The sequence below is a fragment of the Carya illinoinensis genome, chromosome 11, assembly GCF_018687715.1.
Source record: "Carya illinoinensis cultivar Pawnee chromosome 11, C.illinoinensisPawnee_v1, whole genome shotgun sequence".
Taxonomy (NCBI): Eukaryota; Viridiplantae; Streptophyta; class Magnoliopsida; order Fagales; family Juglandaceae; genus Carya; species Carya illinoinensis.
Genome location: NC_056762.1, coordinates 22,548,516 through 22,692,694, shown reverse-complemented (window position 1 = coordinate 22,692,694; position 144,179 = coordinate 22,548,516). Strand labels below are relative to the sequence as shown.

General features: G+C 36.6%; 3 protein-coding genes across 8 annotated transcripts; 1 reads left to right on the top strand and 2 right to left on the bottom strand.

Moving 5' to 3' along the window:
- Nucleotides 1-26,555: 26,555 nt before the first annotated feature.
- On the bottom strand, nt 26,556-32,059 carry LOC122281801 (pectin acetylesterase 8-like). Its single transcript, XM_043093601.1, has 13 exons — nt 31,867-32,059; nt 30,652-30,773; nt 30,428-30,510; nt 29,949-30,078; nt 29,761-29,840; nt 29,564-29,650; nt 29,352-29,476; nt 29,185-29,245; nt 28,806-28,859; nt 28,647-28,724; nt 27,652-27,757; nt 27,072-27,217; nt 26,556-26,915 (listed from the first exon to the last, which is right to left on the bottom strand). Exons 2-13 carry the CDS (start codon nt 30,770-30,772, stop codon nt 26,787-26,789), a joined length of 1,200 nt encoding a protein of 399 aa, XP_042949535.1. The 5' UTR covers nt 30,773; nt 31,867-32,059; the 3' UTR covers nt 26,556-26,786.
- A 23,200-nt stretch (nt 32,060-55,259) lies between these two features.
- On the bottom strand, nt 55,260-73,695 carry LOC122280620. Of its 5 annotated transcripts, XR_006229956.1 has the most exons (11): nt 73,280-73,694; nt 71,911-72,153; nt 61,467-61,709; nt 57,928-58,170; nt 57,584-57,822; nt 57,279-57,488; nt 57,062-57,154; nt 56,876-56,971; nt 56,270-56,798; nt 55,833-55,883; nt 55,260-55,557 (listed from the first exon to the last, which is right to left on the bottom strand). XR_006229956.1 is itself a non-coding variant. In XM_043091591.1 (9 exons), exons 2-9 carry the CDS (start codon nt 72,128-72,130, stop codon nt 56,439-56,441), a joined length of 1,704 nt encoding a protein of 567 aa, XP_042947525.1. In that variant the 5' UTR covers nt 72,131-72,153; nt 73,280-73,694; the 3' UTR covers nt 56,025-56,438. The 5 variants fall into 5 exon arrangements, 1 of the variants encoding a protein (XP_042947525.1); XR_006229955.1 differs by lacking the exon at nt 55,833-55,883; XR_006229958.1 differs by lacking the exons at nt 55,833-55,883; nt 57,928-58,170 and having other exon boundaries at nt 73,280-73,695.
- A 41,757-nt stretch (nt 73,696-115,452) lies between these two features.
- Nucleotides 115,453-135,763, top strand: LOC122281190 (carbon catabolite repressor protein 4 homolog 4). 2 transcript variants are annotated; one of them, XM_043092521.1, is made up of 10 exons: nt 115,453-115,626; nt 117,431-117,528; nt 117,868-117,908; nt 127,343-127,392; nt 129,348-129,417; nt 129,600-129,721; nt 130,444-130,556; nt 133,433-133,583; nt 133,660-133,807; nt 135,238-135,763. In XM_043092521.1, exons 1-10 carry the CDS (start codon nt 115,508-115,510, stop codon nt 135,544-135,546), a joined length of 1,221 nt encoding a protein of 406 aa, XP_042948455.1. In that variant the 5' UTR covers nt 115,453-115,507; the 3' UTR covers nt 135,547-135,763. The 2 variants fall into 2 exon arrangements, with proteins under 2 accessions (XP_042948455.1, XP_042948456.1); XM_043092522.1 differs by lacking the exon at nt 115,453-115,626 and adding an exon at nt 123,509-123,638 and having other exon boundaries at nt 117,430-117,528.
- The last annotated feature ends 8,416 nt before the right edge of the window (nt 135,764-144,179 follow it).

The window sequence follows — 144,179 nt, the reverse complement described above, 5'->3', positions numbered from 1 at the left end:
AAAGAGATGTAGAAAAGAGATGAGGTCCAATCCTCACTCCGGGAAAACAAAACAAAACCGCCGAGAAAGAGATTAAAAACCGCAAAACGACTAAAATAAATTAAACACCACCTCAAATAAATTAAAAACAAATTTTAAAATGTAATAAATTAAAATAAATAAACTAATATATTAATTAAAATAAAAACAACATTTCAGTGAAAATACACGTAAAAGCGGATCATCACATCCTCCCCCCTTAAAAACAAATTTCGTCCTCGAAATTTGCAAGATAAACCACTAACTTAAAACAAGCCACATAAAATCACATAAACCATCTGTGACCAAGATTAAGATACATACCTTCATTATTCAAACAAGTACGGGTACTGCTCCCTCATGTCCGCTACTCGCTCCCAAGAGAAGTCTTGAGCTAACGGATCTCCCCAAGCCACCTTAACCAGAGGTATCGTTTTGGACCTCAACTGTTGCTCCTTCCAATCCATGATCTGCGACGGAACAACCTCATAAGTGAGATCCGGTTGCAACTGAATACCCTCTGGGTCGACGAAGCGTGGCTCTTGCTGTCCAAAGCTCTTCTTCAGGGATGATACGTGGAAGACATCGTGAATATCCCCAAAATACTCTGGCAAAGCAACTCTATAGGCGACAGACCCTACCTTCTCCAGAATCTGAAAAGGGCCGACATACCTCGGATCCAACTTCCTCTTCTTACCAAAACGCTTAACACCTCTCATGGGAGAGACTTTAAGGTAAGCCCAATCACCAACTTCAAAAGATAACTCTCTCCTCCTGGTATCAGCGTAACTTTTCTAGCGACTCTGAGCTACCGCCATTTTAGCTCTGATGATCCGGATTTGGTTTTGCATCTCCTGAATTATTTCGAGTCCAATTATCCTACTCTCCCCGACTTCATCCCAACACAAGGGCGACCTGCACTTTCTCCCATAAAGAGCTTCATAGGGAGCCATCTGAATGGTCACATGGAAGCTATTATTATATGCAAACTCGATGAGCGGCAAATGGTTTTCCCAACTCCCTTGAAATTCCATGACACATGCTCGCAACATGTCTTCAAGGGTCTGAATCGTGCACTCTGATTGGTCGTCTGTTTGCGGGTGATATGCAGTACTGAACTTCAACTTAGTACCCAAAGCTGCCTGCAAGCTCTTCCAGAACTGCGACATAAACCTTGGGTCTCGATCCGACACTATACTCTTTGGTATGCCGTGCAGCCGCACTATTTCTTTCACGTACAAGCGTGTCAACTTACCCAAGGAGTCGGTGTTATTAACAGCCAAGAAATGAGCACTTTTCGTTAACCAGTCAACAATCACCCAAACAGAATTTTTCCCACTAGGCGTTCTCGACAAACCCACTACAAAGTCCATCGTGATGTCATCCCATTTCCACTCAGGAATAGGGAGGGGTCGGAGCATACCTGCAGGTCTTTGATGCTCGGCCTTCACTTGACGGCATGTGTGGCATTTCTCAACATATAAGGCAATATCCTTCTTCATTCCATCCCACCAGTAATTTTTCTTCAAGTCCCAATACATCTTTGTACTGCCGGGATGAACTGAATAAGGGGCCGCATGAGTTTTTGCCATGATCCGCTCTTTGAATTCTGAATCTTTAGGGACCACTCTGCGATCTCGGAACCGAAGTATCCCATCTTTATCCATGCTATAATGTAACGGCCCTCGAGATTTTCTGACTCTTTTTCTGATATTCAGCAGCTTCGGATCCTTCCTTTGAAGAGTCTTCAATTCTTCAAAATTAGTTACCCGAATATCAAGAACTGAAGATAAAATCTCTTCTTGCTGCGAACTCTCAATAAGGAGCATTCTCATCCCACAAAGCAACGAATCCAATTCTGACGGCTTGGCTTCATCTTTCAAGTACGACTTTCGGCTCAAAGCATCAGCAACTATATTAGCCTTCCCCGGATGGTACTTGATCTCACACTGATAGTCACTGATTAGCTCTAACCATTGCCTCTGCCTCATGTTCAGATTTTTCTGGGAAAACAAATGCTTCAAGCTCTTGTGATCAGTAAATACCTCGCAAGCTTCCCCATACAAGAAGTGCCGCCAGATCTTGAGAGCAAAAACAATCGCAGCCAATTCTAAATCGTGCGTCGGATAATTCTTCTCATGGTCCTTTAGCTGACGAGATGCATAGGCAACAACCCGTCCTTCCTGCATAAGGACACAACCCAAACCAAACTTAGACGCATCACTGAAGACTAAGAATGGCTTATGCGGTTCCGGGAGTGCTAACACTGGTGCCGTCGTCAACCTGTTCTTTAATTCTTGGAAGCTTCTCTCACACTTATCTGACCAAACAAATTCTGTATTCTTCCGAGTCAAAGGTGTGAGAGGTCCGGATAGGCGAGCAAAACCCTCCACAAATCTTCGGTAATATCCGGCGAGTCCCAAGAAACTCCGGATCTCGCGCATTGTAGTCGGGCGCTGCCATGACAAAATGGCTTCTACCTTACTAGGATCAACAGCCACTCCGTCTCGAAAAATTACATGCCCAAGAAATTTAACTTCTTCCAACCAGAATTCACACTTGCTGAGCTTGGCGTACAATTGGTGTTCTCTCAATTTCCTAAGTACCAGACGAAGATGATACATGTGCTCTTCAACATCTAGGGAATAAATCAGAATATCATCGATGAATACTACCACAAAGGAATCCAGATAAGGTCGAAATACTCGATTCATTAAATCCATGAAAGCAGCAGGGGCATTAGCTAACCCAAACGGCATCACCTTAAATTCATAATGCCCATACCTTGACCTGAAGGCAGTTTTAAGCACATCCTTGTCTCTGATCCTCAGGTGGTAGTATCCCGACCTCAGATCAATTTTAGAGAACACGGCTGCTCCTTGAAGCTGATCAAATAAATCATCTATCCGCGTGAGAGAGTATTTATTTTTTATGGTTACCTTATTCAATTCCCGATAATCTATGCACATACAGAGGGTTCCATCTTTCTTTTTAACAAACAAAATTGGTGCACCCCACGGTGAAGTATTAGGCTGAATAAATCCCTTCTCTACCAGCTCTTGCAACTGAGTCTTCAACTCTTTTAATTCAGCCAGTGCCATGCGATAAGGAGCTTTATGCACAGGAGTCGCTCCAGGTTCCAAGTCTATAACAAATTCCATTTCCCGCACAGGGGGTAGTCCGGGCAAGTCATCCACAAACACATCGAGAAATTCTTCTACAACTGGAATGTCTACCAAAGACTTCTTCTTAGACGGCGTAGACACCATCTGAACCAAGAATGCATCCGCTCCCCATGCAATCTCTCTTCTTGCTTGAATTGCCGATATAATTATCGGCTTTTCTTTCAATTTACTCCCCGCAAATTCCAGACAATCACCATCTGGAAGCTGAAAGCTAATTATCCGACTTCTGCAATTAATACTCGCAAAATATCGGTATAGCCAATCCATCCCGAGGATGATATCAAAACCCAACAGCTTAAATAACACCAAATCAGCATCCAAGAACCTTCCCTCAAAATTTAACGGGCATCCCAAAGCAACCTTGGAACACCACACCATTTCACCATCGGGTAGAGCCACTACCATAGACTTCGACAACGGTTCCGTGACCAAATTACACACCCGCGCAAACGTGGAAGATACAAACGACTGTGACGCACTGGAATCAAACTAAGTGCAAGCATAAAACTCATACAAACGGACTCTTCCTGAACCAAACACATTAACCCATGAAATCCAAAAAGCAAAGGAGAAACCAAATATACCCAAAAATTAAATCCAACTTAAAATTAAATTAATCCATACCTGTAATTACTCCAGCATCATGGGTCGCTGGTGCCTCATCATCCACCTCTCGGGGTGTGACAGCATAAACCCGGGCTTGCACTGCTTGTCTCAGATTGGTTCTTCCACCGGGTCTACCTCCACGGCCTCCTTGAACTCTGACGGGGCATTCCCGAGCAATATGTCCCACTTGGCCGCACCGGTAACACTGGGGTCCACTACTCAGCCGGCACTCGCCCTCATGGGCTCTATTACATGCTCCACAAATTGGCACCCGTCCTCCCATACGAACACCTGAGGATGTTTGAGGTCGAGTTCCGGTCCGCTGAATAAATTTCTGAGGCGAACCCGAGCTGCTTCCTTCACCAGAAAAACTTCGCCTCTTATGCCCTAGAGGGGAGCCCATACTTAGATTATTTTCTCGCTCCACAAGGGTGGCCACATCCACTAATTCCTGAAAAGTGGATATCCAATGGCTAACCACCATACGGCGTATATCAAGACGTAGTCCCTCCTGAAAACAATCAGCTCGCATCTCCTCTGTGGCGATAAGGTGGGGAGCAAATCGCCCAAGTTCTATGAATCTCCGGGCGTACTGTTCCACTGTCGCGCCCCCTTGGACCAAATTTGAGAACTCTCTTGCCTTCTGCTTCCTTACCGATGCGAGAAAGAAGCGGTCGTTAAATTCCTTCTTGAAGCGCTGCCAGGTCACAGCAGCGAAAGATCCCAATTCTGATTCCAACATCACCCTCTTGGTATCCCACCAATCAGACGCGGTACCTTGCAACAGATAACTGGCGTAGAGTACCTGTTGCGCCTCGGTGCAACCACACACCTCAAAAGTTCTTTCCAGGTCTTTGATCCATTTTCCAGCTTGGAGTGGATCCTCTTCTCCAGTGAAGTGTGGGGTTCTATGCGCCAGGAAGCGCTCATAGGTGCATCCGGCTTGCACCATGCTACTGGACCCTCCTGGGTACATCCAAGGCCCTCTTTGATGTGGCCAAGGACCTCCTGGTTGTGGCCAAAACCCTCATTTCTGTGGACAAGGCCCTCCTTGTTGTGGCCAGGGACCCCCTTGTGGTGGCCAAGGTCCTCTTTGTTGTGGCCAAGGCCCTGTCTGTTGTGGCCTAATATTCTGCTGCATGAACTCCGTCATCTGCCGTATTGCTTTGGCTATGGAGTCATCTCTTGAGGTATTGTTCAGTGGCTCCTGAGTAGATTTTCTTGGTCTCCCCATATTTTCCTGCCACCACAACCTTTGACCCCCTTTCAGAAAATAAAAACAAATAAAACCAACAACAAACAAAAACAGAACCACAGACCAACACCACATCACAGAAAACAAAAGAAACCAACTTGCAAAAACATAACTAAATAAATAAAACAACCAAACAAGCTAAACAAATAAAGCAAATAAAACAAATTAAATAACTGTACTTAACATAATTTTAAAACACAACTTTAAAAGCATTCTGGTACAACCTACGGGACATGTGGTTTTACCCAGAGCCAAACCGCTCTAATACCACCTGTGACGCCCCCAAATCCCCACGCACGGACACGGGGAAATCGAGACGTCCGGATGGTGACAACCCGGGTCACCACCCTATCGACGAGTGCCAAATGTGTGCAAAAGCAACAAATGTGCACGAAAAAACACGCAGCGGATAACGAAAGTCATATAACTAAGTACCAGAATTTTCTTAATATAATACAAGCTGTTTAAAACATACATAAATAAAATATTACAAAACACGAATATAGTTTTAAACCAAATTATAAAGCATAACTTCGACTCAAAACTCCGGCGGAGCCGCATCCTCGGACTCAGCCTCCTCCTCCTCCTCGAATCCTGCACCAAAATCTACGGAACCAAAAATGGTACCGCAGGTAAGTAAAATCCAAACACCACCAGATAAAAGCATATAGAACTCAAACAATATGCATGAAGTGATGCCAATGCGCAAACCCATAAAAACATATTTTTTCACACACGCCAAAAAAAAAACCCATTTGGCTCAAAAACACATCCTTTTCAAATATCACGCCAAAAGTCACATTTGGCCTTTATCTATCTCAAACCATTATCCATTTTATCCGTATGCACCATGACCTCCCCTAGGGATCATCCGCACACCTTGGCTCCAGTGTCACACCACAGAGTACCACCACGCATGTGACACCTAACGAGCGATGCACAGTTCTGTGCCCCGCGCATTCGTAGCCAAGCATCCTCTAGCCCTCACCAGCGAAGGCCCACGAAGTCGGTGCGTAGAGCGATGCCCAGTTCCGCGCCCGGCGATTTCGTAGCCAAGCATCCGCTAGCCCCCGCTCCCGTTGTCGCCCAGTGACAACCCAGGGGACATCACTCAGTTTATTCCGCTCCCGGGTGACCAGAGGAGCTCCACCGAGATAATACCCCATCCCGGCTTGGGGTCGTGATACACACGCACCCGTAAGTCCACTTACGCCAATAAACTGGCTTTTCTCAATTAAACAAAAACACACGTGCATGCACCATGTAAATGCTAAATCAATGCACAAAATAATCAAACAACATATATCAATCAAACAAGCAACTCCATCCTCCATCCATCCGACCCCCGAACTCCTCGGACTCAGTCCGGAATCAACCAACGAGCAGATAAATTATTGAATGAGCAAAATATATTTAAATCTGAAAATAAGGTTTGGAAAATACTTACAGCGCTATATGGTATTTTTAGAAAGCTTGCGGCGTTGCAAACGGCGGAGAAAAAGCAACGTAACAGTGAAAATTCACTGTGGCCGTGGGTTGTAAAATACCCACTTTTGAACGGGGACAAACCAGGGCTTGGGATTGATAGAGAATGGTCTAGGAATGATTATGAAGCTATTGGAAGTGGTGGTTGGCCGTGGGTGGCGGCGGAAATGGTGGTTGATGGCCGGATTTCCCAAAATGGAAAGCTAGCTCGTGGGAGCTGTTCCGGTGGCTATTAGGGGCCGAAAATGGGTGGGTTAGGACGGCAAGGGACCGGTGATGAAGTGGTGAAGAAGTGGTGGCCGGAGATGGAGCGACGGCGGCGGATCGGGGCAAAATCCGTGGGGCTTCAAGAGCGTTTTCCGGCCAAACGGCTGGCCTGATGGCGCTGAGATTCGGTGGGGTGGTGCGCCAGAGGGAGAGGCTTCGACCGGTGGGGGCGGTGTGCCGCACGGCGGCCGGACGGCGGTGGGTCGAGGGGCTGAGCTGGGTTACGGCGTGGGAGAGGAGAGAGAGAGAGAGAGAGAGAGAGAGAGAGAGAGAGAGAGAGAGAGAGAGAGAGAGAGAGAGAGAGAGAGAGAGAGAGAGAGAGAGAGAGAGAGAGAGACGGACGGAATGCGGGAAGAAGAAAAAAGAAAAGGAAGAAGAAAAGAAAAAGAAAAGAAAGAAAAAAGAAAAAGAAAAAGAAAAGAGAAAAAGAAAAGAGAAAAATGGAAAAAGGAAAAAGGGAAAAAGAGATGTAGGAAAGAGATGAGGTCCAATCCTCACTCCGGGAAAACAAAACAAAACCGTCGAGAAAGAGATTAAAAACCGCAAACAACTAAAATAAATTAAACACCACCTCAAATAAATTGAAAACAAATTTTAAAACGCAATAAATTAAAATAAATAAACTAATATATTAATTAAAATAAAAACAACCCATCAGTGAAAATACACGTAAAAGCGGGTCATCACAGGCTTATCGAGAACTCCTAGTGGAAAGAACTCAATTTAGGTGATTGTTGACCGGTTAACTAAGAATGCTCATTTCTTGCCTGTTAATAACACTGATTCCTTGGGTAAGTTGACTCGCTTGTACGTAAAAGAGATAATACGGTTGCACGGTATACCGAAGAGTATTGTATCGGATCGGGACCCAAGATTCATATCTCAGTTTTGGAAAAGTTTGCAGGCAGCATTGGGTACTAAGTTGAAGTTTAGTACTGCATATCACCCTCAGACAGACGGCCAATCAGAGCACACTATTCAGACCCTTGAAGATATATTGCGAGCATGTGTTATGAAATTTCAAGGAAGTTGGGAAAATCACCTGCCGCTCATAGAATTTGCTTATAATAATAGATTCCATACATCCATCCAGATGGCTCCTTATGAAGCTCTTTATGGGAGGAAGTGCAGATCGTCATTGTGTTGGGATGAAGTTGGGGAGAATAAAATAATTGGGTCCAAAATAATTCAAGAAATGCAAAGCCAAGTTCGGATTATAAGGGATAAAATGGCGGCAGCTCAGAGTCGTCAGAAAAGCTACGCAGATACAAGGAGGAGAGAGTTATCTTTTGAAAAAGGTGATTGGGTTTATCTCAAAGTCTCTCCCATGAAAGGAGTTAAGCGTTTTGGTAAAAGTAAGAAACTGGATCTGAGATATGTTGGCCATTTTCAGATTTTGGAGAAGGTAGGGTCCGTTGCTTATAGAATTGCTTTGCCAGAATATTTTGGAGAAATTCATGATGTTTTCCATGTATCATCCTTGAAGAAGAGTTTTGGACAACAAGAGCCGCACTTTGTCAACCCAGAGCGTATTCAGTTGCAACCGAACCTTACTTATGAGGTTGTTCATTCACAGATTATGGATTAGAAAGAGCAACAGTTGAGATCGAAGATGATACCTCTAGTAAAGGTGGCATGGGGAGATCCGTTAGCTCAAGATTTCTCTTGGGAGAGAGAAGCAGACATGAGAGAGCAGTATCCCTATTTGTTTGAATAATGACGGTACGTTTCTTAAACTTGGTATCAGTAGAATCATGTGGCTTGCTTCAAGTTATTCTTTCATCTTGCAAATTTCGAGGACGAAATTTGTTTTTAAGGAGGGAGGATGTGATACCCCGTTTTTACGTATATTTTCACTGAAGGAGTATTTTAATTTAATTAATATATTAATTCTTTTATTTTAATTTATTGTATTTTAATTGGTTTTATTTTAGTTTGATGTAGTATTTAATTTATTTTAGTCGTTTTATAGTTTTATATTTGTTTTCATCGGATCAGTTTTTGAACTCCGGATGTGAGGATTGGATCTCATTTCTTTTCCCAATCTTTTCTTTTTCTTTTCTCTTTTTTTCTTTCTCTTTTCCTTTTCTTTTTCCTTTCCTTCTTTTCTTTTTTCTTCTTTTTCTTTCTTCTTCCTCCCATGCGCTACTACGTTCTCTCTCTCCTCTGTCGCCGGTTGCTTCTTCAGCCCAGACCACCGCTGTCCGGCCACCGTGGCCTAAACCAACCACCCAGAAACTTCCCCCTCCGGCCGGTGAACAATCCCACCAAGTTTCACCTACATCCGAGCCGTCGTTCGCCGCCGAGAGCCCATCTAAGCCGCACGGTTTTTGTGTATTTCTGCCACCGTCGCTCCACCTCCGGCCATCATCTTTTCACTACTTCATCACCTACTGCTTGCCGTCCTAAACCACCAATTTTCAGCCTCAATCCGTTGTCGAAACAGCTCCCACGAGCTCAACTCCGATTTGCCATTTTTTCACTTCCACCGCCATTTCCACCGCCACCCACGGCCAAAACTCACTTTCATTAGCTTCATAAATATCTCTAGGTCATTCCCCATCAATTTCAAGTCTTGGTTTGTCCCCATTCGAAAGTGTGTATTTTACAACCCACGGCCACAGTGTATTTTACACTGTTACGTTGCTTTTTCTCCGCCATTTGCAACGTCATGATCCTTCAAAAATTATCTTATAGCGCTGTAAATATTTTTTAAACTCTATTTTAGATTTAAATATACTATTACTTTTACAATAAATTCATTGACTGGTTGGTTAATTCCGGACTAAGTCCGAGGAGTCGGGGTCAGATGGATTGAGGGCGGAGTTATTTGTTATTGTTGATATTGTGATTGGTTGGATGATTTGTATCTTGAAGTGTGCATTGCATGATGCATTCATGTGCATTTATTAAATTGAGAAAAATTGGTTTTATTTACGTAAATGGATTTTAGAGTGCGTGTGTATCACGACCCCAAGTCGAGATGGGGTATTATCTCAGTAGAGCTCCTCTGGTCACTCGGGAGCATAATATACTGAGTGACGCCCCCTGGGTTGTCGCTGGGTGACAACGGAAGCAGGCGGGATGGTAAGGCTCTCGCACCGACTCTGTGGCCCTTTGCTGGCGAGGGCTAGAGGATGCTTAGCTACGTACGCGTGGTCGTTACTCGTGGTGTGACGATGGGAGCCAGGGTGTGCGGATGACCCCTAGGGAAGGTCATGGTGCATTCGGATTAATTGGTTATTGTTTTGAAATTGGATTTGGGCCAAATGAGATTTTTGGCGTTGTTGAACTCAAGGTTTCAAGTTTCATGTGATTATAAATCTACACATGGATTTTGATGATAACAAATGAATTCAAAGAATAAAGAAGTCTCAAGCTCAAGTTGTCTACACAATGGAGTCAAGCACATCAAGGAAACAAGCATGAGCAAGAAGGGAACAAGTTCACATTAAAATTATAGAGTAATGTTGTAAATCTCTTCAAAATTCGAAATTAGGATTAATGCTCAAAATTAATATTTTATCATAAAGCATTAAAATACATTTTCCACATGTGCATGAATATTTTTGAAAATTAAATTTGAAAATTTTGAAAGATGATTGATTGTCATCTTTTGCATGTGCATGCCTTGATTAAAGGGTTGAATTTTGAAAATATTAAAGATGATTGATTGTCATCTTTCACATGTGCATGTTTTATTTGAATATTTTCAAAAGTGATTGATGTTTTTTTAGACTTATACAAAAAGTAAAAGATTAGGTTTGAATTTTTTGAAAATGAAAGTGTGCTCATTTTGTCATATGCCAAAAGTAAAAGATTAGGTTTGATTTTTTTGAAAAAGTGAATGATGTTGTCTTTGACAATTGAGAAAGAAGAACCTTTTATTTGAATTCTTTGAAAAAGTGAATGATGTTGTCTTTGACAATTGAAAAAGAAGAACATTTTATTTGAATTTTTTGAAAAAGTGAATGATGTTGTCTTTGACATGTGAATCTTTTTAAATTTGAATATGAAGTCTCATATGCCTATAAATAGATCATTTGAGAGCTTCACATTTACAACACCAAGAGCATACAACATTCATTCAAAGCTTTCATTCTCTTTTCTCTAAACATTGAGCCTTAATCCTTGTTCATTTTGAGAGATATAGTTTGCGCTGTATTGTTCTTATTTCACTCGTTGAGGAGTGTTTTCTGATAACCTACCCACTATCAGCTTTTGTATCAGAAAAAGGGTGTGTATAACCCTTGTGTGTGTAGAAAGTATTCTACACAGGGAATAGTTGAATCACCACGTGTAAGGTGATTGCAAGTGTAGAGGGTGTTCTACACGGATCCTTTGTAGCGGTGTTGTTCAAAGGTGTAATAGGTTTCTATCTCCACCTGAAGGAGGTTGAATAGTGAATTTGGGAATCCTCAAGGGGTAGCTTGAGGCGAGGACGTAGGCAGTGGGGCCGAACCTCGTTAACATACTGAGTTTGCTTCTCTCTTACCCTTACTCTTTATATTTATTGTTATTTCATATTTTGTTTATATTTTATATTATATATTTGATTTATAATTGTTATTTTTTTTAATACAACTCAATTCACCCCCCCTCTTGTGTTAGTCATCTGGGCAACAATTGGTATCAGAGCTAAGAGCTCTATTATAAGATTAACTATCTTTTGAGTTAAGATCTTATGGCTAACATTGCAGTTTCATTTGGTGAAGGTCAATCTAGTAGTCGGCCTCCACTCTTTTGTGGAGATAATTACTCATTCTGGAAAGTTAGAATGAGAATATTTCTTCAAGCTCAAGGTAGAGAAATCTGGAAATGTATTGTAAATTGACCTTATATTCCAACAAAAGTGGTTGATGGAGTAAAGGTCAAAAAGGAAGAAGAAGAGTTTGATCGTGAAGACGATAGACTTTATACTTTAAATTTAACTGCTATGAATTTATTATATAATGCTCTTAATGGAAATGAGTTTAATAGAATAATGAATTGCGCTACGGCAAAGGAAATTTGGGATAACTTGGAAGTAACTTATGAAGGAACTTCGCAAGTAAAGGAATCAAAAATTTATATTCTTACTCATGAATATGAAATGTTTAAGATGAATGATGATGAATCTATTTCTAGTATGCACACTCGTTTTACTAATATCATAAACAGCTTGACAGCTCTTGGCAAAGTTTATTCCAAGGTGGAGATAGTAAGAAAAATTCTCAACTCTTTACCAAAACGTTGGGAATCAAAAGTTACAGCGATTCTTGAAGCTAGAGACCTCAAGAAGCTCGAAGTCAGTGAACTCATTGGGTCACTTATCACCCATGAGTACACATTGAAAAGAGGAGAAGAAGAAGGAAAGCCAAAGAAGAGCTTAGCACTTAAAGCTGTTCCTCATGAAAGTGAAAGTGATGAAGATGAGGAAAATGACGATAAAGATGAAGAAGTTGCGATGATAACAAGAAGAATTCAGAGGTTCTTGAAGAAAAATAGAACTCCTCCGAGGAAATCTTTCAAAAAGTTTTCCAAGAAAGATTCAGGTAAAAACGATACTTTAATTTGTTATAAATGCAATAAACCTGGTCATATCAAGCCAGATTATCCTCTGCTAAAGAAAGATCGAAACAAGGGCAAGAAAGCAATGAAAGCTACATGGGATGATGATTCAAGTAGCTCAGATAGTGAAGCAAGCAATGAAGAATCAGCAAATCTTTGTCTTATGGCTAAAGATGACATTGAGGTAACAAATCTTGATAATATTGAAAATCCTTCATATGAAGAATTGCAAAATGTTTTAGAAGAGATTTATGAGGAATTTGAAAAATTGGGTATCAAGTATACTGCTTTGAAAAAGAAAAATTCTTCTTTAACAAACGAAATTGAAATTTTAAGAAAAGAAAGTATCATTTTGAAATATAAAAATCTTGAATTGAATAAGAAGAAAACCGATTTAGAAAATATTGTTGAAAACTTTACGAATGGAAAAAGAAATTTTGAAAAACTTCTTGGTAGTCAAAGATGTGTTTTTGACAAGGCAGGTTTGGGATATATGCCAAAACAAAAATACAAACCTTATAAAAATTTCTTTGATAATCATTCTACCTCAAAGACTAATATTCAAAATTCTTTTCATAAAAATAATTTTGTCAAAAAAAGATATTATTATAATCATTCAAGTTTTTCATATATGTCACATGCTATTTGTAATTTTTGTAATAGAAATGGTCATAATTATCATACTTGTCCTATTAGAAGAAATCATACAATGACTATTAGGGCCATATGGGTACCTAAAAATCTTGTTTCTTCTAATACTAATAAATAAAGGACCCAAAGAACTTGGGTACCAAGAAAAATCATTTTAATTGTTTTTATAGGTATGCATGAAGTCATCCACAAGCAAAAATAAGTGGTTTTTAGATAGTGGATGTTCAAGACACATGACGGGAGACAAGACTAAGTTCTTTGATCTTAGATCTAAAGAAGAAGGACATGTGACATTTGGAGACAACTCGAAAGGGAAGATCGTGGGAATAGGTAAAATTGGTAATGAATCTTCTCTCATAATTGAAGATGTTCTACTTGTTGAAGGTTTAAAACATAATCTTTTGAACATAAGTCAATTATGTGATAAAGGATTTACAGTTACTTTTAAAATGGATAAATGCATTATTTTGAATGATCATGATTGTAATATTTGTTTTATTGCTTTTAGAAACAATAATGTTTATACAATTGATTTTGAAGAAATTACCTCACAAGATGCTATTTGCTTGTCAGCTCAAAATGAAACTAGTTGGTTATGGCATAGAAGATTAGGTCATGCCAACATGGAACTTATTTCCAAACTTTCAAAAAATGATCTTGTGAGAGGTTTACCAAAAACATATTTTCTTAAAGACAAAATTTGTGATGCATGTCAATTTGGTAAACAAACAAAAACTTCTTTTAAAACTAAGAAACATATTTCCACTACTAGACCATTGCAACTGATACACATGGATCTTTTTGGACCAAATAGAGTTGCAAGTCTAGGAGGAAAATATTATGCATTTGTTATTGTTGATGATTTCTCTAGATATACTTGGGTCATCTTTCTTGCTCATAAAGATGAGGCACATAATGCCTTTACCAAGTTATGCAAGAGAATTCAAAATGAAAAGGGCTATACTATTTCAAGTATCCGAAGTGATAGGGGAAAAGAGTTTGTTAATAAAAATATTGAAACATTTTGTGATGAAAACGGTTTTATTCATAATTTTTCTGCTCCTCGAACTCCTCAACAAAATGGGGTAGTAGAGAGGAAAAATAGATCTCTTCAAGAGATGGCAAGAACAATGCTCAATGAGAACAACTTGCCTAGTTATTTTTGGGCCGAAGCGGTAAGTACTGCATGTTATGTTATAAATAGAGTTATGTTAAGGTCTAAATTAGATAAAACCCCCTATGAGCTTTGGAATGAGAAAAAGCCCAACATTGGTTACTTTCATGTATTTGGATGCAAATGTTTTATTTTGAATGACAGAGATAATTTAGGCAAGTTTGATGCAAAATCTGATGAAGGTATTTTTCTCGGGTATTCTACTAATAGTAAAGCTTATAGAGTATTCAACAAAAAGACTTTAACTGTACAAGAATCTATGCATGTAGTATTTGATGAATCTAATTCTCCACTCTCCAAGAAATCTATTGATGAAGAAACAGAAGGTATAAATAACACAGAAAGTCTCAATCTCAACAAAGAGAAAGCAATAGAGGAAGTTTAACATGGAGCCATCAGGAAAGATCATCAAAATTTAATACAAGATGCAACCAAACAGTGGAAATTTGTGAAAGATCATCCAGTGGAACAAATTTTGGGAGAACCTTCACAAGGTGTAAGTACTCGATCATCTCTTAGAAATATTTGTAATCATACTGCTTTTCTATCTCAAATTGAACCCAAAAATATTGATGACGCACTTCTTGATGAATCTTGGATTCTAGCTATGCAAGAAGAGTTGAATCAATTTGAAAGAAATGATGTTTGGACACTTGTTCCTAGACCCAAAAATTATACTATTATTGGAACAAAATGGGTTTTTAGAAACAAGAAAGATGAGTCTGGAGTCATTACTAGAAATAAGGCTCGACTTGTAGCCCAAGGTTTTAATCAAGAAGAAGGAATCGATTATGATGAGACATATGCACCTGTCGCAAGATTAGAAGCTATTCGAATGCTACTTGCATATGCTTGTTATAAAGATTTCAAACTTTTTCAAATGGATGTTAAAAGTGCTTTCTTAAATGGTTTTATAAATGAAGAGGTATATGTTGAGCAACCTCCAGGTTTTGAAAATCATATTTCCCCAAATCATGTTTTCAAACTCACAAAAGCACTATATGGACTTAAACAAGCTCCTAGAGCTTGGTACGAGAGACTCAGTGGTTTCTTGATTGAAAAAGGTTTTTCAAGAGGAAAAATCGACACAACTCTTTTCATTAAATATGAAAATGATGATATTCTTTTGATTCAGATTTATGTTGATGATATAATATTCGGTGCTACTAATGAAAATATGTGTCAAGTTTTTGCTAAGACTATGCAGGAAGAATTTGAGATGAGCATGATGGGTGAACTTACATTCTTTCTCGGATTGCAAATTAAGCAAGCAAAAAGTGGGACATTCATCAATCAATCAAAATATATTAAGGAATTACTGAAGAAGTTTGGGATGGAAAATGCTAAGGAAATTGGAACACCAATGAGCCCATCAACTAAACTTGATAAAGATGAATCCGGTAAGCCAGTTGACTCGAAGATATATCGAGGTATGATTGGTAGCTTATTATATTTAACAGCCAGTAGACCAGATATTATGTTTAGTGTGTGCTTATGTGCACGTTTTCAATCATCTCCAAAAGAATCACATTTAATTGCAGTTAAGCGCATTCTTAGATATCTTAGTGGTACAATTAACTTAGGGTTATGGTACCCTAAGCACACATCTTTCGATCTAATCAGCTACACAGATGCAGATTATGCTGGCTGTAAAATAGATCGAAAAAGCACTAGTGTAGCATGCCATTTCTTAGGTCATGCATTAGTTTCCTGGTTTAGTAAAAAACAAAATTCTGTTGCACTATATACTGCTGAGGCAGAATATGTTGCTGCGGGTAGTTGTTGTGCTCAAGTTCTCTACATGAAGCAACAACTTGAAGATTTTAAACTCATGTATAATCACATTCCAATCAAATGTGATAATACAAGTGCTATAAATCTTTCAAAGAACCCAATACAACATTCTAGAACTAAGCATATTGAAATAAGGTATCATTTTCTTCGAGATCATGTGCAAAAATGTGATATAATGTTAGAGTTCACAAACACACACGATCAGTTAGCAGATATTTTCACAAAACCTTTACCAGAAGATAGATTATGTATGATCAGAAGAGAAATAGGTATGATGCATGCTATGAATATCTCTTAAAAGATAGACCAGAGTCAATAAAAATAGAGATAGATTTTTTTTAATACTTTTACATAAATTTGAGATTCTTAGCCTCATGTTTGAGACGCTCATTCTCTTCATACAATATCATGTCATTCTTATTCATGGGAACCGGCAAGCGGAATGAAGAATCTAATAAAGATTTCAACTGTTTATTCTTATGCCGAATGATTCCTTCCCTTGTGTGAGACTCTTGAACAATTTGTTGAAGTACAACAATTTGTTCTTTGAGCTTTTCAACTTCGTGATTTTTGGCTTGTAGCCGCTGAGAAAAAGCCACAATAGAGGAAGAGTAGCGAGTCCCAAGACTCACCAAGTCATAAATAGCATCAGAATCTGACTTATTAGTCAGATTATTATTTTCTTGCTGCAACATGGCACCAATGGTAGCTGCAGAAAGAACAGGAGGTTGAGATGCAGAATGCCTCATGGATGGATCTAGAGAAATGTTAGAAGAATGAGCCATTGAGAAAAGAATAGAAGGCTTAAAACGAGAATGCTGAAGGAATGCAGATGAGTTATAGAGATGAGATGAAAACTTGATGCGGATTAGATGAACTTCAGGACTGATTTTATAGAGATAGCATAAAGAATAAGACAAACTATTTTCTCTTCAAATCTTATTTAGTCAAAAGAAATACAAGATATGCTGGACACACATTGTCAAAAGTTTTCTTACTAAGCCAGCGAGATTAACAGTAGATTGTCCCTATTTTTCTAGTAAACGATGAACCTCTGCTGTTATCTGCCGATGTTGACCTTGTATCTGAACCCTTTCTCGTTCCAGCTCTTCTATTCGTGGTTGCAGATCATGAGCATACCAATCTGCAAATTTTTTCAACTCTTGGTTTTCTTGCTTTAGCCTTTTATTCTCACTATCCTTATTAGCAAGCTTCTGTCGTAACTCAGATATTTGCATGTTAAGATGATCAATCTCACTCACCCTCGCCATTAACCTTCGAGACATGATCGTAACAGAGGCAGCATATTGATTACTAAGCATTCTTGATTCTGCAATAATCTCAGAATCAGCCTTACTAGAAAAACGGTTCACTGCTCCTATCATGGTATTGACGGCCTCAGGAGAGAAGATTGATGATTGATGCGTCAAGGGTTCCTGATTCAAGTTTGGAACATTAGTGGAAGAGAATTGCTCAGCCATTCTATCGTTGTGGAAAAACAGAACTCAGGTCAAGAAGTGATTATTTTTTTGGCATCCGATAGATGAAAATGATCATTTTTTCATAGAAACTCGGAGCCTTCAATCCCGTTTGTCAACAACATCAGGCGATTGTTTAAATCTTCAGCCGTATTAAATTCATAGAGTTAGGCCTCGAGGCTTTGCAGCACTTGTCGGGTCACGGACGCCTCCATTTTTCAACTATCTACAGTGACTATTAAACGCATCGTTTTCTTCAGTCCATTTACTTGTTGCGGATCCTTTTTAATGATGCCAAAAGGGGGAGAAGTGTTAGACTAGAACATTAACATTGTTTAAATTGCTAAACTTGTTATATATGCTTGGAATTATATTTATACTTTTGCTTGAAAAACTAACGCATATTTTCAGGGGGAGCTTAAGTATTAATATAGGTTTCAAGTTCTATCAAATATTTGTCATCATCAAAAAGGGGGAGATTGTTGAACTCAAGGTTTCAAGTTTCATGTGATTATAAATCTACACATGGATTTTGATGATAACAAATGAATTCAAAGAATAAAGAAGTCTCAAGCTCAAGTTGTCTACACAATGGAGTCAAGCACATCAAGGAAACAAGCATGAGCAAGAAGGGAACAAGTTCACATTAAAATTATAGAGTAATGTTGTAAATCTCTTCAAAATTCGAAATTAGGATTAATGCTCAAAATTAATATTTTATCATAAAGCATTAAAATACATTTTCCACATGTGCATGAATATTTTTGAAAATTTTGAAAGATGATTGATTGTCATCTTTTGCATGTGCATGCCTTGATTAAAGGGTTGAATTTTGAAAATATTAAAGATGATTGATTGTCATCTTTCACATGTGCATGTTTTATTTGAATATTTTCAAAAGTGATTGATGCTTTTTTAGACTTATACAAAAAGTAAAAGATTAGGTTTGAATTTTTTGAAAATGAAAGTGTGCTCATTTTGTCATATGCCAAAAGTAAAAGATTAGGTTTGATTTTTTTGAAAAAGTGAATGATGTTGTCTTTGACAATTGAGAAAGAAGAACCTTTTATTTGAATTCTTTGAAAAAGTGAATGATGTTGTCTTTGACAATTGAAAAAGAAGAACATTTTATTTGAATTTTTTGAAAAAGTGAATGATGTTGTCTTTGACATGTGAATCTTTTTAAATTTGAATATGAAGTCTCATATGCCTATAAATAGATCATTTGAGAGCTTCACATTTACAACACCAAGAGCATACAACATTCATTCAAAGCTTTCATTCTCTTTTCTCTAAACATTGAGCCTTAATCCTTGTTCATTTTGAGAGATATAGTTTGCGCTGTATTGTTCTTATTTCACTCGTTGAGGAGTGTTTTCTGATAACCTACCCACTATCAGCTTTTGTATCAGAAAAAGGGTGTGTATAACCCTTGTGTGTGTAGAAAGTATTCTACACAGGGAATAGTTGAATCACCACGTGTAAGGTGATTGCAAGTGTAGAGGGTGTTCTACACGGATCCTTTGTAGCGGTGTTGTTCAAAGGTGTAATAGGTTTCTATCTCCACCTGAAGGAGGTTGAATAGTGAATTTGGGAATCCTCAAGGGGTAGCTTGAGGCGAGGACGTAGGCAGTGGGGCCGAACCTCGTTAACATACTGAGTTTGCTTCTCTCTTACCCTTACTCTTTATATTTATTGTTATTTCATATTTTGTTTATATTTTATATTATATATTTGATTTATAATTGTTATTTTTTTTAATACAACTCAATTCACCCCCCCTCTTGTGTTAGTCATCTGGGCAACAGGCGTGAGTTGGAAAGGAATTGTTTTTGGGCCAAATGAGACTTTTGGCGTGCGTGAAAAAATGTGGATTTATGGGATATATGCATTTGCATTCTTTTATGCATATTGTTGAGTTTAATATGTTTTTATCTTATGGCGTTTGGATCTTTACTTACCTGCGGCACTATTTTGGTACCGTAGATTTTGATGCAGAGGTTGAGGAGAAGGAAGAGGCTGAGCCCAAGGAGGCGGCTCCGCCGGAGTATTGATTTGGAGTTTTATGTCTTGTAATTTGGTTTTGAAACGATATTTGAGGCTTGTAATATTTTATTATGTATGTTTTTATCGGGTTTGTATTAAACAAAGAAAAAAAATCTGGTACTTAGTTATAAGACTTTTATTATCCGCTGCGTGTTTTTATTACACACTTGTTGCATGTACACACACTTGGCACTTGGTGATAGGGTGGTGACCCGTGTTGTCATCATCTCGACGTTTCGATTTTCACGTGTCCATACATGGGATTTGGGGGCATCACAAGTTAGATAATGTACTCAGTCAACCAAATATTTTACAAACAAAATTTACTGAATGGATGAAGGCAAATGATATGTATGAAGAAGGAAGAAATTTAACATATTTGGATTTTCTATGTAAATGGGTTTGGAATAATAAAGATAAGGATTGGAATTAGAGAAAACAAGGACGATGTGTAAGCCAAATATATTACTCACATACTAGAAGTGGTGCACAATTTTATTTATGCATGCTTCTTAATATAGTCAAAGGACCTTGATCTTTTGAAGAAATAAGAACAGTAGATAATGTATTGTACCCATCTTTCAAGTTGGCATGTTATGCCCTTGGTTTACTTGATGATGATAAGGAGTGGCATTAAATTCTAAACCATGCTTCACAATGGGCATCTAGGAAACAACTACGTGAATTGTCTGTCACAGTATTAATTTTTTGTAAGGTTGTAGATCCTTATAAATTATGGATTGTTAATTGGGAGTTATTATCTGAAGACATTCTTCACCACTAAATAAGAGTTTCTCATTGTCAAAGCTTACATCTTACCAAGATACAAATAAAAAACTATACACTCTGTGAAGTTGAACAATTGTTAGTAAGAAGTGGAAGATCGTTAAAAGAGTTTGAAAATATGTTGTATCCATATGTATTACTACTTAGGGAAAGCAATAACAAATTGCTACAAGAGGAGTTGGAATATAATAGGGTTGGGTTAAAGGATGAACATAATAAGTTATTTGTTAATCTTAATGTTGAACAGATGAGAGAATATATGACTCTATCATTGAATCTGTAAATGGTGAAAATTGTGGTTTCTTTTTTGTCTTACAAAGGGAATTCAGAACCATAAAACTAAGCAAGCGGTGATATCTAATACAGATCTTCCATTCCACAATAGGAAAACAATTGCTGAAATTAAAGAACTCGAATGGACTGCATTTAATTAAATGTGCAATTTATTTACTAAGTGTTTCAGTATTTAAGTATCGGATACATAAGGAGCTGGTTGATGATTCAGGGACAGTGTCTTCAGTGCTATTTGACAAAGAGGCTAAGAAAATCTTATATAAAACTGAAAAAGAAATTACTAAAAACAAGACCAGGTAACAAAATAGTAAATATAATATTTTTTAACTGAATATTGATATAGAAAATATAATAAATACACTAAATATTAGATATATCATTATTATAACATATATATTTGTATTTGTGTAGGACCAGAATGATGATGGTTTCCCAAATAATTTACAGCAAATTGTTGGTAAAGAATACATCTTCCTACTACGACTTGATGAGTACAACTTAAAATATGGACGGGAAAACTAAACAATTCAGCGAATATTTGATCCCGAATTTATAAAATCAAAGCCAATTAAAAAGGTAACAATAAATTACATGATTTGGTATTTAATCATATTTTCTATCAGATTTTATATTTATAATAGTATTGGTTCTCATTGGTCAATCAATTCATTGGGGGTGTTGATCAGTAGACTGCTATACTAAACTTGACTTGAAATATAATGATTAAAATGTTTTATAAATAGATATTTATAAACGATATTAATTTTATTTCAGGAAACTAATGTAGTCAACGATCTCGACATCAACTCAAATAAATAGGAAGATAATCATAAATCTCAGGTGACATCCAAGAGGAGAAAGATAAATAAAAAAAAAAAAAAATAGCAAATTGATATAATATTATTATAAAATATAAATTTTATAAATGCAAAATATAAATATAGAATCGTGTCTTATACTAATTATATCTATTTTACATTATTTTAAATTGAACAATCATATAATATTATATTCTCGTAATATTTTATAATATTTTAAAATTTAATATAAATAACTGTCCGTGCATTGCACAGGTTATAGCCTCGTAATAATAATTGTGACGCCCCCAAATCCCCACACCCGAACACGGGGAAATCGAGACGTCCGGATGGTGACAACCCGGGTCACCATTCTATTGACGGTGCCAAGTGTATGCAGAAGCAACAAATATGCACGAAAAAACACGCAGCGGATAACGAAAGTCATAACTAAGTACCAGAATTGTTCTCAACGTAATACAAGCTGTTTAAAACGTACATAGATAAGATATTACAAAAAACACAAATACAGTTTTAAACAAATATAAAACATAGCATCAGCAACCCAGCGGAGCCGCATCCTCGGGCTCAGCCTCCTCCTCCTCCTCCTCGAACTCTGCACCAAAAGCTACGGAACCAAAAATGGTACCGCAGGTAAGTAAACCCAAATACCACCAGATAAAAACACATAGAACTCAAACAACATGGACACAAGAAAAACCAATGCACATGCCCCGCAAAACCACATTTTTACCACGCACGCCAAAAACCCATTTGGCCCAATAAAACATATTCTTAAAAACCACGCCTCGCCATTATCCCAGATAATGGCCCAAACCACCATTTTCCCAGAAAATGGATCAAAAGCCTCAAAACCAAAACTCGTCATTTTCCCAGAAAATGGCCCGCATCCGAAAACCATAAAAACACACCGGTTATGCATGCACCATGATCTCCCTTAGGGATCATCCGCACACCCAGGCTATGTGCCACACCGCAGGTAAGGACCGCGCATGTGACACCTAACGAGCGATGCCCAGACTCGCGCCCCGCGCGTACCTGGCCAGGCCATCCTCTAGCCCTCGCCAGCGAAGGACCACAGAGTCGGTGAGTAGAGCGATGCCCAGACTCGCGCCCCGCGCGTACCTGGCCGGGCCATCCTCTAGCCCCGCTCCCGTCGTCGCCCAGCGACAACTCAGGGGACGTCACTCAGTATTATCCACTCCCGAGTGACCAGAGGAGCTCCACCGAGATAATAACCCATCCCGGCTTGGGTTCGTGAGACACACGCACCCGAAAATCCATTCACGCCAACAAAACAGGATTTCTCAAATAAATGTCCCATGCAAATGCAATTATCAACGCACAAAACAAACAACCAATCATAAAACAATAAATCAAGCAACTCCGTCCTCCATCCATCCGACCTCCGAACTCCTCGGACTCAGTCCGGAATCAACCAACCAGCAGCAATAAATTATTAAAAGAGCAATATATATTTAAATCTGAAAATAGGGTTTGGAAAATACTTACAGCGCTATATGGCAATTTTAGAAAACACGCGGCGTTGCAAACGGCGCCGGAAAAGCAACGTCACAGTGAAAATTCACTGTGGCCGTGGGTTGTGAAAAACCCACTTTTGAACAGGGACAAACTAGGGCTTGGGATTGATAGGGAATGGTCTAGGGATGGTTGTGAAGCTATTGGAAGTGGTGGTTGGCCGTGGGTGGCGGCAGAAACGGCGGTGGGAGGCCGGATTACCCAAAACGGAAAGCAAGCTCGTAGGAGCTGTTCCAGTGGTCGTTGGAGGCCGAAAATTAGTGGGTTAGGACGGCAAGGGACCGGTGATGAAGTGGTGAAGAAATGGTGGCCGGAGGTGGAGCGACGGCGGCGAATCGAGCTGAAAACCGTAAAGGCTTTGAAGAGCTTTTCCGGCCAAACGGCCGGCCGGCAGGGGGAGATATTTGGTGGGAAGGTGCACCGGAGGGAGGGGGTTCGAACGAGACCGGCGGTGAGCCAAACGGTGGCTGGACGGCGGCGGTCTAGGCTGAAGAAGATTCCAGCCGTGGGTGAGGAGAGAGAAGAGAGAGAGAGGCCGGGGGGCTCGATCGGGGAGAGAGAAAAGAAAAAAAAGAAAAGAAAGAAAAAAGAAAAAGGAAGGAAAAAGAAAAAAAAAAGGAAAAAGAAGAGGAAAAGGAAAAGAGTTGTAGGGAAAAGATGTGATCCATTCCTCATTCTGGGAAACAAAACTAAACTGCCAAAAAGATTAAAAACCACAAAACAACTTAAAAAAATAAAACACAATATCAAATAAATTAAAAACTAATTTTAAAACGTAATTAAATTAAAATAATTAAACTAATATATTAATTAAAATAAAAACAATTATTTCAGTGAAAATATACTCAAAAATGGGTCATCACAATAATGATGAAGACATCCACACGAAGCTATATCGCATTTAAATAACCAAACAAGGATTCTGAATTTTTAAATCCTAATGATTACGTAAATGCAAGAAAAAAGAAAACTCAGAAATACAACAAATTATATTTATATGGAAGTTTTGAATATTGCTTACTTGAAGGAAGGAAAAAAAAAAAAACTGCAAAGGGCACCCTATAAATGCAACACTAAGGAAAAAGGTCACAAACTAGCATCATCATCATGGTGATAAAACTCGGCCTAGCAGCTAAAGAAATTATGACAACTCATAGTCAGACGAAAGCTCGGTGAAGAAGCAAACCTGGGAAAGAGCGAATACCAACCAAAAGACACCATCGCCGATCGAACCGAGAGAGGAAATTTGGTAGTGAAGGAGCTTCTGTGATTATATTTAACGGGCGGGACACAGTCTCATTGCATCGAGGTTTCGGCCGTTCGAGTAATCTTCTTCCTTGAAGACCTAAAATTGGGCTCGGCCTTTCTTTTACTTGGACTTTTTTTATTTTAGTCAACAAGTTTGGGAGGAAAGAAATATTTTTTAAAACAATATAAATTAAGAATTTTGCTAAACACAAATCAGTATATTAACTAAAAATTCATTATAATTTTACAAAAATTAAAAGTTCAATTATTTTTAGCGAGTAATTCTACGTATAACCGTGAAGTGAGTAAACATTGCGTAATCATTTTGAAAAAAAGTTGGGTCTACTATTAAAAAATTAATTTTTTATGTGAATTTTATATTTTATTCACTTTTTTCAAAGCGTTTACGTGGCAGTTACACAATTTACAGTTACAAATATCTTTTCTCTTTTTTAGCATAATTGATGTGAAAAGATTCCACATTCATGGTGTGTTGGGTATGTAAAAAATAAAACTTATAAATCATTTTTCTTTTATATTAAAGAGTAATACTATACACAGTTATGAAGTGTGTAAATACTGTATAATTACTTTGAAAAAGATTAAAATCTACTATTAAAAAATTAATTTTATTTTCATGTGGATCTCGTACTTATTAACTTTTTTCAAAATAATTTTGCGGTATTTATACACTTACAACTATAAGTGTCATTTATGTATATTAGAAGTTCGTTAAATTTATATTTAAACCATTAGAATTGACCCATTAGAACTTGTATATGACACTCGTCGAACTATAACTTTAAGAGGAAAGACTGTCAAATAGCATAATATACAATCAAATATTAACGGAGGGTGCATGTTGTTGGGACAATTATCAATAATGTCTGCAAATGTTTCCTATAGTCTACTGTGAGACAGAGAAACAACATCTCATCATGATCCCACTGGGAGATTCATCTTATGGTTAAGCTAGTGAGAGAGGCAAGAGTCTCTAATAAATGAATCTAGATAGATACAATGGGACCTAGAAGTAAATTTATAGGGCTTAAGAAACACAACATAAAGGAACCATTCTCCTTGAGCACAATACTGAAGACGACAACGTCCTTCCGGGAGAGGTGTCTCTACTAGACCTTGTTTCTTCAACATGAATCTCTCATAAGATGAGCCCCATCGAATAAAACCCTTTGTCAAACACGACAACTCCTAATGTAGGATAGGCAACAACTGAGAATGCGTATAACACTTCAACCAGTAATAATTATAAATTGAAATAAATTTTTAATAGTCGATTTTTAAATTTTAAAATGAATCTAACTCATTCAAAAAATAATAAATGAGATTAAAAGTTATTGAGTCTAAGTAAAACTCTTAACCAACATCAATGATTTATAACTCGCGGGCTTATCCAATATGGTCCATTAAATATAATTTAAGTTTAATAAAAATTATTAATATTCCAACCTTAAAATAATCAGACCAGATTACTACAATAACAACTTCTGGAAGTCTTGTTTTGGTTGTATCTATTAACATTATGATTGTGTTTGGTTGTTAAACTAAACTCAACTCATTTCAAACAAATCATTGATATGACTCATTACTTTTTTAAATTTTTATAAAAAAAAGTTAAACTCATATCAATCTATTTTATATATTTTAATCTAAAAAATTAAATTCATCTCAATTTAAAAAATTAAATTCATCTTAATAAAATTTATAAAAAATATTATTATTTATAGTCTCACTCAATACATCTCAACAACTAAACAAAACATCTCACATTTTTAATGCTTGACTCAATGGAGGGAGGGACGGCCCTCCAGGTTTCTAACTAAAGCACAAAAGCAACGATGAGTCAATAATCATCGAGATGGGCACCAGCCGCACCCCCAAAGAGAGATTGAGACCAAAAGTTGGGGAAAGGTCCCTTGTTTAGAATTCCGAACCAACACTTTTTCAGACATCCAATAAAATATAAATAAAGGTAGGGGTTTAAAGTTTGACTAATGGCTCCTTTGACATTTAGAAAATTATAAAATTTTATAAATAATTTATAAATAAAAACACAAAATTTAAAAAGTACTTTATATTATGATATTAATAAATGATAATATTAATAAATGCCCCTTAGCCTATAGTAAAGGACCTTTTCTTACTATATTTCACGGAGACAATGAGAAAACAACTCAAACGGAGCCCACATTTAGCGTGCGTCCACCTCCATAATTTAACCGAGAAAAAAATCTATTTATAATTTGATCATTTTTTTAAAAAAAAAAAATTTATCAAATTAAACATTGAAAAATAAATGATAAGAGTACTCCAATACTTTATAAATGAATGATGTTCAGAGCATTTAATAGAAAGATGTTCATAGCATAATCAACTATGGGTACATTGTTTTTATTGGGAATAATAACTGAATACAATAACCATGGAAGACACCCAGCACATAGGTTTAGTGAAGTGGTGCCCTTTGCTTATTCAGAAGACTTGATCAATCACTAATTTCCCCTTTTTCTTTTTATCTTCTACTGATAGTGATAGTTACCATTCATACAAATGATTTAACTTGGCCTAATCCATCTATAATACTGAGTGTTCATTAGGATCGAAAATACGGTTGTGGCAAGTGGGATTGCAAGGATAAGGGCAATCTATCTTTTGGAATGGACTTCGGTCATAATACCAGTCTCCAACTGCCTTTGCAATTGTCTGCAGAACATTTTTGTTTAATATAATAATGGAATTAGTTTCTGCAAAGGGAAACTGGAAAAGCAAGCAGTGAAACAGACGAAGTAAAATTAAGTAAGTTGTAATAATGAACAACAAAAATGATAAACAAATGGAGAAGATAAAGATGTATCTTACTGTTCTACCCAGCATTGGAGAATCATCCCTTAACCATGTCTCCTGCGTTTCGGTTTGGCAGTGAGCATAGCAAGAGTCTATGAATAATCCTCTAGATGAAGAGGCGCCCAGTCCACTCACCGCACTTAAAAATTGCATCCTGAAATCTGAAAACAAACATCTAGATAATTAGTAAAATCTCCAGAAGCGGGCTGTTATTATCAATGATGATGTACTTTATCATATATAAATGCCATTCTTGGTTGTTTCCTAGAAGTATTTGTGCAAATGGCAGACAGGGTTACCATTTATTTATTTGCACAGATGATTTGACCCATTTCCCAGATGATGACTAATTCCTTACCCTTAGCCCCAAAAGAAAGTACATAAAAAATAAATAAATAAAAAATAAAAAAAAAAACTGAATTTCTCACATTAAGGTTTTAGAGAATGTTTCATGATCCATTTTCGATAAATAGAGAGCGTTCCACGATCCTAAAAACTATAAAATGTTATTAGGATGATATGGTATTCTTGAAGGATTCTTTGCTTGTCTCCTTGAAGAATTGTTTTATGGAATTTAGAAGATTCTGGTATTCACCTTGCATGGTAGTTAATTGAGTGGGTGAGCATTTCGTTATATCAAGTTTGCAGCTATGCCAGGTGCCATGGGGGTCAGCAACACCAGGCGCCAAAATGTTTTTTATCTGACAGAGAACAATGAGTTCAGGCATTCAAGATATGAAAGGTATGAAAGGCAGAAGGTTACCGCAAAATTTATATAAATAAATACGAAAAAAATTATAAATATATGTTACATTTTATCATTAGTATTTAGGTCACAGATATTTGCTAAAGCACAGTAACAAAAGCCAATTAAAGGTGGACAAAACCATCTTCAAATCTCATTTGATGCCGGTGTCAAGAAAGATGTTAGAAAAAGAAACACCTCCAATTTCAAACAAATATACCTGGTGATATTGAACTACCTGACATAACAGAGCTCAAAGTCGAGATCATGATACAAAGTTCACCACCACCATAGGTTTAAACCAGACCAAAAAGCAAATTACTATTTTCTCCCTAATAACCAAAGGTCCAAACCGACGCCTTAGGTCAGGTGGAAAAGGAGTGGGTGAATTAACACTTGGCCTCGGGCTCCAATTTTATCAAGCAAAAATGGCATTAAATAAATAATGGAATAATAGTAGAAACTGGATTATTTATAGCTTCAAATATCATCTATAAAATCTTTCCTCCTATTTGAAGCTGTTTCATCAAAGTTAAAGTACTTCAGAAGTGCTGCTTAAGAAGTTCCCATCCTCTGAAAACGAAGGACAGCAGCACAACGTTCACCCCCCATTTAATTTAATTAGTTGGGGTCAAGAAATGGACCCGTAATTCTAGTCTTAAACCTAGTTAACGTGGCAGGTTTTCTAATTTCAGTTTATACATTAATTTCTTTACTAAGGTAATGGAACCTATCATATGTACAAATTTCAAGGTAGAACCAGAGGAAGAATGGTGAACTCAATGTATGAAATTTGAAAGAATTGCAATAAACATTCATTCATCAAAAAAATAGAATGAGCTCACCTGCCATGAATCATAGGCTGCATTTACAAGAAATATTGGTGTTCGGATTAGCTGTACCACGTTTTGGGGAAAGAAACACTACAATAGAGTTTAGAATTAGTGGTAACACTGAAGAGGAAATGGTGAGGTGCAAGGTAATACCACAATAGGCGTACTTACCAACCCAGGTTTCATTTTTGAGGTGCATGAAGAAGGTAAATTCTTCGCTGAACCCTACACCAAAAACAAACACGCTCACTTTAAAGAATCAGGTTTTGCTTTTGAATGAATGCAAGCCTTAAAAAATGGAGGAGCTCTCCTTTCCTTGAAAGAGAAAATAGTTATGTTTATTTTCCTGCTTGACAGTGTGTGTGTGTGTGTGTGTGTGTGTGTGTGTGTGAGAGAGAGAGAGAGAGAGAGAGAGAGAGAGAGAGAGAGATTTCAATAACTAAGCCACTGAAAAATGAACGCAAAAGTTAAACAGCCTGTAGCAGCATAGAGAGCTAAAACCATAAAATTGCAAAACACAAGTTAATCATCTGAGAGAGAGCATGAATACATGTGTTGCAACCACTTCACTATAAAATGCTTCAATGTGTTGTGCTCCAGAAACATCCTTCCTGTTACACAATATTTTGGTGTCAAATCACATAAATGCACAACTTAAGCTAACTCTGTACTGGATGATGATGAAGTCCAGATGGAAGATGAAGAATATGAGCTTACGCGTTGATAACGTAACCAGCATCCGACAGGCATTTAACTTTAGCACCCATAGGTACAAGAGCTCTGAACTTATCACAATGCAAAATAGAAGTCAATCCACCAGCCGAACAACCGGAGAGAATAGCCTGTAGTTACAAGTCCTAATGAGTTATTGGAATGATGATTTGAGGAGGGTTATAAATTATAATCAACAAATGATTATAAAGATATACATTTTCAGCACTTCTCATTCCTTTTGACAACAGATCCTCAATAATGGCAAGCCAAACCCTTGCTCCTCTGAAGTGAAGGTTAGTTGCCTGATCAAATTATTAGCCAGTTAAAAACCCAAGAAATACAAAAAACATAGGATATAGTGGAATTAGGAGTTCCCTCAAAATTAAAACTTTCAGAATTTTGAATAACTTACCGGATCGACTGCTTCCACATCACCAGTAAAAGATGCCCCATCACAGTACCTAACCTTGATTCTGTGCCAGTTGTAGAAGTCTGGATATTAAAACAGTTTTTTTAATCTCATTAGAAAGCAAAGCTAAGGAGAATGGGGGATCATACAAGTTGAAACGATATTTAAATAAGTGAACTATTAAGTCATACCAGGATTAAACTTTTGAAATTTACTCAGCAAGCCAGAGAAAGCAACTTCCTTGACCATTTCCTTAGATGAACCTAGACGAGTGCTCTTACGAGAAAGGCAAGTGGTGACATTGTTGCACCATCCACCTCCCTGCGAATCAGAGCAAAGACAGGATGGTCAAAAATATAAATATATAAATAATAGAAGTGTATTAGATAGCATAAGAATCAACAAAACAAGACTGTTAAAGCCCTTGAGAACTACATTTGGAAGAAATTGTAACATTCGAATATCATAATATGTAAACAAGCATACAATATTCAGCTTTCTCTAGCCCATGAAGAATTGGAATTATTGTACTAATTTGGCATCAGAAAAGCTGTTTCAGTAGAAGCATTTTCCCCCTTTCTTCTTTCTATTGGCAATCAGTTCTAGCATTATGCCCCTGTTTCCTTGGTTTAAAAAAATAAAATAAATAGGGTACGGCAAACGGACAAACCTCAAAGTGAACCAACCAATTGTTCATTCCGGCACCAAATCCCTTATCCCAGTGGTAAGCTGGCGGACTTCCATCCAAACAAACTGCAGAACAGGTCAAATTCAAAAACACAATGAAACAAAGGTTTGAATGAGTTCAATTATTTTATGGGGAAGGACTAAATTCTGAAAGGAACAGAAGAAAGGCTCAATTATAATCAGTTTATTTTGAAATAAGTTTCTTACCAGCTCCTTTTGCTACAGCATTCTGGACATAAGTAATTCCTACATTAAAGCCTTCTGTTTTGAGCAGTAGCAAGGCACATAATAGAAGGTTTAAACATTGGGCTAATATTGCAAACGCCATTCTGCACAGAAAATATTGACAAAAGTCGAGATAAAACAAGGGAAAAAAATAATAATAATAAATAAAATAAAAATAAATAAAAACAGATCACTCCAGTCAGGATTATCTGTAGAAAATAAATTGACCAACAAGAAGCTTAATGCATTTATCACATAATTGGTTCCCAAATATAAATAGAATAATCATAAACGTGAGTAACCTCCTCTTAGGTTGAAATAACAAAGATATTAAGCATCTAGAAAAATTTCTCAACCCTCTATTTCTTTTGATAGGGAAATCCTAGAATTTACAAGATGAATAATCATAAATAAATAATCATCTTCCCTCTTCAAAAAAACGAAATAAAAAAATTAGTGTAAAATACTGAGTTACCTGACAAAACCAAAATCCAATTGCTTCAAACATAACAAAAGAACCACAACTTGGCCTCAACCAAACTAAATCTAACCTTTTTATATTGTAAAGCTTATTGAATTTAAATTCAAACTATCATTTTTAGATGCTAGATACATCATGGTGTGGTAACATAATATGACCCCGTAGAGTTTGAAACTTGATTTGAAGAACAGAAACTCTGCAAGATCAATAAGAAGAGAGTTTTTTCACCCTTTCCCCGTTTACAACGGTAGAATATCCAAAAATATGAAGAAAAAAAATGTAGAAAAGAAAGATCTACAAGATATATAAATATATGTGCAAAAAAGAAAACGAAAACACACTAAAAAGGTATAGCAGGAGAATTTCATTGTTATCACTGATGTAATCATATATTAGATTGACACAACACATGCCATTCTAACCAAATATAGAGTTGCTCATCCTTCGTCCAAATCTCATACATGAAAGAAAACTTAGTGATATATTTTTTTTTTGATAAATGAAGAAAACTTAGTGATATATTAGAGTTGATTATTAAAATATTTTCTATTACTTCGCCTAGTTAAATCCACTTAATGAATTTCTTTTTATTTTTCTTTCCCTTTGATGAATAGCTTACGATCAGAAAATGAACCAAATCTATGAAGAAAAGCAGTACCTATATATAACCAACTGTCAAAAAAAGCAGTACATATTTCACGAATTACAACCTGTACCTGAACTAGAAAATTAGGAGGGAACCTGAACCAGCTAGTTTTGAGAGAATGTGAATGAAACCCAGTTCAGTACATTGCTTCCTAGAGCTCCCAAATGAAAGCAAAAACCACGTCAAATACTGGGAGAGAGGAGAAAGCAATGAAAGGGAAAAGAACTGGCGGTAGCCTTTATGAGGAGCAACGAATGCTTTTCATAGAGATACTTTATATAGACAAAAACACACGTCCGAAGCAAGTGCTAAGATGCCCACGGGTCGAGCAGTGGAAGCAGAGAACCCAAGAGCCGACACTCATTCTCACTAACCACCCAATAGGATTAGTTTATTTGCTTGTGCGTGGGTCGGGCTTGTGGGTCAACCCGACTCGAATCTCCCGTAACGAATCTTTACTGTTTGCGTGTTATTACGCAACGTAATAAATGAGTGGACGTCGATGCCGGAATTAGACAGGTTCTGGTTTGAGCTAGCTCAGGAAGTCAGGATGAGGACTCCCACACGTATCTACCTCTTAATTCATCTTATCGTATTATATTCATAAATGCTATAGATTCTATCCCAATTGTGTCCGGATGATTTTTTTTATTTAGTCATTAAGAAAATATTTTTAATAATATTATAAATTTATTTTAAAAAAGTTTTAAAATATAAAAAAATAAATAAAATAAAATAGAATAACTTTTTTACTTTAATCTACAGCCGTCTCGTGCTATTCTATTTTATCTCAATATTTAAATTTAATAAATATAAATATTTTTTAATTTTTAATTTTTAATTTTTTATCTAATCATTATAATTTTTTAAAATTTTTAAATAAATACAAAAAATAAATTAATTTTTTTAATTTTAAAATAAAAATAAGATAGTAATAACTACCCATTTACTATTTATAAAGATTTGAAATTTTATTATTATTTTTTAAATATTTGTTTAATATCTTTAATTATTAAGAAGAAATTTAAAAAATATATAATTTTATTAATAGTCATTATCTTAAAATTAAAAATTAAATAAAAAAAATGTAAATGAATAGCCTTATCATTTTCTAAATTGTATATGAGTAAATTGTGTACATGCTAAAGCTCGACTACGTGGAAGAAGATAATTCGTGAGGAGTGGGACTGGGATGGTCGTCTACCTACACATCTTGACCATGATTGACGGCGAAAAGTTGGAGTGGGACCGGTTAAAAGGGCTCATAAATCTCTTGTTAGGTCCGGTTCCACCATGATTCTATCTAAGCTGTCATCCAATTAATAATTGATTTACTACAACATGATTGGTCGGTCCATACTCTTTTTTCTTCACACTTTTTTTCAGAACAAAAAAATAATAATAATAATTATAATTTCTCAATCTTACTTTTGAATATTTTGTTAAGTCACAATGAAATTAAGATATATTTAACAATTAGTTTAAATTTGAAGAAAAAGACATAATTGGTATGATTTACGCTAAAGAACTTTGGATAACAACCCCCTGATTTACCATAATAACTAAGATTTGATCATCAGGTAACTTTTAAAATTAGAATAAAATTAAGTAGAGTTTTAGACTTGGATAAAGCCATTTTGCCGCCTGGGCAGTACCGCTCAAGTGTATCGCTCGGAAAATTTTTTTTTTTTTTTACTTAATGATTAAGAAATGGATCTTAAGTGTATTGGTATATTTTTTTTTTTTACTTAATGATTAAGAAAGTGATTAAAAAATTATGTAAAAAAATTAAAAAAAAAATTTTTGCACTAGGCGGTAAGCCCAGCGGTAAGGGTGAGGCGACAGAGTAGCCCCACCCATCTTTACTTTAGTCTGCGCAAATCTTACGTAATTCTTTTATAAAAAAAAATACTTAGTTCTATATTTTTGTCCCTCAAAATTATCATTGGTTTGAGTATTTTAAATTTTCTTAATAGTTAAGGACGTGAATATTAATAAAGTTGTAATTTTTTTAATGATTAAAAATGCTTAAAATTGTTTGAAAAAAATAAAAATAAAAACTAAAATATGCACTAGTGATAATTTTGAAGAGAAATATATATAATTTTTTTATTTAAATTCTAAATTTATCCACTTTTCTTCCAAAAAATGTATGGAAATGCAAATATCAATCTAGGGTTGGAAAATCCTAAATTGAATAGGTCGGGTCTATAAAACCTCCTGAAACTGAACCGAATCGAATCTAACTCCCCCTAATTGCTAGTTTTTACTTGCTCCTCAGCCCCCTCCTACCATTTAAGCCTATTAAAAAAACACAAAAATGAGAGCAGCATTTAAAAGATGCTTTTCCAGGCTATGCAAATTATTAAGTTTTAATTTCGATAAAATATCGATATAAAATGAGATTAAAAAAATTAGAAATAATAATAAAATAATTTGTAAATAATAATGAAATAGTTTAAATTAAAATATTTTATAAAATTTTAAAAAATGAGAAATAAAAAATTAAATAAAAATATTATTAAAATATTTTTTTTAAGTTTGAAAAAATTACTTATTTTTTATATTTTGTTTGAAACTTTAGAAAAATTGTAACGAGTAAATAAAAAATTTAAGATTTGAAATTCAATTTAATTGGTGTTTTATTCTGTTCATATTGTATGTTGCCAACCTTTGTTTTAAAAAATAGTTGCTACTTGTTAAGCATGTGTCAGCTCCTCATTTCAATTCACATATTTTTTAGAGTCGTGGAAAATTACTTCTTTTGAAATGATAGCTTTTGAGTCAAAGATTTCAAATTAGACTCAGGATAGTCATTTAGGTTTGAAGTTTTGAAACTTGATGGTCTTGTTGCTTGAGTTTTCTTATGTTCATATTTTAGTTATTCTACAATTTTAGTTAAAAGGTCTTACCGAACTTGTAAATGGGTTTTAAGGTTCATTATATTATGGTCCTGAATAGTTTGAAAGTCGTATTTTTTATATATAGTTGTAAACAAAAAGAAAGTTTTAAAATTATAGACATAACTTCTTAAGTTTGTTTATATTTTTGGATTTGATACAGGCAATAATTACTACTATAAAAACTTTATACATCAATTAGTTTAAATTTTTTGTTTTTATTATTAAATTGTATTAAGTATATAATATGTAGTGTATTTATCTATCAACTCAATTAATAAGATTTATTATATATATATATATATAATTAATTATATATTCTATAAACATAAATGTATATATTGTGAACTAGAGGGGGGGAAGAAAATAATTATGCAACACCGACAGTATCATCCCAGGTCTCGAAGACAACTGTGGTCACATATAAAAAAAAGACCGATAAGAAACGCGGCTTCTTAGCTAGCTGGTTGTCTGCCCATCACATCGCTTTATGGCTGCCTGTTTCTCTGTTTTTTTATCACTTTTGTCAGCCTCTCTCCAGTACTTTGCATTTGACTTTTCAAGTTCTTCAACTTTATTTCAATTATTGTTTCTAGGTCCTGCTACGGATACCGATAAATGGTACCGACAGCGGACCGATGTAAAATATATATATATATATTTTTATTTTCTTCTTCTTCTTCTTTTTTTTAATTTTTTAATTTTTTAAATAACTCTTCTAAGGTTGGACGTGGCATACTGTTGATAATATTAAAAAAAAAAATCAATCAATCAATCAAAACAGCGGAAGGAGGAAATACCGATTGAAAAATTATATAATTCCAATTATATTACTATTAGTTTACAACTATGGATTAAATAATTTTTTTTATTATATTTTAAACTGTTACTAGAACAATTATTTTGAATTAAAGCCAAAAATTAATTTTTTAATATAAAATTATAGATAAATTATAAAATAGAGAGTGATGTATCATTGTCCTTCCACTTATGATAGCTGTCCCGTAGTTGCAGTCGCGGTCCCAACTTCCAGATCTCTGAGTCGCGGCATTGTGGGTGAGAGAGTGGTGTGCTTCGTCTTCACATTCTACCATTTCTATTTCATTCATATCTTTGTAATTGTAAGCACCATTTTTCTTTCAAAAATTCAGAACGTTACTCTTGACATCTCGCTCTTGCATTCTCACTATGTGTTTAAGGCTGTCAAAAAATTCATCTTTAGACCAGGAAGAAAGAAGTATCGATTTTGTAAGGTAGGTAACAGTAGTTTTCATGATTCAATGCATTATTTATTGAATTAATTAAAAACATTTACCATTTGATGAAGAAAGGAAAGCACTTTATACTGATCCGAAAGGTGCTTGGTTGATTTCGGTGTTGAAAGATGAAATGGGTGAAGTATTTAGTTCTGGAAATGTAGGGGAAAGAAGGAAAAGAAGGAAATGTGGGTAGGGAAACGAGAAAGTGGAGAACGAGGTTGTTTTTTTCTCTTTTTTTCACGTGAACGTGAGGCTGCGCGGGGACCCAACCCGGTTGTCCACAACTTTTTTTATTTTTGAATATATATTTTTTGAAAAAAGAAACTACAATTTACTAATAAATACTTATTTAACTATTAAATTTTTTTAAAAAATATATAAAACACAATCATCTGTCAAATTGAGGGTCCAATTCATCGGTCCCAGCATTTTCCTCGTTTCTATTATTTGTATTCTCAAACAATGTTCAACAGACACATAGAATTTGAAACAATTTTAGTCATAAAAGAAAATAACAAATACTTTGACACCATCCGTTTATCAAGTCTAGCTTGACTACCTAATTCTGTCGGTGATAAAAGAAAAGGAAAAAAACGAAAGCAATAAAGACTGTTTTTTTTTTCCTTATATAATTATGATATTTATAAAAGACAATGTTATATTTATATATTTCTATGTAAAATACCCTAAGTCGAGTTAACATAGAAACATACCGTCAATATCTCTTTTCTTTAGCGATGGTCTGTGTTTAGTATATTTCTCCTGGTGAATTGCATAGTAAGGATATTTATTTAAGGCTTTATTTAGTTACTAAACTATCACATTTCATGTCATCTAATTATTATAAATTTTTTAAATTTTTATATAAAATATAATAAATAATTCAATTTTTTTAAATTTTAAAATAAAATTAATATTAAAAAATTATATTATAATAATATTTTCTCATCTTACCTTATTTATATAATTAAACGAGACCTTATTTATCGTATCGATGAAAGGAAAAGGCCAAACTCTAATAAGGGTGCGACAAGGCTACACCACCATATCCGATCCTTGCCAGGTAGGGAAATAGGGCCCTGCTAGCGGACGAGGGTCTTGTGGGCAGATGCTCGCATGCATCTAGGCATTAGGGGACGGGCCTGCCCAGAGTTTACCCCCATTCACCCAGATATCTATCTATATATATATATATATATATCTAATATACACACATATATATATTTAAAAAATTAATTTATTAATAAAACATTATCGTTTTACATTATGTTTGATTTAAGGGTTAAACCCCCTCCCTTGTAGTCTCTCTCTCTCTGCCTAGTTTTGTCTTGAATTTTAGATTATTTTTCTTTGTTTTTCAGTTGGTTGTCAACACTAGTGTGGACGGTAGGTGGTCGGATGATACTAGGGGCAATTCGCCCTCAACATGTTGAGAGGGGCACCTGCCCACGGAGAGTCCCCGGGAAACCAACTCTCCCTCCCCCCAATATGTGGGCGGGAGACGAAACTGATGGCCTCCCGTCCAGGCAGTGCAATCGGCACCTCTAGACTCTATTACATTAATTGAAAATAGATTGAAGAGAAAGCTATTACTTAATATTGTCGTAGAAAAATTTTACTCATCATTTTTATATTACACATCACACATAATTTTTTATATTTTTTTCTTATTAAATATGTGGTTAAAATTTAAATATATATATATATATATATGATATGCATTATGCAGTGTAATATTAACCAATTAATTTATTTTACTAACTAGAAAGAATTTGAAAATTTAAGATTTTTCATCTCCAATCAAAGAAATTCTTAATCCACCATTGTTTGCGACTTCACTTTTTTTTTTCCTTGTCAGAACTTTCATCTGGATTCGATAGAAGTCCATTAGACATCATAAATGATTGAAGAAAGAATATATACCATAATTAGATAAAAGAGTTTGAAAATATTGTACGTATATATTTGAATGTAAATATTTAGTTTGAAAATATTGTAATATGTGATCTGACGTGACATCTATGCGTGTCGTATTCATTTATGGTGTAGTGGTTTTGACGGTGGGAAAGGCTGGAATCGGACATCTTTGCATGCTCGTGCTTGTACTGCCTCTTTTGTCGATAGCTCTGGCCACCAGAATTATATTCTCGTGGGATGAGAGGAGTGTCGTTTCTACGCGTACGAGAAAGATAGAATTTTTTTTTTTTTTTATCATTTTTTATAATATTTTTTTAATATCTTTAATTATTTAAAAAATTTAAAAAAATATATAATTTATTTACTCATCATTACTATACCACACATTAAATTTTATTTTATCTTTTTATTTTTATAATAAGTGTGTGATATAAGGATGATGAGTAAAAAAATATAATAAAATTTAAAACAAATATTCCATATGAAAAAAGAAAATCTAAAACCCAAAAACTTAAAAAAAAAAAAAAAAAAAAAAAAAAAAACCTTAACCGACATAGCTAAATGTAAAAACTTGTTCAAAATATAACAACATTTTGACGATTATATTTGTAAGATGGAATTATTAGATTAGAAAGCCAAATAATTCAAACACTTAAAACCTTTATTACATTAATGGATGCTGTCCATTCCAACTTAAATTTTGAAATTGATAATATATTATATTCAGTTTTAAGTTATTTTCCAACTCAATAATAATCTCATTAATGCACAACGTCAATCATAGTCAAACGACTAAAACTTACGATGATCATAAAAAAGCCATCGTAAAGGAGAGATTATCTCATTGTTGTGTAAATATATAATTTATTATTTTTAATATTCTATTTAAATATATATTTGCATATTAATATGTATATATTTAAATAAAAATATAAAAATTTTAAATCATATGTTAATTTATGATTTAGAAGATGATAAATAGAATTTTTATTGATGCCGTTTTGATCATGACGCGTAACATAATCCCATGATGTCGCATGATTTATTAGATATAAAAGCTTGCAAATTGGAATTACTTTATTCATGACTTTTAAGATACGTAATAATTATTTGACTAACAAGACATCAAAGATGCTGAATTAATTGTTTGTCAAAGGATGGGTAAAAACATAGCTTAGAGAGAATGCATGGGCCAGACATTAATGCTATCTCATCTTGTTTTAGAATTATTAGTAGGCAATATTAATGAGAACCAGTACCAACCCCACCACGACTTGAGATCAATCCAAGAATAATATCAACGTAAACATCATAAATATGGACTCTGAATAATTGCACCAATAATTGAACAATTTGTACTATGAATGCAATATTACCTAACTAAGGCCTAAAAACAAAGGAAAATGCTTATTCCACGAAAACCGTCGATAAGGCTATTGATGTTGGGATTTATTTATTTATTTATTTTTTAAATTAAGAAAGTATATTAAATAAGTTTGTAATTGTTTTAAAAAAATAATAAATTTTATACTTATCGATAGAAATTCTCGAGAACCTTCTCGGTAGTCGGTGGACTTAGCAGCCGCCTAAAAGGAAATGCATCCCAACTATCCAACATGAGGCGTATGGACTTGGTTAAATTACGTGCATGCCACTCAATTATCGTGTTTTACATGACACGATTGACAACGAAAAATTAAGACATCCATGTACTTGGCCCTTTTGTTTTCATCCCAAATGATGTTAATTTCTGTGTAAAAATTAAAGTGATTGAAAGAAAAGCGACGTGTTTTAATTATATGCTGAGCATTTTTCTTTTAGTTGTAATTACAAAAAAGTCCTCCTATGGAATTATAAACGATAGTCATGTATATGTAAATGTGTGTCAATTTCAAAATAAGAATGTCGGAACATGGAATATTGTTAGCGGAAATCTGTGAGGTTCTTGATAGAACCTACTGTAACTAACTCAAGAACACATGCAGGAAAGCAATGAACAAACTCACCGAAAAAACACGCAAAAATGAATCTTGCAGAGAATCTTTGAAGAATCCTCAACTTCTAAGAACTAAACTTCACAAATAATTCAATACAATTTCTAAATTTACTCCTGCTTATATACTGCAATTGTGAAGAACTAATAAATAATTGTTCTAATTCAAAACGCAACACACAAAGAATAAAATGCAGGCCATGAATTACATAGATGACCAAACTCGTTGTTTCGTTCATCCAAAATGTAGCACGCCAAAAGCCAAACGACTTCCTTCCTCTTAACCAAAACTCACAATTTCATTTATTCCCTTTCATTCTGTTAAAACCGTTAGTCTCAATTTAGCAACCCTTCCTGACTGCACTTCACTTATCCACCTCTTCAAGCCTTGCCCAAGGCAAACATAACAATCCTCACCTCTTCACGGCCTTGCCTCCAAGGCACCCATGAAAAATCAAAGAATTGTGCCTACTAAATGAGGATATGAAAATCTGAGATTCCAAAGCAATTTCCATCAACTATCCTTAATGGAAGCCCCCATCCATTAAACCAAAACTTCAGTCAAAGTATGGTTACGTACTTTCCTCATTCTCCTTTCCAAGATACACTTTGGCTCAGGTTGCACACTCCCTTTACTATCAACTGGAGGCAATGTGGGTAATGGAGACATGTGATCCCCAAGTTTCTTTTTCAAGCTTGAAACATGAAATACAAGATGGATTTTTGAGAATGAAGGCAAATTCAACTTATAAGCCACCATACTTATCTTCTTAATGATCTAAAATGGTCCATAATACCTAGGAGCCAACTTCATATTGTGTCTCATGGCTACATAATTTTGTCTATAGGGCTGCAACTTGAGAAAAACCTGTTCACCAATTGCAAAAACTCTCAAATCTTTTTCTATCAACATAGATCTTCATTCGATCTTGAGCCTTCTTTAAACTCTCTTTCAAGAGAGAAAGTACCTCATCTCTAGACTTCAATTGCTGATCTACTATTGCATTAGCAATAGTACTAGTACCTGGAACATATGTTAACAACTTTGGAGGAGGAAACCCATACAATGCCCGAAATGATGAAAATCCAGTTGATGAGTGCACATTGATGTTATAACACCATTCTGCCATAGGCAACAATTTGCTTTAACTTTTTGGTTTGGATCCAATAAAGGATCGTAATTATCCTTCCACACATTTATTTAATGCCTCAGCTTGACGATTAGATTGATAATGGTAGGCTGAGCTAAAGGCCAAATAGTCTCATGTATTATGAATAATTCTCTCCAAAACAAGCTGGCAAATACCACATCCCTGTCTGATACAATTGTTTTAGGCAACCTATGAAGTCTGAATACACCAACAAAAAAAATCTAAGCCGTCTTACTTGTAGTGTAAAGATGAGACATAGGAAATAAATGACCAAACTTAATCAATTTATCCACAACAGTCAAAATGACAGACATCCCATTTGAAGATGGAAGGCCCCTAATGAAATCCATGGTAATGTCAAGCCAAGGACTTTGAAAAACAGGTAAAGGTTGAAGTAATCTTGCTGGCAGCACAGTCTCATGTTTATTCATCTGACAAAGTTGACACTTTTTCACTAACTTACTTATGTCTTTCCTCGTGCCATGCCAGTAGAAATCCATCCTGGCTTTCTGCAAAGTCTTGTGATATTGCACATGGCCAGCTTCTAGACTATAGTGGATATGTTACAATATTTTTTGGTGGAATGGTGATGAAGGAACAATCACAAGCTTCCCCTTTCTGAAAAGAAGTCCCTGCTGAAGATAAAAAGCCCTTGGAAACCTGCTTCCCTTGCTGCAAAGCATCAATAAAATCAATAATTTTAACAGAAAAACATAACTATTTTTAAGCTCCTCTAACTACACAGGAGTGGGAAATGAAATAAGGGTCAATGTAGTGAATCATTCTTCTGCTTGTTTGAAAGTGCATCAACTACTTTATTGTCTCTACCCTTCTTGTACTCTATGCAAAAATCATACCCCATAAGCTTAGAAATCCACTTGTGTTGAGCTTCAGCTGCCACTTTTTGTTCTAACAAATGCTTCAATGCTTGTTGGTTAATTTTTATCTTAAAGTTTGACCCAGCAAGTATGGCCTCCATTTCCCCACTGCACATATCAATACTAAGAATTATTTCTCATATGTTGACAAACACAATGCTTTACCTTTTAGAGCCTTGCTAAAGAAGACTATAGGTTGGCTGTCTTGCATGAATACAACTCCTAGTCTCATTGCATAAGCATCACATTCAACAGTGAATTCTTGAGAGAAATTTGACAATCTCAAAACAGGAGGCTTGGCAATAGCAATTTTCAACTTCTTAAAGGCTTCCTCAGCTTCAACAGGCCACATAAAGGAGTATTTCTTTAATAACATGGTTAATGAGGCAACTATAAAGGCATAATTCTTGATAAATTTTCTATAGTAGCCAGTCAGGCTCAAAAAACCTCTTAATACCTTTACTATCTTAGGAATAGTCTAATCTAGCATAGAGGAAATTTTTGTTAGATCTGCCCTCACTCCATTTCCAAAAATAATATGGCCCAAATAGTCAACTTCATTCACCCCAAACCTAAATTTGGACATTTTTGCAAACAAAGTATGTTGCTGTAAAATAGATAAAACTATTTTCAAGTGTGCAATATGTTTCACCAAATCTTGGCTATAAACCAAGATATCATTTAAAAAAAAGAAAAAAAGAAACTAATACAAATTTTTGAAAATAAGGCTTGAAGACATGATGAATTGGAAAGTGGCAGGTGCATTGGTAAGCCCAAATGGTATTACCAAGAACTCATAGTGGTACTCATGAGTTCTTAATGCAGTCTTAGAAATATCATCCACTTTCACCCTTAACTGATGATAAACTGATTTGAGATCAAGTTTATAAAAAAAATTGGCACCATGTATCTCATCCAGGAACTCATCAATGACATGGATCGTAAACTTGTTTTTGATAGTTTGTTGATTAAGGGTTCTATAATCCATGCACATCCTCCAAATCCTATCAGCTTTTTAACAAGCAAAACAGGTGAAGAAAATAGGCTTTGGCTAGGTCTTATAAACACATTCTTTAACAAATCCTGGACAATTTTTTCAATCTCAAATTTCTGATAATGAGGATATCTATAAGGTCTTACTGAAATGGAGAGGTCACATCCTTCAATACAATTTGATGATCAAAAGCTCTCTGTGGTGGTAAGCCCACTGGCTCATTGAATACTGACCCAAACTGCTATAAATCCTCTTCTACTTTAGGTTTCATTTGAATATTGAACTCCTTAGACTCTATTGCCACTAGTTGTAACAGCCATCCTTGCTTCCTAATAAAGGAAGACTTCAACAATTTGGCACCAACTTCCCACTCTATTACATCAGAATTAAGCCCATGCAAGGATAATCTTTTCCCATTAACTTCAAATTGCATAGACATGTTAGTAAAATCTCACTGGATAGGACCCAATGTCTTAAGCCACCGGACTCCTAATACAATGTGCCACTTTCACCTGAAGACTACCATCTTCTATGACTTTCAAGTTTGTAGCTTCCATCACTAATGGATCTAGGAAATTGTAAGTACTTTCTAAGTTCACAAGAAAATGAGCCAATCTTGCCCAGCAACTTCATGGCATTACTGTTGATACAACCAGAGATAGCATGAATTTAAACCTCAAGTTCCTCAAATCCTTTCTTCAACATTTCTTTTTTATTTTGGTAGCAAATGTGCCTTAACTTCTTCCACACTATTGACTACCTCCTGATCCTCACTAGTTTCCCCATGTAAGAAATACACTTTAGGGTTTTTGCACACATGATTGGGATTCCACTTTTCATCACAGTGGTAACACAATCCTTTTTTTTTTTTTTTCTTTTTTCATCCATTTAAGAGGAATTAACCTTTCTCAAAGGAAACATATTCTTTGGATCCTTAATAGATAGTTCAATAAGACCCATGTTATCAACATGCCACTTATCAGCATAGTGCCCATTCTGCCTCCAAGATCTCCTTGAGGACAATACACACTCTTCATGCAACTTTGCCAATCCAAAAATAGCCCCCAGATTCAATGGATTAAACATTTTCACAGGTATTCCAATCTCATCTTTTAACCCATTGATAAATCAACTCAACGTATGCGTTTTTGACAGCCCTTTCAACCTATTGGACAAAGCCTCAGATTGTGATGTATACAAACTAACAGAAGTAGTTTGCTTCAGCCTAGTTAAAGCCTCCATTGGGTCATCAAATGTTGATGGCCCAAATTTTACTTGTATATTGCCACAACTAAAGACTCTCATGAATTGAATTGCCTAGAATCCAAGACATTTTGGTACCACACCAATGCCTATCCTTCAATATGGTGCGCTACCACCATTAGCTTCTAATGAAAAGGTACTTGAAAATAATCAAAGTATTGATTGGCTTTAAAGACCCAACCAACAGGATCATTTCCACTAAAATGTGAAAAATTCAATCTAAAACTCTTCTGAAAAACACAATTCTCTTCATGATTTCTAGGCTCATTAGACACCTCTTTATCTCTATGAGAAATGACATTTATAGATTCAACCAAAGATCTCAACATATCAGAAACTTGGTCTAATCTTTCTGTTATCCCAGTAATTGTGTGCTGATGATACTCCAACTCCTTTTACACTATTTCTTGCTACCTTTGAGACCCTTCTTACTGACCTTTCAATGCTGCATGCGTACCTTCTGCCATCATAATCTTCTAGGATTGACTACAACTGATACCACTTGTAAGGTTCTTGATAGAACCTATTGTAACCAACTCAAGAACACATGTAGGAAACTAATGAACAACACTTACAAAGAGAACACACAAGAATGAATCTACAATATTCAATGGTGAATCTTGCAGAGAATCTTCGAGGGATCCTTAACCTCCAAGAACTACACTTCATAAATGATTCAATACAATTTCCAAATTCACTCCTACTTATATATTGTAGTCGTGAAGAACTAATGAACAATTGTTCTAATGCAAAATGCAATACACAAAGAATAAAATGCAGGCCATGAATTGCACAGATGACCAAACTCGCCATTTCATTAATCCAAAACGAAGCACGCCATAAGCTAAATTACTTTCTTCCTCTTAACCAAAACTCACTGTTTCATTTATTCCCTTTCATTCCATTAAAACCATTATTCCCAGTTCAACAACTTTTACATATGCAACCCTTCTTGACTACACTTCACTCATCCACCTCTTCAAGCCTTGCCCAAGGCACCCGTGACAAAATCATTCATAAGACGTCACTAAATGAGAACAAAGTAGTACCATTGAAATCCTTCTGACGAAAATTAACTAAATTGATCGAAAGGCTCCAAACTGCCGTGTGCCAAGTATTCATTGACCATATTTGTGTGAATCATATAAAAATGGGTACCATATCAAAATACAAGAGTATTCCCCCTAATTATTATTAAGAATATAATATAAATAATTAAATTTTATCTCTCCTCATTGGCATTAGCTTTAAAAATAAGTGGTGATTTCACAGAAGTTTTGAATTTAAACCCCAACTCTACACTCTACTCCATTTAATTAAGTATTTTATGGAAAATATTAAGAATACAATACAAATAATTAAATCTACACATTTTCATGTGCTTAAACTTTTGAGATAAATAATAATTTCACAGTTATTATTATATTTGTTGCCTAGATGACTAACACAAGAGGGGGTGAATTAAGTGGTATTTAAAAATTAATAATTATAAATCAAATACACAATATAAAATATAAACAAAATACGAAACAGTAATAAAATGTAAGGGTAAGAGAGAAGTAAACTCAGTATGTTAACGAGGTTCGGCCCCACTGCCTACGTCCTTGCTTCAAACTACCCATTGAGGATCCTCAAATTCACTATTCAACTCCTTCAAGTGGAGATAGAAATCTATTATACATTTGAACAACACAGCTACAAAGGATCCGTGTATAACACCCTCTACACTTGCAATCACATTACACGTGGTGATTCAACTATTCCCTGTATAGAACACTTTCTACAGGCACAAGGGTTATACATATTCTTTTACTAATACAAGATCTGATAGTGGGTAGGTTATCAAAAAACACTCCTCAATGAGTGAAATAAAAATAATATAGCACAAACTATATCTCTTTCAAAATGAACAAGGTTTAAGGCTCAATGCTTAGAAAAGAGATTGAAAGTTTTGAATGAATGTTGCAAAACTTGCAATTATATGAGTATGCTCTTGGTGTTGTGAATTTGAAACTCTCAAATGATCTATTTATAGGCATATAAGATTTCATATTCAAATTTAAAAAGATTCACATATCAAAGACAATATCTTTCATTTTTTCAAAAAATTCAAATAAAAGTTTTTTCTTTTTCAATTGTCAAAGACAACATCATTCACTTTTCAAAAAATTCAAATAAAAGTTTATTCTTTTTCATTTTTCAATGCAACATCATTCACTTTTTAAAAATTTCAAACCTAATCTTTTTACTTTTCACATATGACAAAAGAAATACTATTTACTTTTCAAATTTTTCAAACGAAATCATCTATCTTTTGTATAAGTCAAAAAGAGCATCAATCACTTTTGAAAATATTCAAACAAAGCATGCACATGTGAAAGATGACAACCAATCATCTTTAATATTTTCAAAATTTAAACTTTTAATCATATCATGCACATGTGAAAGATGACAATTGATCATCTTTCAAATTTTTAAATTTAATTTTCAAAATATTCATGCACATGTGGAAAATGTATTTTAATGATTTATGATAAAATATTAATTTTGAGCCTTAATCCTAATTTCAAATTTTTCAAGAGATGTACAAAATCACTCTATGAGTTTTAATGTGAATTTGTTCCCTTCTTGCTTATGTTTGGTTTCTTGATGTGCTTGACTCTATTGTGTAGACAACTTGAATTTGAGACTCCTTTATTCTTTAAATTCATTTTTTATCATCAAAATTCATATGTATATATATAATTACATGAAACTTGAAACCTTGGATTCAACAATATTTAAATCCAATATATTGAATTCTACAAACATTTTACTTCGGTTTATAAACCAAATGAAAAAAATTGTCTAACCAATCCATAAAATATAATAAACCCCCCCCCCCCCCCCCACCCCAATGATAATTAGATAATTATCAAAGAACTACAAAGTATGCCCTCCAAAATACAATAAAAAAAAAATACTATATATGCATGGTTTATCTCTCTAGAAAAAATTAGTTACAAAAATGTTACCAATAAAACATTAATTTAATGACAAGATCGATCTTAAGACTTTAATAAGCTCGATCGCCAGGTCCAACAACATCGATCTTAAGGCTTATATATGATAAATATTATTAGCCCTCCAAAATTTATTTATGGGTTATGATCTATACCTGTGCTAAGCTTGACATTTAAAATTTTCTTTTTATTATAAACTATCTTGAATTGTATGACCACATTTAGCTAGCCGTCAAATGCATAGTGCATAGTGCTAGCATAGTGAGTTAGCCGTCAAATGTATAGTGCTAGTCGTCAAAAGCATAGTCTCTTTTGTAACCCTATATATATGGGTATATTGATGTTATATGTGATACAGATTAATAAGAGAATCTCCTCTCATTCTCTCTTAACTTCTCTGAGCTCTCTCTCTATTTTTGAATTTCTTTCTCTATTTTCATGATTTTTTAACACGTTATCAGTACGAATGCGATTTTTTCTCCACCGCCTACCAGGCCAACACCCACCTATGCCAGAGCACCCATGGTGTTCTCCCGTGGTGTCTTCTTCACCAACTCTTGCTGTCGGAAGCAAGATCATCTCGTGTTTATCTATCTCCTGGTGTCCAAGCGTAGCAGATCCATATGGGCGCACTGACAAGTTCCCAAACTCTTTGATCGAGAAGTATGGCACGCCCCACCACCTCGTTCAAACAGTCCTCGGTTTCAAACGGTCGGTTCACTCCATTTTTGGACAAACAGAGGAGCTCGAGAGTAGTCCTCGTCGATGTCTACTTTCTTTTCGATATTCACACTGTATTCAGAGGAGATCCGGGAAGCATGATCTAGTATCGCTTCGGTGATCCATCTCTGGCATAGACTACGATCACGAGAGGGCAGCAGTTCACTCGCTCGAGTTGGTAGCGCACCTCCAAAACCTGCCGCTGCAGAAGATCGCAGAAGCCATGTCGTCCTCACCATGGTGATCTCGCCTGATCGGCTCAGCACCGACGCTGCCAGTTTAGTCAGGGACGTGTTTTTGCTGTCCTCGCCTTGTTGCAACCAAGCTTTTCTCCTCGATTTTCCTCTCTGTCTCTAGCTGCTCCAACTGCAAACACAGTTTTAGTACACGGTCTTCTACAAGTCTAGATCAACACCAGATCTGAGGTGTCTGGTTACATGGGTAAAGATCAACTGGGTAAAGCTTTAGAGGGATCTGATTCTTTACTGACCAGGGAGCAGTACGTGTACATGGTGAAACTCGCGGAGCAAGCCGGGCTTGGAACCACGTGACCCGAGGAGCGCTCTGCGATGGTCTATAGAGACAGACTTTATGTTGTGTACAGTGATGTCTGGTACACTTGGAGAGAGATGCTTGAACGGTGCACCAGACTTGCTTATGCTATATTCCAGCTAGGAATTTCTAGCTCCTGGATGAAGAATCTTAACCCCCTGATCTCTTTAGAAAGCAGCGAAGATGAAGAAGCCAGACAAATTACCGATGAAAGCTTGTCCATGATTCTTTTCATTTTTTCGGTGAATCTACCTCTATGCCATAGGTGAGGTTAGCACTCGGTAGCTTGACACCTACTGATTACGCCCAAAGAATAACGCAGTAGTTGTAGCACAGCTTTGGGGTGTCGATTTCACAAGGAGACAAATTAAAAGAATAGCAAGAGGAACAAAGAAACTAAAGAAAAAATATTAAATAAGTAATAGAGAACAAATATTAATTTTAAATGTAAATTCAAGTGAAGCAAAGTGATTAACAGAAAAAGTATTCAAATTTAACAAACAGTAGAGCGTCGGGAATCCCTTGCACAAATCTGGTATTTTAATTATTCTTAATTCATTGGATAACTCAATTAGGAACTCAATTCCCGCAATTCCTAATCGGAAGGTATAGATTTATAACCAGACTTAAATCAAATGTAACCCTTTGAAAAAACATTCACCACTTTTAAAAAACGTGAATTACTACCCCTATTGATAAAATCCAATGACGACAATATACTCAGGAAGCGATATTGCAGCAAAAAATTAAATCAATATAGATAAATAATTGATCCAAACATAATCAAAGAACTAATCCATTCAATAGAAAAAGCATGACTAAATCCATAAACACAATAAATTCTATGATTATTCGGAGAAGAAAACATCAACGATGAATTGAGAATGATAAAACAAAAGAGTTTTAGCAATTGAAAATCAAATACATGAATTAAGAATAAATTAGAAATACCATCTAATGTGCAAGTTCATCCCTAACCCTACTTGAGAATTTAGTTACCCATAAATATAATGGACAACAAAAATCTCCAGAGAAAACTGAAGCGAACGGTGGCCATAGAAGTGATTTTTTCCTCTCTTCAGATCTGCCTCTTCCTCCCCTCCATTTTGTGCTAATGATATGCTTATATAGGGTAAGAAAGAAACCCTAATGTCCTCTTGATTTCCGCATAAAAAAATCGCCTAAATTTTAGGACTTATCTTGGCAGCCACGTACAGCCTTCAGGAGTTCGAATTTGGAAATCCTTATTAGATACAAAGTTATATCCCTTTAAGATAGATTTCCAATGCATCAAGAATCGCATCAATCCGATATATGAGTAAAAAGATACAGTCAAAAGACTAAAGTATGTCCAGACTGTCTCCTAGCGAATTTCGGACTTGGACTTCTTGTGGTTTCATTTTGTGATTTTTTTTCTTTTTCTTTTCTTCCAAATTGCTCTCAAACCCCATGAATGTCCTCCTTTGAATTTGGCTGGGCTTGACTTGCTCTTTTATAAACTCTGAAATTAGACATAAAAAAACTGCTTAGGAGTATCCCAACGTAAATAGAAATTCAATTTAAGAATACACATTAATTCCTATGATTTCTATTCACATTTTAGTATTTTAGTCCAATAATAAGGTATATAGAGTGCACTTTCGCACACTCATCACCTACCCAAAGAGACAAAAGTTGGAAAATAAAGTCCGCTTGTCATAAAAGTCATAAAGCCCCTCTTGTCGTTTAGAGGAAAAGGAAGCATCTTTGGATAAGGAAAAAAAAAAAAAAAGGGTTGGTGGGTGCTAACGGGGGATGAATATGGGAGCACCTAATCAAATCTATAGTGCTTTCAATGCATTATCTTTACAATAAAAAAATAATAATAATAAAATAAAATAAAATAAAAGGTTGGTGCTTATGGGGAATGAATCTGAATCACGAGATTTTGGATTTGGTAAGTGATTACTATTATTATTGTAATAATAGTTGATTGGTTTCCTCTTTATAAGAGATAAAGGTAAATTTTTTTATGATTAGCTTGACATGTTTGACTAATAATTTTAGTTTTACAGACAGGAGCTATGTACTGTGATATTTTTCAATCTTACTAATTTTTACAGTGCATGAAGGTTCAGATGATACTGAAGATAGTAATCTTCTATTTCAAGTAAGTTTTTCAATATATCATTTGAAATCTTTAAAGTAAATATTGGTGAATTAAAATTTTCATAATTTACATATCAATTATATCTGTGAATAATTTTATTCACATAGTTCAGATACAAGTTTTATTTATTCTTTTTGTACTTGTTATGAATTATTGATGATATAATTTATCTTAGAATGGAAATGGAGCATCCATGAAGGATCGCTCTAAATTAATAATTTTATTGAGTACCTCATAGTTTAAATGAGTGATACGTGTACCAAAAACTCATTATTATTTATGCACCTGAAGTTGCATAATTGAAATTTTGGAAAGAATATATATTTAAATGAACGTCTCGAATATGCTCCTGAAGTAGCAATATCGAGTATGCTCCTGCAATATGAAACGCAAACGCTCACAATATATTCTAAATTTAAATCTGGTCTTTCAGTGACTGGGCAAAATAATGAGTTTTTGATAAAAATCATTAGTCACGTCTTACTAGATCTACATCATTCCCTGAAGTGAATGATAATGAATTTATATCATTTTATTCCCTGAAGTGAAAAGAATGATGCGTTTCATTCAAAGAAACTAAGAAATTGGACGTGATAATAAATATCTTTTCGAGTCAGAAGCTCATATTGGAAAAGCTATAAGCTTTCTCTTTGAGATGATATTATACAATTATTGAATCAAATATTATGATGCATCAAAAAGTGATATGATTCAAAATATTTGTATCATTCATGGTTATCTTGATCATCCAAAATCAATTATGATAAGTCGAATGATTTTCATATGGACGTCCATAAAAGAACCAGAAGATTCTTTTATTATAAAGTCTTACCACCAAAAGTGGAAAGAAAAAGTTGCTTGAAGCAAATAAGATGAAATTATTCGACGTTATCTTGATTATCATATGTGAACCAGAAGTTCGGATGATAATTAAATTTTGGATACAATAAGATAAAAATGTTTCATATTCTAGCTGCTAAAATCCCAGCGAGGATTGAAGTCCCTGTAGGACAATTAAGAAATTCAGCAGTCTAAATACATGTATAAAGACATGTGAGACTTATCGATACAAAAGATAGAGTATCTCAAAATAGAAAGGCACAAATAATTTGGTGCTCCTGAAGAGGCCATACCCACAAAACAAGCAATAAAGTCCATTCAAATTCTCTGTATAACATTCTCCTATATAAACTCTTGAAGAGTGCCTCCTGAAGAGGTTTTTCACGAAAATGTCTTCCCTTGAAGAGGGACAGGTACCTGAAAATAACGAGATCTCGTTACATTTCATGAATAATTGAGAAATTATGGATAGAAATAAAATCGTTGTCGACAACATATTTCCATATGAGATGGCAATTGACATTACCAGAAGTAATGATGAAAGTGAATCAAGAACCGTCGAAGAATAAGACGTAAAATATTGGCCAAAATTGAAAGAAACAATTTCTGCAAAATTGATTCACTAGTAAAATATGATGCATCGGGACTTATAGTCCAAACACCTAAAGAGGTGATTTTTGTTGAATATCAGTGGGTATTTATAGAAAGGAAATAAAAATATGATATATAAATCACGAGTTAGTTTCTCAATTCCTGCAGAATTGATATCACTAAGTAAAATGTGATAAATATGGACTTGAAGTCCAAACACCTAAAGAGGTGATTTTTGTTAAATATCAGTGGATATTTATATACATGATATAAAAAGCCTGAAGTTTTTAATATGAAAATGTGATATAAAAATCATAAATTAGTCTCTCGAAGAAACAATATTGATATGATTTTAAAGTGGTTGAAATCATATTGAGATTTTTATTAGCTTGAAAGTTACCGAGAGTTTGGATATGCATGATTAACTGCATATTTATATGGATCATTGGATCATGATATATATATATAAATCCCTGAATGATAGAAAATATCTGAAACTTCTAATATGAATACATCTGGAAATATGTATTCTATCAAGTTTCAAAGATCCTTATATGATCTAAAGCAATCCAAACGCAAATGGAAACAAGCTATTATTGCAGTTTATATATATGATTGAGGCTCCAGAAGAGCTCATGAAACTGCACATATTTGAAATATAAATCTGAAACCATTGCGGCTTTAAGGGGAAGATGGATGATATTATTAGTCATGAAATACCATCTTTTAATACAATTAGTATTTCAGATTCATATTATGGGTTTGATATGAAGTGTGCATTATTAAAGAAGAAATAAAAGGGAGCACACAGAACATCTACCAAAAGATAGAAACATGAATATTTGTGAAATATTATTTTATTATCTTGAAGCAAGAATTACAGAAATTTGAGGCACTTTACCTCATTCTTCAAACGCTCTTGTTCTTCAAGAATCTGCATAGCATCCCTATCTAAAGGGGTGAGCAATCGAAAAGAAGATTTCAACAAGGATTTTAAATTCCTATTCTCTTTCTTTATTGATTCTATCTTCATGTTGGACTCCAGAAGAAGTCGCTGAAGTATAGCAATATTCTCGTGGAGATTGTCAACTCCACAAGTTCTGGATTACAGTCGCTGAGAAAATGCGACAATGGATGATGAGTATCGGGTACCGAGACTCACAAGCTCATAGATAGCTTCATTATCTGACCTATGAGTCAGATCATTATATTGCATGATAGCACCTGTGGTAGAAGCAAGAACAGCTGATGAACGAGGTGCAGAATACCTCATATATTGACCCTGAGAAAATTTCTGAGCCATTGCAGAGAGAGATTGTAGGATAAGAATGCAGAAAGAGATTGCAGAATAAAAATGCAGTATGATTACAGAAAAGTGAAGAAGATGAGATGCGAATTAAGATGAGCTAAATATCTCTTTTATAGAGAAAATTATGATACAGCATCTCTCGTGAAGCAAGAGAAAAGAGATAAAATATAGCTTCATAGCTCTGCGGCGTCTGACAGCACGCCTGACAGCTGCGGTGCCTGACAGCACGCCTGACACCTACAGAAGAGTTGAAAATTTGCGGTGTTTGTCTGATCTTAAAAGGCTGGCCACCGTTTTTTTTTATTGAAAAATGAGGTTAGCAGTTTAATGTTGATGAATTCTCCACTAACTGTGTTATTTATAAGAACTCCAGAAGAGTACAACTACAGAAGAGTAGTGATGAGCAGAAAAATCCAGTTGTAATTATTTTATCAACATGGATCAAGTTCACAATTAGTTGGATGTACAGATGCAAGTTATCTTTCAGATACACACAAGAAGATCATTGCAATTCATGAGAAAAAAGTTGAAATTGATATCAAGAAGGTACGGTCAAGTGATAACCTGGCAGATTTATTCACAAAAGAATTACCAATTGCAACATTTAAGAAAATTGTGCAAAACATTGGAATGCGGAGGTTTGAAGACCTGTTATCATGCACTTTTCAGGAGAAGTAATGTCTTGAAGACTTGTGCTGATTGTACTCTTTTTCCTTCGCTAAGGTTTTATCCCATTGGGTTTTCCTTTGCAAGGTTTTAATGAGGCAATCCTAAAGCATTCGACGATACACATGAATACTGTACTCTTTTTCCTTCGCCATTGGTTTTTTCCCATAGGGTTTTTCCTTGGCAAGGTTTTAACGAGGCATATTCTTTAAATATGGTCATCCAAAGGGGAAGTATTATAAACTATCTTGAATTGTATGACCACATTTAGCTAGCCGTCAAATGCATAGTGCATAGTACTAGCATAGTGAGCTAGTCGTCAAATGTATAGTGCTAGTCGTCAAAAGCATAGTCTCTTTTGTAATCCTATATATATGGGTATATTGATGTTATATGTGATACAGATTAATAAGAGAATCTCCTCTTATTCTTTCTTAACCTCTCTGAGCTCTCTCTCTATCTTTGAATTTCTTTCTCTATTTTCATAATTTTATAACACTATTATCTTTTTTTACAGTTTTTCCTAGTTTTCAATGTTGTTCTTGTGGGGGCTGTTTGCTACAAGACTTACATATAATATATACTACAAAGTAAGGTTGGTTAGATCCACTACAGAAAAAATGCCCTTTTAAGGTTAAAATGCCCTTTTAAGGTTACTAAGGGTTGGTTTGGAAGGTGATGAAAATATTTTACTACTATTTATTATTTTATTACATCTTTTCATCTGTTTTTTATTATTTTGTACTATTATTCACTACCATTCACAAAGTAATTAAAATTTTGTTTGACGAAGCAGCCTCGCCTAATACTCACAGAAAATATGACACAGAGAGTCTTGGCATCTTGAAGTTTGTTGCAAATACTACTTATTCCGGCATTTTTATTTTTCGCAATTACAAACAAAAATTGTCAGAAATAGGTTGTTCGAATTGTTCTTTGTCGTTGGGAATACTTATTTGCCATGCTGAGATACTGCCGCAATAGATCTTTTATGACAATCCTTCTTGTCGACAATTGTCTTTCTACATGTGCTAATCGCCGAAAAAACATATACTACAATTTACAATGCCATGCGAATGCTTTTCCTGCATAGAGACGTGGAAAAAAGCACTACTGAAAGCATCTTTGGTTGAAAATGTCTTCTATCCACAATGAGGCATTGCAGGAAAATTAATTTAATTTACTTATAAATTTCGCCCCAAAAACTTATTTGCCACAAGCAGATAGCGCGGGAAAAGAAACACTGATATCCCTTTCAATTGCCATATCAACTCCAACATTGGCTAAAGCACTTCACATATTTATATATTAGTTCCGTCAACACTAAACATGATGCACATGAAAATAGTACTTAACAATGAAACATGGTTAGACTATCAGCCATTGTAAATAAAAAGCAAGAATTGCATGTGCAAATTAAAGTAACTTCATCTGGTTCATACATACAGATGCAATTACTTCATGCCAGCAGTAGCGGTCTTGGCTTGAACTCTTGAGATAGAATTCATCAACTCCCTCGGGCAGTCCTGTGTCTTTAGCAGTAGTCTCTTTCCATACCTATTCTGCCTAGAGACTTGCTGCGAAAAGACATCAGGAAAATGCCAACCATTAGTTGATCTTCATAATAATTAATTTCTAATTTAGCAGAATACTTAAAACTGTAAAGTGGAGACGGCTCACCAATATCTGGATACCCTTGTAGATGAGCCAGAATATTAGCATATAAAGTAACTTTTTTTTTACAATGAACGAAAAATTTAAACAACCAAGTGGGTTTTTTTTAGAAGTATTAACAACCAATATAAATAAAAACAATTATAAATGGATATAGTTTTAATGAGAGAGACCGAACCAATTTGAGAGAGCTTCACAGGGTAGTGAGTGAGAAAAATTGTGACAATTCCTACAGAAACCAAACAGGAGGTTGCATAAAATTTATTTTGATAATTCCATTCAACACCAACATGCAATAAAATAGATATGGCCATATTTTACCATTGAACTTCACTGCAATCATGGGCGTCAAACATTATACACTAGTTCAGTGCAGTTTGCAAGTCCAATAACAACAATAGCAATTACGGTTCATTTAATGATTCCCAGATCATATGTACGCAATGCTCAACAAGCTATTCACACTTGATGCTATCTTAAGTATCCATAACCAACCCCATCCATTTGTCAAATGATTACTATTCTATTTACTTAAATTCATGGCAGGAAATAAAGCACATAAAGGGGTATAACTAAGCATGTATGGACCAAGCCTACAAAAGGAGTAGAGACCACCTGTCGGGTGATATAGGCTGTATGTCCTTCCTGTCACTTTCTTGCCACATCCTAACTTACTCAACAAAAGCGACCAACAATGACATCATCCCCATCAAATGGCCGATCAACCTTTTTCAAAAGCTCAAATAAAAGAAAAAAAAGTGCATCATGTCATACAAAAGGATTTCTAGACATCGACTGGAGTCTCTTTATGAGACTCCCTCTGAGACTGCAATTCCGTCAAGCGAGTGTTCATCTGTTTCTCAAAGTCTTGAAACTGGCTCCTGAATTCATGTAATTCAGTCTTCAATGCCTCAAGCTGGCTCTTGTATAGATCAGCATTAATCTTGTTCTTCTCATTCTCCTTGCTAATGCACTGATAATCCCTATTGTTGCGCAATGAAAGAGATGGTTCAGGTGTAACAGAGTAGCCTAGACCTCTTGCATAACCTGATCGCTGTCCTAAAACCTCCTTGAACACCGCATTAGCTGCTTCATCGACGTTCTCATCCAGGTCCCTCTCATTCAACCTCTCAACCATCAGATTCTACATGACCATTAAGGAACATGATTACAATTGTACAAGAGGATTTCATTGAATAGACATCAACAGATTTAACTTACATAATTGCGTTCTGCTGTTTCGCTAATAAATCTACCCTTCTTCTTTGACCAATGCACTTCTTTATAGAAAGCTACCAAATTTGGGGCTTGTTCGTGCTTTATCATCAAAGACTTTGTTAGGTATTCCAATAACATAAGCAAGAAAATTAACTCTTTTAATTGATGAATGTTTTACTTGGAACTTACCTTTTCCTCCATAATCCTAACAAAAGACTTCCTGCCACCTGTGTGGTTGATCTGTTGTTTTTGCCTATTTTTTCTATTTCTCTTTGACAGCTTCTGTAATTTAATTTCTGAACATTACTTCCATCATTTTAGGGAAAGGATATCAATGCACCAGCATATAAAAATCATAACAATTGAGTTATCACAAAGAAAGAACTTAGTATCCATTAATATTTACCTTGAAGCCTTGGCTTGACCACCTTTCACATAACGCTTCCCATACGGGCTTCTCCACCAAGGTTGTCCCACCAGAAAGCGCCGCTTCGTGCGTTTCATACCCCAGATATACCTTGCGTAGTATGTAGTGGAATGCATTGTACTTTCGAGCAAGAGTGTTTGTCACACACTCACGGTGGGAACTTTGTGTCCAATCCAATACAAAGTCAGCCTAAGCATCATATATTAGAGAAAAGCATTTTTATAAGACTTGTTTTGCATTAATAAAAAAATATCTGACAACCTTTCTTAAATAAATCATGGTACCCGAACATGGTTGATGAGCTCATCTTTCTCCTCTTTGTCTACCATGGTCCAGCTTGCATGTCTCATGTTGGCATGAAGTCTCACAATCGATGTCACTCGTCCAGAAAAGACGTTGTAATTTTCGCATGAGGGACCTCTTTGTCCATCCTTAATATTTAAGGGTATCTTTCCAAATTTACGGAGGCGTTCAAACTCCGTGCCCTTTGCTGGTCCCCGACCACGTTTTCGAGTGGGCATATCTGATCAACAAAACCCCAATATCATTAATTGCAGAAGACCACAAATGACCAACTGAATAAATGCCATAAATATTACTGTTAATAAGGGTCAAACTTTCAGCTTACCTTCAATATCTACACCCCTATGGGCCTCACTAGCATCATCCATCCTATCATCTAGGCCAACATTTGGTGATTGAGTTGGATCATTTGATGATGTGTCCACTTCATTATCTCGTAGATTCAATACTGAAGGTTGTGCCTGTGTGCCTCTACCTTCACCTAATGATACATTTCCACATCGCCCACGTCTTCCTTTCCGTCTTCCTCTTATGGATTGCCCCATTGTCAATACTGTGGATATTAGTCCTAAACTTATGACGAAGAGGAAAAATGGCTTATTAGCTTATTCCCCTATATTCATACACAAGCACTTACCATCAACGTCAAGAGGATTAAAAAGCAAAGAACCATGCTTACTAAATTAATCTCCCAACACTTTTTTTTCAATAAGAAAAAAAAAAAAAAAAAAAAGGATGAAGAAGAAGAAGAAGAAGACTAGGCTAATATTCTAAAAGTGAAAACTTGAATCTATTTATATAAATAAAATACAACATATACATTAGAGGAACTTGCAGCATTGTATCCTCTGATTGTCAACCATGAAATCATATCAAACATCTGTAAACGAATGAAGAAAAAAAATGCAAAAATGATCCATGAGACAAACATTTGAACAACGGTTGGCAGCCATGGTAAAAAAAGGCTAGAATTTTATTTTTTATAAGTATGAAGAATTTATTAATCCACATAATTAGGCAACACCCAAGTGCACAGGAAGTATACAGGAGATAAGCCTAATTACAAGCCAAGTGCTGTGAAAAACAACATAAAGTCATTAAAACTAGTCTCATTCAATACAATAGCTGAAGCCCAAAGTAACAATGTATGAAAGAAAAGTCCATAAACCCTCCAAATGAGCATTCCCTATTATCAAAACGATGACTGTTCCTCTCGTTCCAAGTACACCACATTAAACATAGAGGCACCATCTTCCAAACAGCAGCGATTTGAAGATTGCCCCAAATTCCTCTCCAACATGACAATAAATCTACCACCCTCCTAGGCATTACCCATGCAATACCAAGCCTAGTAAAGATTTCATCCCAAAAAGCCTCAACTACTTCACAATGAAGAAGAAGACGATCCACTGATTCACCATTTCTTTTACACATAAAACACCAATCTATTATGTAAAGGCCAGGCCTTCTCAGCTTATCGGTAGTCAATATTTTTCCATGGAAGGCCAATCAACCAGAGAAAGCAATCTTGAGAGGAACATTACTCCTCCAAATGCACTTCCAAGGTAAGGCAATGGAAGAATGGGTTGACATAACCTTATAGTAGGATCTGACCAAGAAGTTCTTATTCCCCGAATGAGTTACCTTGGCAGTGGAAGAATGGGTCGACATAACCTTATAGTAGGATCTGACCAAGAAGTTCTTATTCCCTGAATGAGTCCAAAGCAACCTATGCTCCCCTCCAGCTTTTAAATTCAGCGCGTATAATGCACTGTTAAATTCAGTAATATCCCCCGCCTCCCAATCTTGGACAGCTCTAATAAACCTCACAGACCATTGAGGACAACTAGTAGAAATGTCCATGTTGTCAGCCAATGAGGCACACTTATCCAATGCAATCCTATAAAGAGAAGGGAAAGCATTCTTCAAGGCAACTCACCACACCAAATATCGTACCAGATTCTTTGTGAGCTGGATCCCAATCAGATTCGTTCCTTGAGAGCTCTTTTGCTTTTTTTTGAAGTTGCCTCTTGCCTTAAGGTGAATTTATCGAAATCTGAATGGTTATGGTTAATAATTTAGGCGAATTGGCTGCTATCTTGGGCTGCAAGGTGTCATCTTTGCCCATAAATTATCTTGGTCATCCCTTGGGGGCTTTGCGTAAATCCAAGGCAATGTGGGATGGGACTGTTGAAAAAATCGAATGTAGAATGGCAGGCTGGAAGAGGATTTATTTGTCCAAAGATATTAGAATCACCTTAATCAAGAGCACATTAACCAACCTCCCAACATACTTTCATCTTTATTACCTTTGCATGCAAGGGTGGCGAATAGATTGGAGAAGATTTTTTGTGATTTCTTGTGGGAAGGTTTAGAGGATGAGAAAAAATTCCATTTGATTATGGCCTTGTTTGTTTTCGCAGATGAGACGAGATGAGTTGAGATAAAAGTTGAAAGTTGAATAAAATATTATTAGAATATATATTTTTAATATTATTTTTATTTTGAGATTTGAAAAAGTTGAATTGTTTATTTTATTTTGTATGAGAATTTGAGAAAATTGTAATGAGATGAGAAGTTTTGTGAAAGTGAACGAGGCCAAAATGGGATAAGATCTATATCCCTTTATCTTGTGGTGGTTTTGGGGTTAGAAAGTTGAGAACCTTCAATAATGCCATATTAGATAAATCGTAATATCGGTATCATCAGGAAGGGGATGCTCTTTGGAGGAATGCTATTGATGTTAAATACAAGAGTATTTGGGGAGGTTGGTGCTCAAATGAAATAAGAGGGTCATATGAAGTGGGAGAAATCCATACCACATGCTGAAGATAAAAAGTTTTTATATTCAAATGCAATTCATAACACCTTATACCTTTTTTACCCACAAAATCATGCAGCAAGCTGATTTTCGCTAGTGTTAATTGCAATCAAAACTACTCCCCCCCGCGGCAAAATATTTGGCCTCATTTGTTGTAGATATAGGTCCCTAAAAATCCTGCTACAGTTACAAATACTACTACTCCCACAACACCCAAGGCCTATCGCTTCAACCATTGAGAAAACCAAAAATCTTTGAACAGCACATGCATAGAAGTACAAATGAACTTGCAACGAAAAATATTGAACCAAGAATGGCCAAAAGGTTCTCAAAATATGGAAATAATAAGGCCACAACAACCGTGCTAGTGAGTAATCCTATTCTGATAAGCATCAATTCTTTTGATTTTCTGATAGCCCATGTTGAAGGGCAGTTGCTATTGGGGTTACCACTAATGCATACTTCATAACAGGAATAAGTGAAGTGGCATATATGCTAACAATGACGGTTACGTGTGGCCACGCACATTTCGATCCCATGCACAAGAAAAGAAAAGAATCTTTTTAAGTTATACCCAGATAACTACAGGAGTAGGGCAGCTTGGTGATTAGGGATTAGAAAAAAAGAAATTAAACAAATTTGATAATTTGTGTCTAGAGTATGATGAACAGATTGACGATTACTAAGTTATTTTTAGAGCTCTTGGTTATGCTATTCTCGCAGAAATCTCTCTCCCTACAAGGAAAAACATATAATGATAAAAACAGAAGCTACAAAGGACAAATAAAGCTAGAAGTTCACCCAATTAGGAGAAATATAGAGACAACCATACAAGTTATAACTCACAGACTTTTTCGGTGTACAATGGTTTGAATCTCAAACAAGGGCCCATACTTTCACATAAGAAAGCTAAAAAATTCATGAATAAACTATGCTTTGCATGTGTTAAACAGAAATTCATACCTGACCAAGTGACCACAAATGACCAACTGAATAAATACCATAAATATTACTGTCAATAAAGGCTCAAACTTTCAGCTTACCTTCAATATCTACACTCCTATGCGCCTCATTAGTATCATCCATGGTATAATCTAGGCCAACATTTGGTGATTGAGTTGGATCATTTGATGATGCGTCCACTTCATTATCTTGTAGATTCAATACTGGAGGTAGTGTCTGTGTGCCTCTGCCTTCACCTATTGATACTTTTCCATAGCATCCACGTCGTCCTTTCCGTCTTCCTCTTATAGATTGCCCCATTGTTAATACTGTGGATTCTAATCCTAAATTTTTGACAAAGTGGAAAAATGGTTTGTTAGTTTATTCCCCTATATTCATACACAAGAACTGACCAGCAACCTCGAGAGGATTAAAAAGCAAAGAACCATGCTTACTAAATCAATCTCCCAACCTAAATCTTTTTTTTTTGATAAATAAATAAATTTTATTGATCAAAGAATGGCAAAAGCCTGTATTACAACTCTAATGTCCCACCTAAGTAAGCACATTAGAGGCTAGGAAATCCCGAAGGGCCATGCCATTAAAATCTACAGCAATGGCCCAACTACAAAGAGTTCTAAAAAACAAGAACTTAAGCTCCTCTATAGATCTTTCCTTGTCTTCGAAAGTCCGCTCGTTACGCTCCCCCCACAAACTCCATAAGATGCAAATAGGGATCATCTTCCACATTGCTTTAATCGGTTGACTACCTCTTATGCTAGGCCAGCTGGCCAACGCTGCCTCCACAGTTTTCGGCATCACCCAAGCCAGTGCCAATCGAGCAAACACGTCGTTCCATAGAGTCCTTGCTACATCACAATGTAACAGAAGATGATTTACCGACTCTCCCCCTTCTTTACACATACAACACCAGTCTGCGATAATGATCCTTCTTTTCCTTAGATTATCCGTGGTAAGGATCTTTCCCAGGGAGGCTGTCCAGACAAAGAAAGAGGCTTTTGGAGGTGCCTTGTGGTTCCAGATCTTTCTCCAAGGGAAGAGAGTGTTGGACTTTGGGGTGAGAGCCTTATAGAAAGACTTCACCGAAAAGATACCTTTTCTTGCTGGAATCCACCACATGACATCTTCTTGCTGGCTGTTTACTCTTATGGAATAAATAAAACTGTAAAAATCTGCAATGCTGTTTACCTCCCAATCCTGAACTGCTCTACCAAAATTAATATTCCAAGTACTTCGCCCCCCCGACACCTCCATAGCATCCGCCACTGATAAATCCTTTACACTTGCCAATTGAAATAAAGAGGGATACAAATCTTTTAAAGCTCTGCTATCGCACCACACATCGCTCCAGAATTTAATCCTGGTTCCTGTACCCACCTGGATCCTAACAAAACGATTAAACACCTCCCAACCTCTTCGAATGTGCTTCCACAATCCAACTCCATGAGCCCCATTAACTTCCCTAGTGCACCAATCTCCCCATAAGCCTCCATATTTCTTTTCAATGACCAATTTCCAAAGAGAGTCTGGTTCGGTGGCAAATCTCCATAACCATTTGCCTAATAATGCCCGATTAAACACCCTTAGGGTCCTAACTCCCAATCCTCCCCCCGGGATAGAGCGGCACACCTGTTTCCATTTAACCAAATGGAACTTGAATTCATCCCCCAAACCCCCCCACAGAAAGTCACGTTGGATCTTCTCAATACGGGTTGCCACACTTGCTGGTACCGGAAAAAGAGATAAGAAATAAGTGGGTAAGTTAGATAAAGTACTTTTTATCAAAGTGATTCTACCGCCTTTGGACAAGTACAATCTTTTCCACCCCGCCAATCGCCTCTCTATTTTCTCAATCACTATATCCCATATCGAAGAAGCCCTCGAAGCACTTCCCAGCGGAAGTCCCAAATAAGTCAAAGGGAAAGATGCTATCTTGCAACCCAACGTTCTTGCCAAGAGGCGGATATTAGGAACACTCCCAATTGGCACCAGTTCTGATTTATCCAGATTTACCTTCAACCCAGAGACCGCCTCAAAGCAGAACAGTAAAGCCTTCAATGCTTGAACCTGCCTTTGGTCTGCTTCGCACATAATCAGTGTATCATCTGCAAATAATAAGTGGGAAATATTAATGATGCCTCTACTCGGGATTCCGATCGGGAAGCCTGTTAAAACACCATTCACAACCAAAGCCGATAGCATCTTGCTTAGTGCCTCCATGACAATAACAAATAACAAGGGAGATAAAGGGTCTCCTTGTCTCAATCCACGGGAGCTCTGAAAGAAACCCACTGATACTCCATTCAACAAAACAGAGAATTTTGCCGAGGAAATACACCAATGGATCCATGTCCTCCACCGCTCTCCAAAACCACATCTTCTAAGTAAATGAAGAAGGAAATCCCAATTGACATGATCATACGCCTTTTCCATATCAAGCTTGCACATCAATCCTGTTTTCCGGGCTTTCATTCTGCTATCAAGACATTCATTAGCAATTAACACCGCATCCAGTATCTGTCTTCCTTTTACAAATGCATTTTGGGGTTGACAGACAATCTTCCCCATCACCTCGCTCAGTCTATTCGCAAGAACCTTGGAAATTATCTTATACACCCCACTCACTAAACTAATAGGCCTGAAATCCTTAATCTCCGCCGCTCCCACCTTCTTAGGTATCAAAGCAAGAAACGTTGTGTTAAGGCTTTTTTCAAACCTTCCTTTGCTGAAAAGCTCCTTAAAAACCTTCAATAGGTCTTCCTTAATAACTTCCCAACAACCCTGAAAGAAACCCATAGAAAAGCCATCCGGTCCTGGTGCCTTGTCCTTTGCCATTTTCCTCACAACTTCATAAATCTCACTTTCTTCGAAGTCCCTTTCTAGGCGAGATGCATCACTCACACCTATGGTGTTAAAATCCAGCCCATTCAGTGGAGGCCGCCAGTCTACCTGCTCCTTTAGAAGGTTCTCATAGAATTCCACAACATGATTGTGGATTACCTGTTCATCTCTGCATTCCTCTCCATCCACCTTCAACATCTCAATATTATTATTTCTCCTATGTGAGTTCGCAATTCTATGAAAGAAACTCGTGCTTCGATCCCCTTCCCTCAACCATAGAGCCCTTGATTTCTGACGCCAAGACATCTCTTCTAATAGAATCAACCTTTCAACTTCTGCAACCAACTCAACCTTCCGCTCTTGTTCCGCCTGAGTGAGGTGTTGTACCACTTGCAGTCTCTCAATCTCCTGTATTTCTAACAACTTTGCTTTTTTCATTTCTCCTACATTGCCAAAAGATTCTACATTCCATACTTGCAAATCTTTTTTGAGAGCTTTCAATTTTGACGCAAAGATGAAGCTAGGTGTGCCTTGGAACTGGTAGGAAGACCACCACTGTTTTACCCTATCCACAAAGCCTTCCGATTTCAGCCACATATTCTCAAATTTAAACGGCCAACGACCCTTACGAATACCTCCACAATCGAGCAAAACCGGCCAATGATCTGACCCAATATGGGGCAACCGCTTCAGCCAAACCTCTGGAAAGTGGCATTCCCATTCTGGTGAAATTAAAAACCGATCCAGTCGTTACCATGACTGGTTATTAGACCACGTAGCGGTACCACCGGCTAAAGGCAAGTCTATCAAGTTCAAGTCAAAGATGCATTCCGAGAACGCTTCCATAGCCGGCCGTAATCTTCTACTTCCCGACGCTTCGCTTGGGAATCTCACAACAGGAGCCGGCCGTAATCTCACAACGTTGGGATTGGTTGGCTCCTGTTGTGGGATTATGTGGAGCTTTAGCGGGTCTTTCTAAGTTCTTTAGAACTTGCAGGATGGGTAATCAAGTTAAGGTGGTACAGAGGGGCCAGAACAAATTTGGTCGTTTTCTATCGATATCGGAGTATGGTCATGATAAGAGGCGTGGGTTGATTGTAGTGCCTGAAGATTTGGGAGAAGGTTGGAGGAAATTCGGAGCTTTGCTGAAGGATGTCATTTCTTCTAACTCTATTTGGAGAGTCAGAAACAGAGCTTCTGTGAAATCTGGTTCTTCTTTGGTGCACGTTGGGAAGAAGGAATCATTTGTGGAGATTTTGAAGAAAGCTCCAAAACAGTCTGAAGGAGTCTCGGGAGATAGCAAGAAGGGATGATTGATCTCAGTCGCATTCAGCTTTGGAAAGGAAGGCAGTTAATTTTCTCAAAGGAGATGAACAGACGTTTGGGAAGCTGAAGTGTCATCGCTAGAGGGTTTGTTGTGGGCTTCTTGGGGGATATTAAAGAAAAGGTGGACAGCTTAATGAGGTGGGTCGAGTTGGGCTTAAGTAAGGGTGAGTTAGGCCCATTTCTAGTTAAATTTGATAAAGGTTTTATTGGGACTAATGTGAAGGGGAGTGGGTTGGGCTTGGTAGAGGTTGGATCGGTAGGTAAAATTGATAGGGGAGAGGGCAAAGTTTCTGGGCCTGGTCCAAGCAGAAGCCAGTGAAAGCTTGGAAACAGAAATTGAAGGAACCCAATATTTCGATTGCATCAGAGTAGACAAACATCACTGTTTTGATGCCGATACCCGAGACTACGATCACCATTCTGGCACAGAAATGTTCAACGAGCTCTCTTGTATCTTCTGGTGGGGTTGGGAAGCTGTCTCAGGTGCTGGAATATGAGGAGGGGGAAATCATCGAGATCCCTTTACATCGGGTAGAGGATCTGGTTCCTGTGGATAACGATATTAATTTGGTGGATGATGGTTCTAGCCTATTGAAACAGATTCTTAATAATAAGGGGTATCGTCAATGGGAGATTGATGTTGTTTTTCAAGATGAATCTGAGTTTCGTGTGTCTGCTTTGGATGTTTCTTTACAGCTCGGTAACACTTCTGAGACTATGAGTAAGGATTCTAATTCTCTCTCTCTTTTTTTTTTTAAGTAATATTAAATTTTATTGATATAAAGAAATGCGTAAGCTAGGCACACTGGAAGTATACATGTGAACACACCGTTTTAAGAGCTAGAAACTGTTACAAGGAAATCATGTAAGCTGAGACCATTAAACTCGAAAGCAACGGCCGCCCAAGAAAATAAAGTCTTCCATAAAAAACTCCTAAATTCTTCTACATATCTTTTCTGGTCCTCAAAATGTCTATCATTTCTTTTACTCCAGATGCACCATAAGATACAAATGGGGGCCATTTTCCACAGTTCTGCTATCTGTGTTGTCCCTGAGATCCCTCTCCAACTTGCTAGTAACTCAACTACCCTTCCCGACATTGTCCATGCTAACCCATTCTGCTAAAAATATGATTCCAAGTATCCCTAGCAAAATTACAATGTAGGAGTAAATGGTCCACTGTTTCCCACTGTTTTTACACATACAGCACTAGTCCATCATTATAAGACCACGCCTTCTTAAATTATCAATGCTTAGGATCTTCCTGAGGGCTGTCGTCCAGACAAAAAATGCCACCTTGGGAGGTGCTTTACTCCTCCATATGCTCTTCCACGGAAAGTTGGGCAAAGGTTAGGCTATAATAGTCTCATAAAAAGAATCTACCGAGAATTTTCCTTTCTGAGATGGTTGCCAAACCAACTTATCTTCAATTAAAACATCAGGGGAGATATTATGGAGCAGGTTAAAAAACTCCACTAGCATACTCACTTTCCAGTCATCAGCCTCCCTAGTGAGATTTATGTTCCAAGCTTGGGCATCATATGTAGTACCCCACAAGTTAGCCACCTTCGCATCTTTTTCCCCTGCAATGCTGAAAATACTGGGGTAAGCCGCCTTAAGAGCCGTATCACCCACCCACACATCATGCCAAAAACTGATTCTTTGGCCATTCCCCATACACAGCCTAGTGTTACTAGAAAATACCCCCCAACCTTTTCTTATATGCTTCTATAACCCCACACTATATGCCCCCCTCCCCTCATTAGAGCACCAACCCCCCTTTGCACTCCCATACTTCGTATCAATCACCCCTTTCCATAAGGCTTCTCTCTCATAATTATAGCGCCAAAACCATTTCCTTAGTAAGGCCTTATTAAAAAGGCCTTATTAAAAACCCTCACATTGTGAACCCCCAAACCACCCTCACACAATGGTGTACACACCTTATCCCACCCAACTAAGTGATTTTTTTTTTTTGATAGGTCTCCAACTAAGTGAAATTTAAACTCATCCCCTAGACCACTCCACAGTTGTAATTTTTCAATCTTAGAAGCAATGCTAGCTGGAAGGGGGAATAAAGACAAGAAATAAGTGGGAAGGTTAGATAAAGTGAACCTCCCCCCCTAAATAAATATAACCTTTTCCACCCGGCCAACCTACGATCTAATTTTTCTACCACCTCCGCCCAAATTGTCTTAGCTTTAAAAGATGCCCCCAAAGGGAGGCCAAGATACTTCATTGGCAATGAAGAAACCCCACACCCCAAAATGTTGGCCAGCCCCCAAATGTTTCTTACATCCCCCACCGCCACCATCTCCGTCTTCATGAGATTTATCTTTAAACCACGCTTCGAAACATCGTAGAATGGCCTTCGAAGATTGAATATGCCCTGCGTTATCATCACAAAACAGCAGCGTATCTTCTGCAAATAAGAGATGGGAAATAATAATGGGACCATGAAGATTCCCCACTGAGAATCTTGAAAAGAATCCACCTGCTACAGCAACCGAAACCATCCTACTTAGAGCCTCCATCACAATCACAAATAGTAGGGGGGATAATGGATCACCTTGTTGTAACCCCCGTGAGCTATTAAAGAAACCCAAAGGTCACTTCAGAGTTGAAGGATTTTCGACCCATTAGTTTGGTGAGTGGCATATATAAGATTATATCGAAGATTTAGGCTAATCGTATGAGTAAGGTAATGGAGAAAATCATTTCTAAACCTCAAAATGCCTTTATTAGAGGTCGCCAAATTATTGATCCTGTAGTGATTGTGAATAAGCAAATTATTGATCCTGTAGTGATTGTGAATAAGTGTTTAGATAGTCGGTTGCAGGATAGTGTTTCGGGGATTCTTTGTAAGCTGGACATGGAAAAGGCCTTCAATCATGTTAATTGGGATTTTTTGCTTTATATGCTCCGCAGATGTGGCTTTGGTGATAAATGGTGCAGTTGGGTTAGACATTGTATCTTGATTGCTATGTTTTCAGTTTCAGTTAACGGACAGCCTTGTGGATTTTTTAAGGGCCAATCCGGACCTGCCATTTTTGGACCGAACCGGACTAAACTAAATTGGGTCTGGTCCAGTCCAATTTTTATAGGACCGAATTCATTCGGTCCGGTCCCGGTCCAAGGGTTTTTCATCGCATACCGAACCGAATGAAAATAAAAAATATATATTTTATTATTTATATAAATAATTGTATATAATTAATTATTAATATATCACAATATTACTTAAGTATTATATTCTTTAATGTATATCTATAATATATAGTACTAGTATATATTAATATATTAACATATTATAAGAGTTATAGCATATATTATAGTATATGCATAAATTTATAATAGCATTAGTATAGTTAACTTAATAACGTATTAAATCACTATAACTAAATAGAGCATTATTTAATATCATATTACCAATTTATCACTAACATATAGTATATTAGTAATACTACTATAGTTATTAGCATTGTTTCGAATTTCATACCGTACCGGCCAGGTAGCGGGTATAGAGAAGACCCTTGTTTTGTACCGGTCAGAATTTCGGCCTTTACTTTTTTCGTCTTCTTTTTTCATTTCTTCAAACTGCAAGTTCATTTTTTTTACCCCCAATTCAGATCAGGCTATTTATAATTTATATATATATATATGTTTTTTTTATATATAATTTATTCATGTATAGACTATTATTTTGGAATATAATTTATATATATATATTTATTCATATATCGACCATTCCAAAACGGTACGATACTGAAATATTTCGTTTCAGTACCTTAACCGGTACGGCCTCCGGTACAGTATTCAAAACTTTGGTTATTAGTTATAGTATTGGTACTAAGTCTATAACTATATATATTTAGATCAATATATTATTATATTCTTTAATGTATAACTATAATATATAGTACTAGTATTTATTAATAATTGTACAATTTATTATGTAATTTTCATTTAATAAGTCACTTAATTTTAATTTAGTATTTTAAATAAACTTTTTTTATTAATCAATTTTTTTTTTTTTTTTTTTTTTTTTTTTAAAAAGGGTTGGACCGGACCGGACCGGTCCGATAGCTACTGGTCCAGTCCGGTCCCTAGGGATGTTTGGTCTGGTCCATCACCCCCCCGGGGGCGGGGACCGGACCCGACCTTTCTCACCCCTAGTTCTCGCACTGTTGGCTCTACTTCCTTATCACATTTGCTCTTTTCCGATGATACCCTCATTTTCTGTGGTGCTGATGTAGATCAGATTAAAGCATTGAAGGCTGTCTTGCTGTGTTTTCAAGCCATTTCTGGGTTAAAAGTGAATTTGGTTAAATCAGAGTTGGTCCCGATAGATGTGCTTAATATTAATGATTTAGGAGTTTTTATGGGTAGTAGTGTTTCTTCTCTGCCCATGAATTATCTAGGCCTCCCTTTGGGGGCATCGTTTAAGGCAAAACATATTTGGGATGGGGTGGTAGAGAAGATTGAAAAAAGGTTGGCAGCATGGAAAATGAGGTATTTATCAAAAGGGGGAAGAATTATCCTTATAAAGAGCACTCTCTCTAATATTCCAACATATTTTCTCTCATTATTTCCTTTGCCCGTTGGTGTGGCTAACCGTATTGAAAAATTGTTTAGAGACTTTTTGTGGGGAGGTTTGGGTGAGGAGAATAAAATTCCTCTAGTTAATTGGAAAAAAGTTTGTTGTCCACTTGATGTCGGAGGATTGGGAGTTCATAATTTGTGTAGTTTTAATAAAGCTTTGTTGGGAAAGTGGCTGTGGAGATTTAATAAGGAAGAGGGTGCGTTGTGGAGGGGGTTGATTGCTCGGAAGTATGGAAGTGATGGGGGAGGTTGGTGTACAAAGGTGAGTAGGGGGACTTATGGAGTAAGTTTATGGAGATCTATTAGAAAAGGATGGGATAATTTTGTGAAACAAGTTTATTTTCTTGCTGGAGATGGTTCAAGAATTCGTTTTTGGTTTGATGTTTGGTGTGGTGAGACTGCTTTGTTTGGAGTTTTTCTGAATGTTTTCAGATTGGCTGTTAATCAGCAGACTTTAATTTCAGAGAGTTTTTCAAATGATGAGGTGCATTGGAATGTCAACTTTGTCAGATCTGTCCAGGACTGGGAAATTGAGGAGGTTACTGATTTTTTTACGTTGCTGTATTCAGTGGATATTAGAAGACAAGAAAGGGATCAAATAGTATGGAGGACACAGCGTCTAAAAAGTTTTCTATCAGATTATATTATAAGTCATTGTTTGATCAGCAAAATTTCTATCTCCCCTGGAAGAATATTTGAAAGACTTGTGTCCCGTCTAAGGTTGCTTTTTTGTTTGGACAGCGGCCCTTGGGAGCATTCAGACAATTGATAATTTGAGAAAATGTGGTTTGATGGTTATGGAGTGGTGTTTCATGGGTAAGGAAGCTGGGGAATCTGTGGATCATTTACTTATACACTGTGCTGTGGCTAAAGGGCTATGGGATGGGGTGTTTAGAAGATCTGGTTTGTCTTGGGTTATGCCAAATTCAGTGAAAGAATTACTTGCTTGTTGGCCTAACTCCATTATTGCAATCAAGTGGCAGTTGCGTGGAAGATGATTCCTTTGTGTATTATGTGGAGCATTTGGTTGGAAAGGAATCAGAGGTGTTTTAATAATAGGGAAAGAACTATAGAAGAACTTTGGAAATTTTTTATGTTTTCCCTGTTTAGTTGGATTTCAGCTATTGTTTTGAATGGTGGGGCAGTACATGAGTTTCTGTCCTAGCTGATTTAGTAGTTGAATGCATTTAGGTGTTTCTTTTATATGCTCCCTGTGTACATGGGCTTCACCAATTAAATTCGTTGGATAAAATTTTTACTTATCCCAAAAAAGAAAAAAAAAAAAAAAACTACAGGAGTAGAGCACCTTGGTGATTAGGGATTAGAAAAATAGAAATTAAACAAATTCGATAATTTGCGTCTAGAGTACGATGAACTGATTGATGATTACTAAGTTATTTTTAGAGCTCTTGGTTATGCTATTCTCGCAAAATCTCTCTCCCTACAAGGAAAAACATATAATGATAAAAACATAAGCTACAAAATACAAATAAAGCTAGACAGATGTTCACCCGATTAGGAGAAATATACACACAACCATACAAGTTACAACTCACAGATATATTCAAGGTACAATGGCTTGAATCTCAAAAAATGGCCTATACTTTCACATAAGAAAGCTCCAAAATTCATGAATAAACTATACTTTGCATATGTGTTAAACAGAAATTCATACCTGACCAAGTGACCACAAATGACCAACTGAATAAATACCAAAAATATTACTGTCAATAAAGGCTCAAACTTTCAGCTTACCTTCAATATCTACACTCCTATGGGCCTCATTAGCATCATCCATGGTATAATCTAGGCCAACATATGGTGATTGAGTGGGATCATTTGATGATGCGTCCACTTCATTATCTCGTAGATTCAATACTGGAGGTAGTGCCTGTGTGCTTCTGCCTTCACCTATTGATGCTTTTCCATGGCGTCCATGCCGTCCTTTCCGTCTTCCTCTTATAGATTGCCCCATTGTCAATACTGTGGATTCTAATCCTAAATTTTTGACAAAGTGGAAAAATGGCTTATTAGTTTATTCCCCTATATTCATACACAAGAACTGACCAGCAACCTCAAGAGGATTAAAAAGCAAACATCCATGCTTACTAAATTAATCTCCCAACCTAAATCTTACAATGACTCTTGGCTGATATTCTAAAAGTGAAAACTTGAATCTATTTAAATAAATAAAAATCAACATATACATTAGAGGAACTTGCATCATCATATACCCTGATTGTCAACCATTAAATCATATAAAACATCTGTAAATGAAAAGAGAAAAAAAAAAATTGAAGAAAAAAATAAGCAAAAAATAATCCATGAGACAAGCATTTGAACAACGGTAGGCAGCCATGGTAGAGGAAGGCATGAATTTATATATATATATATATATATATAAGTAAGAAGAATTTATTAATCCACATAATTAGGCAAGGCCCAAGTTCACAAGAAGTATACAGGAGATGAACCTAATTACAAGCTAAGCACTGTAAAAAACAACATAATCATTAATACTAGTCCCATTCAATACAATAGCCGAAGCCCAAAGTAACAATGTATGAAAGAAAAATTCCCTGTTCAAGGGCAGTTGCTATTGGGGTTACCACTAACGGATACTTCATAACATGAATAAGTAAAGTGGCATATATGCTAACAATGATGGTTACACGTTGCCACGCACATTTCAATCCCATGCACGATAAAAAGAAGAGAAATTTTTTAAGTTAAATCCAGATAACTACGGGAGTAGAGCACCTTGGTGATTAGGGATAAGAAAAAAAGAAATTAAACAAATCGGATAATTTGTCTAGAGGACGATGAACAGATTGACGATTAATAAGTTATTTTTAGAGCTCTTGGTTATGCTATTCTCGCAGAAATCTCTCTCCCTACAAGAAAAAACATATAATGATAAAAACAGAAGCCAAAAAAGACAAATAAAGCTAGACGTTCACGCGATTAGGAGAAATATACACACAACCATACAAGTTATAACTCACAGATATATTCAAGGTACAATGGCTTGAATCTCAAAAAATGGCCCTTACTTTCACATAAGAAAGCTCCAAAATTCATGAATAAACTATGCTTTGCATGTATGCTAAACAGAAATCCATACCTGAGCGTGTTGGAAAATCTTAATACCGCGAGCCACCACAGATTTCCAGCTCTGCACTACGTTATGGCAATTTCCACTAGGAGCAAAACCATAAATTTTACATACGCATCTAGGGAGAGATGAAAGGCAGAGAGAGAGATAGAGAGGTAGACACGCAGAGAGAGAGAGAGAAGGGGGGAGAGAGAGAGACCGGAAGAAGCCGGAATGAAGACTCCTATAAGAGAAATTGACCATCGAGAGCGCTACATCAGAAGTTCGGGATGAATATCGTAGAGAGGACCACTTTATCATACAATTCTGTAACTATGCCGATCGATCTAGGGTTTCTTGGTGGTACACAATGACAAAGGATCGGGGTCTCTGAAGGAGAAGGTTCGTGATGGGAGCCTCGTACTTGCTACTGGGAGTTCAGTGAGCTGAACTGTAACGAAGCACATGGGTGAAGATGGGCCTGGCCGTGGGCCTTGAATTAGGCAACAGCTTTTTACTTCATGCTTGTTTATTTCCTGTTTAAAAAAAAAATATTTAGTCACAAAAAATTATATAAAAATAAAATTACAGACTAATATATTTTAATGTAATACGTCAGTTTATAAAATTATTTTTATTATTAAATAAATTTAATAAATTCCATAAACTACATCAGTTTATAAGTTTATTTTATATTATTTTTTTTATTTTTATAACAATTATTTTTTCAAAAATGCCAAGAGTTTATTCTTATGGCCAGTCGTGTTGTGAATTTTTAATTGTACTCATAACTGCACCAATTCTAGTAAAAAATAGTTTTAGTAAGAATGAGATTGAACCTATATAAACTTGTAAAAACTTAGGAAATAATTAAATATATATAAACAAAGAAAATTCTAATCTAGTTTAGAAAGATAAATTATAAAATAAAAAATAAGAAATTAAGAACTAAAAAATAATTAATTTAATAAACTAATCACAATAAAAAGGAGTAAAATAAATTCTAAGAATGCAAATTAATCTAAACAAAGAATAAAATACTAATGAAGAATGAATTAAGGTTTTGGAATCCAGAATATGATAAACTTATAATTAGTTTACAGCTAATTTGCTACTCTACTTAAAATGAAGGGTACTTAAGTAAATTCGTAATTATCTTTAGAACACAATCTTGTTATCATAGAAAACATCATCGTTAGAATCTCATTTTTTAAGAAAAATATCTAAAGTATGTTATTTTTCACTTAAAAATATAAAATCAAATCATCATTTGTGTATGTTAAAACAAATTACAAAAAATATTAGATTTTATTTTTAACAAAATTATAAATCAGGCCCTCAACTAATTAAGATTATTCTAAATCATGAGAAAAATATGATTAAACTCATATTAAGAATTTTATCTCTCTCAATTGATATGGAGCAAAAACAATATATCATTAAACACATAAATAACTAATGAAAAAATTAATCTCATAAATAATATTAATAACCTTAATAAAGTTTCATCCTCAACCTTAGTTAAAAATTTATCTATACATATTCATAAAAATAAATACCAAAGACTATAGTAAATAAACATTAACAAAATATTTAAAGGAAACTAAAGAAAAAGATATATTACAATAGTTTCAAAACTTAAATATAACTACAAAATTGAAGATAGTACTCCATTTTTTTTTTTTCCTCCTTCAATTCATGACTACCTGCTGTGGCACAACTTTTATTTTGAGTCGTGCTACACCCACTGATAGGGTTAAATGGCATTTTTTCATCATTTTTTTATACTTTTAACAAAAATTCTATGTGCAGTCCTTTTTGTGCACTCTTTTGTGCACTCCAGTGATATGATTGGTTGGATATTAAAAAAAATTAATCCAGCCAATCATATCAGTGGAGTGCGCAGGGAGTACGCAAAAGTGACTGTATGTAGCATTGCTCTACTTTTAAACATTTTTAAAAAAATTTACAACATCATTAAAAACCACTTTTTTAATCATTAAGTAAAAAAAAATTGGTGACTATCCTTGGGACATTTTATGCCTCTTAGTAATTGTTTTTTTTTTCCTTCTCTTCGTTTTCACCCCCATCTCTTGTGTAGTACGTGCTCTATTTACAGAGGTTAGGCTTCATTTGGTTACATAAATGAGATGAAATAAGATTATATAAAAGTAGAAAGTTGAATAAAATATTATTAGAATATATTATTTTAATATTAATTTTATTTTAAATTTTAAAAGAATTGAATTTTTTATTATATTTTATATAATAATTTAAAAAATTTGTAATAATTAAATAAGATAAAATAGTTTTATGCATGTAATCAAACCAAGCCAAACTCCTTTTTCATTTACACATCTACATTTTCTTTATATCTTTTCACCTTATCATCACATCAGCCTTCTCTTTGTCTTTTTTTTTTTTTTTTAGCCTTCACCGTAGCTTTTCCTTTGGTGAATTGGTGATTGTTGGAGCAGCCTTCCCTTCACAATAAGGGTGGCAATATATAATACGATCTTTTAACTAAACACGAATACGATACGATAAAAGCAGATTTGGATTTAACTTTAACTGGTTTGGATCAAAACGGATTGACTCATTAACACATGATTGCTTAGCAGGTCATTAACGAATCAACTCGTTATAACCCATTAAAATAGTTAAATTTACATTTTTACCCTTATACCTAAGAACTAAAAAACTTTACTTTCACTGCACTTTAGCTCAGACTCCTTCACAATCTCAACTCCATCTTCATATATATTGAGTCTCTCTCTTAATTCTTAGTTGAGTCAGTTCTCACGAATCACGACTGCCTCCCACACTTCCTATGGATTGTAATTTTGGTGTTTTTAATGTTTCAATTGTAGTTTTAGACTTGTATAGTTGGTTTTATATTTTTGTGAGAAATTATGATTTTAAATTTTATGTGAAATTATGTTGATAAAGTCAAATAGATTATTTGGGTCAATTCAACCCTTTACATGGTTAAAATGTGTTGAAACAGGTCAAAATGGGTTGTGTCGTATCAATCCATTATTTTAATAGGTTATGTTAGGATTTGGAAATCTGACCCATTAAGTTTAATGAAATTTGTTCAGGTTGACCCATATTATATAATATATACGACTTGACATAGCGCAAACACGATTTACTACCCCTATAGTTCACATTGTTAAGTTCACATTATCTTCATGTGCATGTGTAGCATGCCAATTGCTTTGTTTCTTTTGTTTTGTTTTTTTCTTTTCTTTTATTCCTAATGTCAATACAAGTCTATCCTTTGAATGCATCAATGTTATAGTAGCCTTATAGTTCTTCCTTACTTTAATTACTTCATTAAAATAAAAAAAAAATTCAAATTAAAGTAAGAAAAAATAAATATTTCAAAATTAATAAAAGAATAATGCTAAAGTCATTGACAGATTCTCCCAATAGAGTTTACTGGTTTATTTTTTTTACTTAATGATTAAGTAAATATTTTTAAATGATGATGTGAATTTTTTTCTTTTTCTAAAAATGTTTAACGAGATTAAAAAAAAATACATTAAAGAAAAGAGAAATTGCGTTATCAATGGGTAGCATCGGGACCCACTCTCAGTGACCTTAGTATTATCACATTCCCCAACCAACTTATTACTGGTCTCTAGCAATTAAAGCGACTATGAACTAAAAATAAAAAACTATATAAATTGTTTTTACTTTTTTATTTTTCATTTTCCTAAGCAAAATGTTCAATGAAATGTCAAAACACTACAAATACTAAAAAAAAATTCACATCCCTTCAATACTCATTGTGAGTAAAAGTTTTATCCAATACAAAACACACCCCTGGTTTAGGATAAACGTGACTCGAATTTCTATATGAAAATATGTTCCAATACCAACTCAAATCTCAATAGGGTGTACACTTGACAAATAAAATCACTCTGAATGGGGTATAACATTCTTAACAATATAACTTGTGAGTGGAATAATATAAACAAAATCAAATATCTTACATATAAATTATAAGAAGAAACACTTGGTTAAAAAACTAGATAGTCTCATTAAAAGATGTTGAAAATAGAATTTACACTACACTAATAAGGACTTTGTTGTGGACATGTTTCACCGCTACTCACACACAATCACCTACAACCAAAGAGTTAAGTGGCTTAGGGGTTCTGGGGACTACCTTAGATGCCTAAGTCAGTAATCACAATAGAAAACTCCATTTTCTATCCCAATGAATTAGATGATCCTTATGTACCTGAGTGATACGTATATATATATAGAACCTGTGAGATTTCTGTTACCATGCAATAGCGGGTATATCTACTCTTCGAAATTCAAGTCTTGAGATAGAGAGATTATCTACAAATAGAGAGATTATCTACACATGAATGAACAAATGATCGAATAGCTCTCCTTGCCTGGAGGACTCTAAAACAGTTGTTCTCTCAGTGGTCAGGTTGGATTGGGCCCTCAAGGTGAATCTTAGGCTATTGGCCCAAGTTATACCATAAGCCCGTAGGGTGGATCTAGGGCTATTGTGCCCAAGTCATACCCTAGGCCTATAGGGCGGCCCAATAAGCCTTGGAGAGGTATTAAGCCCGGTTACCTTGCGAAGTCCCATCACGCTGCCACTTGTAATTATAGTGTAGCTTCATTATCTAGATTTTTTGTCATTTGTGCCCCTTCGTTAGAATGTTGTTTCGCCTTCGCGCTCTTTTGCACATTTCCCTTTAACCATCATGGATACTTATAGTTTCCTAACACTTTCTTTCCCACTTCTCCCCTTTTGATTCTCTCCTTTATTCTCTCGAGTGCTCTATTGTCCTTGCATTCCTTTTCTCAACCTTCATTGCAAATTTATGGCTTCCTCTAAAGAGCAATCTTTCAGCTTCCTCTCGTGGGGTTGGTTCCTCGTGACCCCGCGATCCCCTTGTTCATCTAGAAGGGGTCGCCGCAAATCCTAATAGGGAAGGCGAGGATGCTCCTCATTCTATTTTTGAAGGTCATTGATGGTTCTCAACTATTTCCCGTCTTGAACTGGACACTCTGCGGGATAGTTTCAACATTCTGGATTCGATGACTCTCGAACTGCTTGACTAGTGCTGTCAAGCCGTTGATGCAAGAGGTATGGTCATTTCTGTTGCCCTATATATGGCCATGTTTGTGATAGGGGCTTTGTTTGCCCCTTGTACAACCTATCCAACGTCTTGGAACTTGCCCCGGCCCAATTGCCGCCTAATGCCTAGGGATTTTAATGGTTTGCTACATTCTTTGGCGGTGAGTGTTGGAACTTACGGGTGATGAATACTCGATCTCACGATTCATGAGTTCCTCTCTCTTTATGGATTTAGACACTTAGACGGGAACCTTTGCAATTTCAAGTCCCACAATAAAATAGCCCAGTTAGAGCGTACTATTCCCATACCAAAGATGGACAGAGGAATTTTCTTCGTTTTAGGTGATGGTTGGGAATTTCCCGCAAATGAGACCTCGAACTGAGAATTTCCCAGTAGGGCTTCTTGGTCTCCAATTCTTGATGAGCATGGATTCAAGATTTTGCTTTCTACTCAAGAGAAAGCTCATATTCAATTGATGCAAACTTGGGTAGATAAGAATGCTAGCTCTACTTGGTCAAATGTCATCTTGAAACCTTCTAATATTGATAGATTTTTAATGGTGCCTAGTCGGGGGCACGTTCTTGGGCGCAAATTTTTGGGTGCCCCATGGCCCATGAGCGTCTTAAAGAGGGGGCCACAACCCACTACTAGGGGAAGGAAGAAAAAGAAAGCTCTTTCAACTATGGCACCTTCAGATGAGTCCAGTTCCACGAGGGGTGGGCCCTTGCCACTACCTTTGGTAGGTGGCCAAGGAAAATCAAATCCTCCCTCCGTACCTTTTACCAATTCGCTTGACAAAATTATGGACCAAGCCGAGGCTGATCTCGAGTGATGGTTCTTGAATGACGTAAATGTTATTCGCTATTGTTGTTTGCCTTGTCATCGTGCTCTTTATTGTGTTACTTGCTTCGTGAAATTCAACTAGAATATTGCCTCGTGGTGTCTTTGAGGTGATAGGTTCCTGGTCGGTGGCTGGCTACCACAACGTATGACCTTTCCCATCGTGGTCCTAACTTCCATTTCTTTGCTGTAGTTACTTCAGTTTCCTTTACAACCAAGTCGCCCATCTTGAAGGACCTGGGACTCACCCTCTTGTTGAAATACTGCTTTGTCTTCTTTTTGCAGGCCGCCATTCTTGCTTCGACATTTGTCCTCAGCTTCTTTAGTAGGTCCAAATTTTCTTACAACCACTCATCATTCCCAATTGTCTCGAAGCCTTTCCTGCTGTGGTTTGGCAACCCTACTTCTACCAATATCATAGCTTCACTCATGTATGCGAAAGCAAAGGGTGTTTCGCCCGTTGAGATTTTTGGTGTTGACTTATACGCCCATAAGATTTTGGAGAACTCATTGGCCCATGTCCCCTTTTTCTTTAATATCCCAACAATAGTTTTGTTGGTTGCTTCAACCTGCCCATTCGCTTGCGGGTATCTTGGAGAAGAGTATTTGACCTTGATCCCGAGTTTCGTGCACCATTTGCGATAATGCTTGGAGTCAAATTGTTTGCCATTTTCGTAGATGATGCATTGCGGCACCTCGAATCTGCATACGATGGTTTTCCACAAGGACCTCGTCACGCTTTGGGTGGTCATTGTTGCCATTGCTTCAGCTTTTGGCCACTTAGTAAAATAGTCAATGACGAAAATGATGAACTTGGTCCTCCCTTTGTTCTGGGGCATAGGGCTAACTAGGTCTATGCCCCATTGAGTAAATGGCCAATGGGAGGTTATTGACCTCAATTCCTCGGGAGCTGCATTTGGAATTGGTGCATGTAGCTAGCATTGGACACATCTTTTTAAGAACTCCTTTGTGTCTTTTAGGGTGTTTGGCTAGTTATACCCTACTTTCATGATCTTCGCGGCAAGTGACTTTCCTACTGAATGATTTTCGCATATCCTCTCATGCACTCTCTCATCACTTACTCGCTTCCTCATTCGAGATGCACCTTAAAAATGGGATTGAAAAACCCCGTATGTATAATGTCTCGTCTACCATGGTGATTTGAGCCACCCTGCTTATGACCTTCCTTGCTTCTTCTTGAGAGGTAGAGATCTTCCATTTCCATGTACTTGATTATCTCATCTGCCTACCCTGGTTAAGCAGTTGTTGCCTTTCCTCTTTCATCATTTTGGTTCCGATCTTTACATAGCTTTCCATATGGGCCAAATCAAAACTAATGAGCTCCAATGACTCATCTACTTCTCCTTGTCTCAAGGGATCTTCGTCTCTTGTTTTTCTCTCAGTCATAAATGTCTCTGGTGGTGATGAGGGAGCCATGTCAACATCTTCTTGTGGCTCAACCACTTTCATATATATATATATATATATATCTCTCTCTCTCTCTCTCTCCCCCCTTACTTGAACATAACATTCTCGGGCGAGTACCTGCTCTCTACATACCTCACCAACTCCTACCTTTCTTGGGAACTTCATTTTCAAATAATAAGTTGAGGCGATCGCCTTTAAATCATTTAACATGGGTCGACTGATGATAGCGTTATATGTTGATCGTATCCTTACCACTAAGAATTTCGTCATAGTGTTGGCGATGTGAGAGTTTGTGCCCACTGATACTAGTAGTGTGATGGACCCCATGGGCTGTACTACTTCCCCAGTGAACCCTTTCAATGTAGTTGGCACTGGGCATAGATCTACACTAATTCCTATCTTGGTGAAAGCGTCCTCGATTAGGCTTATATTCGATCACAGGTGCTATTTGAGAATAAAGATCAAGTTGAATTTTTTAAGACCTTAAAGATAGAAGCAGATTTTTTAAATAGATGAGGAAGAGAGATTTTCAAGAATCAAAAGACGTCAAAGTTGATGCTAAACAAAATACGAAGACGTTGAAATTCGAAAAGAAAGGGATGTTGGCAAGTCTGAAATTCAAAAAAATAAAAAATAAATATAAGAAAGAAAAGAAGGAAAAGAAAAGATTGAGATGGTTCAAATTGAAAATGGGCTAAATGGAAATTCAGATAAAAGTAAAAAGGCATGTGTGCAATATGGGCCATTTGGATTTGGACATAGCGATATGCAAGGGCTTGACTTGGAGAGACGCATGCATGTGGGATCAAGACGGAATGGACATGAAGGTAGCAGATTTTTATTTGATTTGTTTGGGTACAAGACACAGCTTGTGGGAGCAAAAGTAATGGAGCAGTCCTTCTGTTTTGAGTGGGCACTAGCAGGTTTTGACTCTTGGTTTTATGGAACGGACACAGAGAAGGAAATTTAATTTTTGGCTTGGTTTTGGGATGCACAGACGAGAGAGGACGGTAGTGATATTTTTCATTTTGAAGGCGCTGTGACATGATGGACGACACTGTAGAGTGCGACGGTATTTTTTAGTGTTGATTTTCTTTCATTCTTCTTAGGAAAATTATGGGAAATTTGATTATGTTGAATTTAATTTTTAACATGAACTAAATTTTTTTTATTCTAGAAAAACGATGTAATCTAGTTTCAAACTATGCTTGCTTGTCTATGCTTATTTAAAGTAATTCTCTTATATGTTTGTTTGATTTATTCTGAGTTTATTACTTCTAATTAACTAACCATTAATTAGATGATTTTGATTTTGTGATTTGCTATCGAAAGAGGGAATCATAAGATAGATTTTGGATATTTCGGCATAGGTAAATATAGAGATCAAAAAAATTGTATAAACCTATGTAATATTAAAATTATTGGTCTTAATGCTATCTTACTTTATTAATTTTCATACTCTTGTGTAAAATGATGAACAAGAATATTACCAATTGACTATCGAAAGAGGCTTTTGGATATTTTTGGAGATTTGCTAACAAACAGAGAGAATTAAATTCAATCAGTTAGATAAGTAAAGCATAATGAGTGATTAAGTGAAATCGATTTCCTAGAGGTTTTCTTTCTCACTAATTTGATCTTCGAACAATAGCTTCATTTTCCTTTGAGTATTTTCTTTGAATTGATTTTATTTTTAAATTGCAATTACAAAAATCTTAGTAACTTCTCTAAATAAAGTCGAGATTAGTATAATTTCGGTATTTATCAAAAGTAAGATAATAATTCCTAAGGACGATATTTTTTTTCATCACTTTACTATAAAACTACAATACTGTGTACTTGCAATTTTGCACCAATCAAGTTTTTGGTGACGTTGCCGAGGAAGTGCATAATATCGTAATTTTATAGTAAAGTGATGAGAATAGTATCATCCTTAGGAATTGGTATCTTACTTTTGATAAATACCGAAATTATACTAATTTCGATTTTATTTAGAGAAGTCACTAAGATTTTTGTAATTGTAATTGAAAAATAAGATCAATTAAAAAAAATACTCGAAGGAAAAGAAAGCTATTGTTCAAAAATCAAATTAATGAGAAAGAAAACTTCTAAGAAATTGATTTTACATAATCACTCATTATGCTTTACTCATCTAACTGATTGAATTTAATTCTCTCCTTTTGTTAGCAAATCTCTAAAAATATCTAAAAGTCTCTTTCAATAGTCAATTGGTAATATTCTTGTTCATCATTTTACACAAGAGTATGCAAATTAATAACGCAAGAAAGCATTGAGACCAACGATTTTAATACTATATAGTTTCATATAAGTCTTTCGATCTCTATATTTATCTATACCGAAATATCCAAAATCTATCCTATAATTCCCTCTTTTGATAGCAAATCACAAGATCAAAATTATTTAATTAATGGCCAGTTAATTAGAAGCAATAAGTTCAAAATAAATCAACAAACATAGAAGGTAATTACTTTAAATTAGCATAGACAAGTAAGCATAGTTCGAAACTAGATTACATTATTTTTTTTTAATAAAGAAAATTTAGATCATGCTAAAAATTAAATTTAATATAAACAAATTCACCATAATTTTTCTGAGAAGAATGAAAGAAAATGAACTAAAAAAATGCTTGTCGCAATCTACAGTGTCATCCTCCAAGTCACATCGCCTTCAAAACGAAAAGTATCACTGTTGTCCTCTCTCGTCTGTGCATCCCAGAACCCAACCAAAAATTAAATTTCCTTCTCTGTGTTTGTTCCATAAAACCAAGAGTCAAAAAGCTACTGCTGCCCACTCAAAATGGAAGGAACTGCTCCAGTACTTTTGGCCCCGCAAGCCGTGTCTCGTACCAAAACAAATCAAATAAAAATATGCTACATTCACGTCCATTCCATCTTGATCCCACATGTTTGCGTCTCTCCAAGTCAAGCCCTTGCATCTCGCTATGTCCAAATCCAAATGGCCCATATTGCACCCATGCTTTTTTACTGTTATCCTAATTTCCATTTAGCCCTTTTTCAATTTGAACCATCTCAACCTTTTCCTTTTCTTTCAATTTTTTTTTTTGAATTTCAGACTTGCCAACATCCCTTTCTTTTCAAATTTAAACGTCTTCATATTTTGTTCAACATCAACTTCGACTTCTTTTGATTCTCGAAAATCTCTCTTCCTCATCTATTTCGAAAATCTGCTTCTATCTTTAAGGTCTTAAAAAATTCAACTTGATCTTTATTCTCAAATGGTACCCGTGACCAACTCTTATATTCGTATACTTTTTCATTTAAACCTGAGAGAGAGATAGTCCTTAGACGATAAGCTTCTAAAATTTAGATCCTTTTTTTCTTCAAATTTGAAATAAATTCATATGATGACAATGAAGCCTGAAAATCAACAAAAATAAATAAAATTAGTAGCCACACTCACAAACCTGCCACAAGGATAACACCCGGGAAGGCCACACGACAACAACGATGACGGCGTGGAGGACCCACATGAAAGATTGGCACCTTTAACGTGGGGTACAAGGGGCCCCTCAGCAGGCAATATAAATTCCTAGTACCAGGTTAGAATTACTCTCCATGTTCCCATATGTACAAGAATTCTCTCTGAGGAATAAAGGACTGACCTAGGCATCATAGGTGTTTCATCAACCTTGAGGCCCCTACTTTCCTTGTGTTTCAGGTGATCAAGCTCGAAGTCCAGCTTGCCAAACACATAATCAACAACATCAGTAAGATTATTGTGTTCATATCATATTATTAACGAATTAATACAAAGTGAAAATACTCATTATAAAGATGTCGCTAGGAAAAGATTAGTCCAGTCACATGGATGATCACCACACTTGAATAACGACTAAGATGAGACAAATTGATTACTTTGGTGTTTGGAATGTGAGCAAGTAATCATCTTGATGCTTTGGGAGCATTCAAGATAAATTTAAAGAGTGTTGCTTAGCTTGGCTAAGATGAGTCTTAAAATAATCATACATGGAGTATTTGCACAAGTTCATGAAGCTTGATTAAAGCAAAATGTGAGATCTTAGGCAGATGCTAGACGAGTGATTGTGTTAAGAAACTCAAGTTAGGGTATTTGAACGTGACAAGCCCAATTGAGTGAGAGTTTGTTACACTCCAATGGACCTAATGGAATCAACGAGAAAGAACTCACTTCAAGGGTAAGAGACCTTCAGAGGGATAGGGAAGAAGACAAAGAAAATTAAGAGAAATTGTTATTGTATTTATCATGAGAGAAATTCCCTTTAGATTAGGCATTATATCCACTATCTTTGTAATAGACTTGTAAGAAATTTTGTAAAACCACCAGTGTATGTAGCTAAGGAAAATAATAGACAAGTAACTAGTGGGCCTAATGAGCCCATGACTCTAATGGGCAGAAGCCCTTACATATTATTAAGCAATACTAAATTGAAAAAAGATAACAAGCTTTAGACTTAATGAACCCACGGAGTCTTTTAGTGCAATGTAGGCCCACATTGGCCCAGACCCTTATTAGCCTCAGAGTTGCCCTAATCCCCTTCATTTCTTCCGATCTTGTCTTCTACTCCCTTTGAATCCTAAATGATACAAAGTATCGTCGGTGCCCTATTACCTCTGCTGCTCATCGGCCAAGCTTTTCACAATGCCCCTATCTTTTAAAGCACCTTGGCCACAAGGTGTAGGAGGGATGCTTTAATTTTGTATTAGTTCTCCCGCATTACTTCTATCCTTTTTTGTCCTTGCCATCAAACCAGGAGGTCTGTCACTGGTCGGTTATCTATTGGCCTGACCCTATATTTTAGGATCTCCTCTAGTTTGGATTGTAACACACTTTGTTGATCAACTGGGGATAGCTGGGTCATTGCTGAAATCCTTTCTCTTTGACACTTCTTGAGCTAGGAGATGTGGATTATCAGGTGGATCTGGGCCATGGTGGGGAGCCTTAGCCTGTATGCCACTTCTCCTACATTTTCCTTGATCTAGAAGGGCCGATAGTACCGTGGAGCAAGCTTCAACTTCCTGCGTTGAACCGCTAGCATTTGACAATACAACTAGAGCCTTATGTAAACCTAGTCCTCTTCTTGCAAAGTTTTTTCCTTTCACTTCAAGTCCGCATTTTTCTTCATCCTCTCTTGGGTTCTGTGTAAGTTATGGCGAAGGAGTTGGATTATAAGGTCTCAGGACCTTACAGTTGACTCCACCTCCTCAACCCTAGTAGTGCCCGATGTGTAGGACATTAACTTAGGAGAGGGATACCTATACAGGTTCTCAAATGGGGTCAGTCTGGATGAGGTATGTGGATTGGTGTTGTACCACCGTTCTGCAGGTGGCACCCATTTGACCTAGTCTTTAGGTTGATCACTCACAAAACATTGAAGATGGTCTCTAAATTCTTGTTCATAGCCTCTGATTGCCTATCAGTTTCGGGGTGGTAGGTAGTGCTGAAGCCCAAGTGAATCCCTTAGGCCTTGAACATCTCCTTCCAGAATATGCTAGTAAATGTGATATCTTGATATGAGATTATGGACTGTGGCATGCCGTGCGGTTTGAACACATGCTTGATGAATAGTTCAGCTACAGTTGTGGCTGAGTAAGGGTGGCCCAAAGGTGTGAAATGGTTGTACTTGATTAGCCTATCCACCACTACCCATAGTTTGCTAAATCCATCATAAGTAGGTAGCCCCTCTATGAAGTTCATGGTGATGTGAGACCATGGCTGAGAGGGGATAGGCATGGGTTGTAACAATCCTCTAAGAAGAGAAGTGTCAATTTTTTGTAACTGGCAGACCTCACAACTCCTAATAAACCTCTTAACATCAGATATGATACCTGGCCAATAAAATTCCCTCATCATCTTCTGCATGGTTTTATCAAACCTAGAGTGTCCCCCCAAGAACTTCCATGTACAGATTGCAATAATTTAGCCCGAAATCCTAGACTGGGCTGTGTATACTTTGTCTTTATAAAACAGTAGCCCCTTATGGAATAGTGTTGATTCAATTGCCTTTACCTACATCTAGCTATCAATTCTCGTAGGTCATGATCACTTCCATACCCTTGTTTAATTTCTTCTAACCATTCTAGAGAGGGCACACTTATTAAGGCCATGTCAACTCCTTATCTTCTTTGTGAGACAAAGCATCAGTCACTCTATTTTCAGGGCACTTCTTACACTCAACAACAAATTCATACCCCAACAGTTTGCTCACCCACTTCTATTGCATGGGTGTGCCTATTTTCTAATCTAGGAGGTACTTCAGGTTATGATGATAAGTTCGAACCACAAAGGGCCTCCCTAGTAAATAAGGCCTTCATTTTTGAATTGCCACTGCCAATTCATATGGTTCTTTCTCGTAGGTAGATAAAGAAAGGGACCTGCCCTTAAGAGCTTGACTTAGAAATGAAATCGGCCTCCCTCGCTGAATCAACACAGCTCCCACCCCATTATCAGAGGCATCACATTTAATTATGAATGTCTTAGAGAAATCTGGGAGAGCTAATACTGGGTGCTATGTTAGAGCCTCATTTAGACTCGAGAAGGCTGCTTCAGCTTCAACACTCCACTTGAAAATGTTTTTCTTTAATAGAGAAGTGAGGGCAGCAGCTTTGCTACCATACCCTCTTCCAAATCTTCTATAGTAGCCCATAAGGCTAAAAATACTCTTAGGGCCTTCAGACTCTTAGGTTGTGGCCAATCTGGCATGACCTTCAATTTTTTTTGGATCTACTCTCACTCCTTGCCCATATATTAAAAGACCCAGATATCCTACCTCCATACACCCAAATTTACACTTAGACTGCTTAGCAAACAACTGGTGTCTCCTTTAAAGACTTATTGTCAGTTCTAAATGTTCTAGGTACTCCTTATTAGTCTTGTTGTAGATCAGTATGTCGTTAAAGAACACCAACATAGATTTCTCAAATATGGCCTGAACAGCTCATTCATCAGGCTATGAAATGTCGATGGTGCATTTGATAGCCCAAAGGCCATCACTAGAAACTCATAGTGGCCTTCATGTGTGCAGAAGGCTGTTTTAAGAACATCCTCAGGTTTTACCCTGCTCTAATGGTACCCAGATCTAAGATCTAGCTTAGAGAACACTTGTAGTCAACACACATCCTCCAAGACCCATATGTTTTTCTAACCAACATCACTAGTGAGGAGTAGGAGCTTTGGTTAGGCTAGATGACCTCTGTGTTCAGCAGTTCTTGGACAACTTTTTCAATTTCATTCTTATGGAAAAAAGGATATCTATAGGGCTTATTGATAATGGTTTGGTTCCTGGTAATAAGTTAATTGCATGATCGTGAGTCCTACTAGGAGGGAGGCCCCTGGGCTCTTGAGATACATCCTTAAACTGTTGTAAGATCCCTTAAATGGTTCAAATAGTTGTTGCTCTGTGGTAAGGTCATCTTCCCAATCATTTGCAAAATTAATCACTTTCTTTCTAACTTGTTAATTGTTTTGTAGGGACTTTCTTCAAGAAGCTGGGTTGAGGCTATCCCTGTTAAGGTAATATTCTGTCCCAAGGTAATATTCTGTCCCCTCATCATAAACTACATTGTGAGCTGTCTAAAGTTTCACAAGATGTCCCCAATGTTTGTAATCACTGCACACCTAGAACCATGTCACACCTAACTAGTTCCAGGACAAACAAATCCATTGTGAAGGAAAAATCCTGTATAACCACCTTTACTCCTAACCCCTTACATTCACTGAGTAATTGGTCCCCATTTGCCACATATACTTTTACCCTTCCATCTACACATATAGGGAACTTAGATTTCTTGCTACATAAGGAGTCCATAGAGTTATGGGTGCTGCCTGAATCAATCAGGATCATAGCCCACTGCCCAGCCACCTTGCCCTTAACTCTCATAGCCCTTAGGTTAACTGAACCAATCATGGCATGAAGGGAGATCTCAGGATTTCCAAATATTTCAAAAAATTCCACTACTTCCCCTCCATTCTTTGCTTGTGAATTTTGTTTGGGCTCTTCTACTTCTTCTTCCTCCCCCTCATCCACTTCTTCAATCAAGAAGAGCTAGGGATTCTTACACTTATTCCTAGGATTTCATTTGGAATCACAGTAGTAACATAAACAACTATCTCTTTTCTCTTTCATTTGACTAGAATGTATTTTTTGCATTGACACTAAGGCCTTGCTCAACAACTTATTAGGGTCACTGACTGGATTACTCACGCCCTTCCCAGCTCTTGCATCAAAATACTTAGGGTTAATACTTCTGAAACCCTTCCTACTAACCTTCACACTCTCCTCATATATTTTGGCCAAACTAAAGGTTGTTAGTAGGTCTTGGGGGGGAGGGGGTTAAACATGCAGACAGGTAGCTTAATTTCTTCCTTCAGGCCACTTAGAAAACATATCAATTTATGCGAATCTAACAATCTCCTAAGTCTATAAAAAATTGTCTCAAACTCCACCTTATACTCCTCCATTGACCCTATTTTTCTTAGTCTTGTGAGAACCTCCATGAGGTCATCATAAGAGCTGGGGTCAAACATGATAAAAAAAAAAGCCCTAACAAAGGATTCCCAGACCACAATTGCTCCTGATTCCTCTCCCTGGAATGAAGGGAAATCTATTCTCACTAACCTAGGTAAGATGTCACCATTCACCTCTCCATACCCCTCAGATTTGTGATGGCTTCTTGATCAAGAGTCTTCTTGTTGATGCCCATTATTTTTCTTCTATTTCCCCAACGTAAGAGCCGCCAGTTGGTGTACTACAAAGTCTGACTGTCTCTTCATAGTGAGCACTTCAGCCTCCAAGGTTTTAAGTTGAGACTCGGTGGCCTTTTTGAAGCCATCCAAGCCGTCCTATAGCTGGTTTAGCCTCGTACCTTTTGCCATATGTGGTTGAAACAATGGCCAAGGATATCTTGCCTTTGGATACTAATTATTACACGCCTATGGAATCAACAGGAAAAAAACTCACTTCGAGGGTGAGAGACCTCTAGAGGGATGGGGAAGAAGACAAAGGAAATTAAGAGAAATTATTATTGTATTTAGCATGAGGGAAATTTCCTTTACATCAGGTGTTATATTCACTATCTCTGTAACAAACTCTTAAGGAACTCTATAAAACCATCAGTAAATGTAGCTAAGGAAAATAACAAACAAGTAATTAGTGGTCCTAATGAGCCCATGACTCTATTGGGCAGAGGCCCTTACATATTATTAAGCAATATTAAACTAAAAAAAGATAACAAACTTTAGACTCAATGAGCCAACGGCCCGAACACTTCTTAGCCTCTGAGTTGCCCTAATCCCTTTCATTTCTCCCTATCTTGTCTCTTACTCCATTTGAACCCTAGCCCATACAAAGCGTCATTGGTGCCCTAGTTACCTCTGCCACTCATCAACCAAGCGTGTTACAGGGTTCCACCTTAATGTACATTCATATTGTATGTGCTATAGATGACCATATGTGAGAGTGATAGGATGGGTCCCTACTTCACCAATATGTGAGTCTTAATGGATCAATAAATGATCTATTCCTACGCCCTTGAACTTGAAACAATGTCATGAGATGAAAATTTAGTATTGCTACTTTAACATGTTTTCTTTGGGCCACGAATGATAGGTCTTGCAAAGCATGTGTAGGAAAGCAATTCGAATTCCGCTCTGCTTGAGGCAATTCGAATTAATCTTATTTAACACTTGTATTGGCATGCAATGATGTTTTCATTGTACATATAATTAGTCCCATTGATGTTTTTTGGTTGTTTTCTTTCCACATAAAATATTGTCTCAAAAGAGTAGTGTGACGGTAAACAAAAAGCAAATTCATTGTACACATAAACGACAATGATTTTATCGATGAGAAAAACCCAGGAGATAGCAAAATCCCTAAGATACTTAGAGCCCATTTGGATATTTAGAACATCTCAGTTTGTTTGTGAATAGTAGGGAAATAGTTTGAGTTAAAATGTTTTATTGGGTTTTGGAAAAGAAGAAAGAAAAAGTTGAATAAAAATATAATAAAGTTAAAAATTGTTTGAATATAATTTTTTATATAATTTTTATTTTAGAATTTGAAAAAGTAGTATTTTTTTAGAGTTTGAAAAAATTGTAATAATTAGGTAATAATTAGATAAAAAGTTGAAAATTTGAAATTGAAAAATATTTTATGTTTGAGTAATATTTGGAAAGAAATATCCGAGAATGTCTAATAATACTTGAGAACACTTATGTTCCCAAACCAAAGTTTAAAGAATTAGATATACTTGAAATAATATAAATACTAATAATGAATCCGTAAAATACTTAAAAAAAGAATTGGCTATATTTAAAGAATTCATTTTTTGATTGATTTCCAATCAATCCCATTAATCTCACTTCACCATCTCTTCACGCAGCATTCTTGTTCTACTTTTGTTGATAATATTCAAACCTCCTTGCATTGTATCCCTCGTTCTCAGCCCAACATCTTTAGACTTTATCTGATTTCTACTACATGTAGAAGGATTTGAGCTTTAATGGGATGTTTGAAAAATTAGATAAATGAAAATTTTGTAAATAGTAGTAAGATAGTTTATGAATAGTAGTGAGATAGTTTGAATTAATGTTTTATGGGTTATAGGAAAGGAGAGAGAAAAAGTTGAATAAAAAATATTATAAAGTTAAAATATTGTTAAAATATAATTTTTTAATATAATTTTTATTTTGGGATTTAAAAAAGTTTGAATTATTTTTTATTTTTTGTTTGAAAATTTAGAAAAGTTGTAATGATTAATTTGAAAAAGTTATAATAATTAGTTTGAAAATGTTTATATTTGATTGATGTTTAGGAATGAAATGAGATAAGATGAGACCAAAATTATTTCCAAACATCCTTTAAATGATGCTTTGATTCTATAGATTAGGAATGTGTTGAAACAAATGATTCTTTCAATAAAATAGGTGTTGGGTTTTTTGTAACTTTTCTAGGTTTAAATAGGTGGAATCGGGTAGAGATTGGCCAATCTATGTTGCCACCATCCACTGTAGGAGTAAGTAGGGCACCAACATGACAAAGACTTATGGTTGGTACTAGTCACCAAGTTTGGACAGTTAACAATCACTATGGCCCTCCAAACCTAAATCCTTTAGTTTGATTTTGTGGAAAACTAAAGGAGAAGAAATCGCATTAAGCATAGGATGCTAGTTGTGGATGCAATTTTCTGACTTGGTCAGAGCCCAACAATACGATTGAATGGCTCACTATGATAGCTTGACCGTTGATATGGTGCTCAGATTCTCATCCATGAAATAAATAGTAAACAAAATATGTAAAATATAAATAAATAGAGAGACATATAGATTATGTTTCGTGATAGTATAGTTTCTCATGACCTTACATAGCTCTTTGACCTTAAATAGCTCTTAATACAATATAGAAAATAGGATTAAAGAGTGGTTGAGGAAGATCACGTCCTTGTAGAAATATGGAGAGAAATGATCTTAAGAGTGTAGAGAATAAAATGTGTCACGTTTATAGAGATCTCCTTCTTTTATAGGGTCTTTTTGCTTATTTGAAATAGCTTAATTCTACTTGCTTTATGCCATTTTCACATTTTTGTATGTTAGTCAATATCTTATTGCTTTAACTCTTTCTTATCTTATCTCTTTCTTTTAAATTTAACAATGGGCTTCTAATGGGTTGGACCCTAGTTAATTTTATACAACACTAGTCTTGATGAATTTGTGTTAGAGGGACTCCACGGGCGATGGATGGCACTAGTATGGCTATTAGGGTTTACAAAAGATTAACTTGGTGAGTTTTGAATCCACTTAAACTTCTTTATACTTCAAATATTAAAGTGTCATTCTACCTACAAATTGGGGTGAAGTACAAACCATTCACAATATTGATTTTTTTTTTTTTTTTGTTATTTGCGAGATTCGAATTTATAAATCTCTCTTACAAACTAAAAATTGTTGCATCAACGATGTAGAACATGTATCCTCCTCGTAGTCTTGTAAATAGAATCTTATTTAAAAATAATAATAAGTATTGACTAGAGCGTTTAGGATTTGTTTGGGAATACAACTATTTTAAGATATTCTTGGACTACTTCACTGCTATGCACAAACTATTCACTACCATTTTATTACTATTCTTACTAATATTTACAGATTATATGAAATACTCTTAATATTTAAACATAATCATTTCATCTGCCTGGACATTTTTTTTCTCTCTAAAAAACTGCTCTTTTAGTTGAAAGCCCATTTCAATTTAAGGCTCGATGAGTCCATAGTCATTGTAAGGACTGGTTTATCTATGGAATAGGTGATTGAGCTGAAATATTACATATTTCATACATTTAGAACCAACATATTTTAATCATTTCATGACATTATTATTGGTTTTAGATGAAAACATAGTTAATAAGCATAAATACGAGTTGTGATTTTTAATTGATTAATATCATGCTTATGTTTAATTTTATAACTATGATTTAATTGGACAATATTTCCTCACATATATAATATATTTTTAATAATCTAATTTTCCTTTTAATTTATTTTTGAGTGTTATTTTTTCTCCTTATTTTCAGCTTAAATAAAATTCACATGGGATCTAGTTGGAACTTTTAACCAAAAGTACATGCTAATTGAGAGGAGATATAAAGAAACATGCAGAAAGAGAGACTCAAGCATATGCAGCAGGACTTTTCTTAACAAGACAAAAGTAGGTGTTTCAGCTTTGACAAAAAGAGGATAGCAGAAGATAAGACAAAGGGAATGAAGGACGTTGTGGATTTGGGCAGCTGAAAAAGACACAAAAAATGAAGACTACTTTGAACATAAAAGAACTTTCGGTGGGAAGGAATCATTGAGGCACGTTGAAAGTGGGGACGTTTTTATGTAAAGAAGAAAAATTGGTATTTTTCGGTGGACCAGGACAAAAAAAAAAGAGAGAGAAAAAAGGAGGATTACGGGGAGTAAGAGAGGAGGAAAGCTGAGAGGCTGAACATGAAAGTTGTAGGAGGGGTCTGAAAGTCGTAAGAACAGGTTTTGAAAAAGAAGAAAGGGACTTACGTAGACTCTAGGACGCAACACAGGAACACGAAAGAAATATAGATAGAGAGATTTTCTGGACGCTGGACTGGAGTGGGTTTAAAAAGATGGAGAGTGAGACGTGAAAGGGGGATTCGGTTTTTCGTCTAGGGTTATTGTTTTTTGTCTGGGGGAGTTTTACGAAAAGTTGAAGGGACTTACAAAAAAAAGAAAAAGAGAAGAAGAAAGGGATAGACGCTTACGAGATTACGGAAGTGGATCACATAGGAGCGGTTCTGAGAGAGATTTCGTAGAGAGTTTATCTGGGAGCTTCGGACTGCAGCAGAAGATGCCAAACGGAGCTCTGGTTCCCAATGGGACGTTTTTCGAAAGGAAAAAAAATATAGTTTGGAGGAGTAGAATAGAGTAGAGAGCAGTTTCCTATACGCCAGCTGGTTGAAGTTAGGACTGGTGGGTTCAATGACTTCAAGGTAGGGCAGAAAGTAAAAAGAAAAAAGGGAAAGAGAACAGAGATGGAAAGAGCAAGGAGTTTCGTATGGGAGAGTACTGACTTTGGAGGGAAGTTGGACGTTTGGAGGAGACTTACGGGAGCAGCTGAAGGGAAGACGTGAGGACAAGAGTTGCTACGGACTGAGCTTGGATCATGCAGGGGCCCTCTCTCGGTAAGAAACGCAACACAGTGACGCGGAGGGAGTTTTTAGCTCTATTGTCTCTCCATCTTTGTTCTCTTGTGATTGTTTTCTAGTGTTAACTTTTGTGTTTTATTTTAATCTTCTAATGAATAATGTTTATTTGATTTCCATGAATCTTGTAATGAATATGATTGGCTAAACTTTCGTACTAAGGTTAGAGGTGAAGTTTAATGATTTAAATATTGTTTTCGGATTAACATTTGAATTAATTTTGTGGGCTTGATCGATTGAAAGATTTTATTATTGGATATTTTGATTATCTATATATTTATTTTGATTCATTGTGATTTCTAAATACAGTGAATACTTGAAAAAATCCTTGTGATATTCAAATGAGTTTGTGAATGTTTTAACCATTAATTGTCCATGCTTAATCATTAGTGATTATTTTTCTTGACTTTAAATGCTAAATCCTCCAGTTAAAAGGAATCATTATTCTAGTTTAATTGAAGTAAATCGATCGAAAACAATATTCTAAATTATTAGATGGATCCTCGAAATCTTAGTTATTCTCTATATCAATTTATTTTATCATTTTAGTTTTATTCTGTTACTTTAAAATTTTCATCTCAGTAATTCTCTTGTATATTTGATTGCACGTTCATTTTAGTAATTTATTTTCATTGTTTGAGTTATTTTCTTTATTACACAAGTCAATCCCTGTGATATTCCGTTTCTACATGTATTTTCACTAAATGAGTATTTTATTTTAATTAAAATATTAATTATCGTTTTGAATTTAGATTGTTGTGTAATTTAATTTCGTTCATTTTTAGATTTATTTATTTTTTAGTTTTTACTAATTATTTATTATATTTTAGTTTGATGTGGTGTTTAAATTATTTTAATCGTTTTATAGCTTTTAAAATTGTTTTCGTCGGATCAGTTTCTAAACTCCAGAGGTGAGGATTGGACCTCATTTCTTTTTTCCATCTTTTCTTTTTCTTTTTTCTTTTTCTCTTTTCTTTTTCTTTGTTTCTTTTTCTCTTTTCTTTCTTTTCTTCTTTCTTTCTTTTCTTTCTTCTCCTTTCTGTTTCTCCTCCCGCTACGCTCTCTCTCTCTCTCTCTCTCTCTCTCTCTCTCTCTCTCTCTCTCTCTCTCTCTCTCTCTCTCTCTCTCTCTCTATTTTCCTTCTTCGCCCAGAACCGCCGCTCGTCGGCGACGTGGTCGACCTCTCTCTCTCTCTCTCTCTCCATTTTCCTTCTTCGCCCAGAACCGCCGCTCGTCGGCGACGTGGTCGACACCACCCACCTAGAAATCTTCCCCTCCGGCTAGTGCACCTCCCCACCAAATTTCACCTCCATCTGAGTCACCGTTAGCCGCCACGAGCTCCTCCAAGCCGCACGGTTTTTGTGCATTTTCGCCGCCGTCGTTCCACCTCCGGCCACCATCTCTTCATCACTTCATCACCTACCTCTTACCGTCCTAAACCACCCATTTTCAGCTCCGATCCGTTGCCTGAGTAGCTCCCACGAGCACATCCTTGTTTTTGCCCTTTTTTCACTTCCACCGCCACCCATGGCCAAATCTCACTTCCATTAGCTTCATAAACACCTCTAGGCCATTCCCTATCAATCTCATGTCTTGGTTTGTCCTCGTTCGAAAGTGGATATTTTACAATCCACGATCACAGTGTATTTACACTGTTACGTTGCTTTTTCTCCGCCGTTTGCAGCTCCTTGATCCTTCAAAAATTATCATATAGCGTTGTAAGTATTTTTCAAACTCTACTTTAGATTTAAATATATTATTGCTTTTACAATAAATTCATTAACTGGTTGGTTATTCCGGACTGAGTCCGAGGAGTCGGGGTTCGGATGGATTTAAGGACGAAGTTGTTTGGTTATTGTTGATATTGTTATTTATTGGATGAATTGTGTCTTGAGATGTGCATTGCATGGTGCATTCATGTGCATGTATTAAACTGAAAAAAATATTGGTTTTATTTGTGTAAATGGATTTTTGGGTTCGTGTGTATCATGACTCCAAGTCGGGATGGGGTATTATCTCGGTGGAGCTCCTCTGGTCACTCGGGAGTAGATAATACTGAGTGACATCCCCTGAGTTGTCGCTGGGCGACGACTGGATCGCACGACATGGTAACGTTGTTGTGTCGACTCCGTGGTCCCTAGGCTGGCGGGGACTAGAGGATGGTCTGGTCCAGGTACGCACTGGGCGCGAGACTGGGCATCGCTTGTTTAGGTATCATACGAGTAGTTGTTACCTGCAGTGTGATACATGAGTTAGAGTGTGCGGATGATCCTTAGGGGAGATCATGGTGCATGGGATAATTAGAACGGGTTTTGGATATTGGATACGGGCCATTTTCTGGAAAAATGGTGAGGTTTTGCTTGAAGTTGTTGTGATCCATTTTTTGGAAAAATGGCGAGGTTTTGCTTAAGGTTGTTGTGATCCATTTTCTAGGAAAATGGTGGTTTTTTGGGAAAATTGTGGTTTTCTTAATTTGGACCATTATCTTGGATAATGGCAATGTTTTGTTTAAAGGATATATTTTGGGCCAAAATGAGATTTTTGGCGTGCGTGGAAAAATGTAGATTTATGGGATATGTGCATTTGGCTTTCTTTCATGCATTTGTTGAGTTTAATATATTTTTATCTTGTGGTGTTTGGATTATTACTTACCTGCGGCACCATTTTGGTACCGTAGACTTTGATGCAGATGTGGAGGAAGAGGAGGAGGCTGAGCTCGAGGAGGCGGCTCAGCCAGAGTTTTGACTTGAAGTCTTTGATGTTTAAAAATTATCTCTATTAGTTTTTATGGCTTGTAATTTGGTATGAAACAATATTTGAGACTTATAATATTTTATTATGTATGTTTTAAAGGGGTTTGTATTAAACAAAAAATTCTGGTACTTAGTTATAAGACTTTTATTATCCGCTGCGTGTTTTTACTGTATACTTGTTGTATGTATACACACTTGGCACTTGGCGATAGAGTGGTGACCCGTGTTGTCATCATCCCGACGTCTCGATTTTCATATGTCCGTACGTAGGATTTGGGGGCGTCACAGGTAGTATCAGAGCGGTTTGGTTCTGGGTAAAACCACATGTCCCGTAGGTGTAGTACCAGAAAGTTTTTAAAGTTGTGATTTGAAATTTATTTTATTTAAAGTTTGCTATTTGATATGTTTTATTTGATTTGAATTTATTTGAGTTAGCTTGTTTGTATCTATTTATTTAGTTATGTTATTGTATGCTAGTATATTTTATTTTCTTGTTATGTGGTTTTGGTTTTATGTTTTTTTTTTATTCGATATTTAAAGGGGGTCAAAGGTTGTGTTATGGCAGGAAGATGGTAAGGCCAAGAAAGTCTACTCAAGAGCCTTGGGATGATATGCCAAGAGACAATGCCATAACTCAAGCGTTAAGGCAAATGACTGAGTTCCTGCAGCAAAATTTTAGGCCACAACAAGGAAAGCCTAATACAGCGGTGCAAGCTGGATGCACCTATGAGCACTTTCTAGTGCATAGAACCTCATCTTTCATGGGAGAAAAGGATCCACCTCGGGCTAGAAAGTGGATTAAAGATATAGAAAAGACATTTGAAGTATGTGGATGCACTGAGGTGCAACAAGTACTTTTATGCCAGTTATTTATTGCAAGGTACTGCTTCTAAATGGTGGGAGACAAAAAGAGTAATGTTAGAGTCAAAATTGGGATCCTTTGCTGCTGTGTCCTGGCAGCGCTTCAAGAAAAAATTTAATGATCGTTTCTTTTCCACTTATGTAAGGCAACAAAAAGCAAGAGAGTTTACAAGCTTGGTCCAAGGAAGTATGACCGTGGAACAGTACGCCCGAAGATTTATAGAGCTTGGGCGATTTGCTACCCATCTCATCGCCACGGAGGAGATGCAGGCCGAGCGTTTCCAGGATGGTCTGCGTCCTGATATACGCAGAATGGTAGTCTGCCACCGGATTACCACTTTTCAGGATTTAGTTGATTTGGCCACTCTTGCAAAGCGAGAGATTAATTTGAGTATGGGCTCCCCTCCAAGACAAAAGAGGTGGAGTTTTACTAGCGAAGGAAGTAGTTCTGGTTCGCCTCATAAGTTTGTTCAGCGGACCGGGACTTGACCACAAGCAGCCTCAGGTGTACGTATGGGAGGACGGGTGCCAGTTTGCGGAAGTTATAATAGAGCCCATGTGGGTGAGTGCCCTTCGGGTGGGGTCGATGCTATAATTGTTGCCAGCAGAGACATTTGATCGTGAGTGTCCTAGGCCAATTCAAGGAAGCCGTGGAGGTTGGCGTGGTGGAAGAACTAATCAAAGGCAAACAGTGCAGGCTCGGGTATATGATGTTACACCCGGAGATGTTGATGATGAGGCACCAGCGACCCATGATGCTGAAGTGATTACAGGTATGGAACTAATTTAATTTTGGATTTGATTTTTGGTGTGATTTGGTTTCTTCTTTGTATTTGGATTTTATTGGTTAATGTGATTGGTTCAGGAAGAGTCCGTTTATATGAATTTTATGCTTGCACTTTGTTTGATTCGGGTGCATCTCAGTCGTTTGTATCTTCCACTTTCGCTCGGATATATAATCTGGTTACGGGAATTTTGCCAAAATCATTAGTAGTGACTCCCACAAATGGCGAAGTGGTGTGGTATTCCAAAGTTGCGTTGGGCTGTCCTTTGAATTTTGGTGGAAGGTTTCTGGATGCAGATTTGGTTGTATTCAAGCTGTTGGGATTTGATATTATCCTTGAGATGGATTGGCTATATCGATATTCTGCGAGTATTAATTGTAGAAGTCGAGTAATTAGCTTTCAGCTCTCAGATGGTGATTGTTTAGAATTTGTGGGAAGTAAACTAAAAGAAAAGCAGGTAGTTATATCGGCAATTCAAGCGAGAAGAGAGATTGCTTGTAGAGCGGATGCCTTTTTAGTCCAAATGGTGCCTACGCCATCTGAGAAGAAGTCATTGGTAGATATCCCAGTTGTGGAAGAATTTCCTGACGTGTTTGTGGATGACTTGCCTGTCTACCCCCTATTTGTGAATTGGAGTTTGTTATTAACTTGGAATATGGAGCGGCCCCTGTGCATAAAGCCCTTTATAGTATGACACCAGCTGAATTAAAAGAGTTGAAGGTTCAGTTGCAAGAATTGGTAGATAATGGGTTTATTCAACCAAGTACTTCGCCATGGGGTGCGCCAGTGCTGTTTGTTAAAAAGAAAGATGGTACTCTCAAAATGTGCATTGATTATCGAGAACTAAATAAGGTGACCATCAAGAATAATTATTCTCTCCTACGGATCGACGATTTGTTTGATCAGCTTCAAGGAGCAGTTGTGTTCTCAAATATTGATTTGAGATCAAGATACCACCAGTTGCGGATAAGAGATAAGGATATACCTAAAACTGCTTTTAGATCAAGATATGAGTATTATGAATTTAAGGTGATGCCTTTTGGGTTAGCCAATGCCCATGTAGCTTTTATGGATTTAATGAATCGGGTATTTAGACCTTGTTTGGATTCCTTTGTGGTAGTTTTCATTGATGATATTTTAATTTATTCCCGAGATTTTGAAGAGCATGTTTATCATCTTCGTCTAGTACTTGGGAAATTAAGAGAACACCAGTTGTATGCAAAGCTCAACAAATGTGAATTTTGGTTGGAGGAAATCAAATTTCTTGGGCATGTGATTTCTCGAGACGGGGTGGCTGTTGATCCTAGCAAGGTGGAAACTATTTTGTCATGGCAGCGTTCAACGACCGTGCGTGAGATTCAGAGTTTCTTGGGACTTGCCGGATATTATCGAAGATTTATGGAGGGATTTTCTCGCTTATCCGGACCTCTCACTTCTTTGACTAGAAAAAATGCAGAATTTATTTGGTCAGACAAGTGTGAGAGAAGTTTCCAAGAATTAAAGAAGAGATTGACAACTGCACCAGTATTAGCACTTCCAGAACCTCACAAGCCATTTGTAGTTTTCAGCGATGCATCTAAATTTGGATTGGGATGTGTTCTTATGCAGGAGGGATGGGTTGTTGCTTATGCATCTCGTCAGCTGAAAAATCATGAGAAGAATTATCCGACGCATGATTTAGAATTGGCTGCGATTGTGTTTGCTCTTAAGATTTGGCGGCACTATTTGTATGGAGAAGTTTGCGAAGTATACACCGATCATAAGAGTTTGAAGCATTTGTTTTCTCAGAAGAATCTGAACATGAGGCAGAGGAAATGGCTAGAGTTAATCAGTGATTACCAGTGCGAGATCAAGTGTCATCCAGGGAAGGCAAATATAGTTGCAGATGTTTTGAGTCGAAAGTTGCACTTGGAAGATAAAACTGAATTGTCAGGATTGGATTCTTTACTTTGCGGGATGAGAAAACTTCTTATTGAAAGTTCACAACAAGAGAAAGTGTTATCTTCAATTCTTGATATTTGACTAGTTGATTTTGAGGAATTGAAGACTCTTCAAAGGAAGGACCCGAAGCTGTTAGATATTAGAAAAAGAGTCAGAAAATCTAGAGGGTCATTGCATTATAGTATGGATAAGGATGAAATTCTTCGGTTCCGAGATTGTAGAGTAATCCCCAAAGATTCAGACTTCAAGTAATGAATTATGGCAGAAGCTTATGCGGCCTCTTATTCAGTTCATCCTGGCAGTACGAAAATGTATCGAGATTTGAAGAAAAATTATTGGTGGAAAGGAATGAAGAAGGATATTGCCTTGTATATTGAGAGATGTCACACATGCCATCAAGTCAAGGCCGAACATCAAAGACCCTCTGGTATGCTCCAACCCCTCCCTATTCTTGAGTGGAAATGGAATGACATTACGATGGATTTTGTAGTGGGCTTACCGAGAACTCCTAGTGGAAAGAACTCGGTTTGGGTGATTGTTGACCGGTTAACTAAGAGTGCTCATTTCTTGCCTGTTAATAACACCGATTCCTTGGAAAAGTTGACTCGCTTGTACGTAAAAGAGATAGTGCGGTTGCACGGTATACCGAAGAGTATTTTATCGGATCGGGACCCAAGGTTCACATATCATTTTTGGAAAAGTTTGTAGGCAGCATTGGGTACTAAGTTGAAGTTTAGTACTGCATATCACCCTCAGACGGACGGCCAATCAGAGTGCACTATTTAGACTTTTGAAGATATGTTGCGAGCATGTGTTATGGAATTTCAAGGAAGTTGGAAAAATCACTTGCTGCTCATAGAATTTGCTTATAATAATAGCTTCTATGCGTCCATCCAGATGGCTCCTTATGAAGCTCTTTATGAGAGAAAGAGTAGATCGCCTTTATATTGGGATGAAGTTGGGGAGAATAAAATAATTGGGCCCGAATTAATTCAAAAAATGCAAAGTCAAGTTTGGATTATAAGGGATAAAATGGTGGCAGCTCAGAGTCGTCAGAAAAGCTACGCAAATACAAGGAGGATAGATTTATTTTTCGAAGAAGGTGATTGAGTTTATCTCAAAATCTCTCCCATGAAAGGAGTTAAGCGTTTTGGTAAAAATAGAAAACTGGATCCGAGATATGTTGACCCTTTTCAGATTTTAGAGAAGGTAGGGTCCGTCGCTTATAGAATTGCATTGCCGGAATATTTTGGGAAAATTCATGATGTTTTTCATGTATCATCATTGAATAAGAGTTTTGGACAACAAGAGCCGCGTTTTGTCGACCCAGTGTGTATTCAGTTGCAACCGGACCTTACTTATGAGGTTGTACCTTCAGAAATTATGGATTGGAAAGAGCAACAATTGAGATCCAAGACGATACCTCTGGTAAATGTGGCATAGGGAGATCCGTTAGCTCAAGATTTCTCTTGGGAGAGAGAAGCAGACATGAGAGAGCAGTATCTCTATTTGTTTGAGTAAATAACGGTACGTTTCTTAAACTTGATCTCAGTGGAATCATGTGGCCTGCTTCAAGTTAATGTTTGAACTTGCAAATTTCGAGGACGAAATTTATTTTAAGGAGAGGAGGATGTGATACCCCGTTTCTACTTGTATTTTCACTAAACGAGTATTTTATTTTAATTAAAATATTAATTATCGTTTTGAATTTAGATTGTTGTGTAATTTAATTTAGTTTGTTTTTAGATTTATTTAGTTGTTAGTTTTTATTAATTATTTATTATATTTTAGTTTGATGTGATGTTTAAATTATTTTAATCGTTTTATAGCTTTTAAAATTATTTTCGTCGGATCAGTTTCTAGACTCTAGAAGTGAGGATTGGATCTCATTTCTTTTCCCCATCTTTTCTTTTTCTCTTTTTTTTTTTCTTTCTCTTTTCTTTCTTTTCTTCTTTCTTTCTTTTCTTTCTTCTCCTTTCTGTTTCTCCTCCCGTGCGCTACGCCCTCTCTCTCTCTCTCTCTCTCTCTCTCTCTCTCTCTCTCTCTCTCTCTCTCTCTCTCTCTCTCTCTCTCTCTCTCTCTCGCTGCTTTCCTTCTCCGCCCAGCACTGCCGCTCACCAGCAACGTGGTCGACACCACCCACCCAGAAATCTTCCCCTTCGGCCGGCGCACCTCCCCACCAAATTTCACTTCCATCCGAGCCACCGTTAGCTGCCACAAGCTCCTCCAAGCAGCACAGTTTTTGTGCATTTTCGCCACCGTCGTGCCACCTCCGGCCACTATCTCTTCACCACTTCATCACCTACTTCTTACCGTCCTAAACCACCCATTTCCAGTTTTGATCTGTTGCCGGAGTAGCTCCCACGAGCTTATTCTTGTTTTTGCCCTTTTTTCACTTCTACCGCCATTTCCACCTCTACCCACGGCCAAATCTCACTTCCATTAGTTTCATAAACACCTCTAGGTCATTCCCTATCAATCTCAAGTCTTGGTTTGTCCCTGTTCAAAAGTGAGTATTTTACAACCCATAGCCACAATATATTTTACACTGTTACGTTACTTTTTCTCCACCGTTTGCAGTTCCTTGATCCTTTGAAAATTATCATATAGCATTGTAAATATTTTTCAAAATCTACTTTAGATTTAAATATATTATTATTTTTACAATAAATTCATTGACTGGTTGGTTATTCCAGACTGAGTCCAAGGAGTCGGGAGTTGGATGGATTTGAGGACGGAGTTATTTGGTTATTATTGATATTGTTATTTGTTGGATGAATTGTGTCTTGAGGTGTGCATTGCATGGTGCATTCATGTGCATTTATTAAATTGAAAAAAAACTGGTTTTATTTGTGTAAATGGATTTTCGGGTGCGTGTATATCACGACCCCAAGCCAGGATGGGGTATTATCTTGGTGGAGCTCCTCTGGTCATTCGGGAGTGGATAATACTGAGTGACATCCCCTGGGTTGTCGTTGGGCGACGACTGGATTGCATGATACGGTAATCCTGTCGTGTCGACTCCGTGGTCCCTACGCTAGCGGGGACTAGAGGATGGTCTAGTCCAAGTACGCGCTGGGCGTGAGACTGAGCATCGCTCGTGTGATGACCCGCTTTTACGTGTATTTTCACTGAAGGGTTGTTTTTAATTTAATTAATATCTTGGTTTATTTATTTTAAATTATTGCGTTTTAAAATTAGTTTTTATTTGTTGGATGTTGTGTTTTATTTAATTAGTCGTTTTACGGTTTTTAATCTCGTTTTCGGCGAATTTGTTTTACTTTCCGGAGTGAGGATTGAACCTCATTTATTTCCTACATCTTTTCTTTTCCCTTTTTCCTTTTTCTCTTTTTTTTTTTTCTCTTTTCTTTCCTTTTTCTTTTTCCTTTTCTTTTTTCTTCTTCTTTTTCCTTTTCTCTCTCCCTTGCGTCGACCCTCTCTCTCTCTCTCTCTCCTCTCCCACGCCGGATTCAGCCCCAGCCCCGACCCACCACCGTCCGGCCACCGTGGTCGACACCACCCCCGCCGGTTGAACCCCCTCCTGCCAGCGCACCACCCCACCGAACCCCAGCCCCATCCGGCTAGCCGTTTGACCGGAAAATGCCCAAGAAGCCCCACAGTTTTTGCCCCGATCTGTCGCCGTCGCTCCACCTCCGGCCACCACCTTTTCACCACTTCATCACCGGTTCCTTGCCGTCCTAACCCACCCATTTCTGGTCTCTAATAGCCACCGGAACAGCTCCCACGAGCTAGCTTTCCATTTTGGAAAATCTGGCCATCAACCACCGATTTTGCCGCCACCCACGGCCAAACTTCACTTCCACTAGCTTCATAATCATCCTTAGACCATTTCCTATCAATCTCAAGCCTTGGTTTTCCCCCGTTCAAAAGTGGGTATTTTACAACCCACGGCCATAATGAATTTTTCACTGTTACGTTGCTTTCTTTCCGCCGTTTGCAACGCCGCGTGTTTTCTAAAAATACCGTATAACGCTGTAAGTATTTTCCAAACCCTACTTTTAGATTTAAATATATTTTGCTCTCTCAATAATTAATTGTTGTTGGTGGCTGATTCCGGACTGAGTCCGAGGAGTTCGGGGGTCGAATGGATTGAGGACGGAGTGTTTGGTTTTGCTTGTTTAGGTTGCTTGATTATTTGTGCTATGTGGCGTGAGTTGCATATTGGGTTTATGTGCATATTGTTTTTAATCGAAAAAATCCCGTTTTATCGGCGTAAATGGTTTTTTGGGGACGTGTGTCTCACGAGCCCAAGCCGGGATGGGTTATTATCTCGGTGGAGCTCCTCTGGTCACTCGGGAGTGGATAAAACTGAGTGACATCCCCTGGGTTGTCGCAGGGCGACAACTGGATCGCACGATACGGTAACGCTGTCGTGTCGACTCCGTGGTCCCTAGAGTGGCGGGGACTAGAGGATGGCCTGGTTAGGTACGCGCGGGGTGCGAGTTTGGGCATCACTCGTTTAGGTGTCACATGCGTGGTCGTTACCTGCGGTGTGGTACAGAGCCAGGGCGTGCGGATGATCCCTAGGGGAGATCATGGTGCATGCATAATCGAATTGTTTTTATGGTTTTCGGATGTGGGCCATTTTCTGGGAAAATGGCGATGCTTGGTTTTCGAGGTTTTTGATCTATTTTATGGGAAAATGGTGGTTTGGGCCATTATCTGGGATAATGACGAGGCTTGGTTTTAAGGATATGTTTTTGTGGGCCAAATGGGTTTTTGGCGTGCGTGGTAAAAAATGTGGTTTTGCGGGACATGTGCATTGGCTTTTCTTGCATCCATGTTGTTTGAGTCTTATATGTTTTTATCTAGTGGTGTTTGGAGTTTACTTACCTGCGGCACCATTTTTGGTACCGTAGATTTTGGTGCAGAGATCGAGGATGAGGAGGAGGAGGCTGGGCCCGAAGATGCGGCTCCGCCGGGTTGCTGATGTTATGTTTTGTATTTGGTTTAAAAATTATATTTGTGTCTTGTAATATTTATCTATGTATGTTTTGAATAGGTTTGTATTAAACAAGAAAAATTCTGGTACTTAGTTATTGATTTGCTTTTTGCTGCGTATTTTCTTGTGCACATTCGTCGTTTTTTCACACACTTGGCACACGTCGATAGGGTGATGACCCGTGATGTCATCATCTGGACGTCTCGATTTTCCCGTGTTTGTGCGTGAGGATTTGGAGGCGTCACAGCTCGTTTAGGTATCACACGCGTAGTTGTTACCTGCAGTGTGACACAGGAACCAGAGTGTGCAGATGATCCCTAGGGGAGATCATGGTGCATGCGATTATTGGAACGGGTTTTGGATATTGGATACGGGCCATTTTCTGGGAAAATTGCAAGGTTTTGCTTGACGTTGTTGTGATCCATTTTCTGGAAAAATGGCGAGGTTTTGTTTGAAATTGTTGTGATTCATTTTCTGGGAAAATGATGGTTTTATTGATTTGGACCATTATCTGGGATAATGGCAATGTTTTGTTTAAAGGATATATTTTGGGCCAAAATGGAATTTTTGGCGTGCATGAAAAAATGTGGATTTATGAGATATGTGCATTTGGCATTCTTTCATGCATATTGTTGACTTTAATATGTTTTTATCTTGTGGCGTTTGGATTATTACTTACCTGCAGCACCATTTTGGTACCGTAGACTTTGATGCAGATGTGGAGGAAGAGGAGAAGGCTGAGCCCGAGGAGGCAGGTCCGTCAGAGTTTTGACTTGAAGTCTTTGATGTTTAAAAATTATCTCTATTAGTTTTTATGGCTTTTAATTTGGTATGAAACAATATTTGAGACTTGTAATATTTTATTATATATGTTTTAAATGGGTTTATATTAAACAAAAAATTCTGGTATCTATTTATAAGACTTTTATTATCCGCTGCGTGTTTTTACTGTGCACTTGTTGCATGTACACACACTTGGCACTTGGCGATAAGGTGGTGATCCGTGTTGTTATCATCCCGACGTCTCGATTTTCACGTATCTGTACGTGGGATTTGGGGGCATCACAATCCCTGTGGATTAATCATGTTAGGTACTACAACACTTGTATACTTACAGGCGAAACTGCACTAAATTTTTGGTTCATTAGTTTGAGTCAAAATTTAGGCACAACAATAGGGGTGGGCAACGGGGTCCCGCACCTCGCTAACCAGCCCTCGTCTGCCCAGCCCTCATATGGTGGGGCGAGCAACCCTGCCCCGCCCCCTGTTCTGCCCACTTATATATATATATATTTTATATAAATATATTTATACATATTTTTAAATATATGTTATTAGTTTGAATATATATAAATATAGTAATATGTATTAAGTATAGTTTTTATTTAATATTTTGTGCAAGTTATAATGTGCCCTATAGTGGCATTTATATAGGAGGCCAAGATAATAAACGTGTCTCATTTAAATAATATGAGACTCTTGTATATAAAAGCCACCTATGTAAAGGCCACTATAGGCCATACTATAACTTGCACAAAATATGCACTAGCCCATTGCTGCATGGACAGGTATCATCCCTTATGGAGTACAATCCATCTAGTCTAGTGGAGAAATGAGTCTAATAAAATAATCCAATTTTAATTGATATGATTTGTTTCAATAGGTCAACTTGACCCATTTTGGTTGATTAGCAAAGGCCTAACTCAGTAGGTTTATAGGTTGATTAGCTAGACCTATTCGGTTTGACCCTTGTGGATCAAAATAATTGTTCTAATATTTAAGTATTTAAATATTAAAATAACATTTCAAAATAAAATTTGAGAATTTCGGTATCCAAACATAATGTGGCAACAATTATGTCTCCAGTTGATTTGAGTAATTTACCCGCACAATCATTTTTATAAGAATTTTACTCCAAATCAGCCACTATAACAAACCCACACCATACTTATTGTGGATTTTACCTTTTTTTTTTTTTTTTTTGGTTCCCTTAATGCTGAAATTAGCATCATTTTGAGGACATTAAAATAGACACTTCTAATTCAAAGAACACCTGCGTTCTCATTCTCCTTTGCCCAGCACCCACGTCGCCCCTCACTCGCTCTGCCCAATGCCACCCCCGATGCCTCTCCCTCTGTCCAGCGTTGCCCTTTGTTGGCTCATTGGTCTGCCCAGCACCACGCCTTTGCTTGTGGTTGGAATCTTGCAAAACTCTTGATCAAACATGAAGTGCCAAAGTGAGAATTTTAGGCCCTCAAAATGCCTAAAGAGCATAATTACTGTCAGATTGTAAGTCTAAAAAAAAATCGGATGAACTTGAAGCAAAACAGAACAAGACCCATTATCAAAATCTTTGACTAATGGCCTGAATTTCCAAGAATCCCCTGAATGATCAGTCTTAAAGTAACCCCCACCTAAATAGCGAGGATTTCCAAACTCATCCAGTGCTTGAAAACCAAATTCATGGATTTCGCCAACTAACAGATCAACCAAGTTCCCACCATCCAAACCAGGAATCGCAATTTGCACTGTCTTGGAATCCTTACAAGGTTCACCTCTAGGAGCCAACCACCTGGTGAGAAGATTGGATGTCAAGTTGGGCTCCAATTCGATAAAGCAGGTTTTACATGAAGAAGATTTGGCTTAGCATATTCTATTCTATACGGGTAGGAGAAGAACCCATCTCGGTATTCTTAAAAAAATAGAGAAATCAGAACCAAGTCAAGATGATACAGATCTATAATCTACATTGGATTCTGGGATGGTTCTGGAGGCACTCCGGTTGAATTATAAACAAAAATCGATTAAAAAATGTGGGAATCAAAGTGGGTAGGGATATTGGTTTGGTTCTGGGTTGGATCATTAGCTAGGATGATGCAGGTGTTAAGAGGCAGACGCTATTGGCTGGGCGAGTGCTAAACTTCACGATTTTGTAATCTTGCCTGAGCCTCCAAGTTTCAATAAAAGCTCTATATGGTGCACCCATCTATGCTCCAAACGACGATCATCCCAACAAAAACCAAGGCTGTCAGCACCCCAAAATGCCAATGAAGCAAGCAACTCGATCTTCGTATCAATGGATTCAAAGATAGTGAAATTGCAAAGAAGAGGAAGAAGGGAGCACAAGGAAGGGAGGGGGACTACGAATTGAAAGCATGGGGAGAGGCATTTAAGGGAAAATATAGAGAAGAGAAGAAAAGAAGAAGGGAGGGGGGGAAATCAGAGAGGAGAAGGAAGAAGGGAGCAGGAGGATTTAATGAGGAGGGAGAAAAACTTAGAACCGGTTTACTTGTCAGTGAACTCGCTTGACATGTAGGGTGTGGGGGTGTGGGTTTGATACAGTGGCTGATGAGAAGATTTATTGTTTTTATAATTATTTCTTAAAATGAAAAAAACTCTATTGTTACAACACATTTAATGAAATATTTATATGACATAACTCGATTTGAAATATAAATTTTAAAATATGAATCTTACAAATCAAATCTTATAATTTAAATAATATAAATCGTGTACTCTCCACATCTATGTAAAATGACGAGGATAACTATGTAAAGTGACGTTACTTCTTTAAGTTATTTTATAAAAATACTCATGATTTAAAACGTAATTATACAAATAATTGTAAAAAAAATTGTCTATCTATCATTTTACTTTTGTCACACTTTAGAGTAATATCATTGCCAATATTTGCACTTCCATCATTGACAAAATACAATAAATTTAAAATATTTTATTATTATTGATAAAATTCTGTCTCATCTAACAAATTGAGTAAAAGTTAATTCCAATAAATATTTTATAAATATTATATTATTTATTAAGTGAAATCTTTCTCATATATAATAGTAAATGAATAATTTCAACCACTATTTACTATTTACACCCCACATTTTATAAAAAATATCTGTATCTTATATATATTTTTTTTTTTTTTGAATCAAAGAATACTTTATTCAATATAATCAATCAAATAAAAGGGAGAATACATAAATGACTATCCTCCAATCTTACTTCATCCTCATCACTACTTAACCCATACTTAGCTAAAACATGCGCAGCCACATTTACCTGCCTCTTAACATGAACAACATCCCAATAATCAAATTGATTTAGCATATGTTTGGCATCCCATAACAGAACACCTGAATAGTGAGACTCAGCAGAATCATTTTTTAAAGACTTAACAACACTTAGTGCATCCCCTTCTAAGATGACCCTCCTTAAGCCTATCTCTTTTGCAAAACATACTGCTTGTAAAGCTCCTTGAGTCTCGGCTGTGAATGCATCAGTGAACATGAATTTCTGCAAACTTCTAGATGCAATTACCCTTCCTTCAAAATCCCTTATGATAATGCCAATTCCAACTTTGCCAGCTTCTTCCTTTATTGCAGCATCCTAATTAACCTTGTACACACCTGCAGGTGGAGGATTCCAAGTCAAGTTGCTGCTTGTAGATGAATCTGTGAGGACCTGCTGAATAACTTGACTGTCTTGGAAATCTGTCAACAATTGTTGAGCCTGCTGCATTACTTGCTTGGGATGAATGAAGACCTCTTCAAAAATGAAACGGTTCCTTCTCTGCCATATCTTCTTTGCTGTCATTAGAAACCTTTCCAACATCTCCTTCTCTAATAAACCATCCATATAAATAAGCAATTGCAAAAAATTAGAAGTAGTGAAACTACTTTTCTGAACTTGCCTTGAAAAATCACTCCACACATCCTGAGCTGCAGGGCACTCCCATAGAACATGAACAACAGTTTCTGGGTTGAGCAAACATAAAGGACAGGCAAAAGACTCCACAATTTTCCTTTTAAACAAATTCTCCTTGGTAGGCAAAGATTCTAAACAAGCCCTCCAGACAAAAACTTTTGCTGCATTAGGAATGTTCAGCTTCCACAGCTTGATCCATATTCTCCTATTGACATTAGAACTCGACCCCTGGCCTTTATCCCTTCCAACCATTTCCATGTGTAAGTGGTATGCACTCTTAACAGAGAACCTACCATTGTTTGAGCATCTCCAAATAATTCTATCAGGACAATTAAAGGTGCTTAAAGGAATCTTCTTAACCAACTCTGCTTCAGAACTGCTCAGAACAGTATCAATTAATGGAGAGTTCCAACTCCTTAGAACAGGGTCAATCAAGTCAGCAACAACAGCATGACTATCGAGTACCTGTACTGGGCTTTGAATTTGAAAAGAAGATGGTTTGGGAACCCATCTATCTTTCCATAATCTTATCTGAGAACCATCACCTACTCTCCATAAGGACCCTCCCTCTACCAGACTTTTTGCAGCATGAATACTCCTCCATATGTAGGATGGATTAGTACCAATCTTAGAATCAAGAAAGGAGGAGTGAGGGAAATATTTTAGTTTTAAGATCCTACTTGCCAAAGCTTCAGGTCTTTGAAGGATTCTGAACCCTTGTTTAGCAAGCAAGGCCATATTAAAACTTCCCAATTCTCGAAAACCCAATCCTCCAGCAAACTTGGCCTTTCCCATCTGTCTCCATGAGACCCAATGAACACTGCCCTCCCTTTGGTGTTGACTCCACCAGTACTGCTTCATAACTCTGTTAATGTCTCTGAGTAAAGAAATTGGTAGTCTAAACACTCCCATACAATAAGTAGGAAGAGATTGAATAACAGCTTTCAGCAAAATTTCCTTCCCAGCTTGAGAAAGGAACCTCATCTTCCAGTTGCTAATTCTGCTTCTCACCCTATCTAGAATGTTGCTGAAAGCTCTCCTTTTTGATCTACCTATAATGGCAGGTAAACCAAGGTAAGTTTCAGAGGAATTAGACGCCCTTACTCCTGCTATGCTCAGAATGAAACTCTTAGCCTCCTCCTTGGTATTTCTGCTAAAGTGAACAGAAGTCTTATCCAGATTGAGCCTTTGTCCAGAAGCTTGTTCATAAAGACCAAGAAGCTCTTTGATTCGACTCCATTCCACCACATTTGCTTTACAAAATAACAAACTATCATCTGCAAAAAACAAATGGTTAATAGACATTTTACCACTGGCTATTGGGATACCAGTGATCAATTTAGATTCCTCAGCTTGATTAAGAAGAGAACTTAATGCTTCTGAGCATAGGATAAATAAGTAAGGTGACAAGGGGTCACCTTGCCTAATACCCCTTGAAGCTTGGAAAGAGGTCTGAGGAGAACCATTAATAAGAATGGAATAAGTTACTGAGTTAATGCACTTCAGAATTAACTTTATCCAATCCGAATGAAACCCCATCTTCACCATAACAGCTTGCAAAAATTCCCACTCCACTCTATCATAAGCCTTGCTCATATCAAGCTTTAGAGCCATAAATCCTTCTCGGCCTCTAAGTTTTTTATCCATTGTATGCATAGCTTCATAGGCCACAATCACATTATCCATAATAAGCCTCCCAGGAACAAAAGCACTCTGAGTTGGAGCTATAATTTCTTGTAATACCCCTTTCAACCTGTTAGCCAGCACTTTAGAGACTATCTTGTAGAGGACATTGCATAGGGAGATTGGTCTAAAATCAGCAACCTTTCTGGCATTTCTCTTCTTAGGAATGAGAACAATATAGGTGCTGTTAATTGGTCTAACATCACCATCAGAATTAAGCACCTCAAGGACAGCTCTACTAACCTCCCTACCAACTGTATCCCAATGAGTTTGATAAAAAGCAGCTGGGAAGCCATCAGGACCTGGTGAACTCATAGGATTCATTTGGAAAATTGCTGCTTTCACTTCATCCTCAGAAAACCTCCTGATCAATCCCTCATTCATTGCTTCAGTAATCTGAATCTTCATAGGCCCAACACAGTCAGATATATTCATAGGACTGGAAGTAGTAAACAGACCCTGGTAGTGACTTAAAAACAAGCCAGCAATTTCCTCAGTTGAGCTTGTAACAGATCCATCTTCTCTCTCTACAGATTTTATGGCATTTATCCTTCTCCTTTGGTTGGCACAAGCATGGAAAAACTTAGTGTTTCTATCACCTGCTTGCAACCACTTCTGTTTAGCTCTTTGTTTCCATTTTAAATTGTCCTCTTCCAATAACCTCTCCACCTCCTTTTGTTTTTCCTTAATGCACTCCAATAAACTACCTGTATTAGCAGCCTGCAGATTAGAAATTTCTTTCAATTTATTTAGAATAGCCCTTCTCTCCTTCTTGGCTTCCTTTCTACTCCACTTAAGCAAAGACTCTTTACATAACTGCAACCCCTGAGCAACTGATTCGAGCCTTGAACTGCATAGAGTAGTATGCCTCCAATTGTCTTCAATCAACTTCTTGCATGCTTCATATTTGTCCCAACTTACTTCATATCGAAAAGGCCTAACTGTATTAAGCCTTTCTTGCCATTCCTGCCTCACCTCAACCACCAAAGGACTATGGTCTGATGATTGAGCTGGAAGAGTGAAAACAGAAATACAAGAAAACCAATCCACTAGCAGTTTATTGCCAAAAACCCTGTCTAGCCTTTCTTTGACAAACATGGACCCTTCTCTATTATTACACCAAGTGTACTTATTCCCTATATACCCCATATCACTCAAGCCACATGCCTCTACTCCCAATCTAAATTTCTCCATCTGTTGGTAAGACCTTGGGGCAGTCCCATATTTTTCATGTTGGTGGAGAATTTCATTGAAGTCTCCCATACAGATCCATGCCATGTTCATGCTCGGTTTAATAAGCTTAAGCAGGTTCCATCCTTCCTCTCTACTAGCAGTACTTGGAAAACCATAAAAACCTGTAAGCACCACCTGTCTAGAACCATCAGCTTCTGAAAAAGTAACTGAGATGTGATTCTGGCTATATGTGTTTAGGTAAACATCTTTGGAACTATGCCAGAAAAGAGCCAATCCTCCACTCAAGCCCCTACTATTCACCACTATACTGCAATCATATCCCAACTTATCTCTCACATAATCCACCCTACTCTTACTACACTTTGTTTCCATGAGGAAAACAAAATGTGGGAACTTAGTCTTCACCCATAAGTGAAGCTCATGAACTGTTTGGGGGTTCCCAAGCCCCCTACAGTTCCAACTCAGGAGATTCATGGCTGGTGGTGGAGCTGCCTTGCAGCCTCCACCACTGTATCATTGACAAAGAACAAATCCATATCATTTCCTGATTTGGATTTCTTTGAAACAGGTAGCTCCACCCCACCATAACTGTTATCTTCTTTCCTTTTCCTACTTTCCAACTCAGCACCTGACATGGACATGTAGGACACATTCTTCGATCTAGCTCTCTTTTTCCATGAGGATTTCCTACCCACCTTATTTGAACCACAGCTTAGACCATGATGTTTTTCCTGTTCAGACTCCAATTGGCCTGCAATGCCAAAACTACCCTCAACCACCTCAATAACAGAAACTGCTGCCCCTCCCATCTCTTCCCCCTTATCAAGATTATTCAAATTCATCGGGTAGTTATCCATTTGGCTCATGTTATCAGGTAAATTAAAATTACCAGACCTCAACTCATGAGATAAGGGATTTGAACTTTCAAAATTTAAATTTCTCGTACACACAGGAGAAGATATCTCCTCAAAAGCCACAAAATCCTCACCCTTATCCTCTCCACCAGATTGGAAAGAAGGATCCTCCATGCCAGCCCCCTTACCTGACTGAAAGTGAGTCCGGTGATCTGAATTGTGCCGGCCACCATATCTCTTGCCATCAAAGATATTAGAATGCATTGGTTGAGCTCTTAGCCAAGGTCCATATTGAAATTTGATGTCAGAAGACTGCCCAGAACAAATCCTCCCCTTATGTTTCAGAACACCACATTTAAAACAAAAGGACTGCAGCCTCTCATACTTAAAATCAACCCAAGCAGACTTCCCACCTACTGAAATCCTCTTGCCTCGAACCAAAGGTTTGTATAAGTCCACTTCAACCTGAGCTCTTAGACACCTACCCCATCCCCATCCTTCCTCATCCACATCAACTTTCAGCACCTTGCCAATGGTGGCTCCAACTTGCTCACCAACCTCCTGGTTCATACTATTTAATGGAAGATTATGAATTTGCACCCAAAAAATTTCATTATTAAATGCAATCTCATTGAAAGGAATACTTCCATCAAATAATTGAACAGCCACCATGCTTCTATCAAAAAACCAAGGCCTTCCTAAGATAACTTTCTCCATGTCTAATTGAAATTGGAACTCAATTAAAAACTTATAATCCCCCATATCTTTAAAGGAAACCCATCCATCCAATTTCCAAATTTGTGACATAGTATTCTTGAAGGCTTCTTTATTGGCTCCTCTCTCTGTGAGAATCAAAACAAGAAGACAATGTTTGCCTCGACTTTCAGCCTCCTTATCTATCTCAATGGGCAGCTCCAAAACTTCATTCTCCACCTCTGTTAAGTGAAGTCCTTCCCACCTCCTGGTCAACTCTTCTTCCACCATCTTCACTTGCAACAAGAAAAACCAACTCTCAGATCAACTGAGAGACAATATTCTTTGTACTAAGGTACAAAGAAACTCTCACCTCACTCTCACTCTCCCAGAGCAAAAGAAGGACCTTGAAGGCACTATATGATTGATTCCCTTTTAAGTTTCAACAATATCTGTATCTTATAAACAATACTTATATATCTTATAAAAAATTATAAATATAAAATAAGTGATATGAATAGTAACTGAGTTATAGAAGTGTTGATAATAAATATTACAAGTTCTTTTATATGAATTTACTTATATCTCACCGTACGATACTACGAACTCTCGTATTAGTTATTTAACATATAGCGAAAGGCTATATCTGTCATTAGCAACACCGACAGTTAGAAGTTGAACTTCGAGTCCCCAATATCCAACGATGGCCTTCAACTTCAACTGCGTACTTGGGAATTTTAGAAGCAGAGGAGGATTAGCTATAAGTGGCAGAATTTCTCCGGGGTTGAAGCCTAGCCCACCTGAGATATTTTGCTCTCACAGGTTAGTAGATTTTTCACAGATTACCCATTTGGAAATTTCGTCTTTATCAACATCCACTTATCGTTTTGAGGTCATGCTCTCAACGCATATTCTGGTTGGGCTTTTTTTTGTTTTTTTGTTTTTTCCCCCAATTATTTTTGACCTCTTAGGTGACAAGAGTTTTATTGGAGCTTCAGTGGAAAAGAAAATTGGGGAAAGAAATGTTGGGCTATGTTCTTCTAAAGAATCTGTTTCAAAAATTTCCTTTAATGGTTATTTAAAAATAAAAATTGATATGTAACTGGCAGAATTGTTAGACTACAAGTGTTGTTAGCAATATTAGCTTTAGTATGCAGGGTTCCATTTGGCTAACATGAGAGTGGTGCGAAAGTTGAAATTTCTTAATCGATCATGTTCTATTGTGCAAGTTTGATCAGTGACAGGTTGGAGGAGGATATAGGAAAAGTGACTAAATAATGCACTATTATAGAATTGTTAAGCTTTCTCGCTAGGCTGTCGCTGTGTCGCTTAATTCATGATAAATTTGATTGGCAAATTTTCTTATTACTTATTAGAAAAGAAAAAAAAATTGATTGGCTAATGTCCAGCTCTCCTGTGAAGTGTTACGATTGTGTATAAAGAAATTATAAAGGGTTGTATATCTGCCTTTGTGGACTGGAAAATGACTCAGATAGAGCTTGTTAGTTTTTGAAACCCATAGGGGTTGGCTCAAGTGCTAAAGACCTTGGTCTTGGTGGCATGCTCCCTCTAGGTCCAAGGTTTGAGACCTCTTGGGTGCAAACAATTTCTAGGGGCCATGAGACTGGGGGAACATTCCCTTGAATTACCTGAGGTTTACTTGTGGGAAACTCCTTACCGAGAGCCTGTGCACCCACGGCATTAGTCAGGATTGTGCCAATAAACAAAAGTTTTTGAAGGCATAACACCAGAAGAATTAGTGGAAGTTTACCTTAGTTGAAACTTGAAAACAGTGACTTCTCTACCTGTTATGCCATCAATTTAGGCGTATTTATCAGTCAACTTCTGATAGTGATGATTTCAGGTTTCAGGACAAACATGTAGTTGCAGGGAACCTCTCTTTTTATAGCAATCTTAGCTTTCTTGTTTGCTTTTATGGAAACTGTGTAAATTTCTATTGATAAAGGATCCCAAATACAGGATTTTTCGTTGTTGGAGATATGCACAGTGGTGGTTATGTTTGTACTAATTTTCCAGTCCTAGAGTGTATGATTATCAGTACAATTATAATGTATTCATATACAAAGGAATGACTGTAACTAACTAACTGATGACAGCTCTTATGCCATGCGGAAAAATAAAAAATACATATAATTCCTAATAGATTGGGGTTTCCTCTCTCTCCCCATCTCTATGGATTTACTCAGTGCTCAAGCAATTGTCTCTTTGATGTGAGTAGCATTATACATTTCTTGTTTGTTTTTAGTTCTGGAATTTTGGATACAAGGAGTTCCCATTTTGCCTTTAAAATGGATTCAGTTTTAGCTTTGTAATTGTCCTGAAAATGAAATAGCCATTGTTAAAAAGTGGTGATAATTTTTCTAATCTTCTAAAAGTGTAAGTTTTATCATGCTTCCTTGATAATTAATGGTTTCTGCAATCAGACAATCTAGGCATTATAAAAATTGCAGCTGTGCTCCAAGGAACCATAACATGAGAAGTGGTAGTTCTGAGTTGTTTGAAGTGTAGAATCATGCTCTTCTAGTTATACTGTTGAACTTCTAAAGATGAGAAATTTTGTGATATCCTTTTGAGTATGAATTATTTGTGTTTAAACCTATGGCAGAATAGTCTTGAGAAAAATGGGCACAACACCATCACCAATATGCCGGGAATTCATTTCTGTGGAAGGAAGTGATATCTATTCAAGAAGTAGACCTGATGGTATAATTAATTTTTCTCAGTTTCTTTTATGGACTAATTTTTATAAGCATTTCTTCTACAGTTTGTTATGAACATTTCAGCTTTTGTACACTTTTTTTTGGGCACTAAATGTGATTGTTTTTCACTCATAACACCATATGAACTCTCTCTCTCTCTCTCTCTCTCTCTCTCTCTCTCTCTCTCTCTCTCTCTCTTCTCTTTGCCTAGTAATTTGTTAGTATGTGATAACTATGTAAGATAAACATAATATCTGATGACCGTTTACTATAATTTTTATGATGGGAGTTTTATGATTTCAATTCATGATTTGATCATGACATCTCTAATGTTATATTACAGGAATCAGATTCCGTCTTGTCTCATATAATATTTTAGCTCAGGTATGAAGACCAATTTTTTTTTTTTTGTTTTGATAAGTAAGAGATAAATATTATTGATCTGAATGAAAATAGGCATAGCCCATGTACACATGAAGTATACATAAGAACCCTAAATATATTCTAATAACGATGAATTAAAGACAGGAAATCATGAACATTGTCCCATTTTAGTGCAATAGCTGAAAACCAAAGTAGTGAAGTGTGGAGAAAAAAGTTCTTCAGCTCCGCCATAGTGCATTCCTTTTCTTCAAAGCAATGCGCATTCATTTCTGACCAAATTCACCATATGATACATAACGGGATCATCTTCCACACTGCTGTCACTTGATGACAACGTTGCATCTTCCTCCAACAACCCAACAAGTTCACTACCCTCAAAGGCATAACCCAAGCAATATCAACCATTTGAAATATCTCATCCCACAATTTCCTTGTTACTCACAATGCAATAAGAGGTGATCCATAGATTCTCCATTCTTTTTACATAAATAACACTAATCCATCACTACACATCCCCTCTTTTTCAAGTTGTCCGTGGTCAAGATCTTTCCAAGAGCGGCGTTCCATACAAAGAAAGCGACTTTGGAAGGCACAAGGGACCTCCAAATGCTCTTCCATTGGATTGGAGGATGGTCTAATGTTGAAAAAATTTTATAATAGCCCTTAACAGTACATTTCTTGGGGTTATTAGACCTCCACTTTAGTCAGTCACCTTGTGTCATAAGAGTCCTCGTGGAGTATAAGAGGCTGAAAAAATCTGAGACCATAGATAATTCTCAAGCATGAAAATCCCTTTTGAAAAGAATATTTCACTGATGAGAACCATGAGAGAATAGTCACATATCCGCCATTGAAGCCTCCCTATTAGCAGCAATATGAAAGAGAACCGGAAAAGCTCTTTCCAAAGCATGCTCTCCACACCACACATCCTGCCAAAGACTAATACGATTGCCCTATCTAGCTACAAAACAAATATGTTTTTCAATACATGACCACGCCCTCCTAATAAACTTCCATAAACCCACACCATACCCCCCTTGCACTTCATTAGAGCACCAACCACCCCAAGCAGCACCGTATCTAGCATTAATAACTTCTTTCCACAACGATCCCCCCTATGAGTGATATCTCCATAGCCATTTCCCCAGTAAAGCTTTGTTAATAGTTCTAAGGTCGCATACTCCCAACCCCCCATGTACCACTGGAGCACATATAGTCTTCTATCTAATCAGATGGAATTTCTTCTCCTCCCCCATAGCTCCCCATAAAAATGCCCTAAATAGTTTCTCAATCTTGTTCCCCACCCCTGTCGGCAAAGGAAACAGAGATAAAAAATAAGTGGGAAGGTTAGTGAGAGTGCTCTTAATAAGGGTGAGGCGACCCCCTCTTGATAAATACATTTGTTTCCAACCAGCCAACTTTTTCTCTATCTTCCCCACCACTCCATCCCATATAGCCCTAGTCTTAAACGTTGCTCCTAGCAGGAGACCCAGATATTTTATTGGAAAGGAGGACACCTTACAATCTAGAAGGCTTGCTAAACTAAGTATATTTGGGACTGCACCCACCGGAACCATCTTGGACTTGCTAAGATTCACCTTGAGCCTTGACACTGCTTCAAAGCATGGTAACAATGTATGTAGAATTTGGATCTGGTTATAATCCGCTTCATAGAACAATAAAGTATTGTTTGCAAATAAAAGGTGTGAGAGAATAATTGAGCTACCAGAATCATTACCCACCTGGAAACCAGATAAGAACCCTCCACCAACAGCTGCCTGCACCATCCGGCTAAGAGCCTCCATAGCTATAACAAACAAAAGAGGAGATAGAGGATCTCCTTGCTGCAAACCCTGGGAACTATCAAAAAAACCAGCCGGTGTACCATTAACTAGAACTGAAAAATGGGCGGTAGAAATACAATGACGCTTCCAAGCAATCCACCTATCACCAAACCCACACCTCCTAAGCAAGTATTAGAGGAATTCCTAGTTCACATGATCACAGGCAGCTTGCAAAGAATACCTGATCCTCCCTCCCTCAATCTATGGTCCAAACACTCATTTGCAATGAGTACCGAGTCAAGAATTTGTCTCCCACGAATAAACGCATTACGAGGCTTGGAAATGATATGTTCCAATACAGGATTCAACCGGTTGGCAAGAACCCTCAAAATGATCTTATAAAAGCCACTTACCAAGCTAATAGGGTGAAAGTTCTCAATAATCGCAGCCCCATGTTTCTTAGGAATGAGAGCAATAAAAGTTGCATTAAGGGATTTTTCAAACTTTTGAAAAGAGTGGAATTCCTTAAAGACCTGCATAACATCATCTTTTATAATGTCCCAACAAGTTTGAAAGAAACCCATTGAAAAACCATCCGGACCCGGCGCTTTATCCTTAGCCATACCAGAGATGACCTTGTAAATCTCGTCTTCATCAAAAGGTCTCTCCAAAACACACACACACACACACTCTGAGAATCAATTGCCTCAAAGGATAAGCCATCAAGCTTCGGCCTCCAACAAGCCGGTTCCGTGAGAAGGGTCTTATAATAATCCACAATATGATTTTCCAGATCAGGAGGAGAGGATAGCACTTGAGAACCTGAATGTAGTGCCTCAATAGCGTTACTGTGCCGATATGAATTAGCCACTTTGTGAAAGAACTTTGTACACTTATCACATTTTTTCAATCAAAGGGCTTTGATTTTTGATGCCAAGAAATCTCTTCCGACAGCAAAACCCTCTCCAAATTTTCCATAACTGTGCCCTTCCTCAAAAGCCTCTCTTTTGAGATATCTTCCAGTAATTCCTTTCCGTCTAACTCTTGCAATTCCTCTAGAAGGGTATTCTTCTGATTGTCAATGTGTCCAAACACTTCTAAGTTCCACTTCTTCAGGTCTAGTTTCAAAGCTTTCAGCTTACCTACAAGAATAAAACTTGGAGTGCCAATGAACTGATACGATGACCACCAAGCATGCACCATCTCTACAAAACCCTCCGCTGCAAGCCACATGTTTTCAAACTTGAAATACCGGCGACCGTTGTGAATGTCCCCACAATCTAGCATAATAGGAAAGTGATCTGAACGGACTCGAGCTAACCGTTTTTGACATACCTCTGTAAAGTGAGCTTCCCACGAAGGAGATACAAGAAATCTATCCAATTTCGACCAAACCTGTCCGTTTGACCAAGTGTACTTGCCCTTGACCAGTGGGAGGTCCGTGAGGTCCAAATCGAAAATGAATTCAGAGAACTCCTCCATAGCCCCAAAATTTTGATAAAGTCCTGAACGCTCACTAGAAAAGTGGGTAATATTAAAATCACCCCCCATGCACCACGACAACTCCCATATAGAATATAGACCCGCCAATTCCTCCCATAACCTCCTCCTATCCCTGTCCACCTTAGGACCATAGATGCCTACAAATGCCCATTCCCATTTGTCAACAACGTTTTTGAATAATGTTGCTACTGAGTAGTTTATTGCGATCATTAAGCCCTTACACATTCCAAGAAATAATTTTAGGCTGCATGTAAACAAGGATTGCCCTTCCCTTTTGATCTATCCCTTCCGCCACTCCCTTCTCTCACAAAATACTTTATGGAACAAGTTAGCCTTTTAAGTTCTCTATTCCGCTTTGAGGCTGACTTCGAGTGGCTATCTTCGATTGCCACAAGGAGAGCCCTAAATTGATCTTAGTAACCTCCACTAGAAATCCCAATAACAGATTGTATTTCCTCCACCCTCTCGAACACCCAATTAGAGGAACCACTCCCATATTTAGGACTGTGAGGGAGTGTACATAAAGGGGTTAACACAGTCCCCTTTCCCCCCGGACAATCATTATCAATCAAAGCCAATTGCAAATTGGAGCTTGAATCTGGGAGTGAACCCCCTAGCCAGATTAGATTCTCCACTGAGTGCCACAAGAGTTTTAGAATACCTCCCAGAATCAAAGGAACTGCCCTCCCCTAGACTATACCTTTCATCACCACGCAACTCTCTGATTAAAGGGCATATTGGAGGCCCCAAGAACATAGAACCACCCTCTGACATTTCGGACGGCACAGTGACTCCGACCACCTCAAGCGACCGTTTCTGTGTGATCTTTGGCAACTGAAAGGGTCTCTCAACCCTACACCCACTCGGATCTATATCTCTGATCTCTGTTGGCACATATTTTGACATCCCAGACCTCGCCGGCGAAACCACCGCTTTTGGCGACGTCCCCTTACCCATCACCGATGGTGGCGAATGAGTCCCCCTTATCACAACAGTACCCACACTCCCATCTAAACCATTAAGCTTAGCTGTCGCACAATCCACCACCTCATGCCTCACCGGCGACACCACCACCTTCGGCGTCAACCCCTGACCCATCGCCGTCGGTGGCAGTTGAGGCCCACTCGACGACGATGGTTTGTTGGTGCTCGAAGAATTGCCTTGCTGTGGAATCACGGCCTAGGCCTGTAAAACAGGTTGGGTCTGGAGCTCGACGTTGGATGCATGGGCCTGTACAACAGGCTGGGCCTGGAGCTCGCCGCTAGATGAATGGGCTTGCATAAATGGCTGCTGGATCTCTTGAGGCCCATCTATTGCCAGGCCCTTTCCTTTGTTGGGTAACTCAATATCTCCTAACCCCATTGCATTCAACTGCCCACCCTTATTGAAATCCAGCTTGCAGCACGGGCCTACAACCTGACCCAAACTCAAATCTGCCTTCCCTCCCTCCTCAACGCTGTGTTTCAATAACACCAAATTAGCCTGCAGTGAACCCACTTGTTTCTCCATTTTAACCAAAGCTTGCAACAAAGTTACCATATTCAGCCCCGACAAACCCCTACCCTCCGCTTCACAAAGTTGATCCTTCACCAAAGAAGAAAGATCTCCTGCCTTCTCTGCATTTTTAGGAGCTTGAGACAAAACCTCTCTGTACGAAAGAGGTTTGTGCCCCTGAGACGGAGGAAGAGGCAGCCATGGGTGTCTGCCTCTGTTTTTCCCCCCCGTAACAGAGGCTGTTGCTGATAACTCCTGCAACATATCCCAAAGTTCCTCCAGCCTACCCCCTTTCTTCCTTCCAGTATCGCTACTAGACCGCGTCGCTTAACTTGGCCAAACTCCGATAAGGAGAAAAATCTCCCATAGTCGTTACCCTGCCTCTGCACCACCAAGACCTGGTTCCCATTTCTTCGTGATCTTAGAAACTTTGAAGACCCTCCGACAGCTACACCTTCCTTTACCATGGCAGCCAGCCACTCCAAAGAACCTTGGTCAATGGAGATGTGATTCACTGCACGAGAACTACTCTCTGTGCATCTCCACCACCACTCGTTAACCTTCTTAAATTCAAAACATTTCTGATCAATAATAACACTCCTAGTCGACTCCATCACTAATGTAACTACTCCTAAACTGAACTAGACAGCACTGAACTCAACCTCCGATAACAGGAAATTAGTGACGTCACACCGAGCCATTGTTTTTCCTCAAAGCTCACCTTTTTACTAGTTGGATACTTTCTTTTCAGTACCCGATCCATTTTAACCAATCCCATTCCATCTGTGCCCCATAGATGAATCTCCTTTTCTGTTTCAGATTGCAAGGCAAATGCAACAGTGGCAGATTTTCTCTTTTTTTTTGAACAATAACATGCAATGGACTGTTGACTTTGTGAGAAATGCTAATGACTGGGAATTCAATACAACCTGAAGACCAATTACCCAATGTACTGATATAATCTTTCTTATTCATTGCATTCACACATCTTCTTACTAGGTGTAAGAACCGTATTTTTTTTATTGGTAAACAACCAGGTGTAAGAACATTCTTTTAGGGAAAATCAACCGAATATGAATTAGCAATGATATTAAAAAATTTCATCATGGCCTGTGTATGTCTTGGTTGCGAGTGAACCACATTGAGATCTCCTGTGGAACTCCAACTTTTGCCCCTCCTTTTGGACTTCTTCCTTGATTCCAACCACAATTCCTTCTTTTCTCTATCATCATTCAGGTGCATAAACTCCATAAATAACCAAATTGAAGCTATGTTCCACTTTTTGTAATAAAAATGATACTTTATGGTGACCTTCCCCATTAAGTCTTTCCAACACCCTTTTATTCCTCAAAATAATCCCACCGGCAGAGCCAACAACATCGACAATGACCCTTTCCTTTAATGACACCCCCTTTGATGCTAGATGCTATTCTCTTAGACATAACTTTAATCTTTATTTACTGAAGACAAACCAAATCGGCTTTCTACTTATGCAACAATATTTCTCACTAGTGACCTAGGGCATGTTTGGGTAATGAGATGAGAATTCTGTGAATAGTAGTGAAATGGTTTGAGTTAAGATGTTTTATTGGGTTTTGGGAAATGAGAGAAAATTTTGAATAAAAATATTATAAAGTTAAAATATTGTTAGAATATATTTTTTTAATATTATTTTTGTTTTAAAATTTGAAAAAGTTGTATTTTTTTGTGTGTTTTGTTTGGAAGTTTGGGAAAATTGTAATGATTAGATGAAAAGTTGAAGATTTGAAATTGAAAATTATTTGTGTTTGAGTGATGTTTGGAAAGGAAATTTTGAGAAATTTGAGATGAGATGAAATCATCTCACTTCCCAAACAAGCCCTTATTCCTAGGATCCATAATTCCCTGGATATTTCTCTAGAAGTGGAGAAGGATAGGAATTGTATTTCTTATTTTTTTAAAATAAGGTACAATCTGAATGCCTTATAAACTACAAGGATAAGCTATAAGGAAAGAATAATAAAGGAAAGAATAACAAAAGGAAAGAATGACAATTGCTAACAAATCTCCTAGAATATTTCTCAGAATATATCCTAGAATATCTCCTAAGAATATTTACATAATTACAGAAATTTCTCCTATAATCAAGGAGAGTTGACTGGATAAATTTGGAAACTTTCCAACACTCCCCCTCAAGCTGGTTTAAGATGTCTTCCATAGCCAACTTGCCGATCAAATTTTCAAATTGCTTCTTTGGTAGTCCTTTTGTAAGTATATCTGCTACTTGTTCAATAGTAGAGATATAGGGTAAACAAATCAGTCCACTGTCCAGCTTCTCCTTTATAAAATGTTATCGACCTCCACATGTTTTGTTCTATCATGAAGCACTGGATTGTGAGCAATGGCTATGGCAGATTTGTTATTGCAATACATCCTCATAGGTAGTGGATTAGTGACTTTCAATTCTTCCAATAATTTTTTAATCCACAACACTTCACAAATTCCATGAGCAACTGCTCTAAATTCTGCCTTTGCACTACTCCTAGCTACCACGTTTTGTTTTTTAATGTGCCATGTAACCAAATTTCCACCAACAAAGGCACAATAACCAGAAGTTGATCTTCTATCGGTTATACTCCCAGCCCAATTTGCATCAGTGTATACCTCAACTTGTAGATGTCTATGGTCTTCAAACAGTAGACCTTTTCCTGGAGTTCCCTTTAAATATCTCAAAATTCTATAAACTGCATCAAAGTGATCAGGCCATGGTGAGGACATGAATTGGCTTACCATACTGACAGCAAAGGTTATGTCAGGACGTGTGCTATGAACTTGTTTAGAGATTTTGGTGGTTAGAAGAATTTTAACAGTAGCTAAATTTGGGCAACACTGAGCATTTGTGGCATTGAAGCTTTTTTTGGCACACATGTACTAAATGGGTGAGCTGTAAATATATCATCTCCAAGGAAGCTGTTGGAAGAAAAAAGTTTTCCATAGATAAGCATCCGCATCCACAAAATGTTGCTTGATTGTAGATACGTCATAACCTTGCTGTTACGATTCTTTGTTTGGTATAATCCATATTAGGAAATAAATATGATGATGAGGTTTGGTCTGATCTTATCCCTTTGGATGCATGCCATATTTTGCTTCAAAGACTGATTATTTAATCATGACTCATTCATTTAGCCAAAGATAAGACCTATACTTAGAGCTAGACAATTCAAGAAGGCAAGCCTAGAAGTGGCTGTAGTGTATATACTTGTTGGTAGATTTAAAGAGCATATAGTTACCACCAAGGGTGTTGGCTTAGTGTCAAGATGCTTACTCCCATGTGGTTTGGTAGCTGAGAGGTCATGGGTTTGAGTCTCCATGGGTATGGTCATTTGCAAGCGTGTGCCTTTATTGAAGTGAAGATCACATTTAAAAAAGGAATGTATAATAGCAAAATTTCCTTAAAATAAATAAAAGAAGGTTTAAAAAAAGATAGTAATATATTTTTCCTTTTGAAAAGGTTTCAGATTATCACTTCTGACTTGCTCATATAGAAGACAAATGAAGAAAAAATTGAGCTTTGCTATTCTGAGACATCATTTTGCATATATCTTTTTTTAAAATGTATTTTATTACGAATTATATTCAGAATTCAGTATATAATAGAAAAAAATGAAGAAATTATGCAACGGATTTGTAATTAAATATGCTATTATATTAGAGGTATACTATTTGGAATTGGATTTCTATAAGCGAAGAAATCAATATTGACAAATGTCAACAACTATTACTGTACACCCATTTTTTGATTTACTGGAATTTTAATTTTTGATTTATTTATTTTAGATATAAAAAATAATAGCAAAAAGAGAAAGAACGGGGAATAGGATATTTGATAGGGTCGGTATTTGTTAGATTAGATGGCTTTTGAAGTTTGAGAGACAAACAGGGGATCCGTGTTAGCGTTTTCCAAAGTTGAGCTAAGAAGTGGTTATCCCCAAATTATATGATCTGATTTAGAGTAACTTTTGATGTTAAATATCCTCCAATATGCCAATTTGTTGGCAAAATACTCAGTAGTTTTTTTTTTTTTTTAATTTTTTTATCGGTAAATACGAATTTTATTAAAAAAGGCAAAGCCAAATACACGAGACATATACAAAAGCAACACCTATGCATGGATGTCTAAAGACACAAGGAAATCATGTATATTCATGCCATTGAAGTTTATTACAATCGACCAATGGAATAAAGTTTGAAGAAAAAAGTTCTAAGCTCGTCCATTGTCCGTTCATGATTCTCAAAGTTGCTACCATTCCTCTCCATCCATATGCACCACCATAGACAGATTGGTATCATCTTCCACATCGTTGCAATTTGAGAGTTTTCCTGGAAGCCTTGTCAGCTGGCCAAAAATTCAACAACCCTTCATGGCATCACTCAATGGGGCCCTGCTCTAGCAAAGATATCATTCCACAAACTCATAGCCATGTCACAATGCAATAATAGGTGATCCACAAATAAAAAACTCAGTAGTTATGCGCTTATTGTCACTATCCGTTCTAGTTTTGTATGTATAAACTTGCAAGTATGTGGGGGCTTTCTACAGGTCAGGTTTCTAGAAAGCCTTTATAATTGTTAGGATTACTTTAATTTTTTCCTCCCTTTTGGTGTGTGTAGGTCTACGTGAAGAGTTCTTTGTTTCCACACTCTCCATCTCCTTGTCTCAGGTGAATTTTTAAAAATAACCTTTCTTTGCTCCTGGTATTTTCTTTTCCTTCCTACTAACAGTTGCCTGGTATTCTATTGGTTATTATCCTCTTTTCTTTTCTTAGTTGAAATATTTTTTTGATGATGAGGAATCTCAGAGACCTTGTAAATGCCTCGTGTTTTTACTTAGTTAAATCCCGGAACCTAGTAATGTGTTCCCATTACATGGATCACCTAATTTCCGCACCAAACATGGATCAGCTAATTTATCAGCTTTTCACTGATGGGTTTCACCGGAACCTAGTAAGTGTTCCCATTACATGGATCACCTAATTTCCGCACCAAACATTGATCAGCTAATGTATCAGGTTTTCACTGATGGGTGTCACCGATGGGGCATGGCCCCTAGAAGTTGTTTGCACCCATGGTTTTGAACCTTAGACCTAGATGGAGTATACCACCAGACCAAAGCCCTTACCACTTGAGCCAACCCCTAGGGGTTTGAAGAAATTAGGAATTAGAACAAGTATAAAAATGGGTAACAACACATAGTAGAGACTGGTACAACCGTACAATTCAATCAAAACTTTTGTTCTTTTGGGTTTGATTGTGTCATAGATCTAAAACTTGAGTGAGATTTATCATTGTGAATTGTATGGCTGATGTGACCCTATATAAGAATGGTCGGTACAGCTAGTCTGTGAGTAGCCAACCATCGTAAAAACTGGATACATTCCATCTATGGTCATTGGGTCTTCTCCTAAAAAGGCCAACTAAATTCATCTCGATTCTCCTTGTTACAAAGTATAAATTTGCTAGTTATTGGTGGAATTCCTTGCCAACTCTTTGTAACATACTTGCCTTTAAATGTCGAAATATGAATAAGGGGGATATATGTATTTGTGAACTACAAAGAGCTGGGATTTTTTTTTTTTTAATGTAAATATAACTTAAAAATGAATTTTTGCCTAAAGAGATGTGGTAAGTCAGTACTCCACATATTCCTAATAACATGTTATTTTTCTTCGTAAATTTTTCATTTTTTCCCCTTGCATTGTACAAAATGTTGAGAATTTTGTTGCAATTTGGGAAGAACAACAGGGAATTATACAAACCTGTTATTAGGTAACAGGCTATTCACTTTGATTTTCTGCAGATATTTACTATTTTTAAGATGTATGTATGATTGTTGCAAGATCCATGGGTTGTGGAAAGTCTTTTGCATTTGAATTCTATAGGCTTGTAAAAATATATGGAAACATACTCTGTTAACTAATCTGTTTTCATATGCTTTATAAATCAAGAAAACAATACTCCAATAATATAAAAAGTTTTAATTTTATATTTTAGTTTATTCTCCCAAGGTTTGTAGAAACAGTACTTCTGCTCGAGCTTCGTAAAACCAATTGCGATGTCAACTAGCAGATAGCTGATGAAAAACATAAAAGTTTTTAGTCTGCCATGATGGCAAAAATCTACAATGTCTCAAGTTATGATTATCTCCCTTTCTTCTTGAAACTTCGTTTTCAAGAAATCACATTGCCACTTGTAAAATATCTCAAAATATCTTACCGAGAAAATAATATGCAATCCTATCCAACTTAACCATGTTCTTTTCAAGAAGTCTGAATATCCTTGTAGTAACCATCATTATAGTTTGGTCCTTACATGGGGTTATTCTTCTTCTTAGTGTTTTAGCTGGCATTGAGTAGCATGTGTGGTTAGATTCTGACATCTGGGACTTCAATCATACTTTTTATGTGTAACTTGTTTAGTCATTAACTTTCCTTTCTGACTTTTCAATGATGGAAAAGTCAGCTGGCAGTTAATAGCCTAGAGAGAGCCATGGAATGCCTGTAACTTAGAAGTATACTTTCTTTTGCATCCTTGTATATGTTATTTTTTCCTTTGCTGGAGGTTTATTGACATTAGAGTGAATGAATAAGTTTGTATATGTTACTTGTACTCATTACAGGTGGAAAGCTCGTTCCCATTCAATTTTATCTGTTCTCAAGAACTTCGGAGCTGATTTTCTCTGTCTACAGGTTTTTTCTTCCTTGTTGTCTACGTTTTCAGGCTGTTTACTTTCCTCTTCACACAATCAAATTGAATGTTTTGTAAATGCTTTCTAGTTTTGAATATCCTTAACATTTATCATCCTTCATCCTATACATAAATATATAAATGAATGTCATTGTTGAGGTTTCTGTATTACTAACTGTACCAGGAAGTTGACGAGTATGATAGCTTTTACAAAGGACAAATGGAAAGTCTAGGTTATTCTAGTATTTATGTCCAGAGAAGCGGGCAGAAGCTTGATGGATGTGGAATTTTTTATAAGCCAGACGGGTAAACTTCCTCTTTCTTGTTTCAAAATGGATGAGCAGCAGTAGCTTTAGATTCATATGGACCCCAAGTTCATAATTAAAAGGGCAATCTAAGGAGGACGACTTCGCAAATATTAAAATAGATTTTAGCTTGCTGAAAAAAGTCATAGTCCCTAGAAGGTCAATTGGCTGCATTTCATTCCCGACCGTGTATCACAGTTATCATGTCTCTTCTCACAGCTTTTATGCATTTCTTTTATCTCGTTTTGTGCAGCCTTCAAGCTGAATTATTAATAACAAATTGTAAAGGAAGCTTCCTAACCATTGTCCAATGTAAGCATGTCGTTGGTATCATTGGCAAAGGGCTTTTCCACTCTTTGTTAGAGGATGCAATAAAATTATGCTTCAAACAAAAACATGTATATTTGTCCATTCTAAGGTCATGTGGAAGTTGAAGAAGTTTGCTCAAATGTTTGACACGTCTTGGAAAATCATGCGCTCACCAAAGGGGAGCTTTGTCTGGAAAATTGAACATTTTCTTGGATGAATGAATTGGGACCTCAATTGAAATCATGAGATGTACTCACAAATTTTCATTAAACTCACTGATCTTTCTAACTTATATATAAAAAAAAAAGAAAAACTCTCTGATCTTTCTTTATTTCACAAATTCATTCTCTCCTAATGGTGTCAATCTATTTCAGATGTGCATCTTCTTTAACTATATCTGTGCTATTAATTCAGTGCAGAGTTGGTTTTAGAGGAGAATATAGAATACAATGATCTTGTAAATTCAGTTCAATATGGACATGATGACGTGCTTACTAAAGGAAATAGGGGAGCTGAACCGAAAAATGGTAATTTTTTTTACTCTGTTATATATACCTGCTTTTCTTTTGTAACTAGTTTGGGTTGGCATATGCATCTTTATTTTTGTCCATGTTTACCAATATCACACAGTAATTATTTTATGATTTGCTTCCTCAGAAAGGGAAAATGATTTGCTTTATTTTGCAATGTCTTTTTATTAGTATAGACAGCAGGCTACAAGAAACTTATAAAAAAGTCTTGAATGCCAATGAAATATTGCTATCTTGTGTGGTTTGGTGAAGTTTCATGAGAAATGTTTTCTAATTGACTATTAATCAAGGAATTTAAGAATGCTTCTATTTGGTCACTGTTGAGAGGGAAACTGCCTGGTTTGGTTTCACAAACCTTTCAAACCATCTCATCTCATCTCATCTAATCTTAACATCCAAACACCATTCAAATACAAACGTTTTTCAATTTCAAATTTTTCAAATTTTCAGCCTTTTCATCTAATCATTATAACTTTCTCAAACTTCTAAACAAAACACAAAAAACAATTCAACCTTTTCTAATCCCAAAACAAAAATAATATTAAAAAATTATATTCTAACCCTCTTTTGACTTTATAATTTTTTTTCAACATTTTCTCTCTCCTTTCTCAAAATACCATAAAAATCTTAATTCACATCATTTCACTATTATTTACAAATTATCTTATTACTATTCATAGATTTCTTATCTCATCTCATATCATCTATGTAATCAGACGAGGAGTCACAGTTGTTGGTTGAAGCCAAATATGGTAGTGTGTGGGGAGCATGGTGTTCAAATTAGGTTAGTTGACCTTTTGGGGTTGAGGTGTTGGAAAACATCAGGATAGCCAATAAGGTGGGGGGATTTATCTCGTTTTATTAGATATAAGGTGGGTGACGGGTTTAAAGTCAGAATTTTGTACGATGTATGATGTGGGGACCAGCCCCTGAAGATTTAATCTATCCATAGTTTAACTTATCCCAAGGTAAGGAGGCTCAGTTGCAGAACATTTGCAGATCTCATATAATACACCCCAGTGGAATGCTGTGTCTGTCAGATCAGCTCATGATTGGGAGATGGAGTTGTTCTCTTCATTCTTCAATGGATTGTATTCTTTTAGGTGGAAAAGTTGCAGACAAGATTGAATGTGTTGGGTCTTGTCCAAGCAACGGACTATGGGATTGTCCTTTTCAGTAGCACTCATCCCTCTAGTTGGCTCTTTATTTCTCTGCAAGTGCATTTAGAGAAAGAAAGCGCCTTTGAGGGTATATTTCTTTGTTTGGTTTGTTGCCTTAGGCAAGAATGAAGAATGGATAATTTTAAAAAGAAGCACATTGTAATAATGAAGTGGTGTTTTATGTGCAAGCAATATGGGTGAATATTGATCATCTTTTGCTGCTTTGTGACTTGTCCAGGAGCTTATGAGCAACAATAATATGACTTTTGGGTTTGAGTGGGCTATGACCTAGAGGGTGGCGGAGTTAGGCCTTGTTTGGATTAAAAAATACTCTTAATTCAACTCATCTCATCCCATTTAATCATTACAACTTTCCCAGACTTTCAAACAAAATATAATAAACAATTCAACCATTTCAAATTCTAAAACAAAAATAATATTAAAAAATTATATTCTAATAATATTTTATTCAATTTTAAACTTTCATCTCAATTCAACTCACTATCCGTTTTGAACCTCCTCTTATTGATAGGACTGTTCATCTGAGTTTCAAACCTAGTATCCGGGTATACCTGGCCCGGAGAACCTAGGTTTCAAATCTAGGCCTGGTTTCGGCCTGGGTTATGACCTAGGCTGAAATCCAGAAATCCGGGTTTTGGATTGTATGTGGGTTTTATTTATTTATTTATTTTTTAAACAAAAACCTATATTATTAAAGAAAAAAAATTCAAGATAATGTTTAAAAATTTCAAGAAAAAATGTTGAAAAGCTTGACTTTTTTATATATAAAACAATTAATATTTCTGGTTAATGTTATAATAAGTTTTTCCCTAAAAAATAAAATAAAATAGTGGCTGGTGACTTTAATTCAACTAAACTTAATTCTTTGCTTTCATCCCATTAACTAAACTTTCCAACTTGAACACCCAATGGGCAGGTTATGCATTCCCTATCCTATTAGCTTTGCCTGTGCCCTAGTTTTGGACTTTTGATTCATTTTCTCCACAAAATCACAAAGTAATGTTGGTTTGAGTATTCCATTTAGGTCACAGTGAAATCTGTTGATATAATTTCATGGTAAAAGGAGCTGAGGATTGATCTCCTTGTGTTGGTAACTGTCCCCATTGACAGTCGATGGTTGGTTGTTGGTAGAGGGGTTTCTGATAACCAAACCAACAGGGGTCGCTTCTTATCCTATCAAGGCTAGATGCTGCTGCCATATTGGTAGTGGTGAGAGGGATTCGGAGGGACTAACCTTTGTGAGGAGAGAGGAATTGAGAGTTCTAGATTTTAGAAGTGTCGAAGACTAATCGATGAAACTTTCATGACAATCTAACATTAAAATCTACATACCCAACCCAACTGACACAAGCCCATGCCTGACCCCTCTATGCTGGAACTCTCCCCTCCCTTATTGACTGACTGACAAGAGAGGGGGGCTGGGGGACCATGCCAAACCTGATTGGTTTGTGTCAGTAACATTGTAACATCATGTTGGTCAGGTTGGATTGACCAGAACCCCTAATGGTAGCAAGCATAGTGCTTTGAAAACTTATTTCAGTTGCTGCTTTTTTCCTTATTATTTTTTTTCAGATTTTTCATTTGTACTTTTCCTTGGATGACAGCTTTCACCATAGAACCTCAGAAGGTTGCCGATTATAATCTGATTTACAAACATGGTATGCTGGCAGCTTAAATCAAATTATATTTCAGGTTCAGCATTAAAGAAGGCCGCAGATGAGCGTGGAGATCCTAATGATCCTAGTGTGAGACTCAAACGCGATTGTGTTGGAATTATGGCTGCATTCAAGCTCAAAGATCCTCCACATCATGTTGTTGTTGTGGCAAACACACATCTTTACTGGTGAAGTTGCTTAATCTTCTATTAGTTCTATTATTCTTCTGACCAGTTGAAGTAATTATAATGTTTTCTGCTGCAGGGATCCTGAATGGGCTGATGTCAAGCTTGCACAAGCTAAATATCTTTTATCACGATTGGCTCAGTTTAAGGAATTGGTATCCAACAGACTTGAATGTATACCTTCAGTAATAGTGGCTGGTGACTTTAATTCAACTCCCGGGGATAAGGTTTGTAAGATTTTTTTTTTTTCTCCCTTGATTTATCTGGTTTCCTCTTCAGCTAGCCCATGATTTTTTTTTTTCCACATTTTCTTTTTCCGAGTGTTCTTTTTAAGTTTTCTTTTTTTGGTATTGATAAAGACTTTGACTTTGATCTTAGTCCTAGCCATTAGGTTTAGTACCACCAAACTTCCTACCACGAGATGTCAAAAAGTCAGTCATTGAGTTGGGCATAACCCAACACACCCCAAATATTAATATTATGAGCAACAGAACAATGTAATATATGGTCCCGTGGTTGTCCATCTCGTTTTACACACACAGGAAAAACAAAAGTTGGTATTTTGTTTACAGACATTATCAGCTTCAATTGACTTTAATTGGCTAACTTTTCATGATTTTCTTGTATCTAGATAGGTTGACTTCTTGGATACATCATATGTACCTGGTGCACCTTTCGCTTTTTAATGAAGTTTTATTACATATAATAAAAAACTCTCTGCCATTATGTGGTCCGCACAACAAATGAAAACGTATCCATCCATCAAAATTCAATGTTTTCAAACTGTAGTCAATCCTTAAACTAGCCATTTATTCTAAAATCCTTGGTCCTAAATCCACAAATTGTCCTAATCTTGACCCTGCAACAAGCACATGTAAACACCTTTCTATCCTATATCGCTAGGTCTCCTGTCTGCAGTTTCTGCATAAATCCTAAATCCTCTACAGATATCTGCTACCTCTGTTTACACTTCTTCCTTCCTAGAGTTCATGTGGATTCAGCAGTTGGACAATTTGTGGAAAATTTTGGGTTGCTTACTCTCACTTTAAGCCAAACAGCTTTGGACTCCTCCACCAATCATTTTCTTTCACGGGAAAGTTATATTCATGTCCATGTTTGGCTTCTTTCCTGATCTTTTAAAACCTCTAGACATCCACCATCTCCACAACCACAGACAGATCCTAAATATTAATCTGAGAATGCCTAAATGTTTCTATTGGAAATTGGGGCTTTATATTGGCCCATAACCTTGCAATAATGTTCTCAGAAATCAAAACTCCTGTATCATACTCATTCCTTGGCCTCCTCACTTTCACAATCTTTCTCGTTAGGATCAGTTTATTATACCCCTGGTCCTTTGTTGCGATAAAACATAGGTTCAAAACCTACTAATTATAATGCAATAAGAAAAAGAAAGAGGTTACTTTTTTCAGCTCTGTAAGCAATCAAGCTTAAACAGAAGCTGAGCTTGGTTGGTTGGTTAAGCAAGACAACATTGTAAAATGAGCTTGGTTGCAACCTATGTGCAAGCAGTTCACAAGTAGCTTCTCTGTTTCCTGGGATCATAGCATTTTGGTGCCCTAGGTATCACGTCTTTATAAATACGTATACATTTAGACTGGGGAGTTATTGCAATTCTCTAACCTTTGTGTTGCAGGTTTACCAGTACCTGATTTCAGGCAACCCTTCATTGGCACCAGTGGTGGAATGTTTAGAAGACATTCCTATTCCATTGTGCAGTGTCTATGCTTTTACCAAAGGAGAACCACAATTTACAAACTGCACCCCTGGCTTCACTGGTACACTTGATTATATATTCTTTTCCCCAAATGATAACATCAAACCGGTCAGTTTTCTGGAGCTTCCGGAACCAGACTCACCTGATGTTGTTGAAGGATTACCAAACTATAGTCACCCTAGTGATCATCTTCCAATTGGTGCTGAGTTTGAAATTACCAGGGAATAAGTTTTCATGGTGCAACCATTATCTGCATTCCTGAAGAAAGAGAGCGTGTCCAAGAGGACTTGAAAAACTAGTTAGCAGGTTCTATTTTTATAAAGATTTTTATTCTTTAATTGATTACTAGCCTTTATAATTGATTTGTGATGAACTTCTAGACTGTAATAAGCAAATTGATTTGTGATGGTTAAGAACAGTTTATTGATCCATTTTTTAAAATTTATTTTAGAAGAAAAAATCCAAATAGGACTTACCACTGCGCTACTGAGGCAGGAAATTTTTATTCCATTTTGTAGACTTGTCAGTGTTATATCTTGAAAAGCATGAGACATTGATGTTGCTTAGTGTTTTGCACATGTATTGAAACATAGGTGGCTGGATTTTGAGAGATGGGATAGATAGAATTCAGCCCCGCGCTAACAAGAATGGATAATGTAATTGCTTGCTTAGAACTCTTTCATCTTTGCTGGTGGGAAACCTTTTTCCTTGGGTGGTTGGGCTTTATCTCTTGCTTGGCAAGATTTTTAGCCTCTTTGGCATTGAAGGGTGCATCATTTCTGTTTCAATTCTCAACTTTCTAGCTTCAAGTGCATATATATCAAGGAGTAAGGCACTCGAGAGCAAGCAATAAGGCGAGTGCTGTTTAGCTTTTTCCTGACGTTGTTTAGAGCTGTTTAGCCTCTTTGACATTGTTTAGCTCCACCTTCCCACGTCATTAATTATGAGTCGCTCAAAGCATTAGGTATAATCTCGCTTATGATGGAACGCCAGTGAAAGTAACATGGAGGAATGGAGCAATTGAGGAAGCTACTTGTGAGATTGAAGTTCTCCATCAATTCCCCCACGAGTCCTTACACCAAGACATCTTCATAACCAAAAAACTGAAGGTCAATAGAGATAACCAAAGAGCCTCTAACCAAACCTTGCTGGGAAAACTCATTGCTCAGAAACAACTCACAACTGTAATGCCGCGAACCCAAAACTACAAACGGACAGATTCCCGTTTACAATCTAAGGTTCGTTCATGTTTACAAAATGTCTTGTACACCATATCCAAGCTATGTCCAACGATAAATATGTAGCATATTGTTGAAAAAAGATGATAGATGATGGATTCTATGATGGATTCTATAATTGGAGCTAGAGAATCAGATGTGTGTGTATATATTTGTGACTCTTCTAAAGTGTTATTTTACTTTTGTGATTGCATTGGGAATTGAGTGTCATAACTTACGGATTAACTTTATTTTAATAAGAATGCCATGATGCTCACATGATGCTGCATCGACTTCTACAATCTTAGCAAAGATTATCCAAAGAGAAGAATTTTCCTTGCATGGATGCTTTGATCTATCCAGCAACTAGTTCAAACATGTTCGTTATTGATTAATGTATTCAATGCCTATAACCAATTTGACATGTCTTCTTCGGATGGGGTGCTGAACAACAAGCAGCATCCCGGCAAATGCAGTAAGGCTATTGAATCCTTGACGGTGGTGTTCTCAGTGATGCAAATCCACGTTATTAGCCTGCCCATGTGTTAAAAAGATAAACATACAATATTTCTTGTTTACATAGTTGTCTGAAATATTTGTACTGATAATAATAAATGTTATATGGCGCACTTGATATGTCTATCTCTTTTCGTAATTGAATATTTAAATTCTGACAATAACTTGATTGCAAAATTGATAATTTAAATTATAAAGATAATTTATTTGTTATGTACTTTCATTTTGTTTAGAACATAATATCATTAAAAATAACGATAATTTTGTGATTGAGGAAGAATATTACGTTATCTATAGTTACCTAATGATATCCCTAGTTTCAAGGGTTTGTGTATTTTATCCAAACGTAAATAAGCATAATCCTCGGTGTGTGATATATAAAATTTATAGGAAAAATATAGTTGCAAGTATAATTGTACACTAATCTGTGTACCAATATGATGTGATTAGTCAAAAAGTAGATTTTATTGAAAATAATGTTAATTTAAATTTTAAGTATGAATAAATCAGCATTGATATACAGATTAGTGCACGACTGTACTTGTATGTAGCAAAACTCAAAATTATATTTATAAGTCAGTAATTAAGGTACATGCTTTTACATTGCCAATATGATAATATTTTATTTATAGAAAAATTTAATTTTGAATTTGTAAAAATCAAAATTCTATCATTTAATAATAATTTAATAGGATATACCGTAAATCTCAGATTAATGCTATGCATTACACTATCATTTCATAATAATAGATGTGCACTATGGATATATGGTATATCATGCAACTTTAATGGGTAATTTCAAATTTTCTTTTAACCCCAGAAAATAAATTTTAGGATTGATAGTAAAAGTCCTGAAAACGCTAGTACTATTTCCCACCGTAGAAACCTCGCATATGCACCAGTCATCTCCGGCCGGTGTGAACTACCGAAGAAAAGCCATACCACTAAACTGTGTAGATTTTTTTTTTTTTTGAAAGAAACCTCCTTTGTATTACTTATGACTAAACTGTGTAGATTTGAATTGTGGTAGTTTTTGACCAATTTGAGGCTTACAAAGTCTCAACCGTGCCTGGACCGCCATATTCCTCTCTTGCCTTCGCCGGATACTGTTGAAACCTTGGCAGTAATTTAGTAAATCGTGAATCTTTGAACAGCCTTGATCCACTTCGAAATTGTTTTTTTTTTTCCCAACCAGCAAGATTCCCTTCATAATATTACGCATGAGATTTACCAAATATGTTTCCAGCAAAATAATAATAAATAATAATAAGAATAAAACAGGAATAAGAGGAACAGAGAGTATAGATACAATATCAATATTCTTTTTTCCTTGTTTTTTTTTTTTTTTTTGGTTCTTATATATAATTTAGTGATTGACTTTATATCTGTGATTTGTTTATTCTAACCATGTACTGTAATACTTGGGTCTAGCACTAAACCGCTTTCTAAAATTTTTGAGTTTATATGGGTGAAAATCCCACTTGAGGTATTATTTGAATGGATTGTGGGCTGAAAATTTTGTTTGGCAGATATCGACTTTATTGGTCTTGCTAAGTTGGTTAAAGTCTTTAAATATTTTTAGATTAAGCAAAATATTTTTTTATGGGTAGAGGAAATTAGCGGGACAAGTTAGATTATTTTTAGAAGTTGAATTGAAATCCAAAACTTAAGAAAAAAGAGTCTAAACCTTTTACGTTTAATACCCAAGCCCGTGAGATCTTGTTTAATACTCACGTTTTTTGTGATGCTCATCCCTTTGTCATGCATACACACTTCAATCATATCCCTTTCTACATGGCTTGCCATTGCTCGTCTCTCTTTTCCCTCCCTCTTTAGGGTTTTGTTTTCAATCCTCTATATATATATATATATATATTCTCTTGCACGTCAATAGCCTCTCATGCTCAAAATGCCCCTAGTTGCCGCTTCAGTTTTCTCATTCTCCTCTCGATTTCTCACTGTCGCCATCTCACTTTCTCCTTGGCTCCACGTCATCTGAAACTAGCCTCCAATCTCGTGTCACCTCTAGTGCCCAGCCACTAGTGCACAACCACTAGTGCATCATGGGAAGACCATTGCTTTGAGCCCCTACTTTCATGCACCAAATCATTGCATATTGTTCCTTCTAGCATCTACTCTCCATTTGCGAATGCACGATAGCCACCTGCGAGTAGGAACGATCAACGCATGCACCTCTGTTTTGTTGCCCAAAAACAGAGCTTTTTGACCCAAAACCCATTGCCCAAAGGCCACTACCCTACCGGTTGCTGTAGCTGCAACTGACGCCTCTGACAACAGTAGACGCTGGAGGACAAGCTCCCACCTTTGGACGCTGCCTTGGGTGATCCCAATCCGTAGCTCCCCATCGTGCTTGGTGTGTAAATCCTCTCTCACCTCTCTCTCTCTCTCTCTCTCTCTCTCTCTCTCTCTCTCTCTCTCTCTCTCTCTCCCTCTCCATGTTTAGTTTTCTTGATCATCACTTTCTCTCTCTGTATCTCAGTAGCACCGCATCGCCAACATCCACGTTGACCCAACTCCTTCACGCTCTACTTGCTTTCGCACTGTGTCCCCCTATTTTAGTTGGGTAAGTTGCCACACGACCTCCTGCTTAAGTTTTGTTTTCTTCTACTTCATGTTACCTTTGGGTCTTTCAATTATTTGTTAATAATCGCAGTCATGCCCTTTTTCTCATGGTAAAACTGATGCTTGGGATGGGCCTTTTCATGAAAGGTTTTTTTTTTTTTTTTTTTTTTTTAATATTATGTGGGGCTTAGCTCAGGATAGGTTTATTTTGATGTGAAGGTTGGTTTATATTTCAAAAGCTTGTTAAGGTGTATTGGGCAGATATTGTTAAGTTGGTATCTTAGGATAATGATGCTTTGTTAAGAGAATATTTCTATGTGGACATTGAGGAATTTAATTAGAGAATTATGGTAATTTAGAGTTTTGGAAATTTAGGTTCTTGAGGAATTAAAATAGGTTATTTTAGCATCTTAGGCTTAAATATTAAAATATGTGTCCGATTGTAAATTTATAAGAATTATGTGACTATTTTATGGGTGACGATTAATATTTGTTTGGCATTATTGAGAAATTTTTTAAAAAAATAAGAAATTCAGGTAAGCGGGGTTCCTATGCTAGACTTTACATAAAAGGAAAATGAAACGAGGTTGACTTTTAAATTATACATCTTTTGGTTTTTGAAAAGAAATATGAAAAACAACCTTAATTGTTTGTTTCAACATTACTCATGAACTCTGTATGAAAGAGAAAGTATTTTTGTCATGACTGGTGTAGACATTAGCTTATTTCTAGCATCTTATTTCCAAACTTGCAAAGTAGAGTGAATATAAAATCTTGTGCATAAATTATATTTCACGATTTGATTCTGTTATGTTCTGAAAATGTTATGTACTCTAATATGATATAACGTAATTTTTGAAAACTTTTGGCATGATATTCTGAATCGGGATATGGTTTGTGGATAGTGATCTATTTGACTTACCACTGATGCTAATAGTGGCTTATGTTTGGGTTGGTATCAACTATTCTATTTATGGTGTACCCATTTTGGAAACAAAGTGATTTTTTGGTGGTATTTCTTGTGTGCACAATCAGGGCTCCAAGAATAATAAAGGAAAGATTCACATTCTATTTTTGCTCGGCTAGCTACTGGGGTTTGCACAACCTTATCATGGGGGTTAAACATGGTCTCTGATGTGATATAATGTTATAGTATGACGGTGGTCAGTTATGCTATGCCAAATGAATTTTGAATATGAATACTTTTGAACATTCGCTCGAAAGTTTTTGATAACATATTTTGATCATATAAATATTTTGTTTTGCATTCTAAATTTTGTAAATGCTCATGTTTACACACTAGTATATGTTCTCTACTTACTAAGTTGTTGATAACTCACCCTCTTATCTCCATAATATTTTTTTCTATATAATTTTGATGGTTTAGCTAGGGAGCAAGAATACGAGGTGTTAGAGAAGTTTGTTGATTGTAGAGGGATAAGTGTCCGATGGTGCAAGTGCTTATTTGAGTCATAGTTAATAAATTGGTTATTTTGCAGTTGTTTTGATATGTTGAGTTAAGGATATATTTTTGAGTCTTTGAGGAGTTTTTATTTTATTTTATTTTATTGAGGATTTCTTTGTATTAATATTTTATGGAGTTTTCTGGATTACATAGTTTGTGATATTGGAGTTGATATTAAGTTATAAGAGCTAACTCTCCGGACCTCTGGGATTGGGGCATTACATGTACTCTGTGATTTGTTTATTCTTGTAGTGGTTGACTTTATATCTAACTAATTATTGGTTGTTTATTTTTCTAGATGAATAATGTGCAAGAGTCAATACGAAGTCCAGATATGCCTCCACCCGCCACCCCCATCCAATGTAACTAATAAATCTAATATTAATGGGTCACAAATTGGTAGAGTTAGGTTAATGGTTTGTGATCACTTTACAAGAATACCAAAAGGTGACCCACTAAACCTAGAGCTGCATATAATTATTGTGGTGTTTCGTATGCACGTGATACGAAGAGCAACGGTACGAAGTCTATGAAGTATCACATTGAGAAGCAATATAAGAAATGTTCGTATAAGTAGACAAATAAGTCCTAAACAACTCTAGGTTGAAAGGAAGAGGGAGGTAGTGGTAGCGGGGGATTTGTGCTCATTGCATTTAGTGTTGAGGCTTGGCAACAAGCCTTAGCAGAGATGATTTTTCTTGATGAGTTGGCCTTTAGGTTTGTTGAAGGGGAAGGGTTTCAAGAGATTTATGCTTCTGGTTTGCCATAAGTGGGTAGGGATTCCATCACATACAACGGTTGCCAAGGATTGTTTTAATTTGTTTGTGAGGGAAAAAACAACTTAAGAAGTGCTCTTTGAGGGCAACCAATTTTCCTCACCATGGATATATGGACATCCATGCAAAACGTCAACTATATGTGTCTCACAAAACACTTTATTGATGATGACTGGAAGCTATACAAGAAGATTTTTTTCATTTTCTTTGGATGAAAATCACAAGGGTGATATACTTGGTAAGGACATAGAGTTGTGTTTGCATGATTGGGGGCGACCGAAATGACTTGCAATCACTCTTGATAATGCAAGTTCTAATAATGGTGCCATTTCTTATTTTTTTTAAAAAGAGCAAGTATAGGAGGGACACGGTCTTGGAACATAAATTCTTGCATGTTCGATGTTGTGACTACATTTTAAACTTAGTCATCCATGAGGGGTTGAAAGAATATGAGGAGTCTATTGTGCAGGTGATGGGTGTTGTGAAGTATGTTAAATCCTCCCCTCAAAGGTGGAGTACATTTAAGAAATATGTGGGGTTGGAAGAGATTCAATCCAAAAGTCATGTTTGCCTAGGTGTATTGACTAGGTGGAACTCTACCTATCTTATATTAGAGAGGGTTTCAAAGTTTAGAAAAACTTTTGATCAGTTGGAGGGAGAAGATTCGGCTTCCTTGGTAGTATTGGAGATGACCATGATGAAAATGTTGGGTGAATAGGAGAAAGTCAAAGAAGTTAGGACCTCCCAATACATCCGATTGAGAGAAGGTACAATTGTTTGTGAGGTTTCTTCAATTATTTTATGATGCAACTTTACGCTTCTCGAATGCAGAATATGTAACTTGCAGTGTTTTTTTTTCTAGTGCTGGTTGCTATTAAAGATGCCATTAACATGGAGTGTGAAGAAGAAAGTCCCGTGGTGGGATTAATGACCACAAATATGAAGAAAAAGTTTGAAAAGTATTAGGAGAATTTGGATAATCATAATATATTGCTGTATATTGAGATTTTTCTTGATCCTTGCTACAAGATGCAATATGTTGACTTTGGATTGGGAAAAATGTATACACGTGATCATGCAAAAACCATTGATTTGAGTTAGAGGATGACAAATGCATTTATCCGCATGTATGAGGCATACATGGAAAATGAATCAGAGAGTTCTCCTCAGCGTGCAAGTTTCCCATATGAAGATGTAAGTTCTTCAGTTGGTAAGTCTATGTGTAGAAAGGCACAATTGATAGCCCAATTTAAGCAACAGTTATAGTAAGAAGACTCTTTGGAAAGCAAGTAAGAGGTTGATAGATATCTAGTTGAAAGATGTGAGGATTAAGATGATAGTTTTGACCTTCTAAATTGGTGGAAAGTGAATTCAGTTAGATATAACGTACTTTCAAAGGTTGTATGCGACGTACTTGCAATATCGATATCTACGATGGCCTCTGAATCTACATTTAGCACTGCGAGTCTGGTACTTGACCATTTCTGAAGTAGTTTAAATCCGATGATGGTTGAGGTCTCATATTTGCACAAAATTGACTTTGTTCTTCTTTTACTCTAATAAGCCTTAGGCCTTTAATGGATGAAATGGAGGAATTTGAGATGCAGCTAGAACTGGGTATGTAATAAATTTACTTTTGATATCTTTTGTGGTTTATTTTGTTTTATCTTTTATGTTATGTAACTTTATTTAACTTGTTTTATTTTAAATTTTTATGGATAGAACTTGTTGGGGACACTGATTTTGTGGAGGCGTCAAATTCAATGCCAACTGGCCTTACACCCAATACTAATTAAAAAAAATGTGAGAAGATTAATGAGGAAAAGTTTTCAGTTAATTCTATGTTAATTTTCAGATTCCGTTTTGGCTTGTTAGTTGTTAGTTTTCACTTTTCAATTATGTGTTTTAGTTTTCAGTTTATGTTTTAGCTTGTTAGGTGTTAGTTTTCAGTCATGTGTTTTAATTTTTAGTTTTAACTACATATAAATTATAATTGTTGATTTAATATACAATTTAGTAGTTTACCATTCCAATATTGGTTTTGCCTTCTTTCTTATTTTTTATTTTTATTTTTATTTTTAGATTGAGAAATGTTTAGACTGCTTATACCTTATCTAAGTTATCTTTGACCAACACAAATGACTAAAACGGTTTTTGTTTCCATGTTCATCTTCCTATGTCACCGTTCGCTCATAGACACTCATCCTCTCCTAGCAGGGTGAGGTTTTTCTCCTTCTCTCGGGGAAGAGTGAGGTCTCTTGGACTAGCTTGGCTAGTTTGAAGAGTTACCAATGGAGGAAGACT

Bases quoted from the DNA above. Each gene is read 5' to 3' on its own strand.
- LOC122281801 (XM_043093601.1), bottom strand. From the start codon at position 30,772: ATGGCGTTTGCAATATTAGCCCAATGTTTAAACCTTCTATTATGTGCC. The intron at 29,841-29,948 runs GTATGACTTAAT...TTTAATATCCAG, and splicing joins ATTTCAAAAGTTTAATCCTG to ACTTCTACAACTGGCACAGA. The intron at 29,477-29,563 runs GTATATCTTTAT...TTGTAACTACAG, and splicing joins GAATGAGAAGTGCTGAAAAT to GCTATTCTCTCCGGTTGTTC.
- LOC122280620 (XM_043091591.1), bottom strand. From the start codon at position 72,130: ATGGGGCAATCTATAAGAGGAAGACGGAAAGGACGGCATGGACGCCAT. The intron at 58,171-61,466 runs GTAAGCTGAAAG...TCATAAGTTTAG, and splicing joins TAGGAGTGTAGATATTGAAG to GACTAATATCCACAGTATTG. The intron at 56,799-56,875 runs GTAAGTTAAATC...ATGGTCATGTAG, and splicing joins AAACAGCAGAACGCAATTAT to AATCTGATGGTTGAGAGGTT.
- LOC122281190 (XM_043092521.1), top strand. From the start codon at position 115,508: ATGGCCTTCAACTTCAACTGCGTACTTGGGAATTTTAGAAGCAGAGGA. The intron at 117,529-117,867 runs GTATAATTAATT...GTTATATTACAG, and splicing joins TTCAAGAAGTAGACCTGATG to GAATCAGATTCCGTCTTGTC. The intron at 133,808-135,237 runs GTTTGTAAGATT...TTTGTGTTGCAG, and splicing joins ATTCAACTCCCGGGGATAAG to GTTTACCAGTACCTGATTTC.